This window comes from Ambystoma mexicanum, chromosome 2p (genome assembly GCF_040938575.1).
Source record: "Ambystoma mexicanum isolate Mex_15411 chromosome 2p, UKY_AmexF1_1, whole genome shotgun sequence".
NCBI classification, from domain to species: domain Eukaryota; kingdom Metazoa; phylum Chordata; class Amphibia; order Caudata; family Ambystomatidae; genus Ambystoma; species Ambystoma mexicanum.
Window position 1 is genome coordinate 696,930,712 of NC_090923.1, and position 144,179 is coordinate 697,074,890.

Here is a 144,179-nt window from a genome sequence, read left to right on the forward strand (position 1 = left end):
GTTCACTTTTTTTTGCTGCCCATCATTTTGGATCCACCTGCCTTGATTTCTGTGCTCATCAATTTGTACAGGGGCGATGACTCTGGTGGCAGGATTTGTCTGTACAGTGACATGCTGTTGTTTTCCACTGTTCCTTTTAGAGAGATGAGCCCCAACTCTCTCCTAATTGCTGGTATTGACGTTGATTTGGGAACAGACATCACTGATCTCCAGAAGAAACCTTCAATATTTTGCCAGAATGTCTCCGGTATCATTGCCATTGCTTCGGCGCAGTAGGTCAAGCACAGGATGAGTTTTGCTTTGTAGTACTTCAGAACGGGCATCAGTGAAAAACGCCCAAATTTATTGTCCAGCATGCGGGCTTGTGTTGTCAGGGAACGAGCCTTGGTCCAAATGTATCTTTGCATGCTCATTTCAGATCGAGTGTTGTCCAGCATGACCACCAAGTATTTGAATTTGGGCACTGTTTCGATCGTCGTGTTTTCCAGTTTCCAGGCTGAGGAGAGCACACATTACTTCTTTCTCTCCATGGTCATTATCTTATTTATTTTTTTGGATTTGCTAGCTGGCGTTTGAGACCAATTGTTGTCTGGTCCATCAAAGTGATGCTGTCCGCATAGAGAATTCTCGGGACTAAGGTTCCCCCGATTTCTGGTGGAAATGCTTTCACGTCTTTTGTTGAGTCTTTGTAGTCTCCTATGAAGGCTGTCAATTATTCAGAAAGTTAATAACCGTTGTGTAACTCTAACTAATAAACAAATTAAAAGATAGATTATTCAAGTAGTAGTTATGCAAACAGCAGTATCACTTAGCCGTCTTCCACATACACACTCTTTCTATTACAAATACATTTCTGGCAATGGAATTTACACCCACTGTTTAAAAACAATTTAAAGGGCTTCCAAGTGTGCTAAATTACTGTTTTCAGTCCCTTTTCCTCCAAGTGCAAACTATTCGAAACATTTACTACTTCAATGGCAGTTGATACAGGATAGCATTCATACACTTTGCACAGAATAGTTTGTACTCAATAAAATCGCTTTCTGAAAATAATTTTCTGAAATGCATTGATCTCAAGGGCTTCAAAGGAGAGCAAAACACAGGGAGGATCTTAATATTTGCTAGTGCTCCGGGTTCATTGCAAAATTTACAGCTAGCATTCGCCTCCGTAATTATTTTACATCTTAGTTGAATCTCTCCTGTAGGATACATGTTCCATCTGAAATCATGCCTAATCTTAGGACAAGAAAAGATTTTGAGGTAGGACGGAACATCTCCCAGTTGCTTATGTTCCAGAGCTCAAGGCCGGATTCATTGAAAAGTGTGCATAGATCCTGAAGTCTGCATGCCGAGAACGACTCTGTGTGGCCCTATGTGGACAGTTTCCAATGCACACTTTGTTTATTCATGGATTCAAACACGCATTTCAACCTGACCGCAAAGAAAACCGAGCTGTGCGAGGAACACCCACAGTATGCCCCCATGCAAACCAAAAACATAGCCATAGATCTACCATTCCGCAAACCTCTGCGTCCACCACTGTTTCAACATCCAGCAACTCAGTGAGACTGCTCGAGATCCCCCATAAGTAATGGCTACACCCCAGCCAATCTGTGCAAGGTCCCACGTAAGTAACAACTACACCCATGCCAATCTATGCAAGGTCTAACGTAAGTAACGGCTGCACCTCTGCGAACCTGCGTGGGTTTCCTGTAAGTAAAGGCTGCACCCATGACAATCTGCACGAGGTCCCACATAAGTAGCGGTTGCACCCCAGCCAATCTGCACGAGGCCCCACGTAAGTAACAACTGCACCCCTGCCAATCTACGCAGGTTCCAACATAAGTAATGGCTTCACCCCTGCAAACCTGCGTGCGCTCCCTGTAAGTTATGGCTGCACCCTTGACAATCTGCACAAGGTCCCACGTAAGTAGCGGCTGCACCCCAGCCAATCTGCATGAGGCCCCATGTAAGTAAGGGCTGCACCCCTGCCAATCTGCTGAAGCCCCCCGTAAGTAACGGCTGCACTCCTGTTATCCTGCTAACCCTCCACCCTACTACCAACTCACTCAGACATCTGCCAAAACCCTTACTGTACAGCAGCCCGCTCAAGCCCAGACACCACATACCAGCCCCCCTACCTCAGTCACCACTCCCAGGCAGCTCCCTCATGCCCATACACTGCCCACCAGAAACCCTTACATTGGACACCACCCAAAGCAGCCTCTCAGGTCCTCACACCACCCACCAGCCCTCCTCACCTCTGACAACAACCCCAGACAGCCCTTCCAGTCCTCAAACCACCCACCAGACCCCTCACCTATGACATCACCCCCAGGCAGCTCCCTCAAGCCCACACACCACCAACCAGCTCCTCTCACCTCAGGCACCACCCCCAGGCAGCCCATCAGGTCCTCACACCAACCACCAGCCCCCCCATCTCCAGTACCACCCCTAGGCAACCCCTCTGGTCCTCACACTACCCAGCAGCCCCCCCTCACCTCTGCCACCAACTCCAGGCAGCACTTCCAGTCCTCACACCACCCACCAGACCCCTCACCTATGACATCACCCCCAGGCAGCTCCCTCAAGCCCACACACCACCCACCAGCACCCCTCACCTCAGGCACCACCCGCAGGCAGCCCCTCAGGTCCTCACACCAACCACCAGCCCCCCATCTCCAGCACCATCCCCAGGCAGATGCTCAGGATGTCATACCACCCACAAGCCCCCCTCATGTCTGCCAACAACTCCAGGCAGCCCCTCAGGTCCTCACACCACCCTAGAGCCTCCCTCACCTCCGACACCACCCCCATGCAGCCCCTTAGGCCCTTACACCTCCCACCAGACCCTCTAAACTCCGCCACCACCCCCAGGTAGCTCCCAGAAGCCCAGACACCACCCACCAACTCCTCACCTCCGACACCACCCCAGTCCGGTCCTGCCACATAACACTCCTACTAGTCCAATGTTGACCAACACTTTACCTCAAATCAACTGGCGTGCCCCCAACATGAAGCACACCGGCAACATATCCACCCTTAGACTGAACAATTGGGCCCACTGATGCAGAATCCATGTCCGTAGCTCATCACAGGACTCCCTGGTGCATCACAACCAGTGGCAGAGCAACAGGACTGCAGAAAGTAGCAGCAGCTACACTGTGAATGCATCATCTACATGCAACATGGTAAAGCAATGTAATGCAATATGACGTATCATTGTACCCATGTGCCATTGCAATAGCCTCAAGGTGCTGTAGGTGAATGACCTAGGAGGACACACGTCCAAGACATCTGATAGGAAAGAGTTGCATGTAATGTGTGTGCATAGTAGCATGCAAGAATGAATGAATGAAGGGAGTTTGTTAAGAAAGCATAGCAGTCAAAGTCCCTGCAACTAACACAAGTTCAACAGGAATGTGTTTGGGTGATGCAAAGTAAGCCTGAGAGTGTGTGACCCAAAGACATGGATGATGTGCACACCCAGATTAATACAATTGACATGTGTAGATTAAGCATTTCAGTGGCGGATGACATGAGAGCATCCACTGGATGTTAGCTGGTTGTGCATTGTTGGGTGGCCATGCATTGGGAGGGACACACCTACCAGACAAAAACTGCACAAATGATGAGCATATGCCACACGTCAACAGTGAGGTCTCCAACCCATATGACAGTCACAGAACAAATGCATGCCATAAATCAAAGGAAAGAAAATGCAGCACATTAACAAAGAGACACCAACAGCTGTGTGATGAAGAAACTGAAATCTGTATTATCAATATTTACATTACAAAAAACTACTACATGGAAGGGAGAAATTTCCAAGGGCAATACTGAATGTGCCAGCGCACAGAGACCACCAGAGAGCAGTGCACGTGCCAGCTGGCCCAGGTAGAGACACATCGATTTGTGATCCTGTGAGAGCGCGGAACGAAAAGCTCTCACATTATCACGAATCACGGCCATCCACCTTGCAATACCAGCCAGCAGAGCGTGCAACGTCTCAGGGGTGACCTCCCTGGGTCCAAGGGGGGGGGGCTCGATCTGGGTGGAGGCATCCACAATGGTGGTCATTGCTGTGGAAGATGGAGCAGGGACAGGAGGTTGGGCAGCTCTCTCAATGGTGCACTGCACATCCTCTTGTCCATGGCTGAAAGGTGCAGTCTGAAAGCCCCGCTTGGATGCCCCCACCAGACCCTGTGTTCTGGTCTTCACCTGCCTCATTCTCCACCACCTCCTCCATCTCCCTGGATGGCTTCAGAATGCCTTCCTCCCTGGATGGCCCCTCTGTTTTCTTACCCAGGCCCACAGCCACTGAAGAGTCCACCACAACAACCACCTCCTGGAACTTACCCCCCAGCAGCTCCGCCCAATGTTCCTAGCGCCTCCCCAGCCACCTCTTACTCACATGAGGTGGTCTCACTAGTGGCTGGCAAGGGTATACACTTTGGTCTGGTGGATCAGTCCCTGCCCTTTTGCTCCACAACGGTGCCTCCAATTTCATCATGAGCTGCAGCAACTGTGGACAATGGGGCAAAATACATTTGACATCAGTTTTCGTTGGCAATGCGCTTGTGTCATACACAACATTAACATCACCAAAAATTCAGCATGTTTCAAACAGGAACTGACACACACACACACATGTATGTGCCCATGCAAACTGCATGTCAACTGCTGCATGGTTATAGTGTGAAGGCTGAATCAAAGTCATGACACATGCACATGCGAAACAAACACAGAGTTGAGTGGCCACAAATATGTCACCAAAAATATGCAATGCCACCATATCAATGACCAATTAACACAAGTATGACATGCAGCCATGGGCATGGGAACAGCACCAGGGCACCTGCCCACACAAACATAGTCACCAACATGTACATGCAACAGTATGACCTGCAAGCAAGCAAAACGTACCGCCACACATATTTGGGAACACATTGCACATGTAATATGGACCAGGATACATATATTGCGTGTACACACATACCATTGTGCTTCAAATGAAGTGGGATGAGACATCATATCCCTGTCCCGTAAATGTCAATGCATCAACTTGACATACACAGACATCCATGCACATGTGTCACACTCAGCAGATGTGTCTGCACGGATGCACTGACAAGTGTGCCATACACAGAGTTGTCCATCACCCACATCCCTCACATGCCCACAACATAGCATGTCTGCATCTGTACTGTCCCGGCATCTGCCAATACCCATGCAAATGCCAGTATACATCTTACGCCACACATGCACAGTATTGTCAGGAGGCAGCAAGTTGCCTCTCACACCACAAACAAGCTGCAAACAGGATGTGGCACCTGCAAACATGCATGCCACACATACATTGTAGAGCCCTGCTCTACACGGGTACTCACCAGGAGCCTCCAGACAAATTCTCCTGGCCAAGATCTGGGAGTGAAAGTCCAGAAATAAACTCTCAAGGTGCCGCAACTCTACCTGGGTGAACTTGTGGCAGCCTGCAAGGTACACCTCCATGGTGGGTTCCATGGTGAGGGCTGCCACCACCTTAGAATGGCTACAGGCCTTGAGGTTGTCCCAATTCTTCCGGACCATGGTCTTCATGCGGTCTGCCCCCCCTTCATGTTGATGGCAGCCATAATGTTGTCCCAGATCATCAGACTTGCAACGTTGCCCAGCTGTGTTGCTGGGTTAATGAGGGCATCATAGGCGGCCAGGACCTGATCCACCAGGAAGCCAACTTCGGTGGTGTAATGTTGGCAGCTCTCTGGCTCTCTGGGACCCCTCATAGTATGTATATGGGACAGACAGGGCACCCCAGAGACTGGTATGGCTTTCCTGGGTCCTGGGCAGATGCTGTGGAGCTGTCGTGTTGTTGGCAGGTGGAAGTCCCAAGTACAGAAGGAGTGGTCACAGGACCATCACAGAAGTACAGGCAAAGGTGGGACAGCTACTACTCCAAGACAGTGCTGGGCACAATCAGGCACTCACACTCGACCAGGCAGCAGCAGATTTGGAGCGAGTGAAGCAAAGCATGGCCAGAGGAGGCAAGAAGAGCAGTTCTAAGGCAGGAGGAACTGTGGTGTTCATCTCGCATTCACCGCAGCTGATAACACAGTAAAGGCCTGTAGAGGCGGTCCCAAATAAAGCCTGCACTCTAATCATCCATTTTGAAGTACCAGGAACGTTCACACCAAGATATGTGATGTATAATGAGCAAATAAACCCGTAGAGAGCCGCAGTAGGGCTCTGCCCCGTGCCTATCGGAAGAACAGCACCTAGTGAAGTACCAATACCAAGAAAACCATGGACAGTAAGGTATTCATTGAGGAAACCCTACCAACAAATGAGACAAAATGAAGATTGCCTAAGTACAGTCCCAGAAGAAACCAAAAAGGTCTTAATGGAAGACGAATGGTGACATCACAAGAACCCAGACTGACTCATAGATAGAGGAAATGATGACCAGAGAATGACACAAAGAGACGAAACACCATGAAAAAGGATATCCTGAACCTAAAGTGAAAGGACGATGTCGAAATGCAAAGAAGTTTAAGATGTAAGCAAGATGAAGATAGTGACCAGTTTGCACCTGTTAATATGCTTGGAACCGCAAGAAAGCTAAGAAAACACTGTGGCTTGCTATGCCTAGAGAAAGAATAGTGCAGCAAGCACCATTATACATAATCTACCTCAAAATAAAGCACAGTATTATAAGTGTATTTCTACTTTGCACAAGAAGCAGAATCAACCCAGGCTACTAAAGGCCAAATGAGAACAGATTCATATTTAGCAAAATAAGAAGAGATGGCTGAATCGAAACTTGGCAGAGGCGACTCGTGCCAGGAATGTCAAGGTCATATGAATAAAAGAAGCGAACAGTAGCTACATCTAATTGAAACTCAGCACAGAACATCCTGCCTCTGAAAGTGTGAGATAATAAGACGTAAGCATGTGGTGGGCTAAATAAGAAACAAATACACAAATTGAGAGAAAAGAGAGAAATTCACGGTGTGGGAATCACGTGACCAGCCGAGCAAGAAGAAGTGAGGGTTCACATCTACTATTGGCACCAGACCAGGAGGAGATATCAGACCATTCCCAGACAGAAGGTGCAGTCACAAGACGGGGTATAATTGTGTTACACCTGAAACTCACAACAAAGAATCCGAAAAGACAATATTGTTCAAAAGAGTATCGTAAGAATTAACATTTTGACGAATGATCGAGATGAGAATCCAGAGCAGCAACTTAATCCTCCCGCAGGAGGAACAACGTCCCTATTCCACTGGAAGTAAATGTTGCCGCCTGACATACAGGGGCATAAAGTATTTGTGTATTATATTCCTCATTGTTTTACTATCATTAACAATCAGAACTGCATTTTTCATTGCTGTACAAAGCGTTCCAATTCCAGTGCACCCACCTAATGATGTACGCATGAAGCCTGCAAAGGCACACAGACCTTACATAGTCATTCCCGTCCCTAGAGGATCTGATGGTGGGATTAATTAATTTGAAATGGATGTGATTAGCAATAACGCACCCAGACTTGTGGTAACAAATGAAAAGGAAAGCCAGAGACAGGGTCGGCAAAGCATGATTGTGACAAGATTACAGACAACTACATTCATGTAAACACGAAATGCACATACACCAGGCCTCGTGTCAATGTCTGCAGATCCACAATCCACGGCATGGGAGAAGAAAAGACTGCCTATTATGAGAAATCCCACTACAAGCGAAGTGCAAAGACAAATGAAAGAAGTTGAACCCCTGAAGAGACAAGAGGAGTTAGAAAATCGACCAGCAGAGACAGCATGGACAAACCCATATGTTCCAGTAAAAGGGACAAGTTCTAAAATACAGCCATATACTGAACCAATGCCAGCATGGATATGGGCACTTCTAACCAAAAGGAAGCAAAAGATATACAAGGACAAGGAAAGAGCTGCCAGACTTTCCTCAACTCAAATGTCGCAGATGAAAAGGCCTGAGCCATAGACCGGGATACCTGAGGATCCTCCAGCAAGAAAGCGCCATACAGATGCCTTTAGGGATGTAGTAATAGCAAACTACATGAAAACCCTGAGAACAAAGAGAAGCATGCATGGAGACAACAGTGAACTAAATGATTACCTGGACAGCACAGCACATTTAGGAAACAACATTTAGTACCAGCACAAGAAAGAAGTTGGAAGACAAAGTTCAGAAGGGGAAGGCTTTGTTTGTGCACTCCTACCATACAGCATGGGAAAGTCCAAGATCTTCGTAGCTGTAGAAATTGATGTTCAGACAGAACACTGTCTTTCACACGTAGCCATGTGCAAAACAATAGGCTAGTTCGTGGGTAGTGATGCCTCACTGAAATGGGCAACTGAAGCAACCAATCCAAATGAAGACGATTTTGTCCAGGGCATAAAGACAAGAAACAATGGAAAGATGAAACACATTGTGATCAGATATGAGAAGCCTGGAGTTAAAGGACCAAAAATCAGAAATGAAGCAAACCAGAAGCTAAAGGTTCAAGGAAAAACTCAAGAAGAAGCTCAGAGATCGAAAAACAGAGGCCAAATGCAGATTTGGGGAACAGTGCTTTCACCAGACATATGGGAGTAAGGAGTAGTGATATGCAGAGCATGGATGGTCTTCGGTCACTACGAGCCTACCATCACATAGTGCGAAAGAGATGCAAGCCATTATGGCCAAAGCTTGCAAAACTGCTGACATGGGTCGAGGACAGAGGAAGATCCTTGCAGATTGTGCCACTGGAAAACTCAAAATTCTGCTTCAGGAATAATGGCACAAGAAAGATGGGAGAAAACCAGAACTATGGACGAGTATTTGACGCTCCAGGAATGGTGCACGGAACTGCAGTAATTATGGATCATTATTGGGCATATGGATCCAGAGCCTACATCAGACTGCCGATAAACTGGGGTGGTATATGTACAATAGTGAACTTCCACGTTCCAGCATTAGTGATCCCGAACAGTGACGTGAACATTGACAGTTTCCTGAAAGCAGATGCTCAACTGAGGAAAAGGAGATCTGTGGAACTGCTAACTCGAATAAAGAGAGAGAATTACTTTTCCGCCAAATCAGAAGAAGCCTTTCATGCAATCCCATATGAAAATAGGCTGTTTAGCCTTACTTCGGCAAAACAGAAAGGTGATGGCTGGAAGGTTGTGAATTAATCATAACCACGGGCAAAGCTCTGGGCAACCCTCGAGACCATCATTTTTCAGCCTGCCAATCCATTACAGAAGAAGAAAAACATATGCAAATCAGGCTTGGTCCTACCCCAAAAGGGGCAGTTCAGCCTGAACTGCTAGGTCACATCCCTTCTGTACGAGACCACAAGCATCCCCAGACCTGTGATGGCTGAATTAATCATAACCATGGGCAAAGCTCTGGGCAACCCTCCAGACCATCGTTTTTCAGCCTGCCAAGCCATTACAGAAGGGGAAAAACCATATGCAAGTCAGGCTTGGTCCTACCCCAAAAGGGACAGTCTAGTCCGAACTGCTAGGTCACATCTCTTCTGCACGAGAGCACAAGCATCCCCAGACATGTTTCAGCCTAGTTGGGCATCATCAGTGAGGAGTAGCTTGGGTCTCTAGGCCTGGCAGACTAGGGACCCACGTCTGGGCATACCCGTCCCACTCAGGGTGACTTTGGCAAAACAGAAAGGTGATGGCTGGAAGGTTTTGAATTAATCATAACCACGGGCAAAGTTCTGGGCAACCCTCCAGACCATCGTTTTTCAGCCTGCCAAGCCATTACAGAAGGGGAAAATTCATATGCAAATCAGGGTTGGTCCTTACCCAAAAGGGGCAGTCCAGCCCGAACTGCTAGGTCACATCCCTTCTGCCCGAGACCACAAGCATCCCCAGACATGTTTCAGCCTTGTTGGGCGTCATCAGTGAGGAGTAGCTTGTGTCTCTAGGCCCGGAAGACTCGGGACCCACGTCTGGGCATGCACTTCACACTCGGGTGACTTTGGTAAAACAGAAAGGGGATGGCTGGAAGGTCTTGAATTAACCATAACCACAGGCAAAGCTCTGGGCAACCTTCCAGACCATCGTTTTTCAGCCTGCCAAGCCATTACAGAAGGGGAAAAACCATATGCAAATCAGGCATGGTCCGACCCCAAAAGGGGCAGTCCAGCCCGAACTGCTAGGTCACATCCCTTCTGCACGAGACCACAAGCATCCCCAGGGATGTTTCAGCCTTGTTGGGCGTCATCAGTGAGGAGTATCTTGGGTTGGCCCAGCAGACTCGGGGCCCACGTCTCAGCATACCCGTCCCACTCGGGGTGACTTTGGAAAAACAGAAAGGTGATGGCTGGAAGGTTTTGAATTAATCACAACCACGGGCAAAGCTCTGGGCAACCCTCCAGACCATCGTTATTCAGCCTGCCAAGCCATTACAATAGGGGAAAAAACGGTGGTGTGGAAGGTTGCCCAGAGCAATGCCAGTGGTTCAGATTAATTCAAAACCTTCCACCCATCACTTTTGTGGTCAGTTTGTCTCACTATATGAGAGAGAGTATGCCCAGACGTGGGTCCGTTGCTCGCTGGGCCATAGGGAACCAAGCTGCACCTCACTGAGGAGGCCCAACAAGGCCGAAATATGTCTGGGGTTGCTTGTGTTTCCGTGCAGAGGGGACCTGGCCTAGCAGTTCGGGCTGGGCTGCTACCAATGGTGGCAGTACCTGGCTGATTTGCATATGGCTGGACCCCTTTTGCAATGGCGCAAACCAGACGGGCTAAAAAACGGTGGTGTGGAAGGTTGCCCAGAGCAATTCCAGTGGTTCAGATTAATTCAAAACCTTCCACCCATCACATTTGTGGTCACAGTTTAGCCTTACTTCATCAGTGTTCACAAAGATTTTCATGCCAAGATTTCAAGTTGGAGCAAATACTAAATGGTTGCAGATAACCAGATGGGAGTTACTGCAGACCATCAACACGACAATAAAATGATTCAATGTGATTAAGGAAGAGTTAAGAGCCATCTGACTGATGATTCCTACAGAACAGATATGTGCTTGACATGATCACCGCTATGGATGGAGGAGTTTGTGCAAAAATCGGAGAATCATGTTTCACATGTGTACCTTCTCACAATGAGGAAAATGGACCATTAACAGAAGCCATAGGTATGCTGACAAAACTGCAGAACCAGATGATTGACGAAACTGACAAAGTGGATGATGACAGCTGGTTTGGATCACTATTCTCATGGGTCCCACAATGGATGGCAGATGCATTCCAGTTCCTGGGAGCCCTGCTAGTAATGATATTATTAGGCTTCTGTGTCATTAAGATAATAATTTCCCAATGCCAGAAAACTGCAAAGAAAGCCATAGGGATGAAGATCATGATTGACGTCAAGCCAGGATGGATGCCCAAAGACCTGACCGATGAGGAAATAAGAGACTTTGTGAAGGCTAACATTCACACACCAGAGGGAACAAAGTTTATCCACCCCAGGAAGCATTGAAACTATGTGGGAAGATGGATTTACTGTAGCCCAAATGGACAATGTCAACTAATGACATGGAATAAAGACAAACATGTATGGACCGCAGGAAGCCTGAAAGGAGTAATAAAGATATGGACTCCAAAGAGACACTTCTTCAAACCATCATGTATAAATCCAGAAGATGAAGAAGGAATTAACCCAGGAGAGGGAGTGCAGATGAATATGGAAGAACAGAGTAAGATGAATCCAAAGGCAGAAGTGAAAGTGGTTGTTGAATCACCCAAAAGAGGGGGGGTGCAGAGGAGGTCCCAAATAAAGCCTGCACTCCAATTATCCATTTTGAAGTACCAGGAACGTTCACACCGAGATATGTGATGCATCATGATCAAATAAACCAGCAGAGATCCACAGTAGGGCTCTGCCCCGTGCCTATCAGAAGAACAGCACCTAGTGAAGTACCAATACCAAGAAAACCATGGGCAGTAAGGTATCCATTGAGGAAACCCTACCAAGACATGAGACAAAATGAAGATTGCCTAATTTCAGTCCTGGAAGAAACCAAAAAGGTCTTAATGGAAGACGAATGGTGACATAACAAGAACCCGGACCGACTCACAAATAGAAGAAATGATGACCAGAGAATGACACAAAGAGACAAAATGCCATGAAAAAGGATATCATGAGCCTAAAGTGAAAGGACATTGTCGAAATGCAAAGAAGTTTAAGCTGTAAGCAAGATGAAGATAGTGACCAGTTTACACCTGTAAATATGTTTGGAACCGCAAGAAAGCTAAGAAAAAAGTGTGGTTTGCTATGCTTAGTAGAAGAATAGTGCGACAAGCACCATTATACATAATCTACCTCAAAATAAAGCACAGTATTATAAGTGTATTTCTACTTTGCGCAAGAACCAGAATCAACCCAGGTTACTAAAGGCCAAACAAGAACAGATTCATATTTAGCAAAATGAGAAGAGATGGCTGAATCGAAACTCGGCAGAAGTGACTGGTGCCAGGAAAGCCACGGTCATACGAATAAAAGAAGAAAACAGTAGCTACTTCTAATTAAACCTAAGCACAGAACATCCTGCCTCTGAAAGGTCAAGATAAGAAGACGTAGACAGGTGGTGGGCTAAATCAGAATCAAATACACAAATTGAGAGAAAAGAGACAAATTTACAGTGTGAGAATCACGTGACCATCCGAGCAAGAAGAAGCAAGGGTTCACAACTATGCTTGGCACCAGACCAGGCGGAGATATCAGAACTTTTCCACACAGAAGATGCAGTCTTGCCGTCAACCACAGTGAACTAATTGACACATGGACACTAAAGTGATGATTGATTATAACCTTAATCGGAGGAAGGCTGGGTAACTAAGGGGCACCCCGCACCTGGCCGACCATTCTGTGTGCTGCTAAGCAAAGTGGAAAAGTATGCATGGGGTTTATCTATGGTCTTATAGTTAGAAGAAACAATGAGACATTGTACTTTGAGTGACATCTACAGTAGTCATTTTTGAAGGAAGGGCTTAGATGCCCACCTGACAGAGTAGAATTGCATGTTAACATTTGAGTGTTACATGTCAGTGATGATGAGTTTTGAGTATAAATGTTACAACTTGTATAAGTTCGTTGGAGTTTGAAGCGGGAAGGATGATTGCATCACTGCTGATATCCATGACTCCCCGTTTTCTGTACTTGTCATTAAACGGACTCCCTTTGCCATTGAGTTGTCCTTATTGATTGGTGTGGGAGTAATGAATCTGCACCCCCATCCATCTCAAGGTTGCAGCTATCTCATCTTAAAGTACTTCTGAGCAAGCATCGACTCTATGGGCCGGCCGGGGGTCTCGGAGTTCAGGCCCTCAATGTGTAAATTACATTTATGCACATGGACGTAGCGCACCTACGTGGCTCACTGCAATGACGGTGTAATATAAGGCACGTGACGTGCATCACTGGTTGTGCACATGAAGGTAGGAATTGGACGAGTATTGCATACATATTTGGGGGTGCTACACAAGCCGTTTCTTTCAGGTAACGCATCCCACATTTTATTTGGGGGGGTTGCCTCTGTGCATAAGCTCATTTTCCTGTACTTTTTAAGGCCAATTTTGTGTCGTGTATGCATTTTCTGAGTCTCGGACTGCCACTGCGTATAATGTACAGCATTTCTTGCATTCAGAAGGTTTCTGCTATTGTGTATGCATTTATGGATTTCAGGGGTGCCTCTGCATATCGTGCACCCTATTTATTTGCTTTTGGGGTACATTGGATCCTTGCTGGATCGCACATCTACGTCCCACATCATGTAGACTGTTCCCTTCCTCATCCAGCCAAGAACAATATCTTGCTCTGCTTTCTATTCATCCTTTACACCTGAAACATGAGTGGAAAGACCTTGGGGCCGGGAAGGTGGTGAGGACACATCTGCCCTAGCCCCAGAGGGACATGGAGGGCTTCAGGCCACAGGTGACTCGGAACCTGGATGCCAACGTGTTTACAGACAGACAGCTGAAGCACCACCACCTAGGGCACCTCGGGCCAAGAAGGGACGCCCTGCACAGCAGGAAGAGGCTTCAACCCAAGACACGGCACAAGAGACGGGTCAGATGAGGAAGATGCACTTCACTGATGAGGAGCTCCATATTCTCATTGACTACCTGCCCAATTACAAGCCCGAGATGTGCCAGTATGCGGGGAGCACTCACGCACCCACACAATGGATTGATCACCACTGTAGGTGTAGAGATGTGCGCTGCTACAGGTTCAGAAGCAATAGAATGATCTCACATATAAGACCAAGCACAAGCTCATTGTCAACCAGGCCTCTGCACTGGCCACTAGAAGGGGGCCACCAAGCAGGACCAGCTGACACTGCATGAAGTGGCCACAAGTCAATTCATTACCCCAAAACAGGTGCATGGCATGTGGGTGTCAAGGATTTCAGAGCGCATACCTGATCTGATGAGTCCCTTCTCTGTTAATGCCATGGTGAGAACTAGGAGAGCTGACAAGTACATGAGTCACAGGAATGCCGTCCTATGCCTGACGCCCGATCTCGTAAAACCTGGGAGACAGAAACTAGATGGTTCACACTGTACCATGAATGGGTACCCCGGATTAATGTAATACAAGGACAGTGCCAGGCACTGAACCGGGGCACCACTGGATATGAGTCACTGGAGGATGTAGAAGAAATGACCAAAGTTGGATCACAGCTGGGAATAGGCAGCAAGGAAGAGATTGCAGACCAAAAGCAAGACAGGGCTACAAGGAGCAGGAAACAGCAGGAGCCCAGACAGAAGTGGATTGGCAACAGAAACGCCAAGGAAAGGTGTATGGGAAACAGAGGAAAAACAACAAAGCACCAAAGCGAACCAACAAGAAAGGTTGAGACGCCACGAACAGCACGGCTGCTGCGTGACCATAATGAGGTTGTTGGTGGAAGGCTGCATAATAGACCAACAACGAGGCATGGAAGTCAGCGCTGCCTCAGAGAATGACCTAACCCCACCATCCACAATGGGCAAGGAGCAGCGGTGCCGAACCCCTGGGTGGTATATGCTGTGTCAGCAAATGCGGGTGCATCAGGAATCATAGGAAGAAGGTAAGCAGGGACCCGGGTGGGTACGGCAGCTAAGGATCACCGCCACAACAACACAGAGGGCAGGTGCCAGCGAATAGAGACACCAGGACTGTACACCCAGTCTGGAGAGCTGGGCACCAGGCAGGTGCATGACAGGGATGCCTGGAGAACTATGAAGACATATCTGGTGAGTGGCATTTCTTGTGCATCGTATGTTCTGCCAACCATGTAAGACACACCTTATATGTGAAGTGTAACATCTGCCTGCAGTTGCATGCAGGGTATCAATGTCAAGAACATGTTCAATTTACCACCCCCCATGATGTTCAGTAGCAGTTTGCATTGTATGAGATGACAGTGGCAGTTGCCTGATAGTGTCATCCAAAACAACAGCCAATGACTGTTGGTCACTCACTAATGTCCACTCATTGACTGACGCTTCATATGACAATGTCATGTGAATGGAAATTTCAATGTCATCTCATGCAATGTCAATTTACAATGCACATGCCTGACATCTGCTAGGCATACAGCAGGGGACTCATGCCGACGTGGAGCCACACACAATGTGAAAGGAGACCTGGTGTTGACATTGATGTGATACAGCACACAGGAACAGCAATATGTGTGGTTGCTTTGCTACCAAACAGATGGAGCACAACACTGATGGTATGTGATTTTGATAGTGCACATATCACATTGTTCATTGCACATAGACTACGCTCTGTACAATGATACAATGGGCCATCATGTCCTGGTCAGGGTGCATGATTGCATTAAAGTGACATGTGGCAGTGTTAGTGATGTTGGGTGGATGTAGTGGATGCTAATGGGCAGGAACTGCTTGTATGCCATGTCCCGATGCAACCACTGGAACACATTTCAAAGGATTTTACAGTTGACCTTCTCAGGCATGCAGCATATGTATTGATGGCGCAAGATGGTTTTACAGTATACTTGTCTTCGGTGAATGGCCATGGTTGTCCACTACTCAGTTAACATCTTGTTTTGTGTGTGATGTTTTGATGGTGGTCGTATCTGTGGACTGCAGTGGCTGACTGATGCCATGGCCTTCACCATTACACTGCCCCATCTGCAGCACTTGTCCCTGGTTGTGTGCTGACATATCAGTTGCATGGACCATCAGTCAATGTGTATGCCACTTATGTACATCCTTGTGTCCACTAACAGCATGTACAGGACCCGGGTAGGGTTTGGAGGGGGTTGGGCAGGGTGCTGCATGTTAGCAAATGCCATACATCGTGGCTTACTGCTCATAGTGTGGTTCGTCACAATGTTAGATGCTTTTGTGTCCTGCCATTTTGTGTCTGTCTGCACTTTGATGAACATGTCAATTTTTTCTGGAGGAACATGACTCAATATGTCATTCTCTGCCATTGTGCATGTGAGGATGCACCAGATGCAGGGGAGGAGGATGAAATGCCTTTGGTATGTCAGACCACCCGTGGAGGCCGTGGCGTCAATCACCATAAAAACCTACTGGTGCTACAGACCATCATTAGTCGTGCTACTAATGCTTCAGATTCTTCTGACTCAGTTGATTTGGCTGCTGAACCAGATGTGCTTGCCCCACAGAGGGAGAAGTGATGGTCCTTTGCATCAGGCCATCGTGGTCCCTGCATGCATGGTGGATGTGTGCCAGCTGAAGAGATGATGTTGGGGAGCAAATGTCACATGCCGCCATCCGACATGGCAATGTGGTGGACAGAATTGCAGAGGACATGGAAAAAATGGACAAGAGCGTGATCCCACCAGCATCCCTGGTAGAGCAACGGCTGCAGATCATGCGGTCCTCAAGCAGCACCCAAGGACTCAATGTGACAGCCAAAATCAAGTGCATGCAGATTCTCGCGGACGCATAGAGAAGCCATGAGGCGTGAGATGGAGGCATCTCATAGTTTGCATCGCCATGAGATGGAGTGCTCGAGAACTGCCCTGCACGATGCACTCTTGGCCACATGGACACTTCTCCACTAGGAGATGGATGCCTTGAGGCAGACACTGTCCCAGCAACTCGATGCATCATGGGTGAGTGTGCATACATACTCTGTGGCCATTCACAAGTAAGCGCATGGAGACCTCACCACATTGGTATGCTGGTGCATGCAACCGTGCCACAGCTGGCCCTGGCCAATGAAGACCAGGCCTTGGTAATGTGTGGATTGGATGCACCACCACATCCACCAGCAGATCAGCCACAGGATGGGGGGGCCCAGCATACTCATTCCTCCTGAACCACTGTTGCTGTGATGCCCATTAGCCAATGAAGGGAATCTTTCTTTTTTCATTGTTTTCAAATGCATGGATGTTGACATGTGCCCTCCTCCCGGGTGGACTTTTGTTCCCTCCCCACCAGGGTGGTCTGTGTTTTAATCTTTTTGATCCCTTAGTTGGCATAGACCCATTTTTCAACACCCCTTTCCAGGGTGCAGGCATCTGATGTTTTTTCGGCCAATCCAAGATCGACTAATGTTCCTTTACTTTTTATTTCCTTGAGAGATGTGCTGTTGCCCTCTCAAAGGAATTATGAGTGCAATAGTGGGCATGCAGCCATGCACAGTGTCGTCAACTGCCATGGTTGCCTTGAGGCCAACAGGATGGCATGTGCAGGTAAAAATTGGTTGACAGACTATTGAAAAATGTGTGCAGTATGCATGATTAGCTACAATGGCTGGTGAAATACAATGTCCTATGTTGTTGCAGTGATCGTGATTCATCTGGTGACTGCACTACATGTGAGGTCCACCCTGCACTCTTTCAGGTCCCTAGTCCCCAATGCCCTCTGCAATAAACTGGCCCTCCTTTTCACAAATTTGGAGGTACAGTTTCTGGTGGAGGCAATGAGAGAATCACATCGTGCCAGTTCTGTCAGTAGGTAAGCATGTGCACTGTCTCAGGTGTTTTGTCAGTATTATTGGTCTCCATGGTCTTTGCATGCATTCCAAATATTTGGTAACTGGGGGTGTAATCCTTGAGTCACTTGACTCATGGTAAATGTCACTGCAGATGTGTGTCTGTCTACATACATGTGTGTGTATGTGCACTTACACCTCTATGCGTGTGCTTTGTTATGGAGGATGCACATTTCACACTATACCTAATGGCAGTACTTCCAACATTCTGTATGTACATGCCAATTGATGGCATGCATTCTCTGTGCATCTGTAATATGTGTATTTTGGTTCTACAAGCCTTGCCTCGCTGACCGTGATTTCTCTCCTTACTGCAACCCTTCTACTCCCTTGCCCCATGTTTTCTAAGGGGCCCTGCAAGTGTACTCCCTGTCCACACTACTCTTTGTCCTGTGCCAAAAAATGCTTAAATGGAGAACAATTCTTAGGAAAGCAACCCTAAACAGGTCCTAACAAACATGAGCTACAAGATAAACAACAGTACACACTTTAGATCAGAATGAAATTGAAGAAACACTTTGAATGGTAAAAAGACACATGTAACTTTTGAAAACTGCAAATTTGTGGCAAAATTTCACTATGCAATTTTGGATGCAAATCGGTCAAATAAACTGTTCTACTGGATGTGGAAGTAGCTAAGGGTCTTAGGTATCAGTGAGAGTTGGAATTGTGTTTCTATCTTTAAAATTGAAGACGTTATCAAGGTTTTAGTGAGAGGTGTTTTTGCAAAATAGGTGCGAAAAAGAAAACAGAAATTCAGTTTTGAAAATGACAGATTGGTTTATTACACTATATTAATGACTATGAAAAAGAGGATGCCACCCGGGAATCTTCACAGTTATGTGGCCAGCGTAACCCTTCACGACGTGGATACTCTAATTAATTCTGGATTTTCTTTAGTTACTCAAAATCACCAATAACTTATGCTTTTGTAAAACAAGTGAGAAAAATCAGCGCAAGATGGGCCCTTCTGGTCACTGTACACCACAGATTAGCAGAATGCAAGTTTCAGCAGGCAAGCCTTAATGTTAGCAAGCCAAACTGGATCAGTATTAAATCCCTTCAAGTTTGGGATGTTTGAAATTGTGTCTAGCTAGAATGAGTCCAGCAATGCTAAAGACTGGATTCTGCAAAGAAATCTGGATCATGAAAGAACTCTGGAGTCAGCTAGAAGATGGAGAGTTCTGGAACAAGGTGAAGAAGTCAGGAACAAGACGTTGCATGAAAATCTGGATGTGTTCTGGAAGCAGTGTGTCCTATGTGATGTGTTCCTATATGTATACTAACAAATTACATCACCAAGTTTCTGGTGTGGGCAGAGTTTAAAAACACACCCCCATGGCTGTGAGTGGCCACAGGTGATTGCCTTGTCCTGGTTGGCAGTCAGGTGTCATCTTTATGATGCGATTTAGGAACTCCCACATTGATTTTGACCAAAACTTAACTTTTGCACACATGTGCATTTCTAAAATGATGTACCCTAATAAAATTTGACACATACATTTCATATTTGATGGTCTATATTCACATTCAATCCCCATCTCTGTGTGAGCTGTCTTTCTCATTCTATACAATGTTATCAATTATAAACATAACAGTTTGGATTAATAATTTCTAATTCAGTCCATCTCTGGGCGCTTATCAGTGGATCATGTAAATACAATCTTAGGTTTGCAACATTAATAGTTCTGCTACAATGAGAATTTTTTCATAACTTTGGGTGCTTAAATGGCACAGGTTTCATCAATGTTCAAAGCAAAAGCATAAAATTAGGTTAATATCTACCAATTTTCAGGCTTATCCTTCTTTCGGTTGCACAGTTAAAGACTTTCACATTTAATCACAAATAAAGGGTTAAACCTCAAAAAGTTCCAGCAGTTTGTTTCCCTCTTTAAACAAACAACAGCTGCCAGATCCCTTTGATCAGGGTGGGTTGTAGAGGGAAGCATCCTGCCCATCCCCAGCAGAGGTCAATGCTCAGCCTGTCCTTTGCTCTTGGCTCAGCCAAAAGATGAATGTCTAATGAGGTCTCATTGTGCTCCTTGTTGTCAATATGAAGGAACCATTAAGGCCTCCTGTATCAAGGGAGTGTCCACTGAAGTGTCAAGCCTTCCCAGGCTAGGCACTGTCCAATCAGAATTAAGCAGTTACTTCCACTGGGTTACTGTAAGATTCTCCTACAATCTTTTATTTAAAAGATTTAAAATGAACAGAGTTTATAATGGATTTTGACAGTTTAAAGAAATTAAGCCCTTCAAAAACATGCTTTAAATAGGCACATTTTGCAATTTCTTCAGGAAAAAGAAACACGTTTAAACTGGGTTTGACAGCTAATTTTCTTATGCACCTGTCAGTCAATGAGGCCTGGATTCCTCTGACTGCACTGGAGAATCTATGTTTTCAGCACACTTTCCCATTCAATAATTCACTGGGAAAATGACTGAATTTAGCACAGCACTTTGAAGGTTGCCATTGATTGGAAAGCTATATTTAAAGGCATTTTGGATTTTAGCCCACTTTTGTGGCCAGCTTCATGTGACGGGTAACAGCACCCGCTGGCATTCTCCTGTAGGGAGTTCTGTTTTGACATCAACTTTGTCTGTGTGTGGCAGGGTGCGCAGCTCTTTTGTGGTTTATGAACCATGCACAGTTTTCCATATTTGGAGCACACAGGAGTTAGTGCCTCCATTTTTGGCAGTTACTTTCCCCCATTGGCAAAGGGGTACAGTAGGGTGCATTGGCATGGTTTGAATAGCCCACACATCCCCCCGGACTTCAGCATGACGTCCCGTCATGGGGGAGTTGGGCACGTTGGATTTTTTTTTCTTCAGTCCATGTAAAGAAATCCAGTTGCTTCTCCCATCAGCGATGGATGCGACACGCTCTCCTCGCTGGTTCTGGTTGGAAGGGTGGAACGACACTCCAAATCTCTTGGGTTTTTTCCTTCCAGCCCCCGAAGAGGTCCTCCTTGGTGCTCAGGTGGATTTAGTTCCAGTACTAGAAAACAGAGCATAACATGGTTATGGACATTTCCCCACTACTGTTCCCCGAGGGGTATAGTGGGGAGGATGCATGCATTTAATAACAATTGACAATATTCCCCACCTATATTGGTGATAGTTTTAACACTTTCCTCGCACGTAATTAATGAACCATAATACATCTTTTTAGATCTCTGGATTTTCCCCCCTCTGGTTTTCCGGTAGGCTCTTCTATTTTCCAGAAAGTATGCCTGGGATGACAACTCTTTATCTGGTTTACGTGGACCCACTTGTCTTCCCCTTCTGTCAAATTTCCCTTGCTGATGCGGATTCTGTAGGTTAGGCCTAGGATGGTGACCTCTCTTCCATTTCTGAAATTCCATTTCCTACCATAGCACAAGTGCTGACCGGAAAGCTTTTCTTAGGACCGCCAGGACCCTGAGATTTACTCTACAGTTGGGACCGGGCTTGGCAATAACTGGGGTCCAAATTAATTTGAAGTTGGTTGAGGAGGGGACTGCTCATATAAAAGGTGGAAGGAATACCTTGCACGACCCAACAATTATGTGCTATGCTTTTCTTATTTCTACAAATTTTGATCATGCAACTGATAAGCAGAGGATGTTTAGAGCGGGGCTTTTCCAGGTACCATACCCATTGCTGCACCGACACTAAGTCGGGTAAGGTCTGGTCTTTTGGGAGTTTCTTGAATAATACTTCGCTGATGAAGCTTTCTTTGCTATTCAAGTCATCTCGGGCGAGGACAGACTCCTTCCCGTCATTTAACTGAATCAGAATGCCAGCTAAATTTTGTGCTGGTTTAATATCAATTTTGGCTATGGAATTGGGATTTGATTTTCTGATTGTGAATTCGTATAGAACTTTAGAGTATCCCCTTAATGTGTGGAATGGCACTTGAGACTGGAAAGAAGGTTGATTGCAGAAATAGAGAGGAGTTCCCATTTCCCAGTTGGTTGTCCTACTGCAATTACTGTCACATCAGGGATTTTGTTGTTTTGAAAATGGAATTCAATGCGATCCTGTTTTTGTTCAACCATGTGGCATATGCCATTTAAACTAACATGGTTGACACTATGTTTTAATTTTATTGGTTGGTTAGTCTGGGTGCAGCGGATCTTGTTTACACAATCTATTAGGGGAGAAAATCTACACAGGATGTCATTCCCCAGTAAAAATGGTGTGCCCTCTGGAGTCACAACTATGACCGGGTGTTTCACCTTGTGTCGTCCAATTTTATTTTCTAAATCTGCAGTCCCGTCAACAGGAATTTCATTCCCATGGAAGTTCTGAAGTTGTCCAGGAAGAGGGTTGAGAGGGATCTGGTATCTCTCCCCCCTTCCTGAATTCAGTTGATCAAAGGCTCTTTTTGACAGAAGGGTGGCTTGGGATCCAGTGTCCACCAGTGCCAAAAATGTACATTGCCCTTATAATTGGACCGGGGCAAAGATAATGTGCATTTTTGGCCAATTGGTGGGTTAATTTCTTGGCTCTTGATTCTGACACAGGGGTAGTTTGGGCAGGATTCGGTGTGGGAACCTGGGGATCTGTAAGAAACATGTGGCAGTTGGATATTGGGGGAGTTTTGGGCTCCCCTGGTTTGGATTCTGAGCAACCCCCCCTTTTTGGAGGCAGTCCCCAGAATATGTTTGGGCAAGGTGGTTTTCTGGCTGATCATTCTGGGGTTCAATGATGGCTGGTTCTAACTCAGTCCCCACATTTACCCAGTCTTGATTAAGATCTCTTGGGACCCATTTTTCTTTGGGAGGAGTTCTCCCATACCTGAAGGAGAAGAACCTTTTCCCAGAGTCCTCTGAGGACCCCTCTGCTTCAAATTGGAAGACTCTATTCTCCTCCACAAAATGGGTCTTTTTAGGCCCTTTATATCTCCTACCCGCCCTCTGTTCCTTAGGTTGCAGACTTTTGGGGGCAGGAGAGTTTGGTTCCAGTTCCTGGGTTTCCAGGGGCTTTTCACAAGTGGGGAAGGAAGCTTCCTCTAAGGGTTTACACCACTCTTCCCCCTGTGCCTCCTCCCTGGGAACCAGTGGGTTATCAGGGTTCTCCCTCTGTCATTCCTCTGGTGTACCAGACCCTTGGTTTGTGGAGTTCTGCGCCGCCATGTTCCTCTGAGGGTTCTGTTGAGCCCTCAACATGTGACCCAGATCCTGTGACAAGTTTTGGACCTGGCGCTCCAGTTGGGACACCCAGGAAGGCTAACTGTCTCTTCTCCCATAATACCCTTGGTTTGGATAGTTCTGGTAACCCTCCACCCTTGGCCTCCCCTCTCTCAGATTGGGCTGTCTGGGCTCAGGAAAGTGGGGAAAGAAAGGAGGGTTGTTTTCAGGGTTGAGGTTTGGCGGGTACTGGGGAAAGAAGCTCAACCCAGCATTTGGGGGATTACTACCGGGGGAAAGTTAGGAGGGACATTTCCTGGGTTGGTAGCTACCTGGTTGGACCCCCCCTTGGGCTGGGGGAGTCCAGAGATACCCCAGGATGGGTCTGTTGCCCTTGTAATGGGGGCTGATATAATCAGGGGAGCTAGGGGCACCATTTGTGGGGTTCCCTCCCTGACTACCTGTTTGGGATTGGCCCGAGGGCATTCTGGTTCGTTGGTTAGAAGAAGGATACTGTACAGGAATACTTTTAGGCCCCCCATCTCCAGATCTAAAATGGGGGCAACCATCACCTCCGCCACCTTAGTAGCAGCAGGGGTGTTGGCCGGTTTGGGGTTTTTATTTGTATTTTTATTCTCTACCAGTTTCTGCACTTCATATATACAAGTCACCTGTTCAATGAACCAGTCTAGTGATCTCTTCTCGTGAAAGTCCCTCACCAGCTCGGTCATGATGTATTTAGGGAGTGCATGAAAGAAGGTATTAATGAACTCCCTACTGTCTGTGGGCAACCTCCTGGTGATCTGCGCAAAGGCACGTTTTAGTTCCTGCACAAATTCTTGTGGGGCCTGGTCTTCCCCACACTGCAGATTGTAGGCCGCCTTGGGGGCCTCTTGAGGGTTCCTATTTATGGAAAAATATTTTAAGATGGCCGCCCTGTAGGTAGACCATCTTGAGTGATTTTGATCCTACAGACCTGCAAAAGGCTGGAGTATTCAGGGGAAAATGTCCACTTGACATATTGAATACAATTCTGGCATTCTTTCAGGTGGAAAGTATCCTCCATTTGCTTGTATAACTCAAGGTGCTCCCAGAAAGAATACTTAGCATTTTGGTTATAGGGAGTTATGACGCTCCTGATGGCCTTGATCTGTTTCAGGGGATCTTTTAGTAGAGCCCTCTGAATTTTGTTGGCCTTTTTAGTCTTAGTCACCCATGTCCACTCATCCTCTGACTCAAAAGCACTGCTACCGGAGGTGGATATCTTATCCTCTAGACTCTCCCTGATTCTGCAAGCTTGAGAATGGCTGGCAGAATGTGAGGGCCTAGTTTCATGATGACTGTGGTGCTCAGAAGAGTCTTCTGACTCTCCCTTGCTCCCAGGATTGGCTGAGTACCCCACCCCCACTGCCTTAGCTGGGAAGAGGTCTTTAAGATACTCTTTGTGAGCCTAGTTTCATGGAGTTCCCCACCAAATTTCACCAACTGATCCTTTGGTAGGTGGTATTTTTGGGGATCCAATTCCCTGATTCTCCCCTCACTGGAGTCTTCCTGATCAGAGAGGCTAGCCCTAATATGTGGGAATCTGTACAGAGACGCCCGCCCATCCATTTCTGGGAGGAACTGATCCGTCAGTCCCATGTTGCCAATTCTACTGACGTCTACCATCCCCGTGGCCCTGGGTTCATATGAGCCAGTGGACATGAAGGCGGCAGAGTCCATGGTACTGAAGGGGTTAGAGTCCCTGATTGCAGGGGTCCTGATGTATTGCTCAGGGATTTCTCAGTCCCTTCCTACCGCTTCTCTTTCAGCCCATATTCCCTGGTGACATGTCAGAATCTGACTCTTTTGCTCCTCTATTAAGACCTTACTGGTCTCAAGGATTTGTTCTTGCATGGCTATCTGTTTATGGAGCCTATCGTTCTTTTCACAGAGAGCCTCATTGTCTCTCTGTGCTTTCTGCCTGGATTGGAAATACTGGGCCATTTTCTGCTGCAGGAGACTCACCTCCTGAGTTTTGTCCTTATTGGTCTAAGTGTTCTTTCCCAGAGCATCCTCCACCCGCCTGGTGTGCTCTAGTAGCTGTTCATATTCGGTTTTAACTTCACTAAGCTCCTTGAGGGCCAGCTTTCCTTCCTCTAACTTAGTTTTTAATTGGCTTACTTACTGGCCTAAGGCATACCTCTCCTGACATATGGTGCCCCTCTGTTCAGCCAGGTCGTCCCTCTGTTCTTTAAATACACTAGCTTTCTGGCACTCCTCATCAAATTCTGTTTGAGATTCTAAATTTTTAAGAATTAATTTATTGTTTTCCTCTTTTAATTTGTCTATGTGGTCTTGTAGGATAACTAGTTGTTCTGCGCAGACTCTGTTAAAAGTTAATTGGTGCTCCAGTTTCTGTTGACTCTGTTGTAAAGAGTCAACCCTTTCCTGACACTCTTCTTGCAGTGTCTGTAATTTGGTATCTTGCTCTGTCTTCTCTTGCTGCAAGAGAGCCAGATCTTCCTTTAGTTTGATAATATACTGCCTAGCCTCTGTTTCTGATTCTTGGCTCTTCTGGAGCCTTTGCTCTGCAGAGTCCAGATTAGTTTGGATTTTCTGCAGTGTTGCCCCTTGCTTCTTTGCCAGAACTATGTTTTCTGCATGCTTTTCCTGTATGATTCCTATGATTCCTATGTGGAGGTACAGGTAGGCTGCTATTTTGGCAATTTTACACTGCTCCTCTTTTATTTCTGGGGCCACGTACAGCTCACTGAGCACTTGTTGTAATGGGCCCTTGTTCTGTTGTCTATCTAAGTCTATGGCAGTGACCTGTTCTTTTATTTCCTGCAGCCATACCTGTTCATCCTGTTCGGGCCACTCACCCCTGACAAACTGTTTGTGCAGGAAGTGTTCCCTAGTAATATTAATTTCTACTGGGATCGCCATTTTGGAAATATCAATTTCCTTATGACTTATTTTAGGGTTAATTTACTTTTACAAAGAGGCCCGATTTTTGCAGTATTTATTTTGAGAGGTGCGTGTACAGTGTAGCACAGTACCCCAACCCAGCAAGTTGTGTGTACCCTTCAGGCTATTATGCTGTGTTAAACTGTCACGGGTGTTATCTCAAATTCAGAATCGAGGCACGAGCCCCCAAGCTGTTAAGAATTTCAATCAGACACACACCCAGGTCTTACTTATTTTATTTGTGTCGATAAGTTCAATTTTCTGAATGATACACCAGTCATATCAGACCCTTCTCAAAATACCCCCCCAGGTCACACTGAACCAGGAATCAGGCTACTTTGTAAAGGTAAATATGTATTTATTTATTTAATATTCAAACCACACATACATTTTTATATTAAACAGCCACGGTAGTGGCTGTGTAGTTATGATTAAGTTGCTGTTTCCATAGGAAGAACACTTTTTGGGCGGCCCATAACTCCGCTCCCACTGGACGAATCCTCACCAAAATTTGCAAAAGTATATGTGCCAATTTTTTTGCAAAGTTTGGTGATGTTTGGTCCATGGGGGAAAAGTTATAGGGGGGTCCCAAAATGTCTTTTTTTCCCATACACTGAACGGGGGAAATACTTTGCGCATGACTACAGGCTAAACCGCTGGACGGATTATCACCAAATTTGCAGCAGGGGCAGGGGCTTGGTCCCGAAAGCGTGCTTTAATAAATTTGGTGACAATCCGTGCAATAGTTTTCTTTAAAATGACCAAAAAGTAGGTCTAAAAAAATTAGTGATATCTATGTCCGCTCCACGGTCACACTTCCCTGTTTGCTCCGCGGACAAGATACCGATTGGCTACGGGGCTGGCGTCATGACCGCAGGACACGCAACGTCTCTGCCGATTGGCTGCATTGAGCCGTGTTCTGCGTCAGATTGTTTGGATGCGCCCGACATCTTGGATCCGCCGACAGCCCAGCAGCGACCAGCAGCAAAATGCTATTTCGAATACTGTTTTGCTGTGTCAGAGTGCTTGTGACACAACAGACAGTAATAGATAGTAAGAGATGGGTGAAACACTGAATTTGTTCAGGCGGTTGGGGTTAAGGATGTATTCCCTATGCCCGCCTTGTTCGGGATGTTTGTAAGTACAGAAAATGAGAGGTCTCATAAGGGCAGTATTTCAGTCCGTGCTGTCCGCAGGCAATTTGAAACTGTTCTAAGGACACGCGTGGTGTTAGCGAACATTGAAATTGAGTACATGCCATAAATAAATTATTTTTTTGTATGGGTGTGCTATTGATTTGTACGGCGCCATGGGTGTGACATGCTGCGGTGGTTGTGGCCAGGGCCTAGAGTCTTGGATGCATGGCCGTAGGCCGTAGGCCGAAGGCCATACTTCCAAGACAGTAGGCCCTGGCTACAACCACTGCAGCATGTCACAGCAATGGATACACCTGTAGTATTGCTTATCGATCAGATTGTTTTGGGGAGTGTGTAGAGTCTTGGGTGCATGGCCAAAGGCCATGCACCCAAGAACAAAGTTATAGGCACTGGAGGTATAAGCCACTGCACACCCATACATTGCAATATCTATGGACATACAGCTAGGAGTCAAGCCTCTGGCCAAAACCACTGCAGCATACCACACCTATAGACACACCCGTAGTACCGCACATCACTCAGGTGGTTGTGGGGAGGGCCTACAGTCTTGGGTGCATGAACTTATAAATTCTAAAGTTATAAGCCAACATGGTTTTTATATAGTGCGGTGGTTGTGGGCATGACGTAGACCTTTGGGTGCATGGATGCAGGCTGTAGGCCATACACCCAAGAGTGTAGACCCTGCCCACATACACTGCAGCATATCACATTCATACATCACACCCATACATTTGATTATGTATCTGGTAGGTGTGGGCAGGGCCAAGAGTCTTCGGTACAAATTGAGTACATGCTACAGTTATGTTTCATTCTATGGGTGTGCTAATGATTTATAAGCGACCATGGGTGTAATATGCTGCAGTGGTTTTGGCCAGGGCCTAGAGTCTTGGGTGAATGGCCATAGGCCGTAGGCCGTAGGCCATACTTCCAAGACTTTAGGGCCTGGCCACAACCACCGCAGCATGTCACAGCAATGGATACACCTGTAGTATTGCTTATCGATCAGATGGTTGTGGAGAGTGTGTAGAGTCTTGGGTGCATGGCCGATGCACCCAAGAACAAAGTTATAAGCACTGAAGTTATAAGCCACTGCACACCCATACATTGCAATAACTATGGACATACAGCTAAGAGTGTAGCCTCTGGCCACATCCACTGCAGCATACCACATCTATAGATGCACCCATAGTATGGCACATCACTCAGGTGGTTGTGGGGAGGGCCTGCAGTCCTGGGTGCATAGCCAATGGCCATGCACCCAAGAACAAAGTTATAATCTCTGAAGTTATAAGCCAACATGGCTTTTATATAGTGCAGTGGTTGTGGGCAGGACGTAGACTTTTGTGTGCATGGCTGCAGGATGTACGCCATACACCCAAGCGTGTAGATCCTGCCCACAACCACTGCAGCATATCACATTCATACATCACACCCATACAATCGATGATGTATCTGGTAGGTGTGGGCAGGGCCTAGAGTCCTGGGTACAAATTGAGTACATGCTACAGTTACAATGTATCATTCTATGGGTGTGCTACTGATTTATAAGCGGCCATGGGTGTAATATGCTGCGGTGGTTGTGGCCAGGACCTAGAGTCTTGGGTGCATGGCCATAGGCCGTAGGCCTTAGGCCATACTTCCAAGACTGTAGGCCCTGGCCACAAGCACTGCAGCATGTCACAGCAATGGATACACCTGTAGTATTCATTATCAATCAGATGGTTGTGGGAGTGTGTAGAGTCCTGGGTGCATGGCTGAAGGCCATGCACCCAAGAACAAAGTTATAAGCACTGGAGTTATAAGCCACTTCACACCCATACATTGAAATATGTATGGACATACACATAAGATTTTAGGCCCTGGCCACAACCACTGCAGCATATCACAGCTATAGATACACCCATTGTATTGAACATCACTCAGGTGGCTGTGGGGAGGGCTTGCAGTCATAGGTGCATGGCGAAGGCCATGCACCCAACAGCACATGTATACGTAGTGTAGTTACAAGTCACAATGGGTGTGATATGGTGTGGTAGTTGTAGCTAGGACGTAGAGTGTTTGGTACATGGCCGAAGGCCATGCACCCAAGAACAAAGTTATAAGCCCTGCAGTTATAAGCTACTATGGATTTTATATACTGCAAACCCATACATTGAAAAACCTATGGCCTTACACCCAAGACTGTAGCCTGTGGCCACAACTACGGCAGCATATTACAGGTATAGGTACACTCGTACTATCAAACATCATTCAGGTGCTTGTGGGGAGGGCGTAGCATTTTGGGTGTATGGCCAAAGGCCATGCTCCCAAACCCAACTTTATACATAGTAAAGTTAGAATCCACAATGGGTGCGATATGCTGTGGTGGTTCCTGCCAGGACCCAGAGTCTTGGGTGCATGGCTAAAAGCCATGCACCCAAGACTGAAGTCATAAGCAGTGAGGTTATTAGTGAACATGGGTGTGCTGTGGTGCGGTGGTTGTGTGCACGGCCTAGCGTCTTAGGTACATGGCTGCAGACCATGCAACCAAGAGTAAACTTATAATTAGTGAAATTACAAGCACCATGGTTTTGATATGCTACTATGGTTGTGGGTAGGACCTATAGTCTTGGTTGCTTGGCCGTAGGGTGTAGGTGGTAGGTTATACATCCAAGACGCTAGGCCCGGCCTACAGCCACTGCACCATATTACTGCCATAGATTAGACGTGTAGAATCGAATATGTATGACATGACTGTAATTATACTTATTGTTTACTTTGTTCAGAATCCATATTTTTCTTACTTGATTAATGTTATGTCTGTTGCCTTGTTGCAGATTTTTAACAACAGTTAAATACCTGCTGCCATATTCTAACTGTGCATTTGTTGTTACGGATCTGTGGTATTCATTTATCTGTGTGGTTGTTATACACTCTTTGGCAGTTAGATACCTGTTGGCATATTGTAACTGTTTATAGTCTTTTACTTGATTTTCTGGTAATGTTGAAGTACACATTAGTTATTAAATTTTGTCACTAAGAAGATTAAGTACGCATTTGTAAGGTTAGCTAGCAATCTCTGCTTTAGAGTAATGGTGCTAGCATTACATTCAAACCATCCACATTTCTTTTTAATGTATGCAGTGTTGTGACCTGCATTGGTTGTAGCTCCTGCGTGGTAGATTATACCTATTGTTGTAAATGTTTTCCTTCCAAGTGACACTAGACCGTGTGTAAATCCAGTCAGCCTGCAGATGTTTTTGGTAACATCTGCATTATAACGTAGAAGCATAAGTATTATGTAGTTACTATGTGTTTGTATCAGTAAGGTGGAGCGATTGTCTGCATTGCACATAGTACATAATCTGCCATGGTTTGCATTCTGTACAAGTTGCTGAAATGGAATTAATTCACAATTCGGTATGGATAGATACACAAATCGCTCATTTGGGATTTGTTCCTGTATCACATTGTTACAAAGAGTGCATGCATGTTTCCACATGTATGAAATCTGGAAGATTTCATTTATAGGTATGTCCTTGTTTTCCAATACTTGTAGTAAGTACATTAGAAATTCTTGTGGATCTTCTTGTGAGTTTATAGTGAATCTCACCATTCCAGTACAGTAGTCCAATTCTTGTCTTATTCCGTGAACACTGTACATGTTGTCAGGATTGGTTGTTGCGTTTCTATGAAGGACTAACATTTGCAAACACAATTGGTCTGTACTGTGTAAGTAAATATTGTTAACAATTGGAGGCAATTATAATTGAATATGCATTGCTACATTTGCATAGCAACTTACACCAGTTTCATTTGAAAATTTGAATGGACAAGCTAGTTCTGTCTCTGAGTGCTTTTTTTTTTTAGAGTTTTTGGTCCTTCTTTGAAGAAGTACCTGATTTACTTTCCTTAATAGGTTCTTCTTTGCTTGTGGTAATTGATGAAGTTTTAGTTTCTTTTGATTTCTTTGAAGGATTTGTTGTCAGATTCTGTTGCATTTCTGTTTGAATTAGTTTTCTTTTACCACGTTTTACTTTTTCTGGAACAGGATATTGTTTCAGATGTGGGGTGTACAATGAACGCAGTCTATTGTATTCTGAAATGCAAGGAATATCAGCGTTCAGTTTACTTGCATCAAAGTGGATTAGAAATAGACCGTCAAGTGTACGTAAGCGTGATAGTGCTAAGTAGCTCATGTCTTCTTTAAAGAATGTGTTCCCTATATCTATCAATGCTTTGTCTAGGGTAAGACCTTGGGATTTATGAATGGTGACTGCATATGCAAGAGTTAGAGAAAATTGTTCTCTACGTACATACATGTCTTTGAAGAGAAGGAATTGAGCAGTTGAGCGCCCTAGTCTTTTCACTTCTGAAAGATTGTCAAAGCGAATATTGACAAACTGAATGTTGTTGTCACGTGGGTATGTTTGAAAGCCAACAACTGTACCCAGTGCCCCATTAACTAGCCCTTGCTCTACGTCAAGGTTACATTAAAGCATTACTCTAAAATGTAAGGATAATTTTAATTTTTTTTCCAACCCAGCTTTGTTGGAGATTGAATTTTCTAAGGTTTTTAGTCTTGTTGTGGCTTGCTCACACATGGGTAGTGTCATACCATGTATGTCTAGTTTGTCTGTGGCACAAATTTCCATTATTGGTTGCATTTCTTTTTTTTATCATTGTTTCATTGAATTTGAAACAGCTTGCAAGAGTTGGCATTAAGGCCATACCATTGATATTTTTGTGCGCTAATTGTTCCATAACATCAGTAGCACATGCATTATCGCCATAACGTGCATGAATGTGTCAGTTTTGTAATATTACTTGTGCTTCTTGGGATAGTACACCAACTCTAATACTTTCGAAAATGTTGGCATAAGTGAGATCAGCAGATTGCTGCATGTTTTCTGTTAATTCTCTGTATTGGAAATGTTGCCAAAGATTGATATTTCCTATGCTGCCAACAGTTTTACGGCAGAGTTTGTGTCCTAAGGTTTTAAAAATGGGTTCACCTTTCACTGGTGTCAATTGTAGAAGATCTCCGAAAATAATAAGGTGTTTCTCTGCAAAGAGTTCTTCGTAGTTTGTTTTAAGTACTTCTTGCAATCTGAGGTGAATCAAATCCAACATTATGTTGGAGACCATGCTCACTTCATCTATTAGTAGCATTTTCATTTGTTTTAATACTCTGCGTAGTTCCATTGCAGCTTCTGCAGAAAGTTTGTAATAGTCTAATTTGTTTTGGTGTTCTACTGGAAGGAGTAGTAATAGGTGTAAAGTGACACTGCCTATGTTGTAGGCAGCTAAACCTGTGGGGGCAGTTACAACAGCTGACAGTTTGTTGTTTGTCAATTGTTGAAGGAACTTGCTGATGATTTTGATTAAGAATGTTTTTCCTGACCTAGCTTCACCACTGACGTCATCAGTACAGGTTTGTAATTTTGGCAGGTACATTCTTTATTTGCATGTGCAATTTGTTTTGTTACTTCTTCAAAAATGGTGTGCTGATCTTTGTTAAGTTTTGCTTGTAGTACAGTTAAGTCTTCTATATCTTCTTCATAGTGACACATGGTGTTTTCCACTTCTGTCATAGCTAATTCTGCCTCATTTGCTATTAGTGGCTGTCCTAGTGGTTCTTGGCTACATGTTACAGGAGGTTGACTACTGTCAGAAGTGTCCTTATCTAGTTGGGCCTGAAGTTCTTCTTCGTGTTGCTGTTCATTGTGCAACATTGTTTTGTACTGTGTTCACATTGGTGATAGTGTTTTCATTTGCTTTGAAAGCATCTTCATAGCAGTCATAGTTATCTAGTATCTCTTCCTCTTTTCTCCATGGTTTAAAAAGTTGTAGCAGAGACATGTAATATAGTTCTTTCTGTTGAGGATTTTGTAATGACAATTTGACATGATTAATTAATTTTGTTTGGTAAGTTTCACTAAGCTGTCTTCACAATCTGTCACTCTATATCTACCTTTGCTTTTATCTGGTTTTTATATTATTTTTGTATACAAAGTTTTGAGCTATGTGGTATAGACACATGCTTTCCAAAGTGTTACTTCTGTTTGGATAGTATGTGTCCACTAAATTGTTTTTTAAAATGTCTTTGCTGTTGGGATCATTTCTGGCAATTGTTTCTATGTCCTCATATGATTTCAGAACTCTTTTTCTAGATTTAGCAGGACCAAGACTTAGCCATACTATGTTGTCTGATTTTCCATACAAAGCAGTACCAGTTAAACAATCTGCCACTTCATAGGCGCCACATTCTCTATGACAGAGCATTTTTATGCCTAGGCCGTACAATTTCTGAGATAGTGTTTTCTCTGATGATAGGTCATTCCAGAGGTCTTGAAGCTCTGTTTTTTCTGCTTTTGTTAAGTAGGCTGTAACATATCGTGCAACTGCAGTGGAATTGTCTGCAATGTACTGCACATCTATGTCTGCATTCCATAAGAGGGCAATGATTGTATTGTAATCATTGATATATTTTGATTCTTCTGTTCTTTTTATGTAATATGTGTTCTTAGGTGATTTACCTTTAACACTATGTCGAACTGAAGACATGAAGTTGTTCACTTCACCTGTTTCTGTAACTGGTCTAGGGAAACCAAAGCAGCATTTGGTGTAGTTTTTCCCTTTGCTTTTATATTTGCGATGACAATATTTGCCACATTTGTGTCTTTGAAATTGTAAAATCTGTCCATGCAGGTCACTATGTGTCCGTTGTGAAGGGATTTCACAAGTGACATATTTTTGGATGAACTGCAAAACAGTGGCATCACTGTCCTGGCCAAATATAGGTGCACCTTTGATCCATAAAAGCATGTGAATATGTGGTGCTCCTCTCGCTTGGTATTCTTTTCTCCAAAAGAAGTGTTGCACTTCTCAGAGGGGAGGAAGAGTTTTATTACAAATAAAGTGTAGCATAGCAATGAAACGATGATGGAAATATCTTGACAGATTAACTGGATCTAGAGAGCAAAGTTCTCCAGGTGTTAATTTATATATGTTGGTTTTGTTGTTGTTTGATATGCGTAGGAACTCTTGTAAATCTTCCCATGCACATTCTGCACAACTTAGTGTAACAAACCAAGTTGGTGGTCCAAGGTTTGTGATCATGCAACGTACGTCTGTGTGCCATCGGAACCATTATTCTTTTGTACCGCGCATGTTTGCAAACAAATTTGTTATACTTGATTGTAAAACCTCATCATATTCTTGTACTTTTTGTATTAATTGCTTAGCTGACATATTTTGAAAGTGGGTTCCAGATTTCAAAATGTGTGCAACTCTGTAACATAGGGTTGCTACTTCACTTTCAAAGAGTAGGTGGAATATGTATTCCACAGTTTGTCTAAATCTGGGATCTTGCGAATACATTCGTAATGAGCGGTATTCTGATGCTGTAATTTGAGTGGGTCTATCATCGTATCTTCCACCTTTGCCAGTAGGAAATAGCAGTGGAAAAGCACGTGCTTCTATACTTTTTTCCCATATGCTCATTGGTGACCCTTTGGTTTGTCGCATTTGGTAAGTTTCTAGTGCATCATCTATGCTTTCATTGCAATGCAATGGATGAATTGTGTAATGGTCCAAAAGAGTGGATACTGCAGCAGGATCCAGAAGTTCAAATTGACCAGTTTCTGATGACTCTTGAATTATTTCAGTTGTTTCCCTTAAGCTTTCTTCAATATTTATTTCTTTGTCGTATTCGTTATTGTCTTTCAGATATTGCAAGGCTTGTCTAACTTTATGTAAGTCCACTAGTTGTTGCCAAATTTGTTTGTCTTTTGTTGGTACACCATTTACCAAGACGATTAAAGAATGCTCTATTGGACGTTGCACTCCTTTTGTATGTACATTTTCTGTTAGATCTAATGGCAGATAAACTACTTTGCCACGAATGCCTTCCACCAATTCAGAGGGAGGTAATTTTGCTGTTTTTGGTTGAAGGTGTATAATTGCTTAAAATGGGTGAACAGTTTGAATTATGATGCTCTCATACAAATTGAGTTGTTGCAGGGGGTTTGGTAGTATGAACAATTATTCCAAATTATTTGTGATAGCACCTGAAGGAGTTTGGTTGTTGTCCAGTTTTTTAGTGCAGTAACTGCAACTTATTAGAGATTCACTTATTTAGTATTAGCTTTCTGCTAAAAGGTAGAGAGCTAATTCAAACCATTTGGAATCTTCATTGTCTTCTATTTTGTATGTTATATCTATATTTTTTGTGTTCCTTTTATAAAACGTTCTGCGGCAACACACACACACATGGTTTGGTACTTCAGCCGATGCACTTTTAAATTTTAGTATTTCTTTTTTGTATGTGTGTAATAGAAGGTTGCTATGTGTAGAATTGTTGCTAGTCTGTTCTAAAACAATTGCATTTTGTAAGTTTCTTTCACATCCAAAATATTCTCTCAGGATACGGTTGATTTCTTCTTGTAGGTATTTGGGTGTATCTTGCAGAAGAGTGTTATTTAAATTGGCTAATTGTAAAGCTGGACTTTTAGCATAGTATATTTTATACACTAGATTTCTTACATTTGAATGATGTATTGATACCCTTTTGATATCATGGAAGGTGCTTTTGCAAATAGGTCCTGAAATGCAGGCTAATGAATGTCCTTGTAGTCCTGTGTATTTGCGCACTGGACAGATATCCATATTTTGCAGTACTTTCATTTTGATGTTGTCTTTACCTTTCACATACTGATCGAGGGACTGACGTAAAGATATGAAAGATTTGTTAGGAATGTCACACATTGAGGTGCACAGCCATTTGCATAATGGACAGTCTGGTTCAGTCGAATCGAGAGGTCATTCTGAGTTTTCAGGGGATACTTTTGTAAGCAGTGTTTCTTGTTCCATGATGGTATTATTGATTTTTTCATGTCCTCGTCCACTGCTATGGATGTCAATTGTGTTTGTTTGATTTTGTTTGTATGCTTCTTCATTAAAATATGGTTCTGTGCTTGTTGTGTGACTCCATTCACCTCCACAAATATGTAAGAAGTTATTTTTGTTGACATTCCGTTTATTGATAAGTTTCTTTTTTAGTTTAGTACTTAGTTTTGTTAGTGGTTTCATCCTATTTAACACTAATATAAACAACTTCCTTTTGAGAAGGATTGCACTGTCCCCGAGAGCTTATAGGATTAATTTTCTACGGTAGGTTTTAAGGGTTTTGGATGATTTTGGTCCTGTTCTTATTAAATTCTGAAGGAACATTTTTGCTAAAATACTTTTTTTTTACTATGGGTTCTTGTTAATATATCAGGATTAATAGGAGCATTGTTAGCAGTACTGGTAGCCGATTTTTTGTGAAGCGTGTTGTGCTTCGTGCCACATTTTGATGGAGGAGGTAACGTTTTGGTAGTTGAAACTTCCTTCGTTTCGCTAAATGAATGTATTAGCTGTTTTGTTCCAATGTTCTCTACAAACTCTGCTACAGATGGATGCTTACTTTGGACACTTTTATTTTCATTTGCTCTATTTCTGCGTTCCTTTCTACAGACTTGCTTTTTGGTAGGCATTCTTTGGGGTCTGTTGAAAAAAAGAAAGCATGGTTCGGTTTGTTGTACAATGTATGTGTGCTGTGTGCATGCGTGCATGAGTTTGATGGGGAAGCTCTTTGTGGTGGTGTATGAATGTGCATTGGGCTGTTACAATGATTTGGGAAGGCTATTTTTCTGTTTGCATACTACTACAATGTGCTTCATATGAGAGTACAAAGTGAGCTAGTGGTGAGGAGAAGCATTAATAGTAAACATAATGGTATAAAATTGAAACAGCTATTTGTTTTCTAGTACTAACATTCGAAGGCTTCTGTATGTTATTTGAGTTCCAAAAACAAAGAGATTTGTGAGCCATTCTGCCTGTTATTCTTTGTTTAATAAATGGGGATTTGTGGGTAGAATGGTTCAGAAATCAATGTTTGTTTTGGTGCGCACATTAAATAAAAACCCACACAGTCTCTTTGAGGAACAGTAAGAATATAAAGGTAGTACTGTACTTACTTTTTTCTGCGAAATGACCAGGTTTCTTCGGATATGTCGTTTGCAGTGTAGATGCTGTTGATTTTCAGGAGAGTAGTCTTCACAGCGATTGTAAAAATCAGAAGTTAGTAACTTTGTGTGTTTAAAGCAGTGATGTTACTGTACACGTTCATTTTGCATCTTTCATCAGAGTATTCTCCTTTGATATCTCAAAACAGTACATGTGTGCATTTCACTTCACTACGTGCTGCCTTTGTATGTTATTTGCAGTATGTTAGTTGAACGTGAATCGCACATCAGTACAATTTTTAGTTTACGAAAATTCCTTGGTTTTTTTTAAGCTGTGTTGTCCATAGCAGAGAGGTTTGTAAGTGACAGGTCATTATAGTACATGGGAAAAATTTCACTACTTTCATATTATAAGAACGAATCCGAAAAATCGGGAGACCCTCAGAGGGAGATGTCACCACAGCAATCGGGAGCGTTTATTTTTCTCATATGATCGCATTGGAAGTAGCATTAATGTAGGGGGTACACAGTAAAAAATTGTGACATTTTCTAATGGAAAATCGAGTTTCGCGGGAAATAGGGAGGGTAGTTACGTATGTATAGGTTATGCGGGAGACAGTAAGAAGTAGTGCGGTTTGTCAATGAAAAATCGGAAGTCCTGCACTTAAAGGGGGAGCGTTGGTATGTATTGGCTATGCAGATTTAGTGGCATTAATTTGTTTAAATGAAATCATAAGGGTTGCACATGTTCTCTGATTAAAATATGCATACCTGTACTTATACTCATGCATGTGCGCATGCATGGAGCTGTATGTAAAAATCCGTGACACTTGCACAGTATTTTTTGAAGTAGGTGCTTTGCAATGATATGCGGCTTGCATTCAGAGTGATCAATAGTTCATTTCAAGTGCAAAATTGTGATGACAGAGTTAGATGTAGAGATGTTGAATGTGATTGGTGGATGATTGTGTGACTGCTTAGCTGTGTCCAATAAGGGAATGGATTTGCGAGTGATGAGGAAAGGGTAGAAGGACTAGCTAAGAGTTACGTGCCGCACGTAGACAACGCTTGTCCACGGGTAGGGCGTGTCACATACGGGGTTCTACAGCAAATCCAGCATAGAAACAGGACTGTAGGCATAAGCCAATTAGATGTTCACATTGCTCTTTTGTATCGAACGATGGTGCGTATACTGAAGATGGCAGAGGTGGAGAGACTGAGGCTTTTGGTGCTTGGAGATATTTTTGACCATTGTTTACAGCACTATTTCAAAAGTAGGCATGTGGCACACAATTTCGATGTGAGAGGAGTGGAGGTGCTGTGGAGCGCTGAGACTGATCGCAATGTTGCAGCAATTCTCCAAGTTTGCAGAGACATGCGTAGGATGACCACTCCCCATGTGGTACTTTTGCACTACGATGCTTGTCATTTGGGCTACGTGAGTTCACGTACTTTGTTGGAAGATTTGGAACTGTTGGTTCAAGCAGTCATGAACATCTTTCCAACTTCAAAAGTAATTTTTTCTGGGTTACTCCCTAGAAGAAAATGGGACAACAGTTTTGTTTTCTGTCCCAATCAAAGTATTGGCAGGTGTAACATCAATCGCGGCATGCATGCTTTCATGGTACAAGCTGGTATGTTTTTCTGCAGCCACGAGAACATTGTTCCCAGTAATGCGGCTTATTTTGAAGCAGATGGTGTTGCGTTATCTTCTTTGCGAAATGCCATGTTCCTTTGGAATGTAAGGCTTGCTTTGGAGAAGGTTCTGTAATGATTGTAGGAGTAAAGTAAGAAGAAAAAAATATTTAAAAAAACACAAAATAACAGGTGTCTGTAAGGCATCTGCCCAAAAAACAAAGAAAAATGGCTCTTTTCAGAGCCCACCTTAAAGGGGAAAAGGGGAATAATATTTAAATGTACAGTCGTCACGCTCTGATCCTCTACGTGTCCACGGACATGGCAGTAGTTTGCAGGCAGCACGTATTGCCAACGGGGATTCTGGGGTGGAGACACATGCAAATGAGAATGTGAGAATGTAGGGATTGGTCAGTAAAGTTCAGTGGGTGTGTTCTGACTGGAGAAAGTTAGTGAGAACGTCTTTTCCCTGACAGGAGACCAGACAGCCATGGCTCTGTGTGCTCGAAAACAAATTATCTGGATTTTGGGAGACTCATGGATACATTGGTTGAAGGTGCATGCAGAAAGTTGCGGTCTATCTGCAGATTTTGGATTTCCTCATGTGGAAGTGCACTGGCATGGCGTGCGTGGAATGAGGTGGCTGGAATTGGTACCTCTCTGTGCTACTTTACAGACAGAGCTTCATCCATATATAATTATCATTCATTGCAGAGGAAACAGTTTAGGCCATGTCTCTGGAATTTCTTTGCAATTTGCAATGAAGGAAGGACTTGCGAAGATCATGGACATGTTTCCAAATTGCCAAATAGTTTTTTCCCGTATTGCACAAAGACAAATATGGCTGCGTTCTTCTGCATTTGGTCCACAAATTGAGAAAGCAAGGTGCAGTGTTAATAAGGCTGTTTGTGCCTTTCTAAGAGATGTTGGCATATCCTCATTCCACAATGAAAACATTTTGTTTCGCAGTACTTTTAATTTTCGCAGAGATGGAGTCCATCTCACATATGCTGGCAATCAGATTTTTCTTCGCAATGTACAAAATGCATTGCAACCTTTTTTGGATTCATAGTCACCTATTTGGCAATCCATTTTTTCCAATCTACAGTTTTTGAAACACGCAAAACACCACCAAAGGACTCTTTTCAGAGCCACCACTTACTCCCAGCGAAAAGTGCATTGGTTTTGCTCAGCTTGCACCCTCCATTTTTGTGCGTCCTACGACTGTCCGCTGACTTTTTGAAAAATGCGCTGGGGCCTACAACGGTCACTTGATAGTTCTATTGTTAAACTGAGAAATTCGGCTCTAAAAAGAGCCTTTGTTGTAATTTTTGTTGTTTTCCAGTTTATTGCTATTGAGCACACAACACACTAGGAGAGGAGGGCAAAGGAGGGTAAGGAAGGGACACCAACCACAGGGATAAGAAAGGGCAGGTGGAGAGAGAAAGATGTAGGGTGGCCTTTACTTAGGTAGGGGGCAGTTCTTCTGGTGCTCCGTGATCGTAGCCTCAAAAGTACATTGAAGACTCTCCCCCTGCAGAGTACTGCATCGCAGTACACACAGAATATTGTGACCCTCGAAAGGTAAGCGCCAACAGCATCGCAAATGGCTTGTGAGGCAGCTGGAGGGATGCACTCCCCCACTATGTTCTTCACATGGCACCACCTTGCGAATGTCCGCACTGTAGAACGAAGTTAGGTGTCGCTTCATGGTTGTCGTACCAAAGCTGTACGCACCTGGTCTCCCGTGACTCAGCACCAACTTGCACTAGTTACACCTGACCTGGTTCGCACGTGTTTTTGGTACGTTCCCATAAACGGTAAACTATCGCCACACCCACGACTCCCGGTGAGTGCTTGTAGTGCGGAGTTCCTCCACCTCATTCTCTTCTTCCTTTTCTTTCTCGCTCTCTACATCCTCACCTGTATTTCCCTCTACAGGCCCTCAGGGAGGTGGTGGCGGTGGAGGGTTTGGGGGTGGTGCTGAGGCTAATAAAGCAACAGTAGCCATGGATGCCATAAGGATTAGTCGGCTAATGTTTGCTACAGCAGTAAAGACAGCACAACTCAATCTGCTATAGCCAGAAACACAATGAAGAGGAGCTCGGGGGTGTGGCCATTTATAGCGCTGGAGGGGTGGGGCTCGTGACCATATTGTCATCAAAAGCATTGCATAAATGATAAACAATATGTTCAAAGGTAGGGACATGTGAAGTGGTGATTTTATACTGTAAAATAATTTCCCATGTTTGTATAAATTCTTTTGAAATGTTGCGGAAGCAGACAAACTGCGCTAATTAGTTCACACGCTCAGTGTGGGTGCGGTCAAATGATGATGTCCTGAACACATCCGCAAGGGAAATGGGTGCCCGCTGGACAGCAAATTCATAGTAACGGATGTGCGCATGCGCGCAGGTGTTCTACGGACAGTGTTTGGGTCCTGAAACTAATTAAAAGTGCAACACAAGTGACACAGACAGTTACAGACAGGCGCGATGTTTGCAGTACGTATGGGTGCAGTGTGCCTGTGTGTACATGATCTGCTGACGGTACGGCCAGATACAGTGTCCTTAGGACACCTCCATTTTGTTTGACTATGGACATGCCGGCCAACGCGCCTGTTCTACGAACAGTTCCATCTTGGCTGCGGAAGGTACGGACAGGTATAGTGTCCTTAGGACACTCCCATTTTGTTTAATTACAGACATCCCAGACACCTGGTGTGTTCTAAGAACATGTTTTATCTCGTTTGTGAGCAATACCGAGAGGTATAATGTCCTTAGGACATCCCATTCTGTCCATTTACGCACAACTTGCACAGATGGTGCGTTCTAAGATCAGTTCCATCTTGGTTGCCATTGGTACGGGTAGGTGTATTGCCGTTAGAACATCCATATTCTATTGCTTACGGCTAGCTAGAACAGGCACGCTGTCCGTGGACATTTTAATCTTTTTTAAAAAATGTTTTGCCTCAAACCCTTCCACTACAAGTAACATAAAAAAACTTTCAATACACACACACACACACATCAATCAAGAGAAATACAGGGGGAAGCAGATACTGAAACAAATATAAGGGAATTAGGGTTTAACACGGGCTGGTTGTTAGGGGATGATTTGTGAGGGGATGGATGTTTCATCAAAACATGTATTTCCTTCTTGAAGGCTTGGGGATGGTTCACTAGGAAATGGAGAAGGGGGGCAGGTACAGGTGGTACTGTGATATCGTATTTTTCCTCTCACATATTCCTCCACAAATTGCCTTAAACTGTTAAAATTGTCATTTAGTATGTCCATTTTCACTTCTATCCTTTTCAGCCTGTCTTCCTCTGTGTTGTTTGTCGGCCTTTCTTCTTTTTAAATATATTTATATACATTTTAAATGTCCATAAAATACTGACCATTAATTTGCTTAAAGTAGTTTGTACCATTATTATCGCTATCTTTTCACATTTCCCCAATCGGAAAATTCTCCTCCAGCCACTCCAAAGAATTGCATATTTCTGTGTCAAAACAACAGAAACACCTTATTTTTTCTGCCTCTCATACAAAAAAATTACACACACATATAAGAAAAATGAAGTTCACTTACTATTTTGTTGTAATTTGTCTCCGTTGTACTGTATGAGTTTACTGTCGCTCCTGGCTGCACAGTTTCTGGAAAGTAATTATATTGGAGGCATACCATTATTTGTTATGGTATAATCCACTTCATTCTACATGGTCATTAAATGCATGATTATTGTTTCAGACCTTTAGGTTCACCTATTTATTTATTAGTACTTATAATGTCTTTATGTGTCCTTTTTCAAAGTTGTGCATTTTTCATATAACACAATAGTACAATTTCAGAGACCCACTGACTGTTTGGGTACTGTTGACCTAGTCCGTGCCCATCCGCAGACAGGCGCTCAGTCTGTGCCTTTCAAAAATCATTAGCAAGGGGGTTCAGTATGTTCCATGTTACATGTATATAAAGTAAGGACATTATACTACATATCTCCCAAAATCACCTGATGAAAGTGTATTTTCAGTAAAAAAAACTTTATTAACAAGATGTTATGATTAAATTCCCCTTCTAAAAACCTGTGAAATTCAGAAAAAAAAAACTTTGTTAAAGGCCGTTATGGTTAAGGTGCCCTACTAAAAACCCGTAAAATTCACACAAATAAAACTTATTGTTAAGGGGATGTTATGGTTCATTTCCCCTACTAAAAACCTGTACAATTCACATTTTTTTTTTTTTGCAAACAAAACATTATGGTTCAAAGTAAAACCGTAAAACCCCTGAAATTCGCCAGTTATGGTAGGCTAAGCAACCATACCTGCCCGTCCCACTGTGCACTGCTAACACTAACACCCAGGACATGAAAGATGGCATCACAAATGTCATTGATGACATCACTGATGATATCACATGTGTAGCCCCTTTGTTTTTGCTCACTGCCATATATATATATATATATGTTCAGCAAAAAAAATCTTTTTTAAAGGAATGTTATGGTACAAAGTAAAACCGAAAATCCCTTCACATTCGCTAGTTATGGTAAGCTAAGCAACCATAACTCACGCCACCTATGTGCATTGCTAAGCCTAACACCCAGGACATCAAAGATGACATCACAAATGTCATTGATGACATCACTTTGAATGGGAAAAAGACACATGTAACTTTTGAAAACTGCAAATTTGAGGCAAAATGTTACTATGCGATTTTGGATTAAAACAAGTCAAATACACTGTTTCGCAATTTTGGATGAAAATGTGTCAAATACACTGTTCTACTGGATGTGGATGTAGCTAAGGGTCTTGGGTATCAGTGAGAGTTGACATTTCGTTTCTATCTTTAAAATTGAAGAAGTTATGGAGGTTTTAGTGAGAGGTATTTTTGCAAAATAGGTGCGAAAATGAAAACAAAAAATTTGGTTTAAAAAAAGACAGATTGGTTTATTACACTATATTAATGACTATGAAATAGAGGATGCCACCCGGGAATCTTCACAGTTACGTGTCCAGCATAACCCTTCACGTGGTGGATACTCTAATTCTTTCTGGGATTTACTTTAGTTACTCAAAATCACTAATAACTTATGGTTTTGTAAAACTAATGAGAAAAATCAGCGCAAGACTGGTTCTAACAATACTGGGGTTCCGACATTAAAGATGGGATGGTTTGAGATTGGAATAAGACAATGCAAAAATACTATGGGTCACTGTTCTTCCTATTAATACTCTTAGAGAGGCACAGCTCCTCCCTACTGATGAGGTCCAACCAGACCGAAACACGTGTCTGGGGATGCTGTTGGTACTCTTGTTCAGAGGAGAATTGCCTAGCATTTTGGTGCTGGACTGCCCCAGGGCAGGACAAAGACTGATATGTTTGGGATATTTCTTCTCTGTGAAAGATAGTGAGCTAAAGACTCTGGGTTAGTCTCTCTCAACCAGGACTAATGTCTGGCAGAGGGACTCCCAGAACCCCCCTTGTTAATCTTCCTATTAATACTTACAGTCCTTTGTCATTAAAATTGGACCATCAAGGTTCTGGTCATGGATCGGGTCAGGTCTACAGGCAGCAGGGCACCTCTGGAGGGATTGGATCAGCGGCGCGGTTCTGGTCAATTTTGGACTGCACCTCAGACTGGATTTGGATGGGCCATTCTGGTCACTGGATACCGCAGATTATCAGGATGCAAGTTTCAGCGGGCAAGCCTTAATGGTAGCAAGCCAAACTGGATCAGTATTAAATCCCTTCAAGTTTGGGATGTTTGAAAATTGGGTCTAGCTAGAAAGAGTTCAGCAATGCTAAAGTCTGGATTCTGCAAATAAATCTGGATCTTCAAAGAAGTCTGGAGTCAGCTACAAGATGAAGAGTTGTGGAACAAGGTGAAGAAGTCAGGAACAAGTTGCTAGGCGGAAATCTGGAGGTGTTCTGGAAGCAGTGTGTCCTATGTGTTGTGAAGTTCCTATATTTATACTATCAAATGACATCACCAAGTTTATGGTGTGGGCAGAGTTTAAAAATACAGCCCCACGGCTATGAGTGGCCACAGGCACTTGCCTTGTCCTGGTTGGCAGTCAGAACAGAGATCTCATGTTTATGATGCGATTTAGGAACTCCCACATTGATTTTGATCAGTGGATCATGTACATACAATCTTAGGTTTGCAACATTAATAGTTATGCTATGTTTATGAACATTTTTTCATAACTTCGGTTCCTTAAATGGTACAGGTTTCTTTAATGTCTTCAAAGCAAAACCTAAAATTAGGTTAACAGGTTAACATCTACCAATTTTCAGACTTATCCTTCTTCCGGTTGCAGAATTAAAGAGTTTCACATTAAATCACAAATAAAAGTTTAAACCTCAAAACGTTCCAGCAGTTTTTTTTCTCTCCTTTCAACAAATAGCTGAATGATCCCTTTGATTAGGGTGGGGTGTAGAGGGAAGCATCCTGCCCATCCCCAGCAGAGGTCAATGCTCATCCTGTCCTTTGTTCTTGGCTCAGCTAAAAGAGGAATGTCTAATAAGGTCTCATTGTGCTCCTTGTTGTCAATATGCAGGATCCATTAAGGCCTCCTGTATCAAGGGAGTGTCGACTGAAGTGTGAAGCCTTCCCATGCTAGGCACTGTCCAATCAGAATTAAGCAGTTACTTCCACTGGGATACTGTAAGATTTACCTACATTTTTTTATTTAAAATATATAAAATGAACAGAGTTTATAATGGATTTTGGCATTTTAAAGGAATTAAGCCCTTCACAAACATGCTTTAAATAGGCACATTTTGCAATTTCTTCAGGAAAAAGAAACACTTTTGAACTAGGTTTGACAGCTAATTTTCTTATGCAGCAGTCAGTCAGTGAGGCCTGGATTCCTCTGACTGCTCTCGAGAATCTATGATTTGAGCATCACTTTGAATGGGAAAATGACTGAATTTAGCGCCAAAACAGCACTTCGAAGGTTGCCATTGATTGGGAAGTTATATTTAAAGGCATTTTTGGATTTTAGGCCACTTTTGTGGCCAGCTTCATGTGATGGGTAAAAGCACCTCCCCTGGGCATTCTCCTGCAGGGAGTTCTGTTTTAACATCAACTTTGCCTCTGTGTAGCAGGGTGTGCAGCTCTTTTGTGGTTTATGAACCATGGACAGTTTTGCAGATTTGGTGCACACAGGGCTTAGTGCCTCCATTTTTGGCAATTTATTTCCCCCATTGGCAAAGGGGTGTAGTAGGGGGCACTGACATGGGTTGAAATATTCCACAGCTTTCTAAGCCAAAAGACTTGCCTTTTATTCCTTTCTCTCCCATTCATTTCAGCCTAGCTGCCACTCACCCAGCAGGATGGCTGTCCTTCCCAGACAGTCAGCCAGCCAATCGTCACAGAGTGCATTTGAGTCTCCTAGGAGACTAAGCACAGGGAATTTCGGGCACCTCCCTCACTTCCTGCCTACCCCAGAGACTCTGGACCCAGAGGCAGGTTTCACTCCTGAAGCCCGCCAAAGGCGAATGAACAAAGAGACCAAACCTGGTTTTGCGAACAGAGAAAAACTCGAGAAGGGCCTTTCCACAAAGAAATGGCGAAAAAAAGAAGACCGGGGACCATTTTAATAAAGGAGGCTCAGCACCATTTTGAAAAACAACATGGCTCTTGCACTTTAACGTTATCGGAGCTGCAAACTGTTCGTGGTCAGGATAAATGATTGTAGTTTATTGCAAAACCACTGCCACCAGCCATTCTGGGAGGAAAGGGTAACATATAAGATTTTACATGAACATTTAGACGCAGGGGATACTAAGTAACCCCTCAATCACTCTATTGTATGATAGGGTGTGCTGGGTCTAGCACATACAATGCTAAGTAGAGTCAATTTCACTCTACTGCTCTGGGAAACAGTAGTTTATCCCAGAGAAGGTATTTAAACCTTGGGAAATCTGGAAGGCTTCCCTGTGGCACTGCACTAAAGGTTCTTTGTGACACAATTGTAAAAGATGATGCATATAGAGTTTGTTAGACTTTATAACCAAAAGAAACACAGTGTATACAATCACATAAAATACATGAGAGAGTGGGTAAAAGGGTCACACTCTCTCCAGGTAAAAAAATAAAGTCCGCAAAATCCCGCAAGGTTGCTGGGGGTCTCTAAGGTAGCGGGAATTAGAACTTTTTTGAGAATTCCCCCTAACACTATCCAAGACCAATCTTGGTCTTTGTTTCCTTTGCTCATATCTCCCCTCCCAAATTAAACTGTTCTGTTTTTCGGGGGAAACCATCATACACATGGCAGCGGTCCGTTCAATTTCCATGGTTCCATTACTGTGCCATTCCCGAATAAAAAGGTGTCATATGAAAACAAGTTTGTTTCAGTGTTGCCATCTCTTTCAAAACAAGCTCATAAACAACTTTTGACTCAAAACTAAGCAAAACCACATTTGTTCACTCAGGATTATGAATGCAACCTTTTCTATGTCTTGTGAGGTTATCGCACGCAGGTTTACGATCATCGATAACAGCAAAAGGATACCGGATCTATTTAATATAAGCCCCCTATTATCTTTAAAGAAAATCCTCCCAATTAAAATGTAATAAAATGCCTGAGAAGCCGTGTCCCCTGCAGTCGGATTGCTGTTTTGTCCCATTTTGGGCCACTGATTTACTCTCTAATTAGCTCAAGGTTCCAATCCCCTAGTCCCCTTTAATATTTAAAATGGGACTGTGGGCCTTTTTTTACCATCAAGCCGTGTCTATGCCCTTGGTTCTGGACCATGGTGGGACACAGCTTCTCATACATGTATCTTGCACCATTTAAACCTATAAATGGCTGTTTTAAATCTAAGGTATTCATTTTTTGTGAAGGGTCACCGAGGTTTTGTTACAGAGGGACCTATCTGGCAATCTTCGAAGTGGAAGCCAACTCCGATTGAAACAATTGTTGGTCAGTTTGAGCTTCTGCACTCACTTTTTTTGCCTGAAATCCAATTTACGTGTTTTTAAGTTGCTTTGCTTTAATACTCTCCCACTGTGTAACTATTGTTTTCATTTTCATATCAAGCGAGGAGAGTAAGCCACTCTATAATCCATGAAAAGTCACACTTGATGGAACAGGTCGAACAACCCTAACATTTACAACCGGTTCATATTGGGTATGGGCGGAGAAAACTGTTGGAAGGAGAGGCAGAGGCGCACCCCTTCACCGCTGGTTTTACAAAAAAACACAACTGCATAATTGTAATTAGTTTTGTATTGTGAGGAAGCTGTAATGAATTTAGACATAATTGGATCACAATCCAAGGTCGTGCTCCTACTTTTAAATACTGCTAAGAAACCTCCACCTTGGGGGTCCTCATTTTCCACCGTGAAATTGTCTATCATGACAATTGGGTTTTAGATCCTGTTCCTACCAGCTCCTGTACACTGCACTGATTGCTACTTACAAATAAATGCCTGTGGTATTGTTAAATTCCTAAGGAATTTGCGTGACGATCGTTTGGTGTTATTTTTTCTCTTTGTATTTGTTGACTTTTTACTTTGCGAGACATCCATGTTTTTTTTTTAAATTCTGAGAAGCCCATTTACTCACAGTAGGCCATTTTAAAGTGTTAAGTGCCAGGCTATTATTGAAGTCTATGTAAAAAGGACGAGTATACTCGTCCTTGGCACTTAAAAGGTTAACAACCCCTCCTCCCTCATTCTCCTGCGACCCATTTGTTTCTGAGTTTATCTCTCCCCTTATTGACAATGATTTGAGTCTTCCTTGTGATTAAATATTAAATGGGCTGTGTTAGAGGAACATCACTTTACAACATCAAGATAGACTGAGACAAATCCGATCTTTCTTTTGTCATGTTAGGATGTAATAACGCTGTAAAACGAAGCCTATTATTCATATTATCCAGCTTGTTTTGAATTGTTCCCACGGCTATTGAGTGCATCCTAACTTCTGACTTGATGTCTTCATAGAGTGAAGCAAATGCAGATATCACTTTAACGGCGATCAACAGAGCCTCTGTATTTACATTACTATCTTCCTTGGATGCATTTAGATAAAATGTCGAGATTTTTCAGAGTGCGGAGTAGACATGTAAGATGTTTTAATGGTCCCACTGATATCCCTATCCTCATCTGAGTAGAACAGCGAAGACAAATGTCCTCTTTGAATTGCTGTTCCCCCTAGTGCTGCCATAGATCTCAGCATTTCAGCATCGCAGATGGAAGGCTGTGCCCTCTCTGGCGGGGTCTGCAACCGAGGTAGAACTTTGCCCTTTTGAGCAGCAGCATCAGTATTCACCAAATTAAAATAGAATGTCATTTTGGCTTCTTTCTTCTGAGCAGTGGTGAATTGTGGGATGGTGGGGCTGTTTCTATCCCTAAATCCCTCCACCCGGTGAGTCTGGTAAAGGTAAATCCTTTGCCATTTCCAGCATTTGGTTCTAAATTGTATAGGCCATATGTTTAGAGGGGCTACAGAGACCATTCATGATGTTCTACAGCACTCAGCAGAATCTCCTTCTAGATTTCACAGCAGACTGATCATTTAAAAACAGAGGAGGCAACAGTTGGTCGATGGACCAGAGTCATGTGCTATCTCACGGTATTTTACACAAGCCGGTATTGCAAACAAAGCAAACAGAGGGAAGCGACTTTCTGTGATGCTCTACGTGTGGCAAATGTGATATTAAATTTATTTATTTATTTATTTATTTATTTATTTGTTTATATTTATATAGCGCGCAAGCAGCCCAGGGGCATTGAGGCACTGTTACTTGCAATAACTTAGTTACATGGTACAGGCATGATAGCGATTGTTGACATATTATGAATACTACAAGACGTCATACTGTTGTTATAGATATGGCATTTGGTCGTATATTACAACATATATGATAAGTATTTGTGCTGATGTCTCGGGCCTTATGTGAAGAGGGTAGTTTTGTGGAAGTTGGTGAGGGAGGCCTCACCACGGATAGTGGGAGGTAGGGCATTCCAGTGAGTGGGCGCGAGATAGGGGAAGCTGGATCCTCCCGCTTTTACTCTTTTTACTAGTGGCACAGAGAGCATGTTGCTGTACGGTGATCTGGTTGGCCTGGTAGTGGAGACGGGATGGATCCTTTGAGAGAGGTATGCTGGAGCAGTGAGGTGAATGCACTTGTGGGTCAGTGTTAGGACTTTGAAAATTATCCTTTCCTTTATAGGGAGCCAGTGGGCTAGTTTTCTGGCTTCAGAGATGTGTTCTATTTTCGCAATGTCTTGGGCTGCCCGGAGAGCATTGTTCTGTATTACTTGTAATCTCTCTATCTTTTTGTTTGAGGTTCCTAGAAAGAGTGCGTTGCAGTAGTCTAGCCTGGAGCCGGTGATGGCTCTGGCTATGTTGGTGCAGTTCTCTTTGGAGAGAAAGGGTCTGACTGCGTTGATAAGTTTGGCATGATATGCAGCTGCGGATGCTATTGCGTTGACTTATCCATGGATAGGCTGGAATCCAGGTAGACTCCCAGAGTTTTGACAGAATTGGAGACCGGAATTTTAATGGAGTCAATGGTGAAGTGGCTGAATTGGGCATCTGGATTTTTTAGCGTGTCGGGGGAACCTACCAGGAGGAGTTCCGTCTTGTCAGAGTTGAGGCATAGTCCGTTGTCTGCCATCCAGGCTTGGATGGTGTTGTAAATGTTGTTGAGGGTCATGGAGTCAGTGTCATAGTTACCTGTGAGAGTGAGGAGGATCTGAGTGTCATCAGCGTAGTTGGTGTATGAGATGCCCATAGCGTCGAGGATGAGGGGTCGTGTGAAGATGTTGTATAGGGTGGGGGAGAGACAGGAGCCTTGGGGTACACCACAAAGTATAATGGTTGGTGATGCGGCGGCTAGGTCAGAGAATACTTGCATGGTTCTGTCTTGTAGGAAGGAGGTGATCCAGGCTGTGGCCTCTGGGGAGAATTTAGCAGTGGAGGAAAGGTGGTGGCATAGGACGCCATTATCCACGAGGTCGAAGGCCGCGGATAGGTCAAGGAGTAGGAGAATTGCTGGTTTACCCATGTCTCTAGCATCGTCCATCTGGTTTTTCAGGTCAAGCAGGGCGGTTTCGGTCCCGTGTCTGGGGCGGAAGCCAGATTGGCGGTGTCCAAGGAGTTTGTTCTCTTCAATGAAGTGCTGGACCTGCAGGTAGGCTGCTTTGTCCAATATTTGGAGGAGGAATGGAACAGTGGTGATGGGTCTGTAGTTGTTGGGGGAGGTGGGATCAAGAGTTGGCTTTTTCAAAAGAGGGCGGACCCAAGCTTCCTTGAGGGAGGCGGGGACTTTCCCTGTGGTAAAGGAGGCATTCACAATGGCTGTTAGGAAGGGAGCTAGCGCTTTCGTGCAGTCTTTGATAATTCTGGGGGTCGGGGGTGGGTGTCTCGAGCTCTCTGAAAATGGCAAAGATTTCGTTTGTGCTAGATTGGGCTTCCGAGATTCTGGATTCAAAGGATTTGGCCTTTGCTTGGGTCATTGCCTTTTTGTATTTGGTGGATAGGGCTTTAAAGATCATCTTGTCTTTTTCAGAGTGGGACGTTTACCAGTGTGAGTGCGGCTTTTATCTCGTTGCGGAGTGTGAGGACGTCAGGGGTGAACCAAGACTTGGAATGGGTAGTGGGTTTGGATTTGCGAGGTTTGAGAGGGGCAATGGAGTTGATAGTTGCTTTGATGGCAATATCATAGGTTTTTGCGAGTGTTTCTGGGTCTGAAGGCTGGGCCTTGGAGGAAGGGCAGTAGGCTTTCCTTAGTGAGCTGGTGGGAGCTTCTGGCGAGGCAAGGTTGGAGCGGTTGAGGTAAGGGGGCAGCAGGAGAGCTAGTGGTGAGGATGCTAAAGGTGATGATGTGGTGGTCAGACCACGGGGTGGGATTGTTACCTGTGATGATGAGTGGGCAGTTGTGCTGTGCTATCCAGTCGAGTGTTCAGCCCTGGGTATGAGTTGGGCTAAGGATGGTGTTCTTTTAGCCTAGAGCATTGAGGGCAGAGTCAAGGGATTTGGCTGCTACATCCTTTCTATCCCGGAGCCCTAGGTTGACATCCCAGAGGAGAATGGCTTTAGACTGTTTTTTGAGGTTGTCAGAGGTGGATGAGAGAGGCTTGAAAGTCTCCTGTTGGGCCTGGAGGGCGGTAGACAGTGTGCACAGTAATGGTGCAGTGGGGAGAGAGGGTTTTTTTGACTTGGAGGTAGTCGCTGTTGTTGTTGGTCAGGGATTTCTCTACCTTTCTGATAGAGAGGCAGTCTCTGGCAATAATTTCTACACCTCCACCTTTGGAGAGGCGATCTTGTCTAGTTATGGCATAGCCAGGGGGTAGGGCGAGGGAGAGCGCCGGGCCAGAGGCCTCATGTAGCCATGTTTCTGCGATCATGAGTAGATCTAGGTCATGGGAGGTTAGGAGGTAGTGGATGTCTAGAGCGTGGGCATTGATGGACCTACCGTTAATCATGGCGCATTTCAGGTGGGGTTCAGTAGTGGCTGGTGGGGGGGTTCATGATGAGAGAGGGTGAGGTGGAGGGGGGTTGCGCTCTGGGTGTTAGGGGAGATGCACAACCCAGATTTTACACTTGAGGGCTCATTTTCAGAGGTGGTGGACACAGGTGGCATAGCATTTGGCACAATAGCATTCAAAATGGTGGTAGAAGAATTGCACATCCCAGATTTTACACTGGGGGGCTCATTTTCAGAGGTGGTGGACACATGTGGCATAGCATTTGGCACAATAGCATTCAAAATGGTGGTAGAAGAATTGCACATCACAGATTTTACACTGGGGGGCTCATTTCCAGGGGTGGTGGACACATGTGGCATAGCATTTGGCACAATAGCATTCAAAATGGTGGTAGAAGAATTGCACATCCAGATTTTACACTGGGGGGCTCATTTTCAGAGGTGGTGGACACATGTGGCATAGCATTTGGCACAATAGCATTCAGAATGTTTGGAGAAGAATTGCACATCACAGATTTTACACTGGGGGGCTCATTGTCAGTGGTGGTGGACACATTTGTAATCACATTAGTTATGGAGGCGGTATAATTGTACTTTATTGGTGGCTGTGTTGATAGTACTTGAAGTGGATGCAGGCTTTGAGGTATTGCGGGGGAGCCTGGCCTTATCGGCGAGTAAAGAGGGTTGTACAGTACGTGAGCATAGCCGTGTATTACGGGTGCTCGTGGGAATGGGCTGTGAGCTAATGGCTGCTTGCAAAGTATGGGTGCGCAACCTGAGACGCCTTGAGGTGGTGCATGGGTTAGAGAGAAGCTTGCAAGGGTAGTGCTTCTTACCTTTAAGGTCCGGCATAGGTTTTGGGCAAACGGCAGACGAGCAGCGAAGAGCTGCAAAGAGCACAGGAGGCCTTCTCTCCTCGGCTTCGCCTCTCGGCCCTCTCCCCCTCCATTTAAAGCAGGAGGGGAGGGGCGGGCGGGCAGACACAGCGAATGGGAACCTGGGCCTGCGGCGGTGAACTGCGCGACAGCAGTTGTTGTTGTGGATGCCTCCATGGCAACGGCATCCATTTTGGGGCTTCTCCACGCGGCAGGGATTTCCTTGGAACACACGGTTGTTCCGAATGAAAGGAGAACAGCTGATGCAGCATCCAGCTGGAGTGGGGGGAAACGTGCTCGCAGCGGAGCTGCAAAGTCACTCACAATGAAATTAAGTTCAGGTGCTCCTCCAATTGCTAAGCACAGCCGAAAGACTCCAACAGGTAGTTCGGCAGCCCACAGTAAACCAATTGCAGCACCACTTTCCGTACCAAAACTAACATGTGTCGCCACCCCCGCCTGCCCCTGGTCAATAGGAGTGGGTGAAGCGAAGCATCAAATTTCAATATAACTACCCGCACCCTATTGTTATTAAATGCAGCCCTGCTCCAAGGGGGGAAAGCTCAGCGCCAACACAGGAGCGGGCCACATTTAATTTCAAAGGGCTTCTGAAATGCCTTTTCCCAGCACACAAGCTTGGGGGAGCCCTTGAATGACTCCCCCAAGCTGGTGTGGTGGGGGCTAATGGTGCTATGGGTGGTCAACTTGCGGCCCTGGCCTAAGGCTGGCCCTGGGTGGAAGCACATCTTAATCGCCTCAGAACCCCTGGCCGACCGTATGTAATGTTAGGGGGAGTGGGTGCAGAGCATGTGTAAGGCAAGAGCAAATGTCTGAGCAATTCACCCAGTCCAAGTTTTATTCATCACATTCTGGCTTTCCTAGATCACTAACTAGCACTGGACCATTTGATGTGCTTCAAATAACCTGACATAATAATTTAAAAGACCGGGATCAAATCTTTTCCGTCGAGCAGATCAATCAGAGTTTTTTCAGATATTGCCTCACCCCACCTTCCACCATCTCATGTGGAGTGCCCCAAGGGTCCTGCATGTGCCCAACCCTATACAACATATTCACTAAACCCCTCTTTGATCTTCTGGACCCCGTCAGCATATCGTACACCAACTATGCCGACGACATGCAAATTCTGCTACCCTTCACCAGCAACTACTGTGACAACTCACACGCCCTCAACTGCATCTAGCTCTCCACTTAAGCAAGGATGTTGTCCAATGGCCTCTGTCTAAATGACAAAAAAACAGAGATCCTGTTGGTAGGGCCACCATTGGTATTAAATAACCTCAGCCCCCAATATGCCAACTTCAACACTGATGGGCTGACAATCCCTATATCCGCCTACAATCCCTATATCCGCCTTGGTGAAGAATCTTGGCATGCACCTTGACTCAACCCTTTCTATGAACAGACAGGTCAACGCCATCACCACCTCAGTCACCTACACGACCAAGCTTATTAATGCAGCCAGACAGTTCCTAGACCCTTATAATTGTCTGACCATTGCAAGAACCATCATAGGGGCCAAGCTCTACTACTGTACTGCTCTTTTTGCAGGCACTTCAGCACACAAAATTCACAAACTCCAAGTGATCCAGGACAATGCTATACGTGCAGCTCTCAACATCCCAAAAAGAGATCACATCACAGAAGCAAGAAAAAACACCCACTGGCTGCCAATCAATGAAAGAATTATCTTCAAAACACTGTCCATCACGCACAAGTGCATCTCTAACTCTGCCCCACCATACCTATCACAAAGATTTGCCACAGTCCAATCCACCAGACCGATGAGGCAAGCTTACACCCACAGACTTGTTCAACCTGCATTCAAATGGCCACCAAGTGGTGGCACAAGTTTCCCTTTGGTGGCAGCTAACCAGTGGAACTCTATCCCTCATCACCTAAGAACTGAACACTCCTACAGGTCATTCAGAAAAGCACTCAAGACGTGGTTGTTCAACAAAGCCACCTTTCAGAGGCCCTCATATTCTCTGTACGCCCTTTATTATGTGAGTGTAATTGGTTATAACAGCACCTTGATGCCTAAGGGTTTTGTGCACTTAATACATGTATAAAATAAATAGATAAATGTATTTCTACGGTGTGGGATTTATGTTTTTTTCTATGTGGAAGTGGCACACTGTATCAGTCACTTCTTCATCGAAGTTACACAAATATTTCTTTGTCCTCTATGCATTCAGTGCTTGGTGTGGGCAATTTTTTTCTGATGGACATGTACATAATTTACTGCTGTGAATTTCTCTTCTGTACTATTGCACCAATTTTGTGGAAATGCACCATTCCAGCCTTTCACTTAAACATTTAACCTCGTGGCAGAATCTGTGAGGTCAGCCAGCTTGCTCATATTAGGGGCAGCTATTTAACTGTTTTTTTTTACCTTAAAAAACGCTAATAGTTTAGGCTCCAAAAGGCCGCTGAGTTTTATAATCAAGTGTTAGGCCCCTTGGCCTATGGAAATAAGGATGTGAAACTGGAGGGCTGTAAAACATCTTCTTTATTTTCAATCTTACTACGTACTGCCTTTCTCTCCCCAAACGCTTCCCCTTCCTCTTTCCTCTCGCACGTGACCTCTCTGTCTCTTTAGGGGACAGAGGCTGGTAACATCACCCGCGGACAAATGTCCTAAAGTCCTCCTTAACATTTTTCTATGAAGTGAGGTGGTCGTCTGATCATGAAATGAGGACTCTCACTCCTTTCACTGGGAATGGGCACTTCTGTAATATCGACTGACTTTATCGCCCTGTGCCGGGTTTCTTTGGGGGGAATCCACAGGTCATCCCTTGGCTCTCGTGGCTTGGGATCTGGTTCAGGGGGTGGAAACCCACCGTCCTCCCTCTTGATGAGGTGTTTGAATTGTGAACTATTCCTCGTGACTTTTCTGTCTGCATTTTGAGCCGTCACCAAGGTGCCTTTGATGGCCACGATATTGAGCGGCTTCTGCGCATATCGTGCATCGGTTTTCTTTGTCGTTACTTGTTGCACAAGAACTTTATCGCCCACTTGGAAGTCTTTGGGCACAGCTCTTCTCCTCAGGCCTGCATTAACTGGTGCTCTTTCTTTCCTGTCAGTGTCCCTGCTTACAATGTCAGTGTCTCCGTCTGGGGCACCCGGATGCCTCACAATGTGGGTGTGAACCTCTTACTGTATCATTAGTTCTGCAGGCGCCTTGTTTGTGGCTTTGCGAGGTGTATTCCAGTAATCTCGTAGTAGTCTGCATAGCACCTGGTGAGGGTTTGCGCCTTCAATGCAAGCTCTCTGTATTGTCTTTTTAATTGAGGCCTTCGAAACCTTCGGCCATTCCATTTGCTTCTGGCCATGTAGGGGTAATCTTTTGGTGGGTGAAACTCATGTGTTTGGTGAAGGCTGCAAACTCGTGGCCATTGAATGGGGGTCCACTGTCAGATTTGATTGTCCTTCGTATGCCCCACTCGCTGAGTACTTCATTTAATGTTGCTGCTACGTGGGCGTGTGCAGTAGTTGCCATTTTCTTGAAAATTGGGAATCTTGAATATTCATCGATGAACAACAGAAGATATTCTCCCGACTCCATGGGCCCACAAAAGTCGACCGCTACTCTATCCCACGGCCAGCATGGGATGTGCGTCGGTTGTAGTGGGACGGGGGCCTCTGCCATCACTGTACATTGACATGCTAGGCAGTTCTTGACCAAGCTGTCAACCATCGAGTCCAGGAAGGGAAACCACACGTGGCACTGCAGCTGTCTTTTCATGTTGTCGGAACCCCTGTGCCCTTCGTGTGCCATCTTGATCACTTTGGCTCTGTAGTGTTGTAGGGATGACTAGTCGACACCCTCTGAGTAAGATGGCATGGTCTTTGACTGCAAGTTCAGTGTGTATCCTTGCAAGCCTGGCCAACTCTTCTCTGCACACCCCTGGGTGGTTCAAAATGGCGTGTCAGTAATCCTTCCACTTCTTCTTACTTGTCAAACTGATTGCTAACACCATGGACGTGTTGGTCGCGGATGCAGACGCGACCATCTCAAGTGAGATCGCTGGTGGGAGTGCATTAATTACCACATAGTTAATATATTTTGTTTCACTCTCTCTGGAGATCCGCCTACCTGCTGGGTGGCGAGACAGATAGTCAGCTGGATTGTGGTCACCCCAGGCCTTTGAATGATGTCATAGTCATATTCTTGTAGTTTGATGCCCATGCACTCTATCCTGGGCGGCATCTTGGTGCGTGGGTTTCCAAACTGGAGCAGCAGAGCCTGGTGGTCCGTGATGAGTGTGAATCTCTTACCTATGATGAAATTATGGATGTGCTCACAAGCCCAAACTGCTTCAAGGCTCCCTTTTGCAGCCTATGAGTATGCAGATTCCGGTGTGGCTAGAGCCCTGCTCACGTATGCAACGATATGCCTGGGTTGCATGTCTGGCCCATTTGTCTGCACCAGGATGGCCCTTAGCCCTACGGGGCTTGCATCAATGATAATTTATGTGTGCCAGTTGGGGTCAAAATATGCCAGGCAACGTGCTTCAGCCAGAGCCGTCTTGATGAAATCAAATGCTGCTTGACACTCAGCTGACCAGGTGACCACGGTGTCTTTCCGCAGAAGGCATTGTAGCGGTTCTGTGATGGATGCATAATGGAGGATATAGAGTGCGCAGTAGCTGGCCATCCCTAGAAAGGATCGGATGTCAGTCACTTGCATAGGTTCTTGGAGGTTTGAGTGCTGAACTTGTCGGGGTCTGGTGTCAGAACATCCGCAAAGAAGATGTGTCTGAAGAATTTTAATTTTGTCTTGCTGAAACAATACTTCCCGATGTTGAGTGTCAAACTTGCTTCCTGGACTGCTGCGCATGTCGCCAGCAGAGCAGCGTCATGGTCCTCTCGAGACTTGCCGAAGACCAGTATATCATTGCTTTAATTCAGCGCTGCATTAATTGGTCCAATCAACTGTCTAATGGCCTCCTGAAAAATTTCAGATGCTGAAGAGATGCCAAAATTGAGGCTCCTCTAACAAAACAGGCCTTCATGGGTGACAAACGTGGTGATGCCCCTCGAATCAGGGTATTGTTCAATTGGTGATTCCCTTGATTCCGGTCTAATTTGGAGAACATCACCGATTTGTTGAGCGGGACAATCATGTCTTCAATACATGGGCCAAGGTGTCGTTCTCTTTGTATGGCGGTGTTTGCCATCTTAATGTCTACACACATTCTCAATCACCTTCCCTCCTTGGGTACGATGACTAGGGGCAACACCCATGGAGTTGGGCCTGTCACCAGCTTGAAGATGCCATCACTGAGCAGCTGGTCAAGTCCTTTAGAGACTGCCTCTTGGATGTGGAATCCCACTCTCCTGGGATGTTGGGGAATGGGTTGGATGTTACTGTCAATTAGCTTTACGGGAGCCCCTTTGAGTTTCCCTAGTCCAGTGCATAGGTGTGGGAACTTTGCTAGGATCGTATCCTATGTGATGAGGTTTTGCCACGTGGTGGTGGCATTCATTGTGAACACATTGGGCCTCATTACGACCCTGGCGGAGTGGGTTTACACCAGCGTTATTCGCGGCGGACCCGTCCGCCCTACTACGAGTTTCCGTAGCGCCATGGAGTGTTTTCCGCCTGGTTTTTCCGGGCAGAGAAATCCATGGCGCTACGGGACCTTGTCGTTAATTACGCCACCGTATTTTACGGTGGCGTAATTAACGCCTTCCCCACTCCCATTATACCCTATGGGGCAAAAATGGGAATGGGGAAGGGTAAAATGGGGAATGGGGATTTACCGCCCCGCCAAGGTCGGAATGGGACGGACAATCCGCCAACCCCCATGGCGCTATCGGCAGCTTTCCGCCGTGCTCCATGGTGCATTTTGCACCGCGATTTCCGCCAGGGTCGTAATGAGGGCCATTTTCTTTTATGTCGCCTGGTGGCACGACTGAGTGAATCACATCTTCTTCATGAAAATGGATATCGATGAGGCCCAGGCAGGATGCAGTGTGATAGCTCAGAAAGCATCGTCCTTTTGTCTGGCTCCGAATTACATGGATGATTGTGGCTACTGTCAGACACTTGTATAGGAGTTGACGGTTGAAGTGTCCTGTGAAGTGAAAGGGAAGTGTTGCACCCCATTGGAAAATCTCCAAATTCATTTTGGCCAACGTCGGTTCCTCTGGGATTTGTAGGAACTCTTGTTCACCCATGATGTTGACGGTGGCGCCAGAGCTGACCAGAAAGCAGAATTGCCTGTTTAGAATGTCAACAGCTATCCTGGGCACCTCTCTCACCACTCAATCATCCAGGATGAGATTAACATATTTGTCCTTGTACAGTTGATCATCATCATCTCTTCCATATGACGGTGCAAATTGCTGGTGTACATTGTATTTCTGATACATTTGCGGGGGTCCGTCACATTCGTCTTCGAGATTTGGTGCTTGGCCATAGGATTCATAGTCTTGGGCGTAGTCCACCGGGTGGTACTCTTCCACAGCTCTCGCGTATCACTGTGGTCCTGGTTGGAAACATCTATTCTGGTAGGTCCGGCCTTGGGGGGCTAGACCATAAATCCGATTTTGTGTTTGTGCTGTCATTTGCATGATGGGACCTGGCCTGCCTTCCCTGCAGACGGACTGGAAGTGTGCCTCTCTTCCACCTTTGGTGCACCTTTTGGAGAGTGCAGGGCATGTCCCTGAGTGTGGGAATGCCATTCTGCAGCGGTAGCACTGCCTTTGTTGTCTGGGCCCTGTTTGACTGGCCCCCTTGTAGGGTGTGGCTCCCCTGTCGCCTGGTCACTGGGTCGTCTGTTGAATTGCTGCAATAAATTCACCTTTGTCCTATTTGGAGCTGAGGGTGCCTGTCATCGATGCTGCCTGTGCGTCCCCTCTTTACAAAATTCTCGCCAATTGAGAGAGGTTTCTTCAGCAATTGTTTCTGGAGGGCAGGGGACAGGCATCCCTCTATCACTCTTAGCCTTATTGCCTCATACAGAGGGAATGCATGAAACTGACAGTGTGTGCCTTTGACTCTCAGGCATGTGATGAACTCATTGACTGTCTCTTCCCCTCTCTGCGTACACTGATTAAATATGTACCGTTCATACTCTCGATTTGGTTCAATTACAAGCTTTTTGTTTAGGGCATTTATCAGGGAGGGGAAATCCGGTTGTTCTTTTGAGGGAATCGTCTTAACAATTGTCTTGATTTCACTGCCAATAAGGTGAATGAACACGTCTTGTAGGTTAGGTTACATTTCCTCCATGGCTGCTTTACAAAGTGGTTAAAGTCTTCCATCCATCCAACGCACCTAAGGCCTTTATATGCCTGTGGTGTATTGGTGAATGGGAGCGGCATGCGCAGCAGGGTTGCTTTGGACGAGGGGTGGAGGGGGTGGTAGTTGCTCATTGTGGTAGGTGTGGCAGTTGAGGTATGTGTGCCCCTTTTTTGTGTAGGTGTTCTCAGTACTGGTTGTGGTAGCGCACTTGCGCCCTATGCGCAGTGACTAGAATGGAGACTACTTCAGGTGCACTGCTGACGTTGTGATTAGCAATCCCTATGTTATTCTCTTTAATATTGCTTCTTCCTTAATGTTGTTCCCTTTTGCCCACTGTCCAGGCTGGCTCATCGGTTAGTATGGTGCAGGGAGAATGTGTTATTTCGTGGCTGGCCCACGTACGTTCACCTTTTCTGTGTGATGGGCACGGCACGGGTAGAACATAACATGTGCCCCTGTGGCTGAACACTGAGCCGGAGTGTCCGTCGTGAGGAGGAGAGAAGACGAAATGATGTCGGGATCGCCAGTAATGGAGGGAGGAGGAGCCACCTGACTGGTGGATGAGCCGGAGCGGCCGTCGTGAGAAGGAGAAAAGGCTGTAATGTTGGTGGGATTGCCTGTAGTGAAGGGAGGAGGAGGAGGCACCCACCTGTGGGCTCTGACAGAATGATACGTGGTGGATACGGCAGACGGCTGTGTTCGTTTTTCCGAGGAGGAGTCACACTGCACTGGGGGCATCTGGAACATTCCACCTCTTCGGTTGGTGGGATTGCCTGTAGTGAAGGGAGGAGGAGGAGGCACCCACCTGTGGGCTCTGACAGAATGATACGTGGTGGATACGGCAGACGGCTGTGTTCGTTTTTCCGAGGAGGAGTCACACTGCACTGGGGGCATCTGGAACATTCCACCTCTTCGGCCTAGGATCGGACGTAGTACAGTGCAATGGAGCAGGAGATTGGAGTGTTGGATGGCGTGGTGGGATCACCCACCAGCTTGGGAGGACTTTGGTTCGCGGGAGACCACCTTGTCGCCAGTTGATGGCCCCTTGGCCTATGGAAATAAGGACGCGACACCACAGGGCTGTATAACATCTTCTTAATTTTCAATCTTACTAGGTACTGCCTTTCTCTTATCAAATGCCTCCCCTTCCTCTTTCCTCTCCCACGTGACCTTTCTGTCTCTTAAGGGGACAGAGGCTGGTAACATCAAGCACTTGACTCAAGGGTGGAACAGAGACTGCCAACATTCTCCTTTAAAAAAAAAATCGGTGCACTGCTAATTGGCCGCAACTAGATTCCGCTTGGACGGGACAGGCATTCAAAGTTCTGACCCCAATCTCTCTGGCTTGCATGTCTGATGTGTGGCAGCAGCCCCTCTGAGGACAGGCGACAAGGTCAGTCTTCAGTGCACTGACTTCCCACGTGTGAAAAGAGAACTGAAATGGAGTCAAATCTTAGTGTGCTGCTTTTCTTATAATGGGCGAGAATCTCAGTGTCAGCGTGATCCAGACCCAGGCAGCCTCTGCACCCAAGAGCTGCTCTGGGCTGGCTTCTATGAAGAGGCATTCAGCGCTGTCTGTACTCCTTGCCTACGTGGCAGAATAATGAGTGTATGTTCCAGTGGGGACAGCAGTCAGCAATCTCGCCTGATCTCTAACCCGGAAGTGTCAGATATCTGGAAGGAGATGGAGCAGTTTCTCTCAAATGATGAGTTACGTGCTTCATCCACAGTGCCTGGTATTTGATCTTTAAACGGGGTGCCGCAGATCCGCCGTCTGATCTGTAAAGACGTTGCACCCCAGAGAGCATCTTCTGATCTGCAAAGATGGCCCACCTCTAGGCTGCAGTCTCTCATCTGTAGACAAGATGTACAGCAGGGGAGCAGTCTCTTATAAATAATAATGACAAACCTCCATGGTGCAATCTCAGATCTGTGAGGATGACACACCTTTATTTAATTATGTATGCCTTATAACGTGCCTCTCTCCTAGCGGCCCCAGTGCGCTGTGTGGTGCCTTTTCTGATATTAAAAGCTGATGACCCACATCGGCAACGATGCCACACCACAATGGTGCTACTTTCAATATGTAGAACGGATGCACCACGCCTTTTGCTCTCTGCACTACAAAGATTAAGCACCACTGGGGGTGCCATAACTGATCTGTTTAGATGGAGTGCTCCCGAGTGCTGTCTCCTATCTGTAAAGATGCCACGCCTGACAGATGGTGCACCTAGAATAGTAAACTCTGATCTATGAATGTGTTCCACCTCAAAGTGTCAGTCTTTGATCTGTAAACCTGATGCCCATCAGCAATTAGTCAATTTCCAGCACATTTTCCCTCGGTTCCTTTCTGGATTTCCCACTCTGCACAAATTAGATAATTGTTCCTGAAATATTGCCCCCTCTTCACACAAGAAGAGCGCATTCTTCTCCAGAGATGTGAAAGGAAGACAATGCAGGTGGTCTCCAATTGAGGATTTAAGTGGGCCAGGGCTCAGGCCGCACAGGGTCCAAAACTGCCTCTTGAGGCAGGGCACTGTCAGGGCTCGCCTACCCATTTCTACTAATCTTTCTCCGTGTCCCTCTCTAGTTGTGGAGTTCCCTAGTTGTCACACCTTCTAAGTGGGCCACGCTCTTTCCCTTTCACTGTGCATTTCCCACTCACTAAAGCACCCATTTCTATCTGTGTCCCTCTCCCCACGCCCCCCAAACCCCTTGCATTCATGTTCTCACTCTATCATTCTCAGTCCTTCCCTTTGTCCTAGCCTGACGCTATGGGAGCATGGCACACTGAAGCGTCTCGGGTACACGAAACAATAAGTACATACATCTATGTGGCTGTAAACCTGCTCATTTTATATGCGCTGCTCTGAAGATTTTCCGGAAGCCAACACAGCAGGTCTAGGTTTTAGTGGGAAATTCCAACGTTTTCAGAGACCAATGCTGCTTGCTGAAAATTACCGCACAGCACAGAGTGCAGTTCTATGCACATTTGAACCAGAGAAACCTCTGAATAAGGAAAGCCCCAATAACATGATACACATGCGGCAAGCATTGAAAGGAAAGTGAAATACCAATTGAGTGAACTCAACAGCATTGTACCAAAGCGCCACAGCTTTTTCAGCTCCAGTAGAAACACCCTATAAACATTATTGCTCACGCATATTTTCTCTTAACAGATGTACCCAGGAACTAAACCACATTTTACAACAGCATCTGGAGGCTGGGCTCTATACATTTCGTTCCGTCCCAATGCTCCAGTGTGTGCTTGCATGATTCTAATTTACTTATTACGTTGTGCACTGCCAAAGCAACCACCAACCTTCTCCTATCAAGAGGGATATGATATGGCATTTATAACGCGCCTATACCCAAGTGTTTCAAGGCACAACATCAAATAATGTTTTTTGCATGTTGTACTGGCCGTTGAAGGAAATGCTGATGTCAAAATATATATCCACCCTGCCCCCCAGCGATTTTATTACAGAATTTCTCTCCTGGAGACTTTATTCTGAAATAAAATCTCCGAGGGGAGTAATAATTTCCTGCCCCCTGTGAAATTATTTGCCCTCCCCATCTTCTGTTATTATGCACATTTTAACAGCACTTGCTTAAACATCTAGGGCTGGAGTCGAACGTGGGTAGCAGGCCATGCTTTTACATCAAGCTGGAGCTTAGTGCAGTGAGCTGTTTGATGGACTGCTCTCGTTCAATGGGAAACACATATGTATTCTGCAGATGCAAAAACAGTCCCGAGACCTCTGGTATGGTTTATATTATGTTTATATTATACTCTTGTAATTAACAGATGTCCAGCGCTGAATGATCAAAGGTGTTCCCCCAGAATTAATGTATCTTTTTTTTGCATTCACCTATTGAGCATAAACCGAGCGTTGGAAAGGGCTTTAAAGATTAATTGGTGCCAGTTTGATTTAGTAAATTAGATTTTTTTTTTATTCAGCAAGAACACTGGCCCAACTTCAAGCCAATTTGGATACATTTGGACTGATAATAATCAGTGAACTGATATCATAGTGCCCATGGCCCAACTTCGCAGCAATTGCAATTGGCCATGGGCATTATGATTTCAGCGCACTGGATATCTGTGCAAGTTTAACAGTCCAACAGTATTTATATTGAACACTAAAGTAACGCAAAGGGCAAGTTTGCTTTGCTTTGACATTTTGGCACATGCCACAGACCTGTCTAAATGACAGGTCGTGCTGTTATTTGCAATTCTCCACAGGAATTGTACTGCTGTGAAATAACATCATGCCTGTATTTTCCTGTTCAGAGTGCCATGAAGGCAGTGTTATACCCAGTGTTGGCTGTTGAATCATTTTATTGGAGGTGTGTAAATACTTCCTACAAACATGCAGGATTGACTGAGCTTTGGAGGGTGGCGGGGGGTGTACCCTGAACCAATCAAGGGAAGGTTTGTGGGGTTACTTCCCCCTAGAAATCCTTTTCAATAATGGATGAAAATGTTCAATTTTACAGTGCACGCTAAGTAACAAATTGGATGAAAAGGCAGTTTGCAATTGGTTTTGTAGGGTAATTCATGAAAAAAGCAAATAGATTAGAGTCACCAGCAGTGCAAACTTGGAGAGGGACTCTGAACCAATCAAGGGGATGATCGTGAGAGTTCTTCCCTGTTTGTGCCCATGCATTTATATATGCCAGTATTCACATACATTAACATGTTTATGTTTTCTTTGCACTAAATATCAGTACTGAAACTATAAGAAAACATGTACACGCTGGTTCTGGCAATAAAGGGCATTTTTCCCACGTAAGAACATACTTGTTGGCTTTGCCATTAAAAATGCCATGCTACAATATGCAACATTTCAAAACTGGCTGCACCAACATGCGAGTCTAGCCATGTAATAACACATCATCCTTGCTTTATCATAAACAATAGAACAAGAAATTAGCCCTGAGGTGTTGACAACATGGTAGCACATGAAGGGCGATGCTGAGTGGGTGAGAGAAGCACTTTGTGAGGAGGAATAAGAAATAAATGGCATCACAAGGAAGAATAAAAACATTGAATAGCTGATAGGTAGGCCAACAATAGTGCACAGGAGCATTGTACCACATTTGAATGAAGGAGTGACCGTGCCAATTGGGGGAAGGAGTAACAGGGCCAATAGTGGCTGAACAGCAGCACAAAGAGGGTTGATCAACATCGCAAAGGTGGGTGGAGTGACATCATGATGGAGGGTGGAGATACAGTGCTAGAGGGGGAAGAAGTGACAATGCAAGGGAGAAGGAGTGACAACACAAGGTGGGAGGAGTACCAGCACACTGGGAGAGGAGCAAAAGTGCAAGTGGGAAGGAGCAACAGCACAAGGGGAAGAGGAACAGCACAAGGCAGACAGGAGGGACAGTGCACAGGGGAGAGGAGAGACAGTGCAAAGGGGACGGAGGGACAGTGCAAGTGGGAGAACAGTGCAAGGCATAGGAGGAAAAGCACAGGGGGGGCAGCTCAAAGGGTGATGAGGGCCATGGAAAAGAGGTGAGGAGGGACAGTGCAATGGAGGGAAGAGGGACAGTGCAAGGGTGGGAGGAAAGACAGCACAAGTGATGGAGAAGGGACATTGCAAGTGGGAAAGAAGCAATAGCACAAGGGGGAAGAAGACTCAGTGCAAGGGCATAGGAGTGACAGTGCAAAGGATATGGAGGAGGGACAGTGCAAGGGGCAAAGAGACTATTCAAGTGGGAATGAGGAACAGCACAAATGGGAGGGACAGTGCAAGGGGGAGAAGCAACAGCACAAGGGGTGACGGACAGCACAGGGTGGAGAAGGGACAGTGCAAGGGAGAGGAGGAAAAGCACAATGGGAGGAAGGAAGGCACAAGCAGAGATAGTGCAAGGGGGAGGATGGCCAGCACAAGGGGTGAGGACGGTCAGCGCACAAATGTGAGGAGCGACAGTGCAAGGGAGGAAAGAAGGACAGCACAAAAGAGAAAGGAGGAACAAAAGAGGGAGGACGGACCGTCCAAGGGGAGATATCAATAGCACATGGGGGAAGGAGTGACAGTGCAAGGGGGAAGGAGTGACAGTACAAAGGGGTAGGATCAGCAGTGCAAGAGATGCGGAGGAGGGACAGAGAAAGGGGAGGAGGGACAGTACAAGAGCGGAAGGAGGGACAAAGGGGGGAGGAAGAACAGCATAAGCGGGAAAGGAGAAACTGTTCAAGTGACATAATTTGGTTGTGTGTATAATTACAGCCGCCTTTGGTCATAGATGTCCTATGTTGTAGTTTTGATCTCTTGTGTGTGATATTATGTGTGTGGAACAGCAGGAGTGCCCCCATACGCATCACATGTGCAATTCCCAACCCTGAATTCCCAATGGGCCAGGAAAAGCTGGGGAAGCAAAATGCCCATAGTCTTGCATATTACATTAGACATGCACGCTGTGGAACAAAAACTGTCAAAGGGAAACCACATTTCCCTTTGACAGTTTAAGCCAGCTCAGGATTGCTCCCTTGGCTTCATAAAGTAGTCAGAGGAGTGCTCAGTGTTTCGACTGGACTGGCTTGTTCGTTCCACCATAATGAGGGAGGGATCTGGCAGGTCGGCACTCCAATGCCCATTGTTGATGAGCTGCCACTTGCTATACTGCAGGTCAAGTAGGGGATCTAATAAGCCCCATACTGCTTGCACATTCAGGGGGGTGGACATCTACATGCAAAAGCTGACAAATAAGACTAGTGAAAAACTCAAATGTGACATGTGAGGAGAAAAGGATAGCATAATCCATACAACACTGATGAGGAGGCGTTTCACACAGATGGAAGTTTGATTTGATGAATCAAGAGTATTCTCCCCAGGGGTGAGTAACCCCCTTTGAGGCTGGTGAGGTGGGTTCACTCTGCACAACCCTCCCTAGGGAGCAGGGGTGGCTCGTCCAAAACTGGTAAGGGGGCGTCGACCCACCAGGTCTTGGCCTCCTATCACTCATTATGTTGGAGCCAGCCCAGTGAAATATGAGCACTCCGTCAGCGGTTTTTCTCAGCTAAGGGCACGATCTTAACTGTTCAAAGGAAACATTGTTTCCCATTAACAGTTAAAGTTCCCTAGCCATGCAAACTCAATGTGTCATGCAAGGCAGGCAGCGTTTTGCTTCCCTAGCCTTGCAGGGCATATTGGAAATGCTGGCTGGCGAACTGCATGTCTGTATGTGGAGGGGGTTACCCCTGCACCTCCTTGCACATACAGACAGAACAGGCTGGACTGGGGTATTCTGTCACCCACACTCATGCCCCTGCACACATGTTAACAAACCAGGAAGCTTCCCAATTCCTGTTCATGCTAGCAGTGGCCTGAGCGCTGGAGAGAAAAGACCCACGCCGGATATGTGTGTTTATGTTCATTGTTTCTTTTATTTAAATTATGTGTATGGATGTGTGTATGCTTGTGTTGTTAGGTGAATGAATGTATGTTGATGGATGCTGGTGTAAATGAGAGCATGATTGCTGTGTCCATGTTTTGTAAAAGTGTGTGTTTGATGTGCATTTATTTATTATTTAAATATGTGTATGGATGCGTGTAGGCTATTATTATGAGTAAGTGCATGATGGGTGCTCGTGTGAATGAGACAGCAAGTGCTTACTGTGTGTATGTTGTGTAAATGTGTGTTTGTGCATGTATTTATTATTTAGATATGTGTACGGATTTGTTTGTTTATTAATGTATGGATGCGTGTATGCTTGTGTTATGAGTGAGTGTATGATGGGTGCTCATGTGAAAGAAACAGAAAATGCTTGCAGTGTATATGCTGTCTAAATGTGTGTTTGTATGTACATGTATTATTTAAATATATGTAGGGATACATGTATGCTTGTGTTATGACTGAGTGCATGATGGGTGCTCGTGTGAATGAGTCAGTGAGTGCTTGCTGTGTGTATGTTGTATAAGTGTGTGTGTGTGTGTTTGTGTTGGTCCGAGCTGATTTTGGCAAGTGGGGGTAGGAGGATTGTAAAACAAAGGCATTTTAAAAATGCCTTTCTTGCATAATCCTTCTCCCCAGTGGCCAAATTCTGCTCTCTGAGCCTCTGTGGGGCCAGAGGACTGGGATAGTATTTTTATTACTCGACATCTATGATATATGGGTAATAAAAAATGCCATACCTGCCCCTCTAACTCCCCAGCACCTTTTATACACACATAATCACTTTGATTGTGTGTGTTTGGCGCTGTGGGGCACAGTGGACAGGGGTGGCATTTTGTGCTGGACATCTATCATGGATGTGTAGTCAAAAATGTCATGCCTGCCCAATGAGCAGCCCATCACCTTGTATAAATATATAATCACTTTGATTGTGTGCATGGTTTGGTGCTGTGGGGCCCACGGGACAGGCATGGTATTGATTTAATGGACATCTATAATATATGTCTAGTAAAAAATACCATTTTGGCCCCATGCACCCCAAGTGCCTGGCATACACACATAACCACATTGATTGTGTACGTGTGTGAGGAGCTCGAGATCCAGGGGACAGCCTTGTCATTTATTTTACTGGGTATCTATGATAGATGTCCAGTAAAAAAAAAATGTCTGGCCCCAGTGCCCAGTAGCGCCTTGCATGCACACAATCACATTCATCGTGTGCGTGTCAGGCCCTGTGGCCCAGGGTACAGGCATGGCTTTATTTACTGGATATGCCAAATAAAGAATGCCAGCCCAGTCCGCTGGGATTCCTAGCGCCTCACATGCAATGTCACGTCTGACTCCTAATCCCCCCAGCACCTAGCATGTACGCACCATCAATTATCTGTGCATGTGAGGTGCTGGAGGGCAATGAGGAAAGGAATGCCATTTATTAATGGGCATCTGATAGATGCCCAGTAAAAAATAACATGACTGGCCCCCCAGCACATTGCATGCACACAATTAATATGTGCCTGTGAGGTGCTCGGGGGCTCAGGGGGCGGGCATGGCAGTTTTTCCTTGGCATCCAGGCCCAATAAAAATGCCATGGTTGTACCCTGAGACCCCAGCTCCTGACACACATCTGCCCCCTGGTCCCTCAGCACCTCACAGTCACACATTTATCATTAATGTGCTTATGGTCTGAGTGCAGCCAGTCTAGCCATTTCCTATTGTGGTATGACATCTTAGATTGGGAAGCTTTGATGAAGCAAGCAGGATCTGTGGTATTATTCTTACTGTGGCATGACATTGTGTATTAGGCTTCTTTGGTTAAACAAGCATGATACATGTTATTATGTAGCTAGACTGGCATTTCAATGCAGACACTCTAGTAATTTCAAATTGTGGTATGCCATTTTGTAATGGGCATTTTTGGTAAAGCAAGCATGATAAGTGTTATTATGTAGCTTGACTGGCATAATAATACAACCAGTTCGGACATGTTTTCAGACTTTGGCATGCATTTTCAATGGTAAAGCCAACTTGAGTATGTTCTTACTTGAGGATACTGCGATATATATAAAGAACAAACATGCACATGTTTCTTAGAGCATCATTGCTGGCATTATGTGAAAAGCAAACAGGAGTATGTTCTTATATTATTATTATTATTAGAACGTAATACATTGCGCTTATGTCCACACATTTAAACCTTTAAAAACCGAGGATCTGACCGTCTGTGGCAAAGCCTTCGCAGGATAAGGCTGCAGTGTTGATATGATTTGATTTGCATTTATAAGGCGCCAAACTCCACAAGCATCAGGGTGCCCAAGAAACCCAGCAACAAGGGTAGGAAGAGTACAGCAGAGATGAAGAGACAGGCCTAATTACCCACCGGTAAGCGTATTAAAACAGGCTAGTCTTTAGCCCCTTCCTGAATTTAAGTAAGTCCGTTTCTGGTAGCAGTTCCTTAGGCAATTGATTCCAAAGTGGCAGCTTGGACAGTAAAGCAACTGCCCAAATCTGTCCTGGGGGGAGCCAAATGGCATGAGCTTGGTTTTGGTGGAATTCATCAAACACATCCCATTATTGGCCGTCCAATACTGGATTGCAACATCGACTTTATTTACACGTTCCACAACCTCTGTGTGTATGCCACTCAACTCAAAGGCAAGTTGGGTGTCATCAGCATCATTTGTAAAATGAACACCCAACCTGTCCAAGAGATCGCAGAGAGGGCAGCAATAAATGTTAAATAAAGAGGGGGATAAGCACGCACCTTGAGGGACTCCACATTCCAACAGCCCGTATGACGAGTGTGCATGGCCTCACACTCTCCGAGTCCTACGCCCAGTCAAGAAAGACACTAACCAGGCTGTAGCCTGGGTAGAGTAAGAGCCCTCTGAGGCTAAACCAGATAAACATTTCTCATGGTCGACAAGGTCAAAGGCTGCTGACAAATCTAATAACATCAGCAGCCCCACCTGGCCATTATCCATGATTTGGAGCATTTCATTTTTCATATTCAATAGTGCGCTCTCTGTCCCATAACCCGAACTGAAACCTGATTGCTTTGGGTGTAAGCTTCCAGACATTTTCAAATGCTCTTGCAACTGAAATGTTGCCACTTTATCCAGTATCTTTGACAGAAAAGGAGCATTGGAAATAGGTCAAAAGTTTGCAGGCACCTTCTGATCAAGGCCTGGCTTCTTTAATAATTCAGTCACAGAGACCTTCTTCAGTGCCGTAGGCACACAATATTCCCTGAAGCTACCATTTGTCAAGCGGACAACATAAGGGTGGAATAATTCTTTATTATTCAGGATAACTTTTGATGTGATAAGAAGTCCCCCCTCACATATCGAAGATCTCATTTATTTCATGATATTCAAAGCACTTCTTCTGAGGTATTCCTAAAAAAGAAAGTTGGAGACTCATTTTTGACAGACCCAACACCAGTTTCATGAGGATCAATCAGTACACACCATATTGGTTAAATTAATAGAGATGTGCGATAGTGCAGATGATATTTTCGGAGAGAAAGCCTTCTGAATGGCTTCACAATCTGCATCCGAGGATCACTCTGCTGAGATAAAGCCTTAGGTTTTTCAAGATCTCTAAGAATCTGTAAGAGTTTGCCCGTATTATTTCTAGCCTGAACAGTTTGGTTGTCCAAAAACATTCCTTTAGGATGGATAATCTCTTTTTCATAGAGCTTTTCCAGAGATTTCCATTTATTCTTATTCACCTCTGATTGATCTTTCAACCAGGCCCTTTCAGCCCTTCTCTTTTCCTTTTTGCAGTCAGACAGGGCCAAGGTGTATCATTTGTGATTGTTACGCTTCACCCTGACTGATTTCAACATAAAAGGCGCAACTGAATTTGAAAACGTGGTAAAGTGATTATCAGATTCACCTTCTTCATCTTTCTGCCTGACTCCACGTACGCTGCTCCCCTTGCATTCTTAGCTCTCCCTCGCCATCGGTTAACCTTACTTGTGTTAATTCCCTTCTTACTTCTCTAGGTCCTGGTTACTATTGTACTGTATATTTTGTAGTGTATTGTTTGCATTTCTCCTCTTACTTCTCTTGTCCCCCCCAGTGGTTACTATTGTATTGTTGCACGGTCTCCATCTCTTTAGGTCCTCCTTCCCTAACTGTGATTACTGTTGCTACTGTATTCTGTGTTGATTGTACCTGTCCTGTCCTTGTGCTCTCCTCATTTGTGTGTCCCTAGTGTGTGACCCCACGCCCCCTTGCTTGGGCTGCCTCTCATCCTACTTCCTCCACGCACCCCTCTATGGTGCTTTCAGTCTCCCCTATCTTTAATTGCTACTCTATCTCCTATCCTATCTCTTTCACTGGGTGTGTTAGGAAGAAGCTCAAAAGGGACATCCTGATCTCCAACCCAGGCCTCTCTATCGCTGATACCTACACCAGTGCATCCTCCAGACAAACCCTTACCGACATCCTCTTTGTAATTTGTTCTCCAGGCCTATGGACCCCTCATATGTTCTCTGTTCTCTTCCATTTTTCCTCCTCTCCTATTAATCATGGCACTCAGTCAGAGGTCCTCCTGGCCCACTTCCAATCCTTACAGACAATCATGAATGTCTATCTGAATGGCACCATCTTGTTCCAGGGCCCTCAGGCCAATCTTCTCCTTTTCAATAGTCCTTTCCCACTTCTTACCAACTTCCCTCCCTCTCCTGCTACTCCAATCTACACCTTCACCACCTCTCTGGCATCCTCCTCATCTTCTCTGGCTACTCTGCCAACTCCTTCCTCCACCACCTCTCTGGCACCCTCTGCATCCCCTCTGACTACTCTGCCATTGCTTTTTTCAACCTCTCCTCACTGTCGGGAACCTCTACCACCTCTGCAGGGCGTTTCTCAAGCCTGCGCCCCTCCACAGAAGTCTTTAAAATGTGGCAATCTTCTCTGATCTTCCCAGAGTGGATCCCTGCTTCTTTCATTCATATGCAGGCCTACTCCTCCTTTGAATGCCTCTTCTGCAGGCTCTCTGTCTCTCCTGGTTTTTCTCTTACTGTGGCCACCATTTACAGGCCACATGGCCAGGTCGCCCTCTTCCACTTTGAGTGGGTCGACCTCTCCTCCTCTATCCTTGCCTCTACCTCTCAACATCTCCTCCTCAGAGACCTCAACATCTACCTGGTTGCTTTCCCAATCTCTGCAAATCTCTCTCTTTCTATTTTTCCCTCTGGCCGGACACACTCTGCAAGGCACACCCTGGAAGTTCTAATATCTTCATACATCCCCCTCTCTAACCCTCTCACAACTCCTCTCTCTTGGACTGACCACTTTCTTCTCTCCTCCCACCTGACACTCTCTGTCCCTCAGGTGAAGCCGATCCCAGCACTGCCATGCACCTTTTCGATCATCCTGCCCATGAAATGACAGTGGAGGCTTTCACCACTAATTTCTCTCCTCCTCTGACTCCCACGGCTGACTCAAACTCTGACACAGCCCTCTATAACCTTCATCTCTCTATCTCTTACATTATTGATATCCTTGCCCCTGTCATGAGGATCCATTTGAAGCACACCTCCAAGTGCAACTCTTGGTATGACTCTGATCTCACCACCCTTAAACACAACTGTAGCGTGGCTTAGAGGAAGTGGATGGCATCAGGTGCCATCTTTGACAAACTAGCCTGCTGCCTGCTTTAAAGGCAATACAGACTCTCAGTCCTGTCCAATAAGAGAGTTTACATCCAAGCCGGCGTCTCTTGGGCCTCTAACAACATGGCCAAACTCTTCAAAATCTGCAAGGAGCTGGCCACTCCTGATGCAGTCTCCCCTCTCCTGTTCCCTTCTAGGCCCTTTGCACCACTAAAACTCAGGACATCCTGTCCTCTCTCTCCTCTTCCTTTCCGTCTACCTCTCGCAGTTCTCTCCACCCACCTCTCCCTCTCCTCTCCTCTCCCTCTCCTCCTCCTTTCTCCTCTTTCCCCATTTTCACTCCTGATGATATTTCTAGACAAGTCCTATCTATGAAAGTGTCATCCAAGCAGGTGCTCCCCTGCTCCTCCAGAACCAGCAAGGACCACATGGACACCCTTGCTCTAGCCCTGGCCAATTTCTTCAAACACTCTTTTGCCAATGGAACTTTCTCTTCCCCCCTAAAGCCCTTCTTTATGCACCACCTCCTTAAGAAGCCTTCTACGGATCCTTCCTCTCTGGCAAACTACCACCATGTCTCTATCACTCCTTTCCTGGGCAAAATCCTGGAAAAGCTGACCATCTCCGAGCTTACTCTCCATACTGAATCTGTTGGTTATCTCCATGACTATCAGTCTGGCGTTAGAGAAGCCAGAAGCACAGACACTGCTCTGCTGAACATCCATGAAGATCTGCTCTCTAATCTCAATTCTAGCCATCCTTCTGTCCTCATCGTCCTTGATCTTTCTTCTGCTTTCAACATGGTCAACCACACCATTCTGATCAATTGTCTCTGTGACAACCTGGGCATACAGATCAGGTCCTAGCCTGGTTGACTTCCTTCCTCTATGATCGACCCTCCCAGGTCCAACTGGGGTCTGTTCTCTCCACTGCCTCTCTCTCCACTTGTGGTGTTCTCTAGGTCTTCAACCTATCACCATGGCTCTTCAACCATTACTTGGCACCTCTGGCCCACCTCATCTCTACCTTCTCTCCTAACTTGCAGTGTTATGCGGATGACACTCAGCTCTCCTTCAGGTGTTCCTCAGCCTCCTCTCCACTCTCGCTCATTCCTGACTGTCTATCGGCGAATCAGGAATGGTGTGCCTCCAACGATTTCTGCCTTAATGACAGTAAGTCTGGGATCCTTCTCATTGGGACCCCTACTGCCGCTTTCCCTCTTTCACTCTGGCCACCCTCCTTGTCCCCTCTACCTGCGCCTTCCTGTGAGGCAAGAAACCTTGGTGTCATCTTGAATGCCACCCTCTCCTTGTCTCCTCACATCACAGACCTTTTCAAGAAGTCCCACTGCCTGTGGGATGTTTCAACCCACTAGTCCAGGCCCTGCAACATTACTGTGCATTGCTTGCATCAGGAATATAAGAATGGCTGCCGGAAAGCATGCTGCTCGCTAAAAATCACCCGAAAGTGCGCAGTAAAAATCTGAAAAATAGGCCGCCATCCACTTTTGCCTATCTCAGTGGTAACACAGGAGACCACTGCCAAAACCCACTATTTGGCTGCCCACAGAGCAAGGATGATTGCAAAAGAAACACAGAGCTGTGTGAAAATCGTTTTTTCTTGGTTGTCAAGTTTGCAAAAATCATGGCTCACAAACCACCCAAAAGATTCAACCTCCTTGTGGGTGTTAAACATCATTCTACTTCAAGAATTCACATAAATACAATGTCCACAGAAGTACACGTATCAGAAGAAAATCCACATTGAAGATTGCTTGCTGGAAAGAAATATGTCACAAATGGGTGCAATACCGTTACTCGCCTCTGTCAGACGCTGGCGATCTCTAAATCTGACAGGTGAAACTTGTGTCTCAAAAACTAAATATGCCAAAGAAGGGACTTCCATCAAATGCAATATGGGGTGCCACACATTGATTTTCATGTTGAAAAAGGCTGGAATTGAAGATATGTTTGCTTATTTTAAAATTTGTAACTTTAATTTCCACAAAAGAACAATGTTGCAATTTACTGTAAGATAACCTGATTCAGCTAAACTCCAAGAGGTTTCCCACACTGAGCTTCAAAGACATTCCACACCTTCTACCCAACAAAAGAATCTTCCCCCCCTGCTCTTCTAAGAAACCGGCAGGCTGGTATGAAAGGAACTTGGTGGGGGAATTTTGGCCTGTTGTCCTGCTAGCAGACAAAGGAATTCCTTGAACTGAATGGAAATGCTAATTTGGGGCGTAAATAGAAACCAGCCCTGGCAGGAATGAGCTCAAGATACTCTCTGGATCAGCCAAGACCTTGTAGGCGTGCCAGACTGAAAATGTGGATTTGAAACTGGAGTAAATATATGTTTAAGGAAAAGACTTATAAAATATTGTACCGGACTGACAAAAATATGAAACTTAGAGATTATTAAAATGAAAAATTTGCTCACAGTTTAAAACTAATCTGGAATCTGTGCGATGTTCTGAGACTGAACCATAAAATGTTTTATTGTTAATATTGTAGCTATTGTGATTATGCTATGAAGATGAACATTTACAGAAGTATGCCCAGATGGTATATGCATGTATGTGTAAAAAATTGTACAGATCCGAAAATGTGTAACCAACCAAAAGCACGAAAAACTGTCATTTGTGAACCAAAACTCGTAGGAACATGAGACTTTGACAGAAACGTACCTTGGTCAATCTATCATGTAAATATGTATTATGAACAAGTTGGTCATATTGTAAATATGTTTTTTATGAAAAATAAGATATACTGTACAGAGACAAAGGGGAGGTTTTCTCCCTAAGCCATAAACATGTCACATCATGACACATCATGACAAACTGTTTCTTTCTCAAATAAGGAGAGGGGGAATTCTTTGACCTATCAGATCCTTAGAGGGTTGGGCATGGACAATCAGCCTCCCCACCCACTTTGGAAAATGGATAAATAGGGACTGTTGAGGACCCAGAAGGACACACAATCACTCATCAACTGATCCAATGGCGAAGCACTCTGAAGGAAGATCCAGAACCAGACTCCAGAACCAGACTCCAGAACCCTGAAGCAGAGGCCTAACCCAAAAAGCTGAACCCTTTTCAGCAGGCCTTTAAAATCTAAAATCTAGCAACCTGATGTAACCCCTAAATTTCCACGGGGCCTAAACCATTCAACAGCCTGGCTGAGCTGTTTTGCTGCTCTGGCCAAGAACCCTTGCTAGAACCCAAGATTCAGATCAGTCCAGCAGAGCTGTAACCCAGAACCAGTCAGATCCAGTCCAAGAGGCCGTGCAGACCAGAGTGCCTTGCTGAGAGCAGAACCAAGCGCCTGAGACCTGTCTGGTGGCGAGCGAATCCCAGCCAAACCCTTGACCAGATCTTTGATGGGCCCATTCCATTCCAAAGCCATAGTAGTGAGTATTTAGTATAGAACTATCCATAGTCATCTCTTAGTTTAAAGTAATCCTATTCAATCCATTTCAACCTATCCAGAACTGCATTATAGAATCTTGTGTCCATCCTGAATTCTTCTCATTATATAGTCTGTGATAATTGTAGTGATAATCATCTGTGCGCTGATATGTTTCTGAAGAAAGTCAAGTGTTCTGGCACACAAAAATCAGAGCGGAAGGCGCCCTGTTCTGGTGGTTGTCCCGTTGGGTATCTTGTACTTTCATAGCCCCTTAGTATAAGTCCATCTTGGTTCCTAATCTTTAAAGTGCATCTTTCATTTTGAAATTTTGACTCTTTTGAGAAAAATCTACTTTCACTAAAACCTCTGTAACTTTTGACCCGTACATCCTAGAAACGAAAATTTATCATTTTTAAGCTAACATCCTCAGCTTTCAAACGAACCCAAAACGATATTCCAATTCCTTATAGTTCTACCGTAATCGCGTTTCTCGCACACAGAAAAATTGCTGCAATTTTGTATTTGGCTCAATTTCACTCCATATAAAATATGCTATTTCTTGATTTCAACTTCTGAATTTTGTTTTTCCATCTGCTAATCATTCATAAATCCTTGCTAGTGTCTACCTGAACCAATCCAAAGCCACTCTCACTAGTTCTGAATCTCATTTAGTGAATAAAAATCATTTTTAGCATTTTTCCCATTCAATTCAAACCACGTTTATTTAAATCATTACTGTTCTCTCTAAGCTTGCTGGGGGGAATTGGGATTGAAATTGTAATTGTTGATGGTTAAATCCTGATACCTGTGTGCCCTCATTCCATCTCTTCATATTCCATATTGTGGGGAGTGAGTAGTAACAGAGGGAAAGAGTGATTAAATTGTCTTTGGTTGAATTCATATCAAGTTTATTTCTGTTTTGCATTCTTTCCTATCATTGCATTTCCTTGAACCATACAAAGTATTCTCTGCCACATTATTCTTCCTATTCCTACTCCTAATTGATTAAAGAGATTGTTGATATTGTAATATTACCCATTGCTGATCACTGCTCATATTCATAAGTGTGATATTCAGATATTATTCATATGCATAAAAGCATGATCTATATATATATTGTTCATTTCCTCAAATAAATCTTTTAATTTGCAAAACAAACTGACTTCTTGGCTCAGTGAGGCCGGGGAAATTCAAAGAGAGGGGCATTATATAAGGGTACGTCATCCAGAATTAAAATAACTGTTGACATAAAAATATATAAATAAGGGTTTCCATTAGGCATCCCTTACTAGGCATTGACTTAGTTGGAGTGCTGGATTGAAATCACTTACATACCAGATACACCTTCTCACAGGTATTCTTCCTTTTCTCACTTTCCCCCAGAAGCTCACTGTCTACAGTGCTCTGGTTTTCTCTAGGCTGGACTACTGCAACTCACTCTTTCTAAATCTGCCTGCCTCTGCTCTTTGCCCTCTGCATCTAATCCAGAACAGGACTGCAAGTCTGATCCTCAGCCTCAAGCCCAAGTATCCTATCTCTCCATCCCTGAAATCTATCCACTGGCTCCCGGTGGCTGCAAGGATCAACTCCAAGACCTTCTGCATTGTCCACAATGCTTTCTGGGGCGGGGGTCCACACTACATCCAACTCTCTCTTCCTAAACACTTTCCTTCTCGAGCCCTCCGCTCATCCACCTCCAGCTCTCTGAGGGTCAGACGCTTCTCCAGGCAGAGTGGGGGGTAGAGCTCTCTCCTTGGCCGGTGCTACCCTCTGGAACACCCTCCCTGCCCCTCCCTGCCTCTCTCAAAATTGAGCAGGACCACCAAAGGTTCCAGAAGCAACTCGAGACCTTCCGTTTAGCATCTGCTTTCTCTCTACTCTCCCCTGCTGATGTACTTGTTTGCTGCTCATACTGGCCACCCTCTGAAACTAAATGAGCACCTGGCTCCTTCAAGACCAGCAGCCCCATGAACTGCCTCTGGGCCTACCACGCACTTAATAACTGTTTATGCAAACCTACTGTCCCCTGCCTCCTTGCACTTACCCAGAGCCTGCCTCCCCGGCGGCACTTACTTGGCTTGCCTTGTGCACGCTTCCCCCTCCGTCCTCCTGGCACTTCTCCTCTCCCTTCCCCCTTGCACTTGCACAATCTGGATAACACAAGGCCTAGTAAAATCCTTTGTTTTGTCATCCCTTTGTTTCCCCTTCCTTGTCTTGTTGCGCCTAGAAACACTTCTCTACAGGTGCGTTATACATTTCCTATCACATCATATCATTAGTGTATTTCGGTTTACAATTAAACTCTTCACAGTAGTTATGCAAGGATAAGAATAATTGTGTCATCTCTAGTCAATACTTATGCCTTTAGCTAAAACCATTTTAAATCAAATACGCATATCTAACAAATTCCACTAAATCACTGAATATAATCAAATGGGATCTATCAGGGAACTGCCAAATAATTCATATGAATTTAATCATCCCAGACCTGGCACCAACCACATTCCCCCTTTTGCATTCCTTTGTTAAGCTCAGAGATTATCTTTATCAGTATTTGCTCAAATCTAAAATAAAAGCCTGATTAGAGGATAACATCAATCTACCCCACAGACAGTTGGTCAGAACCCGAGAGGTTGAGTGAATAAAAGGACCCAAGTTAGTGATCCTCTCATTCACAAATGCTAGACATTCCATTACTAAATGGAAGAGGGATTACCCGCGGTGCCTGCCCACACAAGGGACATCCACGGAGTTCATATGGCAAGCTTATTTTGTGACCGATGACCTCTAACGCTGAAAGTCAATTGAGGCACATTTTAGATACCACTCCCTATGTTTCTGAGAGGGAAATTTAGATAGGTAGCATCTGTATTTATCTGAGGGAAGGTGAAACTTAATTTTCTCTTTAAAGAACTTTCGCCTTTCCAGATCCCCAAGGTCCATTCTCTTGTCCCAGCGATTTATTTTAGTTTTCCTTACATACTCAGAGTCCAGCACATCAAGGACAATCATTTGTTGAAACATTAGGCATCTCTTACAGAATTGAATCAGAAAGGGACTAGAATCAGCTTCTTTGTTAAATGTTCATACAAGTAAAAACTCACAGCAGGTTTTTCACACTGCATTCATTTGTTTAGATAGGTTCTTAAATTTGACCAATTTGCAGCCATAGAAAATCCTTGCAGTTATCATTAGTCCACTAGAACTCTATTAATGGGGGCCAAAGAATAGGCACACAATTTGCGTTTTAGCACCTTCATCACATGATCATATTTTTTTCTTCATTTGGGTTTTAAATTGGACTTTTACTGATATAATAAAACCCAAATAACTTAATTAGTTTACCCTTGTAATAAGGATTGCATTCAGTCTCCAAACATACACATTATTTTTTTAGCCTAGTCTTACATATCAATACATGATATTTCATTGGGTTGATCGTCAGCTGTTTATCTCTCAAGTATCTTTCAACTCCATCTAGGAGCTGTTGCAATCCTGCAGGGGTATAGTCCAGCAATATAAGATCATTGGCGTAAGCTAAAATATACACTCTAAGATCCGACCATTTAGGGGCACATCCCTTCCAAGATGTACTTTCCTCCCATAGGTAAGCCAAGTAAAGATTAAAAATGGTGGGTGCTAAAATGCACCCCTGACAAACTCCTTTAATTGATGGTATATTTCTGGAAATATCTTCCAAAGTGTTCAATCTAACTTTTGTGGAGTTTCCAGTGTACAATAACTGAACAATACACAGGAGACCCAAGTTAATGCCCTGCTTAGTTAATTTCTGCCATACTCGCGTGATGTTAATGTTGTCAATTGCAGCTGATAAATCAATTGCAGCCTCGTTTACGGATTTACCCATGTTCCCACTTATGTCAGAAGTACATGCACAGAGTTCTCATTAGGGTCTTGACACCGTTCCGAAAACCTGTTTGTAATGGGTAAAAACTCTTAATAGACTCAACCCAGAAAGTTAATTCCTTTAATACCAGTTTTGCAAAGGTTTTTGATGAGGAGTCGATCAGAGCAATTGGGTGGTAGCTCGACGGGTCACTTCCATCACCTTTTTTAAAGATGGGAACCAGTAGGGATTATTTGCCAGGAACAAGGACAGTGTTCTCCTGCAGCAATATGCAAAAAGAGTTTAAACAGAATATCCGCCACAGTGCAGGATCGTCTTCAAAATATTCTGTTTCAAATCCATCTGGTCTACTAGCTTGAGAGTTGTTCAACTTCCCAATTATCATCTCGCTATCCATTTTATCGAATGAAAACATCCAAGTGTGTACTGTCTGAACATTAGTTTCAAGATTCACTGGATGATTAGTAATTGCTCTGAATTTGTTGGTAAAATATGCTACCCATGATTCTTCTGACACACAGCATGACTGCACCTTCAATTGAGAATCATTGGCATTATACAGAATTTGTCAAATTGAAAGTGCGTCTTTGTTTACCAGTTACGTAAACAGGGGCTTATTTTTACTAATATATTGTTGGATTCTGTGGGACTTCAAACATTTATGATAAGCCTGTTTCAGCTTTTTTTAAATTTTATTTGCTGTTTCATCCAACAACAACATTCAACAATTTAATCGATCTCTGCAACTCGCTTTGTAAAAGCAAAGAAAAATATCGAGGCTGAGTACCCCAAAAGGAAATACACCAAACATGGGCTTATAAAGAAGCAAAGTATCAGATAGCTATCTGGCCCTCAGTACATCACAGCGAATATCAGCTCTTTTGGTGTGAGAAGTAAGAGATACTGGACGTCTAAACATTTGCATCTTTTATACATTTTCCAATCGTAATGTCCAACCCCTCTGCAGGTTAATAATTCTCAGTCTAGGGTTCGTGCCGAGTTCACCTCTAGTTTGTCCAACTATATGCATGTGGATTATTTCCAGTTTGTACAACAACAAGTCACAATGGCAAAAGTGTATCTTTGAATTTAACATTAAGCCTTAGTACACGTCTTATACAATGCAGTCCAAGAAGTGTTCACGATTAGTATTTAAACACCATTGTATTTGATGTATGTCCGCGGATGGGACTTGTTGGCCCGGGTAATCCTCGAACTACAGGTCAAACACAGGACAAGGTCTCATTACACGACCCTAACATTTGGCCTACGAGCAGTTTAGACATTTAGGGGCCGATTCATGGAAAAAAGTGCGCCGAAAATCTACACGCAAGCAGGCGCAAGCAGGCGCAAGCAGGCGCAAGCGGAAAAAAACAGGCGCAGGCGCATGCGTGCGATTGATGGAAGTCCCTGCGCATGTCTTCCTCGGGATGTGCGCCAAACCTGTGCATGGCGCACACGTCACTGCAACATCCCGAAAGACGTGCGCGACGCGCACAGTGAAAGCGCACAACCTCTGCGCATACACTAGAAAGTGGGCGGAACACGGGGCGTAACGCGCGGAATGGGGAACAACTCGCGAAAACAAGGGCGTAACTGGGGATGTACTGCAGGGAAGCAGACGGAACGCCCACACGCACCCGAACCACACATATTCATGGAATCGAATAGGGCAAAGCCACGCACAGCGAAAGACACGCACAAGCCCAAACACGTCCGCCACACGAAGGCAGGCGGTAGCGTCCGTGCGCTTTACAAAAGTGGCAACATACTGCAATAGTGCCTGTGCGAGCAGGGTACGCGTATCTCAGGGGTGCGCGGGAAGTTCCACACGCGATTCCATCAGGGTACGTGTATTTCGGGGTGCGCGTGAAGTTCCACACACGATTCCATCAGGGTACGTGTATTTCGGGGTGCGCGTGAAGTTCCACACGCGATATCAGCATGGTACGTGTATTTCAGGGTGCAGGGGAAGTCACACACGCGATTCCATCAGGGTACGTGTATTTCGGGGTGCGCGTGAAGTTCCACACGTGATATCAGCATGGTACGTGTATTTCAGGGTGCAGGGGAAGTCACACACGCGATTCCAGCAGGGTACGTGTATTTCAGGGGTTCGCGTGAACTCTTACACGCAATCAGGACTGGGGGAGCGGGCTACGTGTATTTCAGGGGTTCGCGTGAAGTTTCTCACGCGATCAGGCCTGGGGGAGCGGGCTACGTGTATATCAGGGGTTCGTGTGAACTCTTACACGCGATCGGGCTGGGGGAGCGGGCTACGTGTATTTCAGGGGTTCGCGTGAAGTTTCTCACGCGATCGGGCCTGGGGGAGCGGGGTACCACTCACCGTCTGCCTTGCGTGTAGAAGAACGCGTAGCCAACACCCGCTGTGAAGTAATAGCGTGTGAACCCCAGCGGATGGAAAACACACGCACCGCACGAAAAGCACGTACAGAACATAAAGGCACGCGGGATCTCCAAGCCCTGCCAGGGCAACGCCCGTGCGCAAAACGTCACAGACGCGCTTACGCTGTAAGGGCCTTTGGTCCAATGAAATCGCGTACGCGTGCTGACGTGCTTACGCGCTAAGGGCCTTTCGTCGATTTTCACGCTGACATGCAGGATTTTAACGTGCCAAATCACTCCGTATCAAGCTGGCCACGCGAAAACACACGGAAGACCACGCTCCTGCCCAGAAGGCCGAATTACTGCCCCCCAGTGCCCCGAGCAGCCTCCCACGTGCCATCTGCTGCTGCCTGCCTGCCTGCCTGCCGCCACCGTGCCCTGCCATTTGGTGCCTGCACATCAGCCATCTGCAGGGGTCCAGTTGCTGTGTCCACCCCTGCTGGAACAGAAGACTCCCGACTCGGATAACATCGCTCCACAGCCCAGCCCCAGGACCCAGTTGCCCACCCACTCCTGACCCTGGGGTTGCCATGTCGGGCACATCCACATCTGGCACCAGTGGCAACCCCCGGCCAGAGTTGCAGAGGGGCACCAGCTTCACTGCCACCGAAGTTGGTGTCCTGGTGGAGCAAGTCCTGGGGCAGTATGATGCCCTCTTCGGATCGTCCCGCGCCAACAAGGAAGGACGGGAGAGGATCTGGGCCGACTGTGTGGTTGCCATCAACGCGGAGGGGGTGGCAACCCGCACCATCCAGAAGGTCAAGAAGCGCTGGGAAGACTTGAGGTCCAGGACCCTCATAAAGGCCCGGCGCCTCGTGGAGGGGGGCCGGGGCCGCATGAGTTCCATCCAGATGAGGGTCCTGGAACGCGTACACCCAGCGCTCCACGCCCAGTTCCTTGAGAGGGAGACCCGTCTGGAGTTGAGCGGTAAGTGGCCAAGCATTGCTGTGTGAGACAGGGCATGTTGCAGTGTGCTGGTTGTCTGATACTTGCCTGTATGTGTGACATAGGCCATGTACGCATGTATGTGTGCAGGGACATCATGGTAATGCATGTGTGATCAGCAATGTGTGAACCGCACGGTCGTTGCATGTGTTCAAATGCGACATGGGGAGCCCTATGCAGATTGTACACATGAGAGCATGGCAGTCTCTGTTCCTGGACATGGGTGGGGGTGAGGGATGGGTGCTGATGCCAGGTACATATATGGTATCCATGTCTGTGTGCCTGACCTGCGTGTCTGTGACTTGTGAATGCCATGGATGCATGACACATGTCTGTGACAATGTACAGATTCACTGATGCAGCCTAGTCATCCTTTTATCCACTGTGATTGGGGTGTACGGGGCCAGATGGATGTGACTGAGGTGAAGTGTGTGCATGTGATAGGCATGACCCATGATGCATGTGAGTACCATTACATTGTATGTTTCGAGAGTCCATTGGACATGTATGGAAATGTCCATGGCATGCACCATGACTGTCACTGTGTGTGTTTTGCCTGGACTGACACATGTGTTGTGGAGGGACATGATGGAAGTGTACTTTGACAGTGGCACTCATCTGCTATTGCTTCCTGTCTAGGGGACCATTGTACAGTACCCTGATGCTTGTGTTCTATGTCTCCCTCTACGCAGCGGCTAGTGAAGAAGAGGGCGGAGACGGCGCTGTGGAGCAAGGCGGCGGGGATGCCCCCACGGCTGCAGCGGAAGGGGTGGGTGAGCCCCACAGGGGCCTGCTACGGCGGAAGACGGTGAGGAGCCACCCAGGTTGGTGGTTTCCACAGAGGAGGAGGAGGCCGCCACTGAGGCGCACATGGGGCCTGGTGGGGGCATCCCTGCTGGTGCAAGTGGTGCAGTCCAGGGGCAGGGGCAGGAGGCAGCACAGGTCGCCGTGGAGAGGCCTGTGCATGTCGCTGTCCCTGACCCTGTGGGTGCACCACCATGCACCAGCAGGGATGCCCCGTCCCAGGCCCGTCCGCAGGTAGAGGGGATGTCCATGTCATCTGACTCCCCTCCACCTGCGGACGAGGGGACCCCTGGCCGTATGGAGAAGGTCCTGATTGGGGTCGCGATGCGCACGGCTGTGATTCGTGATGCCGTGCGTGCTTCCCAGGAGGAGCACGCACGTCATCACGAAGAGCACCGTGCTGACGTGGCCCAATTGGGATCGTCCATGTTGGGGGGTTTCCTGCATGTGTCGGCCAATCTGGCGGCCCTCTCCTCCTCTGTGGAGACTATACGCCAGTCGTTCTCCTTGCCGTCTTCCGGCCCAGATGCCACCAGGGCCCCCTGTGGACCTGCCCTGACCAATGCAGCCAGCTCGGTGGGGATCCCATCCCTGCCACAGTCGGGAGTCAGAGGTCCAGCAGGGGTGGACACACCAGCAACTGGACCCCAGCAGATGGAGGATGTGACGGCATCATCGGGCAGGGCACGTGCACGACGGCGTCGGTGGTTTCCATCAGCCTGGATGCCGTCGTGCTGGCACAGGCAGTTGCGTCGGAGGCAGCAGCAGGCTCAACGTGGGAGGCATCATGGCTCGGGGCCATCAACATCAGGGGTGCAGGCATCGGCCGGAGGGCAGGAGAACCCTGGAATGGGAGTGGCTTCCGTGTGGGAGCGTTTGTGCCAGCAGATAGGTGCGGAGCGGCAGCGGGCAGATGAGGAACGGCTCACAATGGTCAGGGCGGAGGACTCCATGCGGAGGGCGCTGAGGCGGGCTGAGTGCCTCGAGGGTCTTCGCAGGGAGTTGGACCTGGACACTGCATTATCCCTGCGAGACCTCGGGGCCAGGGAACATGCCCGCCTCCAAGCCATTGAACGGGAGTTCGATGATGCCCTGGCCCATGACAACAACCAGTGAGCCGTCGGACTAGCCCGCTGCCTTTGTATATAGTTATATAGTTAGTGGTAGGTTTCCTTTAAATTATTTTTTTTTTATTTGGTTGCGATTGGACAATGCGCCACTTTTTTGTATATAGTTCAGTTTTTAGTTAGTTGACATAGTTAGGTTTCATTTGGTTGGGCTCATGGACCCGGGATTGTCTTGTAAATAGTTCTTCTATGGATTTTTGGATTTTTTTGGATTTTTTTCATGGACATTCATCTTTTTGTTGTTTTGCTTTGTGGTTTTTCTCATTTCATTTCCATTCTAGTTGATTTTCAATACATTTTTATTTTCATCCTTCAATGTGTCGTATCATCTCATTACTTTCATGCATGTCATGTTGGGTGTTTTAACATTCACTTGCAGCCATTGTGTGTGACAGACATGTGTTCATTTGCATTATTTACATTGGGTGTGTAACATGTAATTGCCTTTGATATGTGGGTGGATGTGATAGTTGGTTGGGCCTTTTGGCAGGGGAGGATGGCCATTACGGACATGGTTGGGGATTGTTGGGACCCAGGTGCAGGGGGGCATGGATGGGACATGGGCGAGGGCCTGGTGGAGGGTGCCCCGCAATGCTGGGGGTGGGGGTGCAAGGGGACATGAGTTGGACATGGGTGGGGGCCTGCTGGCAGGGGCCCCACAGTGCTGGGGGGTGGGGGTCGTGGGGGACATGAGTTGGACATGGGTGGGGGTCTGCTGGCAGGTGCCCCACAGTGCTGGGGGGTGGGGGTGGTGGGGGACATGAGTTGGACATGGGTGGGGGCCTGCTGGCAGGTGCCCCACAGTGCTGGGGGGTGGGGGTGATGGGGGACATGAGTTGGACATGGGTGGGGGCCTGCTGGCAGGTGCCCCACAGTGCTGGGGGGTGGGGGTGGTGGGGGACATGAGTTGGACATGGGTGGGGGCCTGCTGGCAGGTGCCCCACAGTGCTGGGGGGTGGGGGTGGTGGGGGACATGAGTTGGACATGGGTGGGGGCCTGCTGGCAGGTGCCCCACAGTGCTGTGGGTTGGGGGTGGTGGGGGACATGAGTTGGACATGGGTGGGGGCCTGCTGGCAGGTGCCCCACAGTGCTGGGGGGTGGGGGTGGTGGGGGACATGAGTTGGACATGGGTGGGGGCCTGCTGGCAGGTGCCCCACAGTGCTGGGGGGTGGGGGTGCAAGGGGACATGAGTTGGACATGGGTGGGGGCCTGCTGGCAGGTGCCCCACAGTGCTGGGGGGTAGGGGTGCAAGGGGACATGAGTTGGTGTTCATTAGTTCAAGGAGACATGTGCCTTTGCTGGGGGGCATGCCCATGTTGGGTGGGCTGCCTGCGGGACATGACCAGGGTTGCAGGGTAGTCCCCTGTGGTGTGGGCTGCCTGCAGGGGCCGTGGAGGGTGTACAGGGAACACCTGGGAGGACCCACACTGTCAAATCACATGTAGGACTCCCCGGCACCCCTGAAATACACGTACCCTGCTGAAATCGCGTGTAAAACTTTCCGCGCACCCCTGGTATACACGCACACGCTCCCCCAGGCCATTCGCGTGTGGAACTTCCCGCGCACCCCTGAAATACATGCGCCCAGGCCATTCGCGTGTGGAACTTCCCGCGCACCCCTGAAATACACGCGCCCAGGCCAATCGCGTGTGGAACTTCCCACGCACCCCTGAAATACACGCGCCCAGGCCATTCGCATGTGGAACTTCCCGTGCACCCCTGAAATACACGTGCCCAGGCCAATCGCGTGTGGAACTTCCCGTGCACCCCTGAAATACACGCGCCCAGGCCATTCGCGTGTGGAACTTCCCGCGCACCCCTGAAATACACGCGCCCAGGCCAATCGCGTGTGGAACTTCCCGCGCACCCCTGAAATACACGCGCCCAGGCCAATCGCGTGTGGAACTTCCCGCGCACCCCTGAAATACACGCGCCCAGGCCATTCGCGTGTGGAACTTCCCGCGCACCCCTGAAATACACGCGCCCAGGCCAATCGCGTATGGAACTTCCCGCGCACCCCTGAAATACACGCGCCCAGGCCATTCGCGTGTGGAACTTCCCGCGCACCCCTGAAATACACGTACCCTGCTGATAGCACCCCGAAATACACGTACCCTGATGGAATCACGTGAGGTACTTCCCGCGCACCCCAGTGATACACTTAGCCCGCTTGCTGTGCTGGTACAGGGTTAGCGCAGCCCTTTGCGCTGGATTGGGTATATTGATGGCTTTTCCCTGCGCGAGAGGCGTTCTTGGGGGCGTAACTGGCGCTGCTGCAGGGTCGCTGCGCCACTGTGCGCCACGGCTGGTTTTGGTCGCTGGAATCCATGAATACACTGTGCGCGGAAATGGATTTTAGCGCACGCGGCTGGCGCAGGGATTCGCACGCGCACACTGTGCGCCAGCCGCGTGCGCCACTTGTGCGCTGAATTCTATGAATTACCCCCTAACTTTGGTGCGAAGGTCAGGACGGCTAGGTTACAAGCGCGAAACACTGTCCACCATTTTAGAACACAGAGTGACTTTGAAATGGAAATCAAAATGGCGGATGGACCTAAAATGGCAGCTAAGTCATTCCAAGGTTGGGACTTTGCAACACGGATTTCTTCACAGACCGACTGGGCTTAGGCCAATATATACAATAAAGGAGGCACAATATGATATCCCGTTTAACAAACCCTCCTTTTGGCCTAAGCCAATCGCTAAACTACTTCTAGTCACGTTATGAACAACTCCACGTCTCAATGTCCATACATCCTGAATCACTATCGGAGATATCAATTGCCATGAAGTCAGATACTGAGATTTCCTTCAGCACAAATTTGTTAGATATCTTTTCTGGGGCGTATACCTTGTGCCCTAATGTACCCATCGCTTGTGCACAACATCCTCCTACCATCGAACACATACCAGAAAGACATTGTATACAACAGCAGAAAAACACCAGGATACCTAAAATATTCAGCAAGACCGAAAATAACTTCATTCCCCAAGATCGTACGAGGTCCCAGAACCAAGCACTAAGATCCCAGTTTCCCTCGGGAACATGCACTTCTGAACTGAGAACATGCAGATTTTGAATCGCCCTAAAGATAGTTGGGGAGGAATCTGGCACGAAAACACAGCAAGCAGACTGCACTAATTTACATACCCCACCACGTTCAGCCAGAATGACATCTAATGCCATCGGGTTCTGAAGTGCCACTAGCCTTACTGCTTTCCGTTATAACATCATATTATAGAGCATGTCAGTGGTCCGGTTGATGGTCCTCTCCAGTAATCTCGCTAGTCTCCTGATATCTTCTGAGTTCAATATTTGTCCCCAAAATGGCACAACAGATTTAGCTACATCGCCCAGAATTTGTGCTGAAGTATCCCCATTCTCGTCCCGCCGTGGACGAGCCTTTGAAACGTCTATAGTGTTAGTAATGAATACCCCGGTTAACAGAATCTCTAAATAACAAGTTTCCTGCCAATCCCTGGGTAACCATGGAAATGATACATTTCCGCAAACAAAGTAGACAGGTTTGCCTACATACAAAGGTCTGTCCTCACTAGTCAAATTTACAACGTAGGAGCAACCCTTAAAATCATCCATTGACTGAGTACCATTCATCTGTATGCAGAAAGAAACTGAATCGGGGCTGTGGTTGACAGTATAAGAAGGAGGCGTGGCAACCCTATTGCCTATAGGAGCCATCTTAAAAGAGATCAAGGATTGAAAAGGACGGGACAGTCTGTCAGAAGGCTGAATAGAAGCAACATTAGGTTTGCTCCTATTTACAAAGAGTGAGCATCTCAGGGGCGTTAGAACACGTTTTTCAAAATCATTCAAGTTGGTACCATCAAAATTCCCTGCGATGCTATCGTTCCATCGGCCAAAGAAAAGTGCTCTTAGAGAAGCACAGCAAGCAGTTGTCAAAGGTAAAGGATGAATGTACCAACCCAGCCCCTTATCCCTGTGTTGCGGTAAATGCGAACAGACCCAACAATTGGATTTGTTAAAAATGGCATGTGTAGCATTCATAATGAGTAGCAAAGTGTTGTTGTGGTAACTCTGTCTGTGCTGAGAGTCTCTAGGAGATAGAGTGTGCAGATGCACAAAGGGAGTACAAACAATGGGTACATTTACAGCGGGTAAACATTTTCAAGTGGATGTACTTCTTCCAGATACCAGAATCCTAAGGCAATGATTATTGTAAAACCAGTTAACATTATCACTAAACAACAACACGTTTTCGGGGCCCACACATTCGATTGTTCTTTTTCGTGGCTGGTCACACAGTCTCTTATCTGTTCCGTACGAGCGTGAGCGGTTGCTGGCATTGTGTTCTTCAAACGATTAGCACCAAAGTTTATTTGCTGGCGACCTCCAGGCCGAGCGTCTTCTTAGTCCTTTCACAAACCCTAGCCAACAGAATCCCCTTATATACAAATGATCGGGCCAAAAAGGAAAGCCCTTTGATGATTTTCTTTGATGGCACAGCCGAACTGCAGTAGGTCTTTTTCCTCGGATGCAGATTGTACCTCGTGACTCCTGGTACTGAGTGATCTGTGAACAACGTGTAGTCACTTCCCATTGGAAGCAAAGAATCCAAAGCAGGATCTGATGCAAGATCTGGAATTTTTTTTAAAGTCGGAACTGTTGGAGAGTGTGGAGGTGACATTGCTGTTTCCCCAGGCCCCACGGGCTCAGGGATAGTCTCTGATGCACTCTCAATTCTGTTTACTGCTTCGTGATCGTTGGTTGCAGTACTTGTGAGGGGTTCTGAATCTTCTGTAGCGTGTGGCACAGGGTACGGAATTCTCTTGATGTGGGATGCGTAGATCCAGTGCTTCTTGTCTGCTATCTGCACCGCTGTCTGTGTGACAAGGAGGACCTGGTGGGGGCCCCTCCAACGAGGTAAGAGGCAAGAAGATCGCTCAAATGCTTTTGTGAGGACCCAGTCTCCCAGCCGTATGCTGTGACCGGGGCCTTCGTATCTGACCGGTAAAGCCTCTCGCACCAGGTGATAAATCAAATACAGATTTTTAGTTAACTGGCCACAGTAATCAGAAAGAAGTACATGTTCGACATCTCGTAAAGAGCGGGGCTTTGGGACATTCCAAATGTTAGCTGGCCTACCCATGACCACCTCAAAGGGAGAGAGCCCAGTCTTAGTTTGAGGGGTCGTCCTCATGGACAATAACATGATCGGTAAGGAGTGCGGCCATTTTGGTTTGGTGCTGGCACACGTCTTAGCGAGCTTGTTCTTGATGATGCCATTGTGTCTCTCTACTAGTCCAGCACTCTGTGCGTGTCTAGCCGAATGGAACCATTTATCGATCTGTAATCCCGCGCATATCTGCAGAATTACAGCAGCGATAAAATGTGGACCATTGTCCGACCAGATGACTCTTGGCAAACCAAATCTTGGAAAATATTCCTTCAGCATGGTCGTTTCCGTGGTCATAGTGGTGGCATCTTTGAAAGGAAAAAGCTTCGGCCCATTTGCTAAAGGCACAGATAACAACCAGTACATATTTAAAGTTGTTACAACGCTCCATTTCTATGAAGTCAAAATAGATTACTTCAAAGGGGACAGAAGGTGGACCAAAACTACCCCTAGGAGTTGATGTGCCCTTTCCCACATTGTACTTCAAACAAATCATGCACCCCTGAACAAAGCGTTCAGCTACCTTGGGGATTTTGTCATTTACCCACACATTTTGCAACATTTTAGTGACCTTACGAGCACAAATATGGGTGGGACTGCGAGCCAAAACAACCATCATCATAATATACACGTCGGGCAATAATCACTTCCCTTCAACTTTATCCACCCAACACCCGTCATCCAATTTCACCAAACCCTCAGCACACTTTTTAGATTCCCCTAACGTGACATTGGCTTGAATGTTCTTTATGGATTTGATACCCTCATCCAAAGTACAGGCTTTTGTGGCTTCCCTTGAAGTAAACATTTCTGAAGAGAGATCAGTGGCTGTCTTTTTGGCATTCTGATCAGTGAAAGCGTTCCCTTTTCCTACATTATCTACAACCTTCTGATGTGCTGCACATTTCATAATGGCTAGCTGAGTAGGGAGTGCAAGCGCTGAGAGTAACCGTACTATCAAGGAGACATGATGAATTTTAGTGCGAGGTGAGGTCAAGAAACCTCTTTCTGCCCAAAGTCTACCGAAGTTGTGAACCACCCCAAAGGCATACTGACTGTCAGTATATATATTTACGGTAAGCCCTTCGGAAAGTTCACAAGCTCGGGTCAATGCTATAATCTCTGTGGCCTGCGCAGAGTTATGCATGATTCTTTTGGTCTCCACGACGGTGCTCAATGTGGTGATTGCATAAGCAGCTGTGGATGTACAATCTGAGATTTTGAAACAGGAGCCATCACAAAACAGCTCCCCTTGTGGATTGTTCAAAGGAATGACTCTTAGATCGATTCTGCCTTTGGTCTCTTGTTCTGTAGTGTAAAGGCAGTCATGTGACTCTTCATCACTGCAAGCAGTACCTTGCGGGAAAGGTATAAGTTCAGCCGGATTAAGAACACAACACCTCTTGATTTGGATGTGTGGTGCAAACAAGATCAATTCATATATCGTTAATCGTGCAGAGGTGAGGTGCTGCGTTTGTGTTCCGTTTAATAGAACATCTACAGAGTGAGGTACCATCAGGGTTAAAAGATGGCCTAGGACCATTCCCTCGCTCTGTTTTAAAGACACAGCAGCAGCAGAGACAGCTCTCAGACATCTTGGGGAGGTGCATGCAACAGGATCAAGGACGGAAGAAAAGTAGCTGCACGGCCTATTCTTCCCTCCATGTTCCTGCGTTAACACAGCCAAAGCACATCCATCACATTCATGCACATACAACACAAAGGCCTTTTCATAATTTGGTGTGCCCAAAACTGGTGCTGAGCACAATGCAGTCTTGAGCAGATCAAATGCTCGCTGGTGTTCCAAGTTCCACGGCAATGGCGAAGAAATGCCCTTCTTCGTCAAAGCCAACATTGATTTAATCATTAAGGAGAAGTTTGGGATCCACTGCCTACAGTGAGAAGCCATTCCTATCAAGGTTCTGACTTCCTTCTGTGTATTTGGGACAGACATGCTAGAAAGGATTTTTATCTGTTCAAGCGTCAACCTTCTTCCCTCCTTTGACAAGAGATAGCCTAAATAGGTGACCACCTGTCGACAATATTGACATTTTTTTAAGTGAAGCTTTGTGTCCATGTGTGTTAGGTGGATAAGCAACAACACGGTCCCCTCCTTACAAGCGCTCTCTGAGTCAGCAGCTAAGAGAAGATTGACTACATACTGAAGCAGTGTACAAGTAGAGGGCAACTCAAGTGTGTCGAGCTGCTTTTTCAAAGCCCTGCTATAGATGCTGGGACTTTCCATGTACCTTGCGGTGCACGGGTAAAGGTAAACGAGCACCCCCCTAAGGTGAACACAAACAAGTATATACTGTCCTTATGTATAGGGATACTAAAGAAAGTGTTCTTTAGATCCACCACACTAAAGTGAGTAGCTGAAGCCGGAATCATGCTTAATATTGTTGTCACATCAGGCACAATGGGAAATTTTGGAGCAACGATCTTATTAATGGCACGTAGATCAATAATAAAACAGATGGGAATCGCATTATTGCCTTTTTTGTACACGGGCAAAATCAGTCTATTGTACAAACTACCTGCCATTTCCTCTATCACCCCTTGATGCACAAAATCGGAGACTATGCATTTAAAAGCTTGCTCACCATCGACCGAGATATTATACTTGGGGATACGTGGCAACTTTACTCCATGTTTCAGAATAATCTTAACGGGCTCAATTTGCAAAACACCGAAATCATTGTCATCAATTACCCACAAACACTCCGGAACATTCCTAAATTCGGGCAGCAAAGGTCTGGTTAAGAATTGGGAGACAGAAAGTTGCTGTGGTGAAATCGTCAAACGCACTCCATCAGAAGAATGATGAATTACCGCATTTAATTCTTTCAACAGATTCAACCCCAACAAATTTTCTCCACAATTCATGGTCAAAAGGAATGGACAGTGGTCAGTAAATGGACCCAAAGTAATAGGTACTGGCAAAGAAACCGGACAGACGACTGGTGTGCCAGAAAGCCCTTCATTGGTTTGCCCTGACAGTGAAATGTTTAGAACCCGTGATTGGTCAATGGAACAATTCTGTGCCCCTGTATCTATCAAGAATAGATGTTTCCTATTTCCCACTAGCATTTCAACGTAGGGACCTTTCTGATTAATGGGAATAGGCGTTAGTTCAAAACCCTGCTTCGGGCAATCCTAGCAAAACAGAATGTCATTGGAAGGAAGTTCTTCAGAGAGGTAAGCGGCAGAAGGATGGTTAAAAATGTTTCTATTGTCCACACTTGGTGCCTGATTGTCCTGTGAAAAAGGTTGCTGTGAATCCTGTGAAAATGGACTTCTACGAGGACTCCCTGCCCCTGGGCGGCCTCTGGATCGTCTACCCATATTCCCAAATGCGTTATTCGACCTCTGCTGGAGGATCGAGCATTGTGCACGCCAATGACCCTCTTGTCTGCAATAAGCACACAGGTTTATGTTTACAGGACCCAATGGCGCATTTCCCTGTGGAATGTACTGACCTCTAAATTGTGAAGTACCCCCTCTAGGGCCTCTAACAATCTGCTACAGTAATAATTTCATTTTTAAGTCACCTTTTCTCTTTTCAACTCTTTCTTTTTCGTTATTGACATGATTCTCATAGTACTGGGCCATGTGCAGTACTTCTGACTGAGACTTGGCTTGTCAAGCGCTCTCGGAAGACATAATTTGTGACTGGATGTCAGGCAGCAATCCACGCACAAATGTATCCACAAATAGTCATTTCCCAGACTCTGTGCTTAAGTCTTGCCCACTGTAATCGAAAATACTTGTTTGAACCAGTTAAAGAACTCGGTAGCACCCTCGTATTTCCCTTGGACACAGGCCGTAAGCTTGTCCCAAATCATCCTTATTTCTGGAATTATAGTTTTCAACTTTGTAACTATTCTATCAGTCAAAGTTAGTACTACCTGTGGTGGTCTCTCGCCAGCTGGCCTCTCTCTATCGAGTCTAGCCATAGTATCCCATGAATCTCCTAACCCTGGTACATCATCTACAGTCCTAATCTGCTTCCATAAGTCAACAGGCAAGAGTGCAGGAAATAGCAAATCAATATCACTTAAGGTGAATACTGACGACTGTAAGACAGACTCTAATTCTTTGTAGAACCCTGTCGGATTCTTCCTAATATCGTAGATTGTTTAATGGTGTTCACTTCCTGTCTCGAGAACGTGACGTGCACGAACTGCGACACATAATGTGCAGGAATTCCTTGAGCAGCAGTACCTGCTGCAGGATTAGCAGGAATCTCTACTTTTGGGAAAAATGTCGAAGAAACCTCTCTCATAGGTAACTGAGATGTAGGCAACTCTGGACGTTTACTAAGCAACAGAGCTAAATCGAGCGCTAAAGCAGCTGAAGGAGTGTCCAACGAAAAAGCCCTCTTATAAATGCTCAATAACTCTGCAGGACAACACATCTTCCTTTTTACGCATTCATCCTGTAGGTACTCTACCATTACCTGTATCACTTTCCTCTGCATTTCTGGCGTATACTGACTATACGTGTCATATACTTCAACAGGAGTTATCAACGTGTCTGAGATCCACCTAATCGCATCTTTCGTACAAATTTGTGTTTCCTCATTTATCGATTTACGACAAGGAAAGAACCGTTTCTGCACTAACATAGCGTCCAAACTATCACCATCTTCCTCTTCATTCTTCAACCTTTCCAACTCCTTTCTATACCCAAAAACCCTCTCGACATGATCTTGTACGTTCTCCGCAGTATCTCTAGAAAATGCTAAAGTATTCAGATCCCTTAACCCTTGTGGGAGATCTATATCATTTAGTCTATTCCACATTACACATAAATGAATTCCTAATCCTTCAATAAAAATGTTTTTCTCAGGAAAATTGTCCAAATTACAGAGTGTGGCAAAACATCATCTTGTTCATCCCTCTCCACGCAATGTTTAGCCCATGCAGTTAATTCACGCTTTTTCTCTGAAGACACAGTATTACGAGTTACAACCCTCGATCCCGCTCCCTGATCCACTACAAGCGGTGTAGAACCACTTGGAAGAGGGAGAGTAGGCACATTTTGAACATCCGGAAACAAAGCTACTATCACTGGCGCGGCAGCCAAGCCCACCGGAGGCAAAGGTGGAGGAACAGGTGGAAGATCGATGACAAGAGGAGGAGCAACAGCCGGAAGAAGAGGAGCATTAAGAGGAGCAATAGGAGGAGCAGGAGGGGCAACAGGAGGAGGAATAACAGCTGGAAGAGTCAGTGATGTCATCAATGACATTTGTGATGTCATCTTTGATGTTGTGGGTGTTAGTCTTAGCAGTGCACGGTGGTGGCGCGAGTTATGGTTGCTTAGCTTACCATAACTGGCGAATTTCAAGGGTTTTTCGGTTTTACTTGGAACCATAATGTCCCTTTAACAAAGTTTTTTCACTGAATTTCATAGGTTTTTAGTAGCGCAATTTAACCATAACGTCCCTTTAACAAAGTTTGTTCATTGAATTTCATAGGTTTTTATTAGTGCAACTTAACCATAACGTCCCTTTAACAAAGTTTTTTCATTGAATTTCATAGGTTTTTATTAGTGCAACTTAACCATAACGTCCCTGTACCACAATTTTTTTTTACTGCATTTCATAGGTTTTTATTAGTGCAACGTCACCATAACATTCTTTTCAATAGATGAAGACCACTAGCATCTTAGGTCCTCAAAGTGGGAACCCCAGGTGTTAAAAAAAAGATTTTTCTTCCCAAACCGGGACGCCTGCTGCGTCCTGGTGCAGGAAGGAAAATCTTTTACCAAGATGGCCACCATGGAAAGGGAAGGCGGGGTGTATAAAGAGAACACAACAGGGCATGAGCGGGGGGGGAACAGGAGAGAGACATGGGGCATGAGCGGGGGGTGGGGGGCAACAGCAGGGAGACATGGGGCATGAGCGGGGGGTGGGGGGAACACGAGAGAGACACAGGGCATGAGCGGGGGGTAGCGGGTTAACAGGAGAGAGACACGAGGCATGAGAGGGGGTGGGGGGTAACAGGAGAGAGACACGGGGCACGAGCGAGGGGTGGGGGGAAACATCAGGGAGACACGGGGCATGATCGGGGTGTGGGGGGCAACAGGAGAGAGACACGGGGCATGAGAGGGGGTGGGGGTAACAGGAGAGAGACACGGGGCATGAGAGGGGGGTGGTAGGTAACAGGAGAGAGAGACGTGGGGCATGAGCAGGGGGTTGGGGGCAACAGCAGGGAGACAGGGGGCATGAGTGGGGTGTGGGGGGCAATAGCAGGGAGACACGGGGCATGACCGGGGGGTGGGGGGCAACAGCAGGGAGACACGGGGTATGACCGGGGGGTGGGGGACAACAGGAGAGAGACACGGGGCATGAGAGGGGGATGGGGGTAACAGGAGAAAGACACGGGGCATGAGCAGGGGGTGGGGGGCAACACCAGGGAGACACAGGGCATGACCGGGGATGGGGGTAACAGGAGAGAGACACGGGGCATGAGCGGGGGGCAACAGCAGGGAGACACGGGGCATGACTGGAGGGTGGGGGGCAACAGGAGAGAGACACGGGGCATGAGAGGGGGGTGGGGGGCAACAGCAGGGAGACACGGGGCATGAGCAGGGGGCAACAGCAGGCAGACAGGGGGCATGAGCGGGGGCAACAGGAGAGAGACACAGGGCATGAGCGGGGGGTGGGGGAACAGGAGAGAGACACGGGGCATGACCAGGGGGTGGGGGGTAACAGCAGGGAGACACGGGGCATGACCGGGGGGTGGGGGGTAATAGGAGAGAGACACGGGGCATGAGTGGGGGGTGGGGGGCAACAGCAGGGAGACACGGGGCATGACAGGGGGGTGGGGGGCAACAGGAAAGAGACACGGGGCATGAGAGGGGTGTGGGGGGTAACAGGAGAGAGACACGGGGCATGAGCGGGGGGTGGGAGGCAACAGCAGGGAGACACAGGGCATGAGCGGGGGTGGGGGGTAACAGGAGAGAGACAAGGGGCATGAGCGGGGGGCAACAGCAGGGAGACACGGGGCATGACCGGGGGGGTGGGGGGAACAGGAGAGAGACAAGGGGCATGAGAGGGGGGTGGGGGGGTAACAGGAAAGAGACACGAGGCATGAGAGGGGTTTGGGGGGCAACAGCAGGGAGACACGGGGCATGAGCGGGGGGTGGGTGGAAGGGGAGAGACACACGGGGGCATGAGCAGGGGGTGGGTGGGAGGTGAGAGACACACGGGGCATGAGCAGGGGGTGGGTGGGAGGGGAGAGACACACGGGGCATGAGCAGGGGGTGAGTGGGAGGGGACAGACACACTGGGCATGAGCGGTGGGTTGGTGGGTAGGGCACTTAGAGACACACGGGGCATGAGCAGGCGGTGGGTGGGAGGGTCGAGACACACAGGGCATGAGCAGGGGGTGGGGGGAGGGGAGAGACACACAGGGCATGAGCGGAGGGTGGACGGGAGGGATAGAGACACACGGGGCATGAGCGGGGGGTGGGCGGGAGGGATAGAGACACACGGGGCATGAGCGGGGTGTGGGGGGAGAGACACACGGGGCATGAGCAGGGGGTGGGGGGGAGGGGAGAGACACACGGGGCATGAGCAGGGGGTGTGGGGGAGGGGAGAGACACACGGGGCATGAGAGTGGGGTGGGGGGAGAGATAGAGACACATGGGGCATGAGCGTGGGGTGGGCGGGAGGGATAGAGACACATGGGGCATGAGCGGGGGTGGGCGGGAGGGATAGAGACACACGGGGCATGAGCGGGGGGTGGGCGGGAGGGCTAGAGACACACGGGGCATTAGCGGGGGGTGGGGGGAGGGTGAGAGACACATGAGGCATGAGCCGGGGGTGGGGGGGAGGGAGAGAGACACACGAGGCATGAGCGGGGGTGGGGGGGAGGGAGAGACACACACGGGGCATGAGAGGGGTGTGGGGGGTAACAGGAGAGAGACACGGGGCATGAGCGGGGGGTGGGAGGCAACAGCAGGGAGACACAGGGCATGAGCGGGGGTGGGGGGTAACAGGAGAGAGACACGGGGCATGAGCGGGGGGTGGGAGGCAACAGCAGGGAGACACAGGGCATGAGCGGGGGTGGGGGGTAACAGGAGAGAGACAAGGGGCATGAGAGGGGGGTGGGGGGTAACAGGAGAGAGACACAAGGCATGAGAGGGGTTTGGGGGGCAACAGCAGGGAGACATGGGGCATGAGCGGGGGGTGGGTGGAAGGGGAGAGACACACGGGGGCATGAGCAGGGGGTGGGTGGGAGGGGAGAGACACACGGGGCATGAGCAGGGGGTGGGTGGGAGGGGAGAGACACACGGGGCATGAGCAGGGGGTGGGTGGGAGGGGACAGACACACTGGGCATGAGCGGTGGGTTGGTGGGTAGGGCACTTAGAGACACACAGGGCATGAGCAGGCGGTGGGTGGGAGGGTCGAGACACACAGGGCATGAGCAGGGGGTGGGGGGAGGGGAGAGACACACGGGGCATGAGCGGAGGGTGGACGGGAGGGATAGAGACACACGGGGCATGAGCGGGGGGTGGGTGGGAGGGATAGAGACACACGGGGCATGAGCGGGGTGTGGGGGAGAGACACACGGGGCATGAGCAGGGGGTGGGGGGGAGGGGAGAGACACACGGGGCATGAGCAGGGGGTGGGGGGGAGAGGAGAGACACACGGGGCATGAGCAGGGGGTGGGGGGGAGGGGAGAGACACACGGGGCATGAGCATGGGGTGGGGGGAGGGATAGAGACACACGGGGCATGAGCGTGGGGTGGGCGGGAGGGAGAGAGACACATGAGGCATGAGCGGGGGTGGGGGGGAAGGAGAGAGACACACGAGGCATGAGCGGGGGTGGGGGGAAGGAGAGACACACACGGGGCATGAGCAGGGGTGGGGGGGAGGTCGAGAAACACACGGGGCATGAGCGGGGGTGGGGGGAGAGAGACACACGGGGCATGAGCGTGGGTGGGTGGGAGAGAGAGACACGTGGGGCATGAGCGGGGGGTGGGGGGGAGGGAGACACACGGGTCATGAGCGAGTGGTGAGGGGGACAAACAAAAACACGGACATGAGTTTGTGCATCAGATCCCGCTCCTCGGCCCTCTGCTGGCCACTGTGTGCGATGGCGTGAGCGGGGGGCTGGAGGAACAGGGGACACACAGAGCATGAGCAGGGGGGAAAGGAAGGACACACGGGGCATGAGCGGGGGTGGGGGAGACAGAAAGGTCACACGGGGCATGAGCGGGGGGTGGGGCAGACATGGGGCATGAGCGGGGGTGGGAGGAACAGGAGACAGACACGCTCCTGCTGACCTGACAAAGCCTCTCTTGCGGGAAAGAAAGATGGCGGGCGTCTCTGAAGCCAGACGCACTGGACACTTTCACTGCATCCAATGAGAGAGCACGTCAGATGTCCGCGGACATCACGCAAGCTGCTGGGCCAATCACCGTCCTGTCCGTGGAGCGAACAGGGAAGTCCGTCCGCTGACCGAACACAGATATCACTAATTTTTTTTGCCCTACTTTTTGGTCTTTTTAAAAAAAACTACTGGACGGATTTTCACCAAATTTGCAAAAGCACGCTTTCGGGACCAAGCCGCTGCTCCTGGTTCAAATTTGGTGAAAATCCATCCAGCGGTTTGGGCTGTAGGCGCGAGCAAATTTTTTTTCCCATTCAGTCTATAGGAAAAACAGAAATGTTGGGACCCCCCTTATAACTTTTTCCACCCCTACACGAATCCTCACCAAACTTTGCAAAAAAAATTCAGAGTGGGCCATATACTTTTTTTTACAAAGTTTGGTGAGGATTCGTCCAGGGGGAGCGAAGTTATAAGCCGCCCAAAAAGTGCTCTTCCTATGGAAACAGCAACTTAACCATAACCATAACTACACTTATCGTGGCAGTGTAATATATATATATATATATATATTCATTGAACAAACTTTGTTAAAGGGACGTTATGGTTCTAAGTAAAACCGAAAAACCCTTGAAATTCGCCAGTTATGGTAAGCTAAGCAACCATAACTCGCGCCAACACCGTGCACTGCTAAGCCTAACACCCAGGACAACAAAGATGACATCACAAATGTCATTGATGATATCACTGATGACATCACATGTCTGACGCCCCTTTTTTCCTTTCCTGACATATCTAGGCCACATGATTTTCTTCAGTAACAGTCAGGAACTAAAAATTGTAAATGTACTATTTTTGTAGACCTATCCTTCAAGTATGTTCTTACAATAATTCCCTTATGTTCCAGTCATATCATATGAAACATATACATAGGGGAAGACACAACCTTGAAAGACAGCAATACTTTTTGTGCATTAAAATTATCAGTAGAGTTATCAGCACTTTCTGATAGTTTTGATATTTTTTATTACTGTACTTTCCGTGTATATGCTCATATTTTTATACGTTGTACTCACACTATATACGGCCGTTTTGTGCAAAGATTTTTTTTTTTTTACTTTTTTTTTTTTAAAGTAATCTGCAAAAATTACTGTTTTAAGAAAAATTATACTCAGGGTGCCAGGTTCTCAACTTTTTTTTTTTTACACAAGAAATGAAATGCGCTAATACATCTCATCACTTGCACCCCAAAAAAGTGCAGCCCAATCCACAAGGGACACATGAATGGGCACATTTTACATGCGCGCCCATTCAGATGGCCTTTTTCACCTCCTTAATCAAATAAAGTGGCGTTTCTGTCAATTTAAAAGCGCATCCCTCATTTCCAAGCAAGATGCACTTCCAAATGTGTAGAAATTGTAGGCAACCGTACGTGCACGGGATGTGGGGCTGCCACTTCATGACAGGGTCTTTCCTGACCCTGTCATGCATTTCTTTTAAGGTATGAACCGCTGCTGTGTCGCTTGCATTTCTGCTCCTCAAACAGGATACAAATACATTTTTTGGGTCGCATTTTACAGTGGCAGGCACCTGGAGGGCCTGTCCCTGTGAAAGGCGCTCAGAGCTTGCAGAACACTGTCGGGAGAGCGATTCTATTCAAAGTACTGCCCATTTTGATGACAAAAATCTATCGAATGTTCCAATTTGACCTATTTCGTCCAGTACTATTCGATCGATTTTTATAAATACTGAACATGTGTTGCGGGGGTGTCACCCACTCCCCATGTTCAGTATTTTTGGTCTAGGGTGGTTGCAGAAGTGTTTTCCCCTTTTTCTTCAAAATTAGAGGTGGGGACAGAAAAAAGAAAATAACGAAAAAGGGACCCTGCGGAGTCAGATCCGACCCGCATTAGAGGGACGGATCTGGCACCGCAGGGTTGCAGGGGAAGCGGCAGCGACCAAGCAGTTAAGTAGGGGAGGGGGTGGGATGGTGGTGAAAGGTACATTTTGACTTGTTTGGCAGAAGTGCAAATCAATTTGCAGCGAAATTGACTACGGTCAATTCCGCCGCAAATAATTACACTTCGGTCAAACAACCCAGAACACCATTCAAGGCAGCTAGCCAGTACTCAATTTGCGCTACAGCTCAAGCCTGTGGAAATGCGCCGGTCACCTTTGAGAATAAGGTGACCTGCTCATTTCCAAAAATGGGTTGTCTAAAAATAGCATATCCTCAGTTCTTTTTTAAATGCCCCATTATTTGAGGACTGGGTCAAAATGTACATTTAAAAAAAAAAAATGGTTACACTATGAGAGAGAGGGAGAGTGATGGGTGAGATGTGAAGTGATAGGCAAGAAAGCAGAGGGAGAGCAGTGGGTCAGAGGAGGAAGCGCTGCACAAGAGAGCAGAGGAAGCAGTGATGCGGTGGGCCAGAAATGTGAGAGCGAGCAGAGGTACAGAAAGTAGAGGGAGCGTGTGGTCAGTGAGCCAGAAAGCAGAGAGGAAGCGGTTGGCCAGAAAGAGGCAGTGAGCTGCAAATTGGGAAAAAGGATGAGGGAAGAGTGCGATAGAATGGGAGAAAGTATGCAAGATGCAGAAGCAGCACAAAAGAATGAAGCACTGTATATTGCGGGAGGAATTGTAGAGTGTAAGGTGTGAGTTGGGAGTATGATTTGGAGTGTGGCAGGGGCTGGGCAGTGCAAATTGTGACTTGACAGTGTGACATAGCACGTGAGTATTTGTATGACAGAGTGAGAGGTTAAGGAATGCAAGTTGTGATGGGGAGTTGATGAGATGTGTATTGGTGAGAGAGGTGTGTGGGTGTTTGGGGGATTGGAGAACATAGAAGGGGAATATTTTCAGCATTACAATTGATAATGATCAATTTAGTTAATACTATTAAATAGGCATGAACATTAAACCAGAAATGTAGCCAAATCAAACACTGCTCTGCCAAGCCAGAGACATCTGGGACTCTTCCTATTAAATTAATACAAAAACCACATAATAATGATATCCTGGCTCTCTTGTAGCCTTGCACTATGCCTATTTCCTGCAATGTGGCAATCTTACACCCTCCAGTTAATACAAAATGTTCCGCAAAAATGCTGCAATAAATAAAGGTTTGTGCCCCAAAATTTGCCATTTCATGCCGCAAAATCCTGGAAGGTCTGCTTAATGCACTGATTAGTACTTGATATTTATTCCAATAATCTTTGACACTTTTTTAAATTAACATTACACTAGGAATCCCTTGTACAGACTTTTCATGAAAGGTAAATGCACATGTGATGTCATCAGTGATGTCATCAATGACATTTGTGATGTCATCTTTGATGTCCTGGGTGTTAGGCTTAGCAGTGCACGGTGGTGGCGCGAGTTAGGGTTGCTTAGCTTACCATAACTGGCGAATTTCAAGGGTTTTCAGTTTTACTTGGAACCATAACATCCCTTTAACAAAGTTTTTTCACTGAATTTCATAGGTTTTTAGTAGCGCAACTTAACCATAACGTCCCTTTAACAAAGTTTTTTCACTGAATTTCATAGGTTTTTAGTAGCACAACTTAACAATAATAACTTTGACTTTATGTACATGTAATATGGAACATACTGAACCCCTTCTACTGAATTTGATGTCCGCAAACTTTTTTGATGTCCGCGGATATGTTCGGACAACAGTACCACCACCTAAAAACTCTGGGAGGGTATGTTAAATTGTTATATCATAACATAGTAACATTTGAAAAATTCACAAAGCAGCACACATACATATTATATATAGTAATACATAAGAAATGTAACCCATATATGTAACACACTAACCATTCATTTAAATACAATATGTTCTAAAATGGAATATACCAAAAGAAGATAAATTGGCTTCCAACAAAATTACCTCACAGACACTCCACAAATAAGAGCAAGACCAGACCTACAGAGTACTCAGAACATATCTTACCTGAAATAGTAAGTGTACTTCATTTTACTCATATATTTATAAACTTTCTGTATTAGATAAAAAAAATATATTATCTTTTTTTTTTCTCACAGAAATGTCTAGTACTCTGGAATGGCTAGAGGAGCATTTCCCACATGAGGAAATGTCAGAAGATAGTGAAACTAATGGTACACACTTTACAATATAAACCATTTAATTATTATTATTTTATATACATTTAAAATATATATATTTTTTTGTATAGAGCATACCAAAATAGAAAATACCTCTGAAGAAACTGTTACAGAAAACACTCTTGACAGCATAAAAGAAAAAATGTATATATTGTTGACCAATTTTAATAATTTCAAAACGTTTGTTGAGGAGCATTTTAAAACAAAAACCATTTACCATTTTCCCACATGTACTTGTCCCCCCTCACCATATCCCAGCCAGTTATCTCCAAACCCTCTCCATAACCCAAAACGTTTTGATGAGACTTCCATCCCTTCTTCACCTGATACCAATCATGTTGAAACCCCTAATTCTCCTGTTTTTGTTTCCGTTTCTGCCTAACTTTCTCTGTCATGAATTGTTAATATATGTTAAATAAAGTTACATTTTTATATTGTGTTGTAATTAGTTTCAGTTTAAAAGAAAACAAAACAATTTAGGTGTCCGCGGACAGCGCGGTTGTTCTGAAATGTTCATGAATAAATTAAAATGGAGGTGTTCTGAAGAACACTATACCTGTCCGTACTGTTCGCTAGGAAGTTGAAACTGTTCTAGAACACACGCGGTGTCCTGAAATGTTCGTAAAGAAATGAAAATGGAAGTGTCCTGAAGAACACTATACCTGTCCGTAGTGTTCGCTAGCAAGTTAAAACTGTTCTAAGAACTCACTGAAAACAAACAAACAAATAAACTGTAGCATAACAGAAATTTTTTTTTTTTTTAATCCAACATGGATTTTCTTTTCTCCCACATACCCAATGATTTTAGCAACAAAATCAGAAACTGAGCAAATTGCACAGTACTCTGGTTTGTAATCTACTAAATATGAGGGTCCAAAAAAAATAAATTGTTAATTATACAATGTAATAAGTCATTACAAAATACTAATACTAACATGCTATTTTCTTTTATCACAGAAATGAACAAGAAATACATGTACTCCAGTTACTAAACCAAACAGTAAGTATATTATAATAAGTACAACCATCGCAGCATATCACACCCATAGTGGCTTATAACTTTGTTCCTTATAAATTTGTTTTTGACTCAAAGTTATAAGCAACTATGAGTGTGATATGCTGCGGTGGTTGTGGCCAGGGCATAGAGTCTTGGGTGCATGGCCATATCACACCCATAGAGTCAAACATTCCAACTATGGCCTATGGAAACTTTTAATGTCCGCGGACATTATGAGTGTACTTAGAACACTTTCAACTTGCCAGCGAACAATACAGACAGTGTCCTCAGAAGACCCCCATTTTTAATTTGCGAACATTTCCGGACACCACGAGTGTTCTTAGAACACTTTCAACTTGACAACGAACAATACGGACAGCCTCCTCAGAACACCCCCATTTCGTTTATTTGCAAACATTTCAGGACACCACGAGTTTTCTTAGAACACATTCAACTTGCAAGAGAACAATACAGACAGCGTCCTCAGAACACCCCCATTTTTTTAATTGCAAACATTTCAGGAGACCGCAAGTGTTCTTAGAACACATTCAACTTGCCAGCGAACAATACGGACAGCGTCTTCAGGACACCCCCTACAAACATTTCAGGACACCGCAAGGGTTCTTAGAACACTTTGAACTTGACAACGAACAATACGGACAGCATCCTCAGGAAACCCCCATTTTGTTTATTTGTGAACATGTCAGGACACCGCGAGTGTTCTTAGAACACATTCAACTTGCCATCGAACAATACGGGCAGCGTCCTTAGGACACCCCCATTTTGTATATTTACAAACATTTCAGGACACCACGAGTGTTCTTAGAATACATTCAAATTGCCACAGAACAATACGGACAGCGTCCTCAGGACACCCCCATTATGTTTATTTACGAACATTTCAGGACACCACAAGTGTTCTTAGAACACATTCAACTTGCTAGAGAACAATACGGACAGCGTCTTCAGGACACCCCCTACGGACATTTCAGGACATCGCGAGTGTTCTTAGAACCCATTCAACTTCCCAACGAACAAAACGGACAGCGTTCTCAGAACACCCCCATTTTGTTTACTTACGAACATTTCAGGACACCACAAGTGTTCTTAGAACACATTCAACTTGCAAAAGAACAATACGGACAGTGTCCTCAGAACACCCCCATTTTTTTATTTGCGAACATTTCAGGACATCGCAAGTGTTCTTAGAGCACATTCAACTTGCCAGCGAACAATACAGAGAGCGTCTTCAGGACACCCCCCTACGAACATTTCAGGACACCGCGAGTGTTCTTAGAACACTTTCAACTTGTCAACAAACAATACGGACAGCGTCCTCAGGACACCCCCATTTTGTTTATTTGCGAACATTTGAGGACACCACGAGAGTTCTTAGAACACATTCAACTTCCCAATGAACAATACAGACAGCATCCTCAGGACACCCCCATTTTGTTTATTTACGAACATTTCAGAACACCACAAGTGTTCTTTGAACACATTCAACTTCCCATCGATCAATACAGACAGCGTCCTCAGGACACCCCCATTTTGTTTATTTACGAACATTTCATGACACCACGAGTGTTCTTAGAACACATTCAACTTACCAGAGAACAATACGGACAGCGTCTTCAGGACACCCCTTATGAACATTTCAGGACACCGCGAGTGTTCTTAGAACACTTTAAACTTCACAACGAACAATACGGACAGCGTCCTCAGAACACCCCCATTTTGTTTTTTTACGAACATTTCAGGACACCACAAGTGTTCTTAGAACACATTCAACTTACCAGAGAACAATACGGACACCATCCTCAGGACACCCCCATTTTGTTTATTTACGAACATTTCAGGACACCGCAAGTGTTCTTAGAACAGTTTCAGATTACTTGCGAACAAAACGGACACATATTGCGTCCTCAGAACACCCACCATTTAGTTTATTTAGAACATTTCAGAACAGCCGTGTTGTCCGCAGACAAATCGAGCACAACAAGAGCGTCCACCACATCAAAAAACACAACTTTTAACCTATCTCATACTCTCCCACCCTCCCCAAACACTCTTACACACCAACACACTCTACTAAATACAAATTTTAGACCAAGTTTCACTGCGCTGTCCGCGGCCGTCTGCGAATCGAAGACGGCGGGCGCTACCGAAAATCTGACTCGCTTCACGCTCCATGCCATCCAATCAGCGAACACGTCCCATGTCCGCGGACATCACGCAAGCCAATTGGCCAATCAGGACACTGTCCTCGGAGCGAACAGGGAAGTGTGTCTGCGGACCGAACACATTTATCACTAATTTTTTATGACCTACTTTTTGGTCATTTTAAAAAAACTACTGTACAGATTTTCACCAAATCTGCAAAAGCACGCTTTCGGAACCAAGCCGCTACTTCTGGTCCAAATTTGGTGAAAATCCGTCCAGCGGTTTAGGCTGTAGGCACGAGCAAACTTTTTTCCCCATTCAGTCTATTCGAAAAAAAATGTTTTGGTCCCTCCATATAACTTTGCCCCCCCTGGACGAATCCTCACTAAACTTTGCAAAACAAATTCAGAGTGGGCCATATACTTTTTTTTGCAACGTTTGGTGAGGATTCGTCCAGAGGGAGCAAAGTTATAAGCCGCCCAAAAAGTGTTCTTCCTATGGAAACAGCAACTTAACCATAACTACATGGCCACTCCCGTAGCCGTGTAATATATATATATATATAGGACTAAAATTAAGTCAGTGCCCTCTGCCTATTCAAACTGTCCGCCATTTTTAAATAGGTTCAGTTCCTCAATATAACATGGAGACTGGGTGTTAAAATCAAGACCGCAGAACTGTAATACAATGCATAATGCGTACAATCTCATTTTTACCGCGGCATACCATTGCTATTATCTGCCACAGATTGTTATATACACTTTTTGTTAGAGTGACTGGTGCTAACAAGAAATTAATGAAAACACCCAATCATAAACATCTCCCTCATCTAAAACAGGCAGGCATGCTAATTTAATGTGGCTCTATAAGGGGGTAGGATAACCTGAGTCTAAACATAATTAAAAACAATAACGCCAGTGAAACCCATCTGGCGAAAAAAACCCTCTTTCATGGGGGGAATTCTAAGGGAAGGCTTAGTAATCTTCAGTGCATAGTTATTTTTACTGATTTCCCAGGAAGGGGAAAAAAATAGTAACATCCCAATGATTTATTCGCCCAAGAATGTATAAAGTTCCTCATCGATATTATGTCCCAATGGAAACTTGCTCTCGAAATCAATGATGACTCTCGTTTCTCGTTGTCTGAGCAGTTTCTCTCTATCTCCTCCCCTTGGTCCAATCTTCACTTGTTGTAACCCCAAAAACGAAAAGTCACTTAATTTTCCTTCATGTTTCTCCCAGAAATGTTTGGCAATAGGGTATGAATAGTCTTGGTTCTTGATGGCTCTTATGTGTTGTTGTATGCAAATCTTGAGTTTGCACTTGGTGCTGCCTATGTACCACTTATTACAGGTGCATTTGAGTGCATACACTATGTACTCAGAGTCACAGGTTATTCTGTCCACAATGGAAATAGTTCTCTTGAGTATAGGGTGTAGAAATGTACTGCACTCCTCCGCATATTCACAAATCTTACACTTTCTACATTTGTAGAAGCCGTCCTTCCTACTGTTTAGCCAAGTGGGCTGCTGGGGTATGGTGTCTGGTGGCATAAAACTACTTACTAGTTTGTCTTTAATAGATTGACATTTTCGGAAGGCAAAATTAGGATATTCTCCCAATGAATGTCTCAAGTCCGGGTCCACTATCAATGTATTCCAGTGTTTGCGTATGATGCTTTTGATATATTTTGCAGATTGTCCATACGTCAAGATCAGACGAGTTGTGATTTCTTGATCCGTACTAGGTGTCTTACTGCTACGATCTAGTAGTAATATGGACCTCTCGCATTGACGTGCTTTTAAATAAGCTCTCTCGATGATACGTTTGGGATAGCACTGATTTTTAAAACCCCAGGCTGTGATTTTACTCTCATCGTCATAAGTGCTGAGTTCCGAGCAATTTCTTCGGAGACGGATAAATTCGCCGTACGGAATACTCCAGATTAAATTTTTGCAGTGGGCACTGTTCGCGTGTAATGGGGCATTTGTTCCTGTTGGTTTGCGGAACATTTTCGTTTTTATTTTCCCCTCATCAATTTGGACCGTGACATCCAGAAACACAACTTCCTTGGGACTGTGAGTTTCGGTGAACTTTAGATTGTACTCATTTTTATTTAGATGTTCCACAAAGTCCATCCAGTCCTTTGCAGAGCCCTTCCATATGATGAATAAATCATCAATGTAGCGTAGCCACATGATTACCTTATTCGTGAACTTTTCGTTACTTTCCTTCCATGCCTCATATTTCTCCCAATACCCCATTGTGAGATTTGCGTATGACGGGGCAAAAGTCGTTCCCATCGCGGTACCTTGCTTCTGTCTGTAGTACTTTTGGTTAAATAAGAAAACATTGTTCGTTAAGCACAGATGTATCATGGCCAAGATCATTTCGGAATGTTTGGAAAAATTCAACGACCTGGTATTCAAATAATGAGTACAGGCTTTGATCCCTTGCTCATGTGTGATGGACGTGTATAAAGAAACCACATCCATCGTGGCCAATAGGAAGTCTGATTCACAAGGTAATTCATTGATCTTCGATAAGAAGTCCTTCGTATCTCTCAGATATGAGGGTAATGTTAGGACGAAGGGAAACAAAGACTCATCAATGTACTTAGACATGTTTTCTAATAATGACCCTGTTAATGTAACGATGGGTCTCCCCGGAGGCTTTGAGATATTCTTGTGTATTTTAGGCAGGAAGTATATTGTCGGGGTTATAGAGTGAGATTTGTAGAGAAACTTTATGTCATCATCTTCCAGCATTCCTTCTTCTACCCATTTGTTGAGGAACGTCTGTACTTTCAATTCCAAATCCTTCATAGGATTGTCACTAACTTTTTCGTAGCAAGTTGTATCATTCAATTGCCGATTGGCCTCATATATGTATTGATCTCGGGTCATCAGCACAATGTTTCTGCCCTTGTCTGACGCCTTGATGATACAATTGGGTAAGCGGTTCAGTTCTTTCAGAGCTTGCATATATTCTTTTCCAATGTTGGGTTTATATTTTCTCGCCTCCTTATGTCTTATCTTTTTCAGGTCATCTATCACCAAATTTTGAAATGTTTCCACAGTGCCTCCTATGATCGTAGGGGGCATGAACTTGGATTTGCTTTTCAATTTCGTACTTTTATACCAATCCATATTGATATCCAATTCATCCAAATCGAATTCTGCTGGTTCAAAAGTTGGATCTCTATTCTCCTGTAGGGATATGAGAGTGGATAAAGTGTCCAGATCTGCTTTAGAGAGGTCAGTCCGCCCTGTTTGGGCAATTCGTTTCTTCTCTTTGACAGGATTCATCATAAAGAATTTCCGTAGTTTTATTTTCCGTATATATTGGTCAAAGTCTATCCTGGTCTGCGGATAGTCATATTCTGATGCGAGACAGAAATTCAGACCCAAACTTAGCACTGAGCGTTGTGTTTCCGTTAGGGTATGTGTGGTCAAATTGACAATGGACATTTGCAGACTTTTTTCCACGGTTGTTTCTTTTAATTCCCAGAGCGCAGTGATCGCCCTGAGGTATTCCTTGTCGGTTTTTTGGCCCCTCTGCCCCCTCCTCGTTTTTGTCTTCCTCCTTGAGCTTGTCCCCGTGTTTTGCCTCCTCCAGTCTGCTTGTTTGCCCTTCCATCCTGACAAAGCAAGCGCATCTCTTCTAAAAAATTTAGTCTAACTGGAGGTTCCTCATTTTCACTTTCTATCACATCGGATTCAGAGGCTGTGGAGTCTTCATTGGAGGTGCCGGCTCTATTCTCGGCAGTGGGTTTCTTCTGTGCCTTCGTCTGTGCCCTCATTTGATCGAACCGTCTAGCAAAAGTGTAGACACGACCATTTTGATAGTCCTCTTTATCTCTCAGGAATTTGCGCTGCTTTCTTTGTTGAATTTCTTCCTCGAAGACTATGAGATTCTTGTCAATATTCACTTTCAATTTCACACTGTCCTCGCCCAGCTTTATTTTTTCTAGTTTTTTTTCAACTTCCGAAATCTTCGTTAGGATCTTTTTTCTGTCATTCCCTGCATATTTCACCAATATTTCCAGTAGGGTTTTAGAGCATGAATTGGTTGCAGCGCCCCATTCTTCCAACATTTCGGGGTCCTGCTCTTCAAAAGACGGTGTCGTCAAAATCCTCAACCCCCTTGGTATTCTTTTTACATCTATATAGTTCTGGAGCGAATGCTCCTCCCACCATTTGCTGATTTCCTTTTTGGACAGTTTCTCATATTCCTTTAGGAGCGTAATTTCATTAGATTCAGCAAGTGCAGAAGTCTTACTCTGAGTTGTACCTGTGGTAGTTTTTAATGTCTCACTGAATAGATTCAAAGCCAATTCCCTTCTCGAGGCTTCCTTCGTGGCTAAGGCGTGTGCCATATTGGGCGGAGGTATTATGTGCACGTTGGCTATTGGGAGCGTAGTTTCATAAGATGTCTGACAGCAAATCCGCCCAAAATGTGTAAGGGACTGCGTGACATAAGAGTGGATAATTACCCCCTTGGGGGAGATCAAGATTGATTTCCCAATACCCCAACAGGAACAGAAGGCCGATGGCACTCACCAGGGTCAGATCCGCTACGCCGTGTCCTCCTCCGATACCACGGCAGCGGCGTCCTCGCCGGTTACGTGCCTCTGTCTCCGCTCACTGTGGGCGTTCTCACTTCCAAGTAAAGAGGCTCCATTCCGAGCAGCAGCGGGACATTATAGTCTTCGCGTTGTCAGTCCGCGCGCTTCCGATGTCTTTGATGATTACGTGGCAGTGGGTGCTCGCTCCGCGTTGTGACACATCAACGTGTAGAGATCATAATTTTTCTTGCACCAAACATTGGCGCAAACTCGAGCCGCACTCCCAGAATGCTGTGAGTAATTGTGGAGTAAACCAGAACGTTCGTGACAAAAGCCAGCTGCACCGTCGCTCAGTTTAAAAAAATCTTCTTTATTTCGGTACAAAATTTAAAAGTTCCATGTGGAAACCTCCAGCCCAGCAACACAGAGGAAAACCTCAGAGATGACGCGTTTCGCTACGGCTTGTAGCTTGTTCACATGAATTCAGTTTTCCAAGACCCAGTATTTAAACCCTCCCCCTACAGTTTGACCTTCAAAATAAAGGTAGGACTAAAATTAAGTCAGTGCCCTCTGCCTATTCAAGCTGTCCGCCATTTTTAAATAGGTTCAGTTCCTCAATATAACATGGAGACTGGGTGTTAAAATCAAGACCGCAGAACTGTAATACAATGCATAATGCGTACAATCTCATTTTTACCGCGGCATACCATTGCTATTATCTGCCACAGATTGTTATATACACTTTTTGTTAGAGTGACTGGTGCTAACAAGAAATTAATGAAAACACCCAATCATAAACATCTCCCTCATCTAAAACAGGCAGGCATGCTAATTTAATGTGGCTCTATAAGGGGGTAGGATAACCTGAGTCTAAACATAATTAAAAACAATAACGCCAGTGAAACCCATCTGGCGAAAAAAACCCTCTTTCATGGGGGGAATTCTAAGGGAAGGCTTAGTAATCTTCAGTGCATAGTTATTTTTACTGATTTCCCAGGATATATATATATATATTCAGTGAAAAAACTTTGGTAAAGGGACGTTATGGTTAAGTTGCACTACTAAAAACCTATGAAATTCAGTGAAAAAACTTTGTTAAAGGGACGTTATGATTCCAAGTAAAACCGAAAAACCCAGTTATGGTAAACTAAGCAACCATAACTCGCGCCACCACTGTGCACTGCTAAGCCTAACACCCAGGACATCAAAGATGACATCACAAATGTCATTGATGACATCACTGATGACATCACATGTGCATTTACCTTTCATGAACAGTCTATACAAGGGTTTCGTAGTGTTAATGTTAATAAAAAAAATGTCAAAGATTATTGGAATAAATATCAAGTGCTAATCAGTGCATTAAGCTATGCATTGATATAAATAGCATTCTAATATTAACTTCAGTCCAGTATACTAAGGTAATCATGTAGAAACATAGGCATTGTGTGCAGCATACATGATGGAGGTGCAATATTCATAAGCTTGCCATGTTGAATAGTGAAATGATAACTGTTTTCATATTAGAGTTTTGGGTACAGTGAAACTTGTGATAAGTAGTTAATAAAACCCACTTACTACATATATGCATTATTATAGACAAATCACAAAGAGACAACACCACATACAAATATGAATATATACAAGGGAATTGAAGTAAGAAAAAAAGCAGCAATAGTAGCAGAAAGTCTTCATAACCTAACTGATTACCTTTATGCAGAGGCATGATTGCTCTGTTTCAAAGCTGTTACTTACCCTATCTATATATATCACATGACGTGCCTGGTCCGTAAGGAAAATAGTGTGAGTACAACATATAAAAATATGAGCCTATACAGGGAAAGTGCAGTAATAAAAAAAATCAACACTATCAGAAAGTGCTGATAACTCTACTGATAATATTAATGCACAAAAAGGATTGCTGTCTTTCAAGGTTGTATCTTGCCCTATGTATATGTTTCATATGATATGACTGGACCATAAGGGAATTATTGTAAGAACATACTTGAAGGATAAGTCTACAAATATAGTACATTTACAATTATTAGTTCCTGACTGTTACTGAAGAAAATCATGTGGCCTAGATATGTCAGGAAAGGAAATAAGGGGGCGTCAGACATGTAATTTCATCAGTGATGTCATCAATGACATTTGTGATGTCATCTTTGATGTCCTGGGTGTTAGGCTTAGCAGTGCACGGTGGTGGCGCGAGTTATGGTTGCTTAGCTTACCATAACTGGGGAATTTCAAGGGTTTTTCGAAATGTTCGTAAAGAAACGAAAATGGAAGTGTCCTGAAGAACACAATACCTGTCCGCAGTGTTCGCTAGCAAGTTGAAACTGTACTAAGAACACACGCGTTGTTCTGAAATGTTCATAAATAAACGAAAATGGAGGTGTCCTGAAGAACACTATACCTGTCCGTACTGTTCGCTAGCAAGTTGAAACTGTTCTAGAACACAGACGATGTCCTGAAATGTTAGTAAATATATAAAATGGGGGTGTCCTGAAGAACACTTTACCTGTCCGTATTGTTCCGTAGCAAGTTAAAACTGTTCTAAGAACACAAGTGGTGTCCTGAAATGTTCGTAAATAAACGGAAATGGAGGTGTCCTGAAGAACACTATACCTGTCCATAATGTTCGCTACCAAGTTGAAACTGTTCTAAGAACACAAGCGGTGTCCTGAAATGTTCGTAAATAAACGAAAATTGAGGTGTCCTGAAGAACATTATACCTGTCCGTACTGTTCGCTAGCAAGTTGAAACTGTTCTAAGAACACACGCGGTGTTCTGAAATGTTCATAAATAAACGAAAATGGAGGTGTCCTGAGGACGCTATGTCTGTCCGTATTGTTCGCAAGGAAGTTAAACTGTTCAAAGAACAAACGGTTGTCCGTAACTGTTCGTTTGACGTGTGATGCACTTTTAATTACTTCAGGTCCCGAACAGTGTCCGTAGAACATCAACGTGCATGCACAAACCAATGTCCATGCATTTGGTATCCTGCGGACAGCCGATTCCTTCGCAAACATGTTCGCAAAGCGATCATGTGACCGCGCCCATGCTGATCGCGTGTTCTGAATGCGGACACTGTTCGTGTCTCCGAACAATTTAAATGTACATTTTCAAGTAATCCACAATATTTGTCAAATAGTTCTAAGTTTCTACATATTTTTTGAAAGTTTTTTAACCTTTTTTGTGTTCGATCTGTCCGCGGACAGCGCGCATGTCCGTGAACAGCTATTTTTCCTGCAACTTGCAGATTACACCATCATCAAGATGGCATCCATGGCTGCACTACTGCCACCTGGTGCTGCACCTGCTTCAGCACCACCCCTACCGCCTCACCACCACCACCTCTCCAAGGGGGTGAAGAGGGGATCAGGAGTGAGGATGCATAGGAGGAAGAAGAGGATGACGAGAATGAGGTAGTGGAAATCCCTTCTACCCGCACTCGGCGTGAGTCTTGGGTGTGGCGGTTATTTACCATTCATGGGGATGGTCCTAAGGCTCGTGCGAACCGAGTCACCTGCAATGAGTGCAAAATGATACTCAGTCGCGGGAGGTATGGATCGTACAGCTTTGGGACACTACCATGAAGCGACACCTAAGGTCATTTCACTCTGGGCCATTCGCAAGGTTGTACTTCATCCTCCGTTTCTGATCCTGTCACCACAAGGAACACCTCTGTGGGACAGCGTCTTCCTCAAGCTGCCTCACAGGCCATACATAATGCTGATGACCCTTACCTTTCGAGGGTCACAGTTGTGTGTATGTACTGCGACACAGTACTCTGCAGGAGGGAGCGACTTCGTAGTGCTTTTGAGACTATCGTCTCAGAGCACGAGAAGACCTGCTCACTACCCAAATAAAACCCACTGTACATCTTCCTCTCTCAGCTCGCCCTTTCTTATCCCCGTGGTTGGTGTCCCCCCCTTTACCCTCCTTTCCCCTCCTCTCCTGGTGTGTCGTGTATAAAAACCCCCAAAAAAAAACCAAAAATATAAAATAACAAAAATAAAAAAAAATAAGTCTCTTTTCAGAGCCGCCTTTCACAGTTAAAAAATAGAAGTGAAAATAAATGAAGCAGGGCCCTTTGTAATGTATATCAAAACCATTGCAATTTTCTCTGGGAGGAAGTGGTGGCTCTGAAAAGAGCCTTTGGGAGGTGTTTGTGTTTCAAAAATTATAAATACTCAACACCAACTTCAAAATGGATGCTGCCATTCTAAAAAAGGTCACAATGCATTTTGTATGTTTCTTAGAAAAATATGATTGTCAGCATAAGTTAGATGTACTCCATCTCTGTGAAAAATGTATGTACTACGAAACATAATATTTTCATTGTGAAAAGAGGACATGCCAAAATCTCTTAGAAAGTCACAAACAGCCTTATTGACATTGCGCCTTGCTTTCTCCATTTGTGGACCAAATGAAGAAGAATGAAGCCACATTTGTCTCTGCGCAATCGGTGAAAAAATTACTTGAGAATTTGGAAACATGTCCATGACCTTCCCAAGTCCTTCTTTCATTGCAAATTGCAAAGAAATTCCAGACACATGTCCTAAACTGTTCCCTCCACAATGAATCCACAATGAATTATAATTATATCTGGATGTTGCTCTGTCTCCAAAGTAGCACAGAGAGGTAACAAGTCCAACCACTTCATTCTATGTACTCCATGCCAGTGTACTTCCACATGTGGCAATCCAAGATCTACAGCTACTCCACAGGTTTCTGCATGCACCTTCAACCAATGTATCCACGAGTCTCCCAAAATCCAAACAATCTGTTTTCTGAAACACACAGCCATAGCTACATCTAACTGCATCATCATAGATAAGCACTGCAAATGTACTGTGAATCTCTCTGAGTACAAGTGTCATATCATTGGCAAGCACCATCTACAAGAAATACTGTACAAGTCTCCAAGATTTCTACTTGCAGCTCCGTGCATACCCATATTCATAAACACAAACTACAGGTATGCTATTTTCTGTACAGTACATGAACACATTTTCTAACTGACTTTTTAGCTTGTATAATCTGTAAAATGAATCTACTGTCTTTTTTTCAGTCTCCTAAAATCACTTACAAATCTTTATACTATTTAATTTCTTTATACACACACACACACTCAAATCATGTTAAACTAACATTTTTGAAATGAAATATATAGACTACATATAGTCAAACAAAATTGCATTCACACTCTATGTTCAAATCTCAAACAATAATACTTGTACAATTACATAATTTGTTTTAATTTCTTTATTTATTTAATTACTTACATTTATATAGGACAAGCAGCCCATGACATTGAGGCACTATTACTTGGAAGAGCTTAGTTACAGGAATAATGGTATTCAGTGGTACATTATCAATTTTACAAGATATAGTAAAGGATATTTTGTTTTCTACAGTTAGTCATTGCAATACAATTTGTTCATTAAGAACATAGCATATGTATTCAACTGGTGCGACGTATCTTATGTAAATAAGATAGTTTTATTGGTTTTGAGGAAGGCGCTGAGGATTTCAATTAAAAAAATCAATGTCTAAATTAAAAACAGTGCTATATACCAACAAAATTACTAATTTGTTTCTTTTACAATTGCAGTGAAGACCATTCTCCTGCAAAGAAGCAACCGAATTTGAAGTACAAATAACAACTAAGAAGTAACCTGTTCATCTTAGAAAAAAGTAAGTAGAATATCACCATAATATTTGTATTATTACTCAAACACACTCTAAGGTTAATTCATGCTATTTCTGTGCCTAAAAATAGAGATTCTGCACCATTCTGTCCAAAAATCCCCATGTCTTAAACAACGAGTTACAGCCAGAATGGCCCACAAATTCCTATTTTTCGACACACAAATTACCCAACTCAACCGCTAGAATTTAGATGTTATAGAACAAACAACTGTTTTAATTGTATAGCATTAGATATACTATTTATACTTCTCCACACCACTAGCTTACTTTTTTCTGTCATCTGAACCCCAGTTTAGTAACACATTAATTCAAGAATACCCATCCCTACTAGTTGTAGTTCCCAATGCACAATCACACACCATTACACACATCTTTATCATCTTACTCAAACACTCATGCACTCAGCATACATACATTGCAGAACACCACAACCCATACCTTCTTTATTTTTTTCAACAGACCCTAAAGAATGCCTACCAAAAATCAAGTCCGTAGAAAGCAACGCAGAAGTAGAGCAAATGAAAATAAAAGTGTCCAACACAAGCATCAATCTCTAGCACAATTTGTAAAAAAAAGTTGAAACAAAACAGCTAATACAGTCATTTAGTGAAACAAAAGAAGTTTCAAGTACAAAAACTTTGCCTCCTCTATCATAATGTAAACCAAACCAAAAAACAATTAGTAGAAAATCAGCTATCACTACAGATAAAATAGCTTCTTTAAATCTTGATATAGTTCAAAGTAAGCATACCAAGAAAAGTATTTTAGCCAAAATGTTCCGTCACAAAGTCCTTCAAAATCTTATAAAAACAGGAGAGAAACCAGGTTCAATGCTTAAAACCTATCGTAGGAAATTAATCTTAGAAACGTTGATAGACAGTGGAATTCTTCTCAAAAGAAAGTTATTTATTTTAGTGTTAAACAAAATGAAACCACTAACAAAACTAATAACTAAATTACAAAAAAGACTTCTCAATAAACGAAATGTCAACAGAAAGAACTTCTTAAATATCTGCAGAGGTGAATGGAGTCACACTACGAGCACAGAAACATACTTTAATAAAGAAGGGTACAAACAAAAGCAAACAAATATAATTGCCATACATAGCAGTGGTCAAGGTTATGAAACAATTTATAATAACATAATGGAACAAGAAGTACTCCTTACAAAAATATGTCCTGAAAACTTAGAATTACCCCTCCATTCAACTGAATCAGAACGTCTAGTGCACAAATTGCCATGCATGTCAATGTGTAACATTCCCAAACAATTTTTCAAGTCTTTACGCCAATTCCTCAATCAATATGTGAAAAGCAAAGACAAAATCAAAATTAAACTACTGCAAAATATGGATACCTGTCTAGTACGCAAGTACACTGGACTACATGGACATTCATTGGCCTGCATTACAGGACCTACTTGCAAAACCACCTTCCATGATATCAAAAGGATATCAACACATCATTCAACTATAAGAAATTTAGTTTATAAACTGTACTATGCTAAAAGTCCTGCATTAGCACTAGCCAATTTAAATAACATTCTTCTACATGGTACAGCAAAAGACCTACTAGAAGAAATCGACCATATCCAGAAAAAAATATTTTGGAAGTGAAACCCACTTACAGAATGAAATAGCTGTAAACCAAATTAGTAACAATTCTACACATGGCAACCTTTTACTACACACATACAAAAATGAAATACTAAAATTTAAAAGTACATCAGCTGAAGTACCAAAGCATGTGTGTGTATGTTGCCGCAAAACTTTTTATAAAAGTAACACAAAAACTGTAGACCTATCATACAAAATAGAAGACAATGAAGATTCTAAATGGTTTGAATTAGCTCTCTACCTTATAGCAGAAAACAAATATGAAATAACTGACCCCGTAATACTTTGTAGTTACTGCGCTACAAAACTTGACAACAACCAAACTCCTTCACATGCTATCACAAATAATTTGGAATTATATCCACTACCAAAACCCCTTCAACAACTTAATTTATATGAGAGCATTATAATTCAAACAGTGCACCCATTTCAAGCAATAATACGCCACAGTGCAACAGTTCTTTTGGAGAAAAGAATACCAGGCCAGAGGAGCACCACATATCCACATGCTTTTATGGATTAAAGATGCTCCTAAATTTGGTCAAGACAGTGATGCCACTGTTTTACAGTTTATTGAAAAATATGTCACTTGTGAAATTCCATCGGAATCCAAAAATAGTGACCTTCATGCACAAATTTTACAATTTCAATACACAAATGTGGCAAATATTGTCATCGCAAATACAAAAACAAAGGGACATACTACACCAAATGCCGATTTGATTTCCCTAGACCAGTTACAAATACAGGTCAAGTGAACAACCTCATGTCTTCAGTTAGACATAGTGATAATAAGAGGACAGGAAATTCAATATACTAACTGCTATAAATATCTAGGAGTTGAATTTGATTGTAAGGGTAATTTCCATTCCTGTGTTCAAGCCCGTAAAATAAAAGCAGCACAATTAACCTCCATGATATGTCAGTTCTCGCGCAATAAAAGTGGATACTCTGTGTGGGCAGCTCGCCAACTCTACATCCAGTGCCTAATTCCTATGGTAATCTATGGGCTGGAAGCTTTTATCCACTTAGATCTGGATTGGCTTCAGGTACTGGAGGGTCGTTTTTGGCGTAAGCTGCTGGGTTTGCCACAGGGAATACCAATGGCAATTTTAAGATTAGAGCTCGGCTTACCTTTCCTAAAAGCTCTGGTCTTAAAGAAAAGAGCAGAAATTTACATTAGGGTCCAGGTCACCCCGATTAATCCTCTCTTGAGGACGGTAAAAGAAGAGATTGAGGGGAATAAGCAGGTCTATTTTGTGAGAGAAATGACTGTCTTATTTGAGATGATCAAATGGACCCCTAACTGGGGAGATAAGTATGAACATCTGAAGGCACAAATGGCAGAGCGTCTTAAAATTTGGGACTGGCAGAATAACTTTAAACATCTTGCGAGTCTTCACAGCTATGAGTTCACATCGTATGTATTATACACTTTTAGAAGGGCACAAAAATATTTAAACCTTTGCCCATCGAATAATTTGAGACGTTTTCTATTACTTCTACGTATTAATCATCTCCCTATTCTAACGGTGTTGGGCCCACAACGGGCCATCCCCAAAACTGAGCGTTATTGTAGGATATGTAAGAACAAAGCCTCACTTGAAACTGCGAGACATGTCCTCACACTATGTCCTAGACTAACTTTAGCCTATATAAAACACTACAGCAGATTTGTACATAATCTTGACCATATCAAATCTAAAGTCTTTTGGAATGGATGTATCAATACCTTGAATCCTAGTCTACATTTGGCACTATACAGAGTATGGTATATGGTTAAGGGAAAACTTGAAACTTAAAACTTGAAATTTGAAACAGATGGACTGGCCAAACCTCCCGGAAAATAACAGTAGGGAATGAGTTTCCATATGAAGTTAAGTGAAAACTTAAAGGTGATTGTGACCCATGAAATTTATAATAATGAAATGCAAGTGAATATTTTAAATATGTTAAATATTTTTAAATGCACCTCTTTTGCCTTTTTTTTTTTTTTGGTTGTCCAATTCTAAATCGATGTTTTTACATTATTGTATTAAGAATTTAGTTTTTGTGTAAATTTGTGTATGTGTAAAGTTTTTGTTCAAAAAACTGTATCACATTAAATAAAATAAAAGTAAGTCACCAAAAAATACATATTACATAAAAAGAAAAGAAGAAGAAAAATATATCAATGATTACAATGCAATCATTGCCCACTTATGGAATGCAAACATAGATGTGCAGTACATTGCAAACAATTTTACTGCAGTTGCACGATATGTCACAGCATACTTAACCAAAGCAGAAAAGACAGAGCTGCAAGACCTCTGGAATGACCTGTCATCAGATAAAACAGTGTCTCAAAAATTATACAGCTTGGGCATAAAAATGCTGTCCCATAGAGAATGCGGATCCTATGAAGCAGCTGATCGTTTAACTGGTACTGCACTGTATAGTAAATCTGAAAATATAGTATGGCTAAGTCTTGGTCCAGCTAAATCTAGAAAAAGAGTTCTAAAATCATACGAAGATATAGAAACAATAGCCAAACATGATTCCAACAGCCAAGATGTTTTAAAAAACAATTTATTGGACACATACTACCCAAACAGGAGTACCACTTTGGAAACCATGTGTCTATACCACATAGCCAAAAACTACACATACAAAAATAATATAAAACCTGAAGAAAAAAACGGTAAATATTGAGTGACAAACTGTGAAGGCAGCTTAGTAAAACTCACCAAACCAAATTGAATTAATCATATCAAATTGTCATTAAAGACTCCTCAACATAAAAAAGTATATTACATGTCCCTGCCACAACTCTTTAAACCATGGAGAAAAGAAGAAGAAATACTAGATAACTATGGCTCATATGAAGACGCTTTCAAAGCAAATGAACACACTATAACTGATGTAAACTTTACACAGTACAAAACAATGTTGCACAATGAACAGCAACACGAAGAAGAACTCCAGGCCCATCTAGATAAGGACACTCCTGACATTAGTCAACCTTCTGTAACAGGAAGCCAAGAACCACTGGGAGAGCCATTAATAACAAATGAGGCAGAATTAATTATGATAGAAGTAGAAAACACAATGTGTCAGTATGAAGATAAAGAAGACTTAACTATACTACAATGAACACTAAACAATGAGCAACATAGCATTTTTCAAGAAGTAACACAAGAAATTGCACAGGGTGTACAGCATGAAAACAAAGATTGCACCTGCCAAAATTACAAACCTATACTATTGTACGTCAGTGGTGAAGCTGTTTCTGGCAAAACATTCCTAATCAAAATCATCAGTAGGTTCCTTCAACAATTGACAAACAACAAACTGTCAGCTGTTGTCACTGCCCCCACAGGTTCAGCTGCCTACAACATAGGTGGTGTCACTTAACACTGATTACTACTCCTGCCAGTAGAACACCAAAACAAATTAGACTATTACACACTTTCTACAGAAGCTGCAATGGAACTACGCAGAGTATTGAAACAAATGAAAATGGTTCTCATAGATGAAGTGAGCAAGGTGTCCAGCCTAATGTTGGCTTTGATTCACCTCAGATTAAAAGAAGTACTCAAAACAAACTATGAAGAGCTCTTTGCAGGAAAGCACATTATTGTTTTCGGAGATCTTCTTCAATTGACACCTGTAAAAGGTGAGCCTATTTTTAAAACATTAGGACACAAACTCTGCCGTAAAACTGTTGGCAGCATTGGAAATGTCAACCTTTGGCAACATTTCCAATACAGAGAATTACCAGAAAACATGCAGCAATCTGCAGATCTCACTTATGCCAACATCTTAAAAAGTATCAGAGTTGGTATACTTTCTAAAGCAGCAGAAGCAATATTGAAAACCCAGCACATTCATGCACTTTATGGTGATAATGCATGTGCTACAGATGTTATGGAACAATCAGCCCACAAAAATATCAATTGTGTGGCCTTAATGCCAACTCTTGCAAGCTGTTTCAAATTCAATGAAATAATGTTAAGTAAAGAAATGCAACCAATAATGGAAATTAGCGCCACAGACAAACTAGATGTACATGGTATGACACTACCCATGTGTGACCAAGCCACAACAAGACTAAATAGTTTAGAAAAAAAAGAACCCATTAGGGAAAGTAAACCAGGTACTTCATCAAAGAAGGAAGACAAACTAAAAAAAAAAAAAATCTATCAGATACAGAACTACCTGGTCCATTTAAACTCTCAAATATAGTTGGAGTAAGTTGCTACGCAAATGTAGCAATGAATATTCTATTTCAATTGCCACCAATTGTTGACAACATTTACTTACACAGTACAGACCAATTGTGTTTGCAAATGTTAGTACTTCACAAAAATGCAACAAACAATCCTGATAATACATACAGTGTTTATGGAATAAGACAACAATTGGACTACTGTGCTGGAATGGTTAAATTCACTATAAACTCACAGGAAGATCCACAAGAATGTCTAATGTACTTACTACAAGTGCTGGAAAATAAAAACATACCTATAAATGAACTCTTCCAGATTTCATACATGTGGAAACATACTTGCACTCTCTGCAACAATGTGACACAAGAAGAAATCCCCAATGAAGGCTTCATATATATATATATCAATACCTAATTGTGAATCCATTCCATTTCAGCAACTTGTACAAAATGCAAACCATGGTAGATTATGTACTACCTGCAATTCGGATAATCGCTCCATGTTAGTAATACAAACACATAGTAAATACGTAATACTAATGCTTCTACGTTACAATGCAGTTGGTATCAAAAACAACTGCAAGCTGACTGGATTCACACATGGTCAAATATCACCTGGTAAGAAAACCTTCACAACAATAGGTATAATCTACCACGCAGGAGCCACAACCAATTCAGGGCACTACACTGCATATATAAAAAAGAAATGTGGATGGTTTGAATGTAATGATAGTACCATTACTCTAAAGCAGAGATTACCAGCAAATCTTACAAACGTCTTAAAACCAAAATTTGATAACTAAACTGTATTTAAACCCTAAGTAAACTTGTGTTAAAAAAATATAAACTGTTGGAATATTCCAAAATCTATCTAACGGCCCAAAGATTCTACAACAACTAATCAGATAAATGAATACCACTAAATTAGTGCAAAAAATAGACAGTTAGAATACGCCAGTTGGTATCTAACTGTCCCAAAATTTAACAATATCCAAACAGATAAATCAATACCACTAAAATATATCAAAAAATAGACAGTTAGAATACGCCTACTGGATTCTAACTGCTCCAAAATATTACAATATCCAAACAAATAAATAATATGTTACTGCTCCAAAAAACTGCAACAAGCCAATGTATAAAGCATTAGCCAGAAACACTGAAAACAAACAAACAAATAAACTGTAGCACAACAGAAAAAGATTATTTTTTTCAATCCAACATGGATTTTTTTTTTCTCCCACAGACCCAATGGTTTTAGCAACAAACACAGAAACTGAGCAAATTGCACAGTACTCTGGTTTGTAATCTACTAAATATGAGGGTCCGAAAAAAAAAATGTTGATTATACAATGTAATAAGTCATTACAAAATACTAATACTAACATGCTATTTTCTTTTATAACAGACATTAACAAGAAATACATGTACTCCAGTTACTAAACCAAAGAGTAAGTATATTATAATAAGTACAACCATCGCAGCATATCACACCCATAGTGGCTTATAACTTTGTTACTTATAAATTTGTTTTTGCCTCAAAGTTATAAGCAACTATGAGTTGATATGCTGCGGTAGTGCATGGCCAAATGGCCATGCACCCAAGACTCTATGCCCTGGCCACAACCACTGCAGCATACCACACCCATAGAGTCAAACATTTCAACTATGGCCTATGGCAACTTTTAATGTCCGCGGACATTATGATTGTTCTTAGAACACTTTCAACTTGCCAACGAACAATACGGACAGTGTCCTCAGAACACCCCCATTTTCTATTTGCGAACATTTCAGGACACCACAAGAGTTCTTAGAACACATTCAAGTTGCAAGAGAACAATACAGACAGCGTCCTCAGAACACCCCCATTTTTTTTATTTGCGAACATTTCAGGACACCGCAAGTGTTCTTAGAAAACATTCAACTTGCCAGCGAACAATACAGACAGTGTCTTCAGGACACCCCCTACGAACATTTCAGGACACCGTGACAGTTCTTAGAACACTTTCAACTTGACAACGAACAATAAGGACAGCTTCCTCAGAACACCCCCATTTCGTTTATTTGCGAACATTTCAGGACACCGCGAGTATTCTTAGAACACATTCAACTTGCCAGCGAACAATACATACAGCGTCTTCAGGACACCCCCTAAGAACATTTCAGGACACCGCGAGGGTTCTTAGAACACTTTCAACTTGACAATGAACAATACGGACAGCGTCGTCAGGACACCCCCATTTTGTTTATTTACAAACATTTCAGAACACCAAGAGTGTTCTTAGAACACATTCAACTTCCCATCGAACAATACAGACAGCGTCCTCAGGACACCCCCATTTTTTTTTATTTCCGAACATTTCAGGACACCACGAGTGTTGTTAGAACACATTCAACTTGCCAGAGAACAATACAGGCAGCGTCTTCAGGACACCCCCTACGAACATTTTAGGACACCGCGAGTGTTCATTTCAGGAGACCGCGAGTGTTCTTAGAACACTTTAAACTTGACAACGAACAAAACGGACAGCGTCCTCAGAACACCCCCATTTTTTTATTCGCGAACATTTCAGGACACCGCGAGTGTTCTTAGAACACATTTAACTTGCCATTGAACAATATGGACAGCATCTTCAGGACACACCCTACGAACTTTTCAGGACACCGCGAGTGTTCTTAGAACACTTTCAACTTGACAACGAACAATACGGACAGCGTCCTCAGGACACCCCCATTTTGTTTATTTGCAAACATTTCAGGACACCGCGAGTGTTCTTAGAACACATTCAACTTGCCATCGAACAATACGGACAGCGTCCTCAGGACACCCCCATTTTGTTTATTTACTAACATTTCAGGACATCACGAGTATTCTTAGAACACATTCAAATTGCCACAGAACAATAAGGACAGCGTCCTCAGGACACTCCCATTTTGTTTATTTGTGAACATTTCAGGATACCGCGAGTGTTCTTAGAACACATTCAACTTGCCATCGAACAATACGAACAGCGTCTTCAGGACATCCCCATTTTGTTTATTTACAAACATTTCAGGACACTACGAGTGTTCTTAGAACACATTTAACTTGCCAGAGAACAATACAGACAGCGTCCTCAGGACACCCCCATTTTGTTTATTTACGAACATTTCAGAACAACGCGAGTGTTCTTCGAACACATTCAACTACCCATCGAACAATATGTACAGCTTCCTCAGGACACCCCCATTTTGTTTTTTTATGAACATTTCAGGACACCACGAGTGTTCTTAGAACACATTCAACATGCCAGAGAACAATACGGACAGCGTCTTCAGGACACCCCCTACGAACATTTCAGGACACCGCGAGTGTTCTTAGAACACTTTAAACTTGAGAACAAACAAAACGGACAGTGTCCTCAGAACACCCCCATTTTGTTTATTTACGAACATTTCAGGACACCACAAGTGTTCTTAGAACACATTCAACTTGCAAGAGAACAATACGTACAGCGTCCTCAGAACACCACCATTTTTTTACTTGTGAACATTTCAGGACGACGCGAGTGTTCTTAGAACACATTCAACTTGCCAGCGAACAATACGGACAGTGTCTTCAGGACACCCCCCTATGAACATTTCAGGACACCGCGAGTGTTCTTAGAACACTTTCAACTTGTCAACAAACAATACGTACAGCGTCCTCAGGGCACCCCTATTTTGTTTATTTGCGAACATTTCAGGATACCGCGAGTGTTCTTAGAACACATTCAACTTCCCAACGAACAATACGGACAGCGTCCTCAGGACACCCCCATTTTGTTTATTTACGAACATTTCAGGACACCACAAGTCTTTTTAGAACACATTCAACTTCCCATCGAACAATACGGACAGCGTCCTCAGGACACCCCTATTTTGTTTATTTACGAACATTTCAGGACACCACGAGTGTTCTTAGAACACATTCAACTTACCAGAAAACAATACGGACAGCGTCTTCAGGACACCCCTTACAAACATTTCAGGACACCACGAGTGTTCTTAGAACACTTTAAACTTCACAACGAACAATACGGACAGCGTCCTCAGCACACCCCCATTTTGTTTTTTTTACGAACGTTTCAGGACACCACAAGTGTTCTTAGAACACATTCAACTTAAAAGAGAACAATACGGACACCGTCCTCAGGACACCCCCATTTAGTTTATTTACGAACATTTCAGGACACCGCAAGTGTTCTTAGAACAGTTTCAGCTTGCTTGCGAACAAAACGTACACATATTGCGTCCTCAGAACACCCCCCCATTTAGTTTATTTAGAACATTTCAGAACAGCCGTGTTGTCCGCAGACAAATCGAACACAACAAGAGCGTCCACCACATAATAAAACACATTTAACCTATCTCATACTCTCCCACCCTCCCCAAACACTCTTACACACCAACACACTCTACTAAATAAAATGATTAAACAAGTTTCATCGCGCTGTCCGCGGACGTCCGCGAATCCAAGATAGCGGGTGCTACTGAAAATCTGACGCTTCACGCTCCACGCCGTCCAATCAGCGAACACGTCGCATGTCCGTGGACAACACGCAAGCCAATTGGCCAATCAGGACACTGTCCTCGGAGCGAACAGGGAAGTGTGTCCGCGGACTGAACACAGATATCACTTATTTTTTATGACCTACTTTTTGGTCATTTTATAAAAAACTACTGGATGGGTTTTTACCAAATCTGCAAAAGCACGCTTTCAGGACCAAGCCGCTACTCCAAATTTGGTGAAAATCCATCCACCGGCTTGGGCTGTAGGCACGAGCAAAGTTTTTTCCCCATTCAGTCTATGGGAAAAAAATAAAAAGTTGTGGGGCCTCCCCTATAACTTTGCCCTCCTCGGACGAATCCTCACCAACCTTTGCAAACGAAATCAGAGTGGGCCATATGCTTTTTTTGCAAAGTTTGGTGAGGATTCGTCCAGGTGGAGCGAAGTTATAAGCCACCCAAAAAGTGCTCTTCCTATGGAAACAGCAACTTAACCATAACTACACAGCCACGATTTGGAGGTTCCATGTCATATTTTAGCAAACTAGGACCCTGTGAGCAAAAAGGGCTGAAAGTGTGGCGCAGTAGAGAAAGACGACTGACAATGAAGGAAAATTCAAGAAGGTTGTCTGGCCTAGTGTCAAGGGTTGAGGCAGCCAAGAAACTGGTTATCCATTCGAGAAGATGCAATGAACGTGAAAAGCAAGGTAAACTCCTGTTGAGGTGCAATGGAAAAACACTGTTAGTGTCAAGCTGTATTAATTTAATAGTATTAAATACAAAAAAGGAGCTAAAACAAAGTCTCCTGTCTCCTGTCACCTGGTGTAGATGAAAATAGACTTTTGGCAAGCTACATCGAGACTGAAGATAAGAACGTGCTCACACTTCTTTCTATTCTTAGGCACAGTGATACTTTGCAAGGCCGAGTTCAAAGACAATTCAAATGGTAGACAGCAGGAATGATTGATGATGGGCTAATTGGGTGGGAAGGCATGGTCAAGTCCACCCACAAGCACCTGGGGTACCAGCTTGTGTGCTGCTAGCGAGTGGAATATTTGTGAAGGGTGCAAGCATGCCAACCAATTGTAGAGGGCCACGTAACAAAGAGCACTATAGTTTGAACTCCAATTATACGTCCTTTATTTGATGAAAATGAAGATGACTTGCACTGGGGTGGGCATAGTTGTCCACCTTACTCTAGAGATCCAATCACAATCCTATTCCCCATATTCCCCATAGAATTTATACTTATATGTTCCCCGTAGACCAAGCACAATCCAACTTAGGTTTTCTTACTTTGCCACATAGTATGACGTCAATGATGACAAGTTTTTACTATAAATGTCTGTTCTTTCATGTAAAATGTTAAGAGATTTGAGCAACTGTCTGTTGTACTCCCTCTTTGAGACAATTGCAAATAAAACAGCTAAGTTTTTCCAACTTCCTGAGTCGGTCTTATTATTGATGTAAGAAGACATTCTGCGTTCCCCTCCATCCAATAAATGGTTACCTCGCTTAAAGGGCCTATGGGTTCTTGTGGTAGCAAGGGGAAGAGTTAATTCTTACACAGAGTCTCCCCCTTCAATGTGGAGAGATATTCTGATACAGAGTCTCCCGTTCAAGTTGGACAGTTTATTCTGCTGCATTCTACCATTCAAAGGTGAGAGTTTATTCTGCTACAGAGTTTTCCCTTGAAGAGGGAACATTTATTCTGAAAGAGAATCTCCCCAATCAAGGGGTAGAGTTTATTCTGAGACAGATTCTCTCCTTCAAGGGGAAAGCTTTATTCTGATAAAGAGTCTCCCTTTAAAGGGGTAGAGCTGATTCTGATACTCAGTCTCCCCCTTCAATGTGTAGATATTCTGAAACAGAGTCTCTCATTCAATGGAGAGAGTGTATTCTGACACAGAATCTCAACCTTCAAAGGAGGGGGGCTTTATTTGATACAGAGTCTCCCACATCAGGTGGGTGATTGTATTCTGCTACAATGTCTCCCCTTAAAGGGGTAGAGTTGATTCTTATACAGAGCGCCCCCTTCAATGGGGAGAGTTTATTCTGATGCAGTGTATCCCCCATCAAGTGAGAGGTTTTATTCTGCTACAGAGTTTACCTTTCATGGGGTTGGGGATGGGGTTATTCTGATACAGAGTCTCCCCTTTCAAGGGGGAGAGTTTATTCGGGTATGGAGTTTTCCCTACACACGGGATAGCTTATTCTGCTACAGGGTATTCCATTCAAGAGGAAGAGTTTATTCTGATACAAAGTCTTCTTTTCAAGGGGGAGAGCTTATCCTGAAACAGTGTCTCTCCCATCAAGGAAGAGGTTTTATTCTGTGACAGAGTTTACCTTTCAAGGGGGAGAGTTTATTCTGCTACAAAATCTCCCCCATGAAGGGGGAGAGTTTATTCTGCTGCAGTCTTCCATTTATGGGGGGTAGTGTATTCTGCTAAAGAGCCTCCCCCTCCAAGGGATGACTTTATTCTGATACTGAATCTCCCCCATCGAGGGGGAGACTTAAGTCTGATAGAGATTCTCCCCTTAACGGGTAGAGTTGATTCTCGTACAGAGTCTACCACTTCAAGGGGGAGACTATATTTTCACACATACTCTCCCCCATCATGTGGGGAGTGTATTCTGCTACAGAGTCTCCCTTAAAAGGGGGAGGTGTTATTCTGTGATAGAGTTTCCCATTCAAGGGGGGTGTATTGTGCTACAGAATCTCCCCCATAAAGGGAAATGTTTATTCTGATACTGAGTCTCCTCTTCAAGTAGGAGTTTTTATTCTGATATAGAGTCTCCCCCTTCAAGTGTGAGTTTATTCTGCTTCAGTCTACCATTCTAGGGGGAGAGCTTATTTTGTTACAGAGTCTCCCCTTAAAGGGGAAGAGTTGATTCTAACACAGAGTTTCCTCTGAAAGAGGATGAGTTGATTCTGGCACAGAGTCTTGCCCCTTCAATGTGGAGAGGTATCCTGATACAGAATTTCCCCTTCAAGGGGGAGAGTTTATTCAGACACAGAATCTCCTCTTTGAAGGGGAGAGCTTATAATGAGACAGTGTCCCACCATCAAGGGAGGGGTTTTATTCTGTGACAGAGTTTACCTTTCAAGGGGGGGGAGTTTATTCTGATTCAGAGTTTACCCCATGAAAGGGGAGAGTTTATTCTGATGCAGTCTACCATTTAAGGGGGAGAATGGATTCTATGAATGTCTCCCCTTCAAGGAGTCGAGTTATTCTGATACAGAAGCTCCCCCGTAAAGGGGGTGGGGGGCTATTCTGCTTCAGAGTCTCATTTTTAAAGGGTAGAGGCAATTCTAGTACAGAGTCTTCTACTTCAAGGGGAAGAGTTTATTCTAATACAGTGTCCCCTCCATCAATTGGGAGAGTGTATTCTTAGACAGTGTCTCCCATCCAAGGGGGAAACTTGATTCTGATACAGACTGTCCCCCTTCAAGGGATGTGTTGATTCTGAAATGGAGTCTCCCGGTTATAGGTCAAAGGATCGACAACTAAAGGATCGAATGGTCAAAGGGTTGACACCAAAGGACCGAAAACAAAAGGATCGAAAAAATATATATATTTATTTTTACATTTTTTGGGGGGGGGCCCCCTCAGCCCCTGTTTTTCGTCGTAAAAACCACTTTTTTTCCCTAAACGAAAACCCCCCAAAAAATGTAATTTAAAAAAAAAAATTAGATCCTTTTGTTTTGGGTCCTTTGGTGTCGATCCTTTGACCATTCGACCCTTTGTAGTCGACCCTTTGATCGGACACCGAGTCTCCCCCATTCAAGGAGAGAGTGTATTCTGCTATGGAGTCTCCCTCATCAAGGTGGGGAGTTGTTTATGATACAGAGCCTCCCCTTCAAGTAGGACAGTTTATTCTGATATAGAGTCTCCTCCTTCAAGTAGGAGAGTTTATTCTGCTGCAGTCTACCATTCAACGTGGGGAGTTTATTCTGCTACAGAGTCTTCCCTTCAAGGGGGAGAGTTTACTCTGATACATAATCTCTCCATCATGGGGCAGAGTTTATTCTAAGACAGAGTCTCTCCTTCAAGGGGGACACTTTATTCTGATACAGAGTCTCCTCTGAAAGTGTAGATTCAATTCTGGTACAGTGTCTCCCACTTCAAGGGTGAGAGTTTATTCTGATACAGACTCCCCCAATGAAGTGGGAGAGTTTATTCTGCTACAGAGTCTTGACTTACAGGGGTAGAGTTGATTCTGACACAGAGTCTCCCCCTTCAATGTGGAGAGATATTCTGATACCAAGTATCCCCTTCAAGAGGGAGAGTTTATTCTGTCACAGGGTCTGTCACAGGGTCACACATACTCTCCCCCATCATGTGGGGAGTGTATTCTGCTACAGAGTCTCCCTTAAAAGGGGGAGGTGTTATTCTGTGATAGAGTTTCCCATTCAAGGGGGGTGTATTGTGCTACAGAATCTCCCCCATAAAGGGAAATGTTTATTCTGATACTGAGTCTCCTCTTCAAGTAGGAGTTTTTATTCTGATATAGAGTCTCCCCCTTCAAGTGTGAGTTTATTCTGCTTCAGTCTACCATTCTAGGGGGAGAGCTTATTTTGTTACAGAGTCTCCCCTTAAAGGGGAAGAGTTGATTCTAACACAGAGTTTCCTCTGAAAGAGGATGAGTTGATTCTGGCACAGAGTCTTGCCCCTTCAATGTGGAGAGGTATCCTGATACAGAATTTCCCCTTCAAGGGGGAGAGTTTATTCAGACACAGAATATCCTCTTTGAAGGGGAGAGCTTATAATGAGACAGAGTCCCACCATCAAGGGAGGGGTTTTATTCTGTGACAGAGTTTACCTTTCAAGGGGGGGGAGTTTATTCTGATTCAGAGTTTACCCCATGAAAGGGGAGAGTTTATTCTGATGCAGTCTACCATTTAAGGGGGAGAATGGATTCTATGAATGTCTCCCCTTCAAGGAGTCGAGTTATTCTGATACAGAAGCTCCCCCGTAAAGGGGGTGGGGGGCTATTCTGCTTCAGAGTCTCATTTTTAAAGGGTAGAGGCAATTCTAGTACAGAGTCTTCTACTTCAAGGGGAAGAGTTTATTCTAATACAGTGTCCCCTCCATCAATTGGGAGAGTGTATTCTTAGACAGTGTCTCCCATCCAAGGGGGGAACTTGATTCTGATACAGACTGTCCCCCTTCAAGGGATGTGTTGATTGTGATATGGAGTCTCCCGGTTATAGGTCAAAGGATCGACAACTAAAGGATCGAATGGTCAAAGGGTTGACACCAAAGGACCGAAAACAAAAGGATCGAAAAAATATATATATTTATTTTTACATTTTTGGGGGGGGGCCCCCTCAGCCCCTGTTTTTCGTCGTAAAAACCACTTTTTTTCCCTAAACGAAACCCCCCCAAAAAATGTAATTTAAAAAAAAAATTAGATCCTTTTGTTTTGGGTCCTTTGGTGTCGATCCTTTGACCATTCGACCCTTTGTAGTCGACCCTTTGATCGGACACCGAGTCTCCCCCATTCAAGGAGAGAGTGTATTCTGCTATGGAGTCTCCCTCATCAAGGTGGGGAGTTGTTTATGATACAGAGCCTCCCCTTCAAGTAGGACAGTTTATTCTGATATAGAGTCTCCTCCTTCAAGTAGGAGAGTTTATTCTGCTGCAGTCTACCATTCAACGTGGGGAGTTTATTCTGCTACAGAGTCTTCCCTTCAAGGGGGAGAGTTTACTCTGATACATAATCTCTCCATCATGGGGCAGAGTTTATTCTAAGACAGAGTCTCTCCTTCAAGGGGGACACTTTATTCGGATACAGAGTCTCCTCTGAAAGTGTAGATTCAATTCTGGTACAGTGTCTCCCACTTCAAGGGTGAGAGTTTATTCTGATACAGACTCCCCCAATGAAGTGGGAGAGTTTATTCTGCTACAGAGTCTTGACTTACAGGGGTAGAGTTGATTCTGACACAGAGTCTCCCCCTTCAATGTGGAGAGATATTCTGATACCAAGTATCCCCTTCAAGAGGGAGAGTTTATTCTGTCACAGGGTCTCTCCTTAAAGATTAGAGTTGATTCTGATACAGTGTCTCCCCCTTCAAAGGGGGGAGTTATTCTGCTACAGAGTCTCCCTCATCAAGGGGCTCGGGTTATTCTGCTACAGATTCTCCCTCATCAAGTGGGAGTGTTTATTCTGTTACAGAGTCCCTTCAAAGGGAGAGTTTATTCTGATACAGAGTCTCTCCCCATCAAGGTGAAGGTGCAACGATATTTCAAAACATAAACTTCTCTCTCCTGTCTGGACATTTCCAAAACCATCCGTAGAAGAGTAGACACTCAATTTTTTTTAAATGCATATGGCAAAGGGTTCAAAATTAGAGGAAATTAATTTCTTGTCATGGGGGAGAATTTATTTCACATGGGGAGATTCTTTTTCAGAATACATTCTCCCTGGGAGACTTTATTTCAGAATAAAGTCTCCCGAGGAGACTTTGTTACGGGGAGGATTGTGGGCTGGTCTACTTTTATTATGCATGTGGTGCTTAAATAAGACATGATGCGATTCACGAGGGGGGAGGGATGGGATGTTAGAAGGGGAAGGAGGGAGGCGAGGCCCCAACTTTCCACAGCAAAGGCGTTAGGCCCATAGCCCTACACGATAAAGTAAAATGTTTTCATTTTCTCCCTGCAACTTATATGAGAATCAGTACTCTCCCTTCCGCTTGGAGAAGTCCTCGTCATGGGTGTTCTGGTCTATAGGGAACTCTGGAGATTTCCTGGTAGGCCTCTGCACCGTACGCCTCTTTTTTGTGGCATTTGCAAATGTACTCATAGGAAAAGTGTTGGGCTTGCTGAACATTTAAAAAATAGTGCCACTTTGAACATTATTTCCAGGGCCTCTTTAGATTGCTAGCAATTTTTTCTAGGGCCTCTTTTCACTCCCAGTACACTCCTGGTCCTGATACCCAATAGCGACAAAAATAAGAAGGGCAAATACTCAGGGCGGGTTAGTACCGGCCCCTTTTAAGAACTCATCTTCAGTGTGTTGTCACTAGAGCACGAGCTTGCAGTCTCTGGCCTGAAAACATGGGACATTCCCTGGGTGCAGTCCTTGGTCTGACAGGTCAATGAACTTCCTGTGTGCAGGCTGATATTTCTAGAGAAGGCTAAACTCAGGGCTCCCACCTTGTTATCTAATGACTAAGCCCAGGGTTGCCAAATGCAATACATCACCTCTGTATCGAATTCCACCCACTGGAGATCATCCAGGGCCTTCACCAAGCAACCCCCTCCCCCTTGAGAGCATGCACCCCTAGGGATGTCTGCCTTGGAGTAAATATGATGCACCCTTATAATGTGTCCTGTGGTTTACAAAGAGCCAAGACTTCTTAGATCTCCTCTCTGATCAGTGAAGGAAAATCATCCCCAAACTGTATTCCCTAGTTTCTAATAGGGATGTATGTCAAGTGAACAGTCTTTATTCTGCAAACATAACAGGCTCCTGGGGTGAAGTATCCGTCTGCAAAGTTGGTACACTCCAGTGTTCAGTATCTGAACTGTAAAGAAGACACACCTCCAATGGTTAGTCTCTATAAGTAAACGTGAAATTCATCATTAAACCACCTCTGATTTCTAAACATGGGGCATCTTCAGTATACATCCTATGATATGTGGAGATGATGCTTGGACTGGACGCAGCCTCGGGTATCGGGAAGTAACACGTCTGCCCCATGAGGTCTGTGCACCTCCAACGGTGACGAAAATACCAAGTGCCGTCCAACATCTGTAAAATAGAAGAACCATCTCAGAGGTGCAGCCTCTTATCTACAAAGCTGAATTTGCAATAGTCAGTGATCCAAGCTAATGTGGGGGTCCTGCCTCTAATGCTAGGGCATTGAGATCTGGTTTGGAACCCATTAAATTGTAGGGATGGATTCCAGTACAGAATCAGTAGAGTAAGCTGTGTTTGGTGTTTGATCTGCAGTGTTAGAAGTGCACCAGAAAAGCAGTGGAACTGTGAGCCTGGCAGGTGACAGAGCAGGAAGGAAGGGAGCAAGGGTTGCACATTGTTCACGGGTTGCACATTTTTCAACAGTTGCACATTTTTCAAGGGTTGCAGTTATGCTGGTTGACAGCCAATTGATTCGAAATAGATTTCAGTTTAGCTGTAAACTGATATCTGGTGGTAAAGTGGAGAAGTGTGCTTTAACTTCATAAAGAACAGTTCCATAATGGTGAACAAGGTTGCAAAATGTAGTGTAGCTGTTAATAGTAACTATCAGATATCTATAATACCACCGAAAACTGGATGAAATCTCATTGGATATGTCGCAATAGCTCCAAAACTGAGCTCATGACATTTGGCACAACAAAAGGCTTACAAAACTTAGGACCAGTTCACTTTTCCTTTCTTATAAAGGACTCCACCATTACAGTCGCAAACAAAGTTAAAGCACTTGCCATCTATTTGCAATCTTCACTAGGAGCGGAGGCGCAGGTCTCGTACCTGACATGGAATTGCCATTACTATCAGAGGCTGCTATGTCGTATTAAGCCATTCCTAAGCACCAGAAACAGTGCCACAATTGCCAGAGCCACTATCCTGTCACGACTGGACCACGGAAATGCTTTGATGCTAGGTTCCAGCAGCAATTACATTAAGCAATGTCAAATAATCCAAAATAATGCAGTCAGATCTATTGCAGGAAAATCCAAATGTGACCACAAAACAAAAGATAGAAACAACCTCCACTGGCTTGCTATAAAGGAGTGTATCAGTTTTAAATCCTTGACAATGGTCCATCGCTGCCTAAATGGCACAGCTCCAGCATACCTGAAAAAGGAATTTAAATGGTACGAACCAAGTCGAAGCCTAAGATCTGCCAAGCAAGGATTACTTGAATCCGGCCACGCCAGAGTAAAAGCCACATGCCTAGGTGTTTTTTTTTTTTTTTCTCCCCTTCTGTTTTGGGCTCGTTTAGTCTGTGTATTACTACAAGTACAAGTGAAACCTCATACCCTATAGATGGAGCAAGAGTCACCTAGACACGATTCTTACTCTTAAGAGGTATGTGAAAATCATTTCATTTATCTCTCCTCAGCATTCCATTCCAAGCGCATCTGAGATGTTAGAGAGATAGACCCATTGGGTTTTTTTGTTTTTGTCTCTCTCTTTACCTTGCCATATACAATTACTAACACAACAGCGGATGGTTGCGCCCTGGGGTGCTCGGGTTCCAAGCTGCGTCCCTCTTATTTGTGGAAGACCGCAATCCCAGCCCAAGTGTGTTTTTCTTGATTCAGTCCATGCCCAGAATCAGGGTAAGGACGATGCTCCCACGAGGGCTTTTAATTGTTGTTGCAAAATTAGTAAGTAACTAATTGTCTTTGGATTCAGACCTATGCCACCAAAGCTGAAAACATTCCTTAAAACAAAACATGTTTTGTGATACTCCTCTTTTCTTTGTCTGCCTTCATACAGGGACAAGTTTGACTTCCCCTTTTCTTCATGTTCTCGCCCTGAGGAAGGCTCCATTAAAAAATACACATGCCCAGCAGGGGGCAGACCAGAAACGTGATTTGGATGTTTGAACTTTCTTCTTTGACTGGAAAACTCAATTTTGGAACTCAATTTAAAGTCCGATTTCTAACTAGTGTTGAAACATTGAACATGCATGAACACTGTTGTGCCTTTGTCTAGGAGTTTCCCGCTCATCAAACACCAACACGTCAGTAGACCTGCATCCTTCTTATTTATTAAAACTTGTATATTGAAATGTGGGCCGCTTAAAGTCTCCCTCGCGTTGAGGGTATCTGGCCTCTTTTTGTTTGTTCTGTCTTTAGAGGCAGACATGCTGTTTCCCTCGAGTTGAGGGTATTTGGCCTCTTTCTGTTTGCTTTGTCATTATATATGTTTTTGTATTTTCAACAAGTACTGGTTTACTCATTGGTTGCATTCACCTATTTGCACAAAGTTGTACCAATGTGTTTCTCTGCCAAACTTTCTTCTAAATTGCAGCTTAATCTTTGATCAACTATTTCAAACTGCACTTCTAATCTTTTGTATTTATTAAACCATTTTTTGATAATACCAAATAAATCTATTTTGTTAATACAAGGAATGTTTTAAGAGCATAAATACTGTGGCAAAATAATATTTGTGATTTCCTTGGTTGAGGTTACACTATAATATTAACGTTGGTTCAACAAATTATAAGAAAACACCTTCTTTCATTTCAGCAGAGTGGATACTTTTGGTATACAGATATTTCTTATAATATTCCCAATCCACTTTTCGCTTTAAGGGACGACCTCAATATATCTTTTGTATGAGACATGCCTAGGTAGAGCCTTTCCCACCAAAGCTATCTCCCTTTGGAATTAATTACCCTGTAACCTTAGGCTGGGAAGCAACCTTCAATCATTTAAAAAGCAGATGAAAACCATGCTCTTTAGGGAAATTGACACACTTACCTCCCCTGCACTCATGTTGAGCCTACCTTACTCTCTACTTGTATTGTCTTCTGAACTCTCTTTCCTCGTGTCTTTGTCGCGCCCTGATGCTTGCAAGCTTTCGGCGTTACAAATATATAAATAAATTTAAATAAATAAATAAATAAATACATAAATAAATAAATACATAAAAGTAAAAACAATAGTAGTGGAACACTGCTCCCGACCGTTCCCACTCACTTCAACCGCTGTGGATGCGAGAAGTGAACTGGCAAGGACACCTCCTGTGGGGTCCTGACAATAAAACTAACCAGTGAAACTTAAACAGGCCTCTCCTATGTTTTTTGCAGTTACAATAATGGCCTGCTTAAATTGGCTTAAACAGTGCATAATGACATTCCTCGCTTTCTAGGGTGTGGGAGTGTCCACCGTGTTACGTGTGAAGTTCACCCATAGCCACATCATAAAACATGGACTGGTGCAGAATGCTTTCAGCGCCCCCGCCCAGACCCTACATTAATGTGATGTTAATTAAAGTCGATGCAGTCGCCTTCCATTACTCTGAATTCTATGCAGGGAGAGTCATTGTGTTAATTGTGCCCTGGACTCGTAGGCCCTGCATGCTCATTAGAGCCTCATTAATCCCACTGGACAGGCTCAAAAGGACAGCGCATATGACCCCGGCAGGAGGACAGCAGAGCACGCAGGGACCTGGCTATACCCGGGGAAATGGCCTCCTCGAGGGATATGGTGCTGGGTTGAAGGCACTATGGCACTGGCGTAATGGGGGCCCCCGCAGCACCCGCGATGCAGGGGGTGGGGGGCAAAAGCACATGTCCTGGGACGGGGCCCCACTTGGAGAAATAAAAGGAATTATTGTTTCTTCAAAAAAAAAAAAATTCTTTTTGATTTCACTTTGCATTCATAAAGAAATTATTTCTGTAACAGAAATAATATGCCCTTATAAAGGCAGAGTGACTACAAAAATAAACTTTCTTTTTGAAGTCTGAGGGATACCACCACCCCATGCAATGAGGGCTCATTGTCATGTGGTGGGGAAGCCCTATGACTTCAAAAAGAAACAATGGGCCTCATTATGAGTTTGCCGGTCCAGGAACAACAGTACCGGTTAGCTTGCCGGTACCGTTGTTTCCAGACCGGCAAACTACGACTTCTGCAATGGAGTGCCGTTCAGCCCGCCAGGTCTGACTGGCGGGTGGAACGGCACCGGCACGCAGAACTCGACGAATGCACCGGCACCATTCATGAATGGTGCCGGTGCATCCGTCCTCCCCATTCCCATTGAGTCGAATGGGACTCAAGGGAATGGGGAGTAATATTTTCCGGTGCCCGGGAATGGGCAGTTACCGGGTCCGCCGGGGCTGTAATGCACCAGTAATTGGCCATTCCCTGGCACTGGAAAATTCATGACTCCGATGGCAGCCGTGCCGATATTTACCGGCACGGCTACCGCCAGGGTCATAATGACCCCCATTATCTTTTTGAAGTCACTCTGCATTCATAAAGAAATTATTTCCGTTATGCTTCAGTCCTTAAAGGAAATCATTTCTTTATGAAGTAAACATAACTACAAAAAGAAACAATTTCTTTTTGAAGTAATAGGGGTCCCCTTAACCTGATGACGGGTGTGTGTGTGGGTGTATGGTGAAAGGGTGCACACTTAAATGTATGGATGTATGGGTGGGTGCCTGGCTGTGTGTGCCTGTATGGTGCAAGGGTGCACACTTAAATGCACAGGTGGCTGCCTGGGATTGCCTGCATAGTGAAAGGGTGCACATTTAAATGTATAGGTGGCTGCCTGTGTAAGTGTATGGTGAAAGGGTGCACACTTAAAAGTATGGGTGGGTGCCTGGGTATGTGTGCCTGTATGGTGAAAGGGTGCACACTTAAATGTACGGGTGGCTGCCTGGGTGTGCCTGTATGCTGATGAGTGCACACCTAAATGTATGGATGGCTGGGTGTGCATGTGTGTATATGGTGAATGGTGTGTGTGCTTGTGTTCAGGGGTGCAACAAAACCTACATTTCGGTGGGGCGAACCCTTCAAATGTTAGGGGAGGCGCTAACTTCATGGGCGAGGTGGGAGAGGGGAAAACATATTTGTGTGGGGGAATCCAATTTCTTTACGCATTTTAATGAGACTATTCTAGTGCAGCTTCAACGTTACATGCAGTTAACCCTCTCCTTTAGGGTTCAAAGCTCCCTCGTATGGTCTGCTGCGAGAATTGAGTGGTCTCCTGTTCACTCTCTACCCTTCTTATAACTCCCCTGGCATGCAAGTACTAAACCCACATCACATTTTCATTTGGCTAAAAAATGTGGCATTTGAATGCGGGTACTAACAGTGAAATGCTTCATGTTAGTAATTGCTGGGCTCTTGGTAACAGCAAAACCCAGGTGCCGTTTAACATCTTTGTCCTGTTCTGTCCGGCAACTACTCTGGAGTTCAGCCAGGTCGAGTCAACATAGCCCAACATTTCGGGGGGAGGAGTGCTGAATCCCAGTCAACTCAATGGTGTTGCACCACTACTTTTACTGTTTAATGCCTTGATTACTTGTTGGTAATCTTCATTACTCCTAGCCCTATTCTTCCTCATCCTACTATTTGTGTATGAGGCACTCTGCCTCATACACAAGTACTGTGGTGAGGTAGACGTACATGGAGGTAATGCCTGATTTAGCTACCTGTAATATTCATTACTCCTAGTCCCACTCTTCCTTATCCCAGTACTTACCTATGAGTGAAGGAGCATCATATGTAAGCTATCGGACAAGGAATAGGGACGTGGAGGGAATTCTGGGCCAAGGAGCTGATTTTGGAGGTTGGGGTAGGGGTGGGAGGGAGAGGGGATGTTTGTAGGGTGGCAGAATTGTGTGACAAATCATAATGGTTGTCCATGTCCAGTCTAAGCAGGCATGATATGTGGTATTAGTGCCTAGCGAGGCATTTTGGTGCAGCCAGTCTAGTCATTGCTCAGTTTTGTATGACTTTTTTTTATAACTGGGCATTTCTGATAAAGCAGTCCTGCTAAGTGTAATTACTGGCTAGGCTGGCATTTTGGTGCTGCCAGACTAGGCATTTCTTACTGGGGCATTGTATATTTTTTTGGGAATCTATGATAAAATTATATGATATATGTCATTTATAACGCGCCTGTACACAAGTGTTTCTAGGAGGGACAAGACATGGGAGGGAAGATAGAGGGAGGACAAGACAAACAATCTTACTAGGCCTTGTGTCATTCAGAACATTCAGGTGTGAGAACGAGAAGTGCAGGGGGAAAGGGAGGGTGGAAGTGCAAGGGAGAGGGGAGGGAAAAACAGGGCAGTAATTATCTGAGTATGTGCAGCCAGGGCAGTGCAGCTCTGAGTAGTGCAAGGAGAACAAGGGACTGTGGGGTTACAGTTACAGCCCCTAAGTGTGTGGTAGGCACAGAGGCAGTGCAGGGGTGACTGATCAAGAAAGAGTCTGGACATAGTGAGACTCTGATGTAGCCCAGCAAGCAATAGGTACAGCAGACAGGTCAGGTAGGCCAGGAGGGGAGGGAACGAGAGAAAGCAGAGGAGAAGAGGAACGTTTTGAGCTGCTTCTGGATCTTCAGGTGGTCCGGCTCAAGTTTGAGAGGGGCAGGTAGGCCTTTCCAGAGGGAGGCAGCTGCATAGGAGAGAGATCTATGCCCCACCCCCACTCTCTGCCTGTGGAAGTGTCTAACCCTTAGAGAGTTGGAGGTAGCTGAACAAAGGGCTTGATAAGGAAGGTATTTTGGAAGAGAGCGATAGATGTAGTGTGGGCCCGGACCCAGAAAGCTTTGTGGACAATGCAAAGGGTCTTGAATTTGATCCTTGCAGCAACCAGGAGCCAGTGGGGAAATTTCAGGGCTGGAAAGATATGATCCCTGGGCTTGAGGCCAAGGATAAGTCTTGCAGTCCTGTTCCGTATTAGTTGCAGAGGGCAGAGAGTAGAGGAAGGCAGGTTGAGAAAGATGCTGTTGCAGTAGTCCTGCCTAGAGAAAACCAGGGATCTGGAGAAGGTGAGTTTCTGGGGGAAAGTGAGAAAGGGAAGAGTCCCTTTGAGGAGGAGCAGCTGGTAGTGGGACTTCTTGGCGATGTCCGAGATGTGAGGAGAGAAAGAGAGAGTGAAGTCAAAGATGACAACCACACTTTTTTGCCTCGCAGGAAGGCGAACGAAGAGGGTCCAAGGTGGGCGGAGAGAGTGTGAAAGGGAAAGCAGGGGCAGGGGTCCCAGTGAGAAGGATCTCCATATTACTGGCATTAAGGGAGAGATCAGTGGATGTGCACCAATCCTGAATCGCGGATAGACAGTCAGGAATAAGAGAGAGAGAGAGGAGAGGAGCCTGAGTGGAACCTGAAGGAAAGCTGAGCGACATCTGCATAAGAGGAGAAAATAGAGATCAGGTGGGCCAAAAGGGCCAAAAAAAGGTTGAAAAACCAGGGGGAGAGGATGGAGCCCTTTGGAATGCCACAGGTATAGAGAGATGTGGCAGAGAGAAAGGGACCAAGGTGCACCTGGGAGGGGCAGCCCAAGAGGAAGGAGGTCAGCCACTCAAGGGCCATTTTCGTGACGCCCAGGTTCTTATGGAGTCGATTAATCAGGATGGCATGTTTTCCGTGTCGAAAGCAGAGGAAATATCGAGGAGGATGATGACAGATAGAATCAAGGTTAGAGAGCAGATCTTCACAGGTGTTCAGGAGAACAGTTTCTATGCCTTTGGCAGCTCTGAAGCCAGACTGATAGTGATGGAGACAACCAGCAGATTCCGTGTGGAGAGTAAACTGGAAGATGGCTAGTTTTTTTCCAGCAGCTTGCCCAGGATAGGGGTGATGGATATTGGGCGATAATTTTCCAGGCAATCAGGAAAGTTAGGTGGCTTCTTGAGGAGTGGGTGCACAAGGGAGTGCTTAAGGGGAGAGGGGAAGATTCCAGTGGTGAAAGAGTGATTACAGAATTCAGCCAAGGCTGGAGCAAGGGTGTCAATATGGTCCTTGATGGTTCTAGAGGAGCAAGGGAGCACCTGTTTGGATAACACATTCAAAGATTGGACTTGACTATAAACCTCATCAGGTATTGTCAGAGAGAAAGAGGCGAAAGGAAGAAGAGAAGTAGAGCTGGCCAATGGGGGGGGGCAAGAGAGGAAGAGGGCGAGGAAGAGGAGATGGGGGACTGGATGTCCTGAGTTTTAGCAGAGAAGTGAGAGAACAGAGCCATTCAGAGGGCCTTGGAGGGAACAGGAGAGGTAAAGACCGCAACTGGGT